The sequence below is a fragment of the Myxocyprinus asiaticus genome, chromosome 41 (genome assembly GCF_019703515.2).
Source record: "Myxocyprinus asiaticus isolate MX2 ecotype Aquarium Trade chromosome 41, UBuf_Myxa_2, whole genome shotgun sequence".
NCBI lineage: Eukaryota > Metazoa > Chordata > Actinopteri > Cypriniformes > Catostomidae > Myxocyprinus > Myxocyprinus asiaticus.
Genome location: NC_059384.1, coordinates 9,089,156 through 9,221,969, shown reverse-complemented (window position 1 = coordinate 9,221,969; position 132,814 = coordinate 9,089,156). Strand labels below are relative to the sequence as shown.

Genomic DNA, 132,814 nt, shown 5'->3' with positions numbered 1-132,814 from the left:
GTTTTGTTATCTAATTCAATGGCATTCATATATTTTAAAGTTAGGCTGACTTAATGTACACTGTAAAAAATGTCTGCAGTTTTAATGGTAAAAGACTGTAAAATTGCTACAGAAAAAAATGTTAATTGTTAACAGAAAATGTATTAACTGTAAAATATACAGCAACATTTTTTGTAGATATATTTTAAGACAATACAGTAGATTTTACAATAAAATGTTGTAAAAAATGTATTTCTTTAGATGTAAAAAGTAAGATTTTCCTTTATAATTAATGGTAAAAATGTACATTGTTTAACAAGAGAGTACATGTACTTTTTACAGTAAATTATTGTTAAAATTACATTAAAAAAACAATAATCGGGCGTTCCCACAATTCCTTGCATGACCCACCACATTTCATTATATCTTAATATCCGTTACGTACATTGGGGTGTTCTGTGTTATATTTGATGTAGTTTAGTTCGTGTTTATTACATTATTTTAATTTCACATGTGTTACCCTGATGGTGTTTTGTGTTTGTGTGAGTGACACTGAGCACTGTCTCTACATGTTTATTGGTCATTGCTCCTGGAAGAGTCACTATTGGTGAACTTCATGTCATCATGTGCTCTTCTGTAATTTTTACAGTGATTAACAATACCTTATAAAGTAATAAGCAGATTTTTACAGTTTCAGAAGATTAATATCAAGTTTATGATGTTATTTTACTGTAAATTTAACAGAATTTATTTTATTTTTTTACAGTGCCAGCGTGGTCATGTAAATTACCTTAAGTTCTTAAGACGCCACTGACAAGTACGATGTACGAAAAGCTTCTTTGACAATCTCTGCCACCCAAAAAGTAATTAAGATCTAGGATTTATTGATCAAGGTCTATTGTGATGAATACAGATTTGGCTGCAATAATAAGCTGTAAGAATTATCCCTTTAAAAAAAAAGTTTTAAACTGTAAAATTTACAGGTTGTTCTGTAAAGTTTTTTAAATTTTTACTGTATTTTTCACATAATTATTCTGGCAACCACAGCTGCCAATTTTTAATGTATTTTTTTTTTTTTTTGTAAAAACAACAGGATTTTGTTTTTACAGTGTAGGTGTCTAAATACTTGGGGTCATTGTATGTTACACTGATCATCATAGGGTCAACTTGATGTTTTACTTATAATACGTGAACTTTGTTTTATTTTCCTAAGTGCCACTAGATGGCACATCACATCCGCATTGGCACTATGATGAAAAAAGGGTCAATGAAAGAGTCATTTCTACATCCTTTATTTTTGAAGTTTAGTTTTTTTTTATTTTCACCCATGAACAAAACAGATTATCAAAAAGGGTACTGAGCAAATTATTTGTACATGATATGTTTTGTGCAATCAATTAGACTTCTAAGATGGTGTGGAAGCACATGGCTGGCTGTCAGCCATGTGCTTCCATAAGATGGAAATACTTTTTTTCTAAATATCAATCTTTAGTTTCCATAATTTTTCTTAGATTACTACATATATTATACTTGATTCCAATAGGTCAATCACTGGATTCTGCTATCAAATATTTTGTATATGACCGCTAAACTGTACAATAGACTGTTGTCCAAGGCAACTGGTTTCCTACATAGCTGTGCTTAGTTTTATGTTTAATTTCAGTCTCTTTCTTCTCACATAAACATTTTAATAATATTGTACAGTCATTTATTACCTACCCTTGAGCAGGTGATACAAGACCGATCCTGATAACTCTGTCAGGGTTTACTATGCGATAATGGCAGGCTGACTATACATTATCCCATATCTCTTTTACTTCAGTCAGCAATTGAGACAAATAGTTAACCTAAAAATGTAAATTTATTTTGTGTTCCATTGAAGAAACAAATTCATATTGGTCCGGAACAGCATGAGCAACGATCGCAATTTTTGGGTGAACTGTCCCCTTAAAAAATCTAATTAATTAAAAAGACATGATGGAAAAAATATACAGACTTACGTGCCAGTTATTTTATCTCCCAGAACTTGCATATTAATCCATAGTATTATGACTTCAAACTGAGCAAATGTGATTTAAAAAATTTATATTTGGAGGTAGAAGCTTTGATCACATTTCAAAGTCTGCCAAACAGCAACACTCTGCTAATTATTTATTTGCTTAGTTGATTTTTGTTCAAATTAACAAATATGGCAGAAGAAAAAATACCTGGAAAAATGAATGTATGAGTGTCTAGAGGTGTAGTACTGAACATATGCTGTGATATTAATAGATACCCAGGAGATATTAACACACTCATGAAATAGATGCATAAATCACCTGTTGAGATACAAGATATCCCCTTTAATTTAACTCTCAATCAAACATCTATGTGTCATAGCCAAGGGTTTTCTAATAAAAAGCTCCCACTGTCTTAACAAAAGAGAAGAGATTTCTGCCTCTCAGGTAATAAGACTTCCATGTGTTATTCTCAGTGACATTCATAAAAATAAGTGAATGCTTCAAGGAAGACTGCTAGTGGAGAGAGATATGTTCAGTGGAAAAGCCCTGTATCCTCTGGGTTCTCTCTTTCTTATTTCCTAAATGATCTCCATTAAAATTGAGTTTAATGCTTCATTAAATCTGCACCTTTTATATGGAAAAAAGTGTATAGTTAAAGTGGAGCATCTATCTTAAAGCCATGGAGTCGTTTAAAAGAATCACAAGATGGACGAATAAGTGATAGAGCCGCTCACGAACAGTTCCAACCCATTAGAGGGAGAAAGAGAGCCATTGTTCTTTATATCGCCCGATACAGTCAAATACTAGTGTTGTTGGCTTTGATACTATGTCTTAGTTATATCTATCTGGAACATTCTGCAGGCTCAGAGGAGACCAGGCCTTTAAGATAATATCTTCACTGAGTTACCGACAAAGAATTTATCTTCTAGAGCTGTAGGACATGCTAGACTATATGTTGCTTGATCAGGGAGTTTTTAAACTGATGTGTGCAACCTTTTTGAAATAAAAATTATTTCAGGTATCCCAGCTTAACATGCAGAGTCAACTATAAGTAGAAAATCATGGGTACTATGTCTGATTATGACTTTATAAAGACTTATTTTTTACACTATTACTTACACTGTGCTATGGTCCTACAGTATATCAAAATACGTTTACTTTAACGCATCATTTGAAAAACTACATTTTAACGCTTGTATTACAGACTTACCTACTGAACATTTACACACTTATTCCAATTTTATTAGCTTTCGTGGTAGCTCACCTGATAGAGTGTTGGATTTCTGACTCGGAGTCCGAGCCTCGAGCCACCCCAAGGAGGCTCGAAAGAAATGCGCAAGTGCCATAGAAGCGACACGATATGACATGGTTACATCAGTAAATATGCATTTCATTTTGAATTTTCTTTTTGAACACTATCAGTTAGGTTTAGGTATTGGTTAAGGGTATGGATGTCTGGTTTGTTCACCTCTTATTTATCTTTTAGGACACTATTGGTTATGTTTAGGTTAACATTTTAGGTTAGGGAGGTACGTTTTACTCATTAAAACATCCAACTAATATTCACCTTTGAAACTTTGTAAGATTACAACAACATTTCACTCGATTTTGGCGCCCCCCACTGGACATTTCACTGGAAAACTGCAGTCAAACAAGTCATGAAGCACATAATTTTGGTTTCCAAAAATGTTGCCATTGTCACATAAATTTCATGAGATCAGACTAATTAGATTATCTTTGGATGTTCCCTGAAAACTTTTTTGCTGTAGTAATGTGACAATGTAGGTAAGGTTAACCTGCCAGGCTCTGCTTGTAGCATTGAACATATTTGCATGTATTATTAATTAAAATGATAGTGACTAAGGGGAGCTTTGATGCACTGTAAACCATTGTTAGCCAAACTAAAAAAAGGGAGGCAATCAGCTACATCAAATGTTTTACGTTAATAAACTTAATAGAATTTTCAGATTTTAATTATGTAATACACATAGCTTATAACTTGAAATGTTGTGTAAGCTAACTAATACATTTTGAACTTAAAATTAACATGTAATCTCAACTTAAAACTTCAATTAGAAATCCCCTGCCCAGTTTCAGTTTTCCAAACTAAAAATATGCATGTTGTCCCAACACAAAAAGATTAAGCAAAGCTTAAAAAAGAGGAACAAGGAATGCCCAATAGCTTAAATAATTTTTATAGCAAACCAAGGCTTTTTGGAGAAACGTTTAGTTTCACCAACTCTGTTCAGAGCTGCATGATACAAATGACCAATAGTCTCTGCATTTACACTCCCATTGCAACAATGATTGAGAGGCTATTGGACATCTTTAAGTTCAGTTGGACAATTTAAGTTCATGTAAATTAAAAAAAGAAAAGTTCTTTAAAGTCAAAACAAAAAACAAGCCATGTTACTTAAAAGGTCTCAGTTTCGTCAACTCAAAAGAAAGTTCTAAATACTCATCAAGGTTAATTTATTTGAACTAATTTGTATGATTTAATTCTTCCCTGCTCAATACAATTAATGACTTTGAGCATTAGGGTTAAGAATTAATTTTATTATCATTTACCAGGAAATAATCTTCTCTGCTTGACATACAGGTCTCGACACACAACCATTAGACCTCCTTTCTTTACCTGCGCAGAGCAATTACAACAGGAAGTTATCATCATAACTATTGTTCCTAACAGGAAACATTGTTCTTCTACATTTCAGACATATAATGTTTAGGCAGACTATCTTTAAGTGACTTTAATCAAACATGCAGACGTCGTAGTTGAACTTTATTTAATTAGTCATTAGTATTGTGGCCCTGAAACACTAATTAACTCTTCTTGCTGGCTGTTTGCCAGGAGTCATTTCTTTAATAATGCAATATACAAGTTTTAAATTCAGCATGTTAACTCTTCCAAATCAACTCTAATATTGCAACACACCTGCACAGATTTCAAAATAACAAAAATGTAAACATGCTCTTTCCACCAGGAATTAATCGTCTCATAACAGAATAAACAATAACATTGTTTTTTTTTTTTTTTTTACAGATAACTTTTTTTTACGACCAGAAACATGCATTAAAATAAATACGGTCAATTTTATTTTCATTTTTGACAAAACCAATGTACAAATGTCAAAAACCTACCATAATGTACCGTACAAATTAAATGTTCGAGTTATTCTGTAATTAAATTTTCAACCCCCTACTTACATTGTTCAGTATAAAAGGTTGCCATTATAAGTTTATATGTAGGGATGGGAATTGTAAGGAATTTAACAATTCTGATTTTGGTCCCTAAACAGTTCCATTAACGATTCTCGTAATACTTTTGAGGAAGAATTATTTGGAAATAAAAAAATCAATTCTTATTGGATTTGCTGCCCTCAGTAGCTATTTTAACAGAACAGATTCTTGCAAAAGGTGTTTACATAACCTTTTTAATTAATATATTTTATTAATTAAATAATGTTTCATTCTTTCAGGAGGTAGCATTGTATGTTTCGTGCTTTAGATTCAAAAGAACTGACCAATAATAAGTACATTTATACGGAATCGGGCTACACTGTACGCTGTATATTTCGGACTACTCATTTAATAGTGGTGTTGCAGTCCCGCTGAATGCTAATGCAGAAAACACTGTCAGATTATTTTAGCATCGTCGGAAGATTGCACATTCGAGAACAGTTAATGGAACCCAAATTCATGAAAATCATTAGATTCCAGAATAAAAAATAAAAAAAGGAACTGGTCATAAATAAGAAGCGGTTCCTAACCCTACTTATATGCAGTGTATAAAAGTTGTATTTTATTTTTCCTTTCCTAGTGTGATATTTATTTCAGTATTTCTCAGCTTGACACAAATATAAAAAAAGAAATAATAATAAATAAAAAAAAGCTTAGAGAATCCCTTCAGATCTTCTCAAGCACACTGAAGACAGGACATGAATTTCACATGAAGCATATTGTAAAGGATAAAGCTCACAAGTTGCTTTGAAGTGTCTTTCTGTTATTTTGCATTTTAATAAATGCTGTTTATTTAGAAGCTGTAATAAAGTCAAATGTTCAAACAGAAGCATTTTCTTTTAAGAGGTATGTATTTTAGTTCTTTAGTATGTATTTGGTTTTATGAATTTCTAGTCTCCTCTTGGTAATTTTGTAATATCCTTGTATGGAGTTCTGTGATACTTTACTGTAAAAGATGTCTTCGATACGATTCAGATTTATTTGTCTTTAGGTCATTGCTAACTCAATATATAGGTCAGTCGGTTCCTTAGTGTTTCGAAACTGTAAAAGTGTAGAATAGGGTTTTCGTGTTCGGTGATACATCATACACAGAACATGCTTGTATCTAGTAACAAGATCCCTAGGATCATGAATCATATTCTTGAGATCACATGTTAAAGGAATAGTGTCTGTAAGACTAATAGTTTCTGTATTGGAAAGCATCACTGGAAATATGAACAGCAATTTAGATGAAATTATACTCTATGTATGCAGAATAACATATAATAAGTAATATATACAGTATGTTACACTATGTAACACACAGAAACCATTTCCTTTCATTGTATGAAAAAAACATGCAATGAAAGTGAATGGTGACTCCATCTAATATTTTGCCTAATATCTTTTTTGTTCCACGGAAGAAAGTCTAAAAGGTTTGAAACAACACAAGGGTGAGTAAATGATGACAGAATTTTTATTTTGGGTTAATAATTCCTTTAATTAAAATGCTCAGAGAAGGTAGAAAATCATCATGTGAAACTGAATTATTGTCATGGTTTTATGTGTTTTTGTTCATGTTTTGTGTGTATGTAACATTATTTGGAATTCAAGTCAAGTCATGTTATGTCAAGTCAAGTCAAGTCAAGTCAAGTCATGTCAAGTCTAGTTTAGTTCATGTTTATGTTTTGCAGTCACGTTTTTGGTTTTCACGCTTCATGTAAATAAACTGCACCTGGGTACTTCACTTCATCGTCATCGTCTGCCTGTCATTGCCAGCATCATTACAGAATACCTGACCGCAAAATGAACCCAGCAGTTCAGCTTCTTCGTTTACGTCAGGGGAATCGTCCCCTGGAGGAATATGTAGAGGACTTCTGCACTCTAGCCTGCAGGGTCGACTTTAATGAGATTGCCCTCAAGGACTGTTTCTGTTTTGGGCTGAATGAGCTGGTCTCCTCCCTGATGCCTGACGGTTGGAGTACCTACAGCCTGACTCATTATAACGACCTTGCCCTATTGATAAGTGGTTCACCGTTCACTGTGGGGGAGGCGGATAACAAGTCCCACATCACGACCACCAAGCCAGAGTCCCACGTCACGGTCGCCGAGCCAGGGTCCCACGTCACGGTCGACGAGCCAGGGTCCCAGGGTCAGCCTGCTCCATACCATGTCACAGCCACACCAGAGTCTGCTCCGTGCCATGTCACAGCCATGCCAGAGTCAGCTCCGTGCCATGTCACAGCCACGCCCCGGCCTGCTCCATGCCATGTCACAGCCACGCCAGAGTCTGCACCATGCCATGTCACAGCCATGCCAGAGTCTTCTCCATGCCATGTCACAGCCACGTCTGAGTCTGCTCCATGCCATGTCACAGCAACACCTCAGCCTGCTTCATGCCATGTCACAGCAATGCCTCAGCCTGCTCCATGCCATGTCACAGCAACGCCTGAGCCCGTCACAATAACGCCTCAGTCTTCTTCACGCCATGTCACAGCCGAACCTCAGTCTGCTCCATGCCATGTCACAGCCAAGCTTCAGTCTGCTCCATGCCATGTCTCAGCCAAACCCCAGACTGCTCCATGCCATGTCACAAGCAAGCCTTTACTCCATGGTCCAGGCCCGCCTCTGCTCCACTGTCCTGGCCCGCCTCTGCTCCACTGTCCTGGCCCGCATCTGCTCCACGATCCAGGCCCGCCACTGCTCCACGGTCCAGTGCCGTATCATGTTACCATGTCATGCCATGTAACCACGCCCCCCCCCCCCCCAGCTCCCTCTTGAACTCTGTGTTTTTGTTTTGGGGTGTCGGGAGCCACCCCTAGTGGGGGGGATATGTCATGGTTTTATGTGTTTTTGTTCATGTTTTGTGTTTATGTAATGTTGTTTGGAATTCAAGTCAAGTCAAGTCATGTTATGTTATGTCAAGTCAAGTTATGTCAAGTCTAGTTTAGTTCATGTTTATGTTTTGTAGTCACGTTTTTGGTTTTCACACTTTATGTAAATAAACTGCACCTGGGTTCTTCACTTCATCGTCATCGCCTGCCTATCATTGCCAGCATCGTTACAATTATGTTTGTTTTACCTGTTTATAATACAGTACAAGTGCACTTCAGGAAAAAAAAAGAAAGAAAATTATACAAATATGATTAAGAAAAAAACAAATGAATCCACACTTACATTTATCAGCGCAGCTGCCATTTTTCTACTCTGTCGCACTCAGACAAAAAATATCAACGTTGTCACAGTAATGTAAATAACAGCTGCCCAATTATCATGATTAGTTTTCCTAGAGTTTATAACAGATGTACAGCTCTGCCACATCACCCTGTCACACATATGCTAGCGCAGTAATTGAATCTCTCCTAGGTTAATGTGAACATCTGAGGGGGTTCCAGCAGGGGATGTGATTTCTTATGTAAGTTTTATTAATGTTTTTAGACAAGAGAAAACATTAATCCACATAAGACTTATTCACAGTGGTTTGATGTTTTAATATATGAGGTGTGTTATTAAAAAATAAATGTGATAATTGAGAAGGCCAAATGGCAAAGCTTTTAAGATAAGTTCACAGTTATTTTAATTAAACAGTTTCGCAGTTCATCAGGAAGTAGTCATGAAATTGTGGGCTTTTTTATTCTGTTATTCAATAATGCAACTGTGTAACCTGCTTATCATTGCTATCTGATGAAAAACACATATCTCCATGGCAATTTTAACTTTTTACCATAGACGGAATGAGCCGAATGACCTCTTCCTGCTGTCTGAATTGTGCATCGAAATGACCAATGAAAAGATGTTTAATAAGGCTGTCTATTTAACAAGTATCTAGTAAGACTGTTTATGAGAAAGAGTTTTTTCATGCTCTTGAAAAAATTGTTTAATGGAGATCAGTGTTTTTCATCAGACAGCAACGTTATGCTGACACGTGCAGTACTGTAAAAAAACAATGACTGTTTGTTCCTAATTCATTTTTTTTTTTTTTTTTGTAGTTTTGTGCATTTTAGAACACATCAATTTGAATAAGACCATATCTGATAATAGTTTTTCTGAAAATAAGTGTGGAAGGTTGAGCTCTGTACCTTAAAGGTGCACTCAGTAACTTCTGTCTTTGTGTCATCTTGGACTTACACTGACACCTAGCGGCTTGGATGCAGCATCATTTAAAATCAATAGTTTTCAGTTTCAGATGCCATTGTAGAAATGTAGTATTGACTGTCAGCCATGATTACTTTAATCATTGAGTAAAAATGTCAAATAACAGGATGGTTACTGAGATTAAGTGAGTAGTATTCAGTTGTATTCGAGTAGTATTTTAGAATCATGTGGTCCTAAAATGGCAGCCCCCATGTGCGGACCCTCTCCATGTGGAATAAAATAGCTTTTATAAGGTTACTTATATGACTGTATATCTTCATTTTAATGTGAGTTGTCATGATTTCCTACATATATTGCAAAATTACAACTCATGTATATAGGAGTTAAACTTTTGAGGAAATAATTACCGAGTGCACCTTTAAAGGAATATTCCGGGTTCAGTAGTTCAACATTTGTGACATAATGTTGATTTCCACAAAAAAGAATTTCTAGTTGTCCATCCTTTTCTTAAAAAGAAGGCACAGTGAGGCACTTACAATCAAGGGCATAGTTTCCAGGGGGGATGGGGGAGGTAACCCCCACCCCAATAATCAAAACAAGCAAGTACAACCCCCCCCCCCCCCCCAATATTTATATACCATGATCAATGTACGCCCATGCTTACAATGGAAGTGAATGGGGCCAATCTGTAAACATTAAAATACTGTTTCAAAAGTATACCCACAAGATGTAAACAATATGCATGTTAACATGATTTTCTCACAGAATATTTCATCAATCATAAAGTGTGTCCCGTATTTCTGTTGGCTGTTTAAAAGAACTAGCAATGCCCAATTTGTAAATGAATAATTCTTTTGAGTCAGCTCTTTTCAGTGAATTTGTCAAACGGGCTTGCAAAACTGTCTGAATTGATTCGTGATTCAGTACAATTCGTTCAGAACGCTCTCTCACTGAATCATTTGGAGCGGTTTCTCACACAGTAAAACAGTAATGGGATATTTAAGAATACAGCACTGGATACAGTGTAAATTTACCTACAATCAACTGAAACAAAAGTCTGTCTTTTTGAGAGGTAACTTTGAGAAACTTCAGCTAGTGATGTGTCGTGAACAAGGGGCTGTTCTAACTGAAAGTGTTTTTGTGTCCGCTCGCGCTGTTTTTCAATCATTTTCTATGTAAACATTCACTAGATGGATGTGTTTTGACAACTGCGTCACGTTTCACTTTTAGCATCTCTCACAGGAGTGCTGCATTTTCAGACGCTGTGTCAAGTTAAAAAGAACTTCAATTGATAAAAACGTGTCTCGAGACACCTGCGTTCTGCTCCATTCGTTGTGGTGCGCTTTTTTTTTTTTTTTTTTTTTGCATGAGAACGTGTTTGTTCTGAACGGTTTACCGTCACCAGAATTGAATCTTGAATCCAGGGCCGTAGCTAGTGGTGTGAAAGGTGGTAATGATTCTAGGGGCCCAAAGGTCCAGGGGACCCCCACAATAAATTCTAAACTGTATTTTTTTTTTTAAATAGGAACGGGGCCCAGAGCAATGTACAGAGGGCCCAGATAACCTTGCTACAGCCCTGAATCTATCTGTCATCATAATACAATTAATATGGCATCTTCTTCACAGATGTGTAAGAAGCTTTCAGAAAATTTCTAGAATTTCGCCTGTTATGTTTAGCCTGATTTCGGTCCGTTTTTGTATTGCGGCTAATTTCAAGTTGCCAAGTTTTGAAGGGTTACCCTACTGCCTGATTAAAGAGCAGAATTGTCATTTGGTGAGTGAGGGAAAAGCGCATCTCTCTCTCTCTCTCTCTCTCAGTTAAGTTTTAAACCCTCTGAGCTGATGATGATAAGGCGCGTGCACGGCGCCTGACGTCTCTTCTCCTCCTCATAATCAGCATGGAGTGAAGAGCGCGCACTTCACAGACGGGCACATATCGCGCTCAGCCTCTCGCGCTCTCTCTCTCTCTCTCTCATTCCGGCTCGAGCGGAGTGCCATGCGAGCGCGTGCGTCTTCGTGTGCCAACGTCGCGTGCGCTCGGAACGTCAGACCCCGGCGAGATGCGAGAAGTCTAACGGGGACTGTACTTGAACTAAAACAGGTGTTTGGAGGTTCTCCTGTGGATTGTTGGTAAATGTTCCTGCCCCAACCTCTGACGACCATGCTTTATTTCCAGCTGGTGATCATGGCGGGCACGGTCATGCTGGCATACTACTTCGAGTACACGGACACGTTCAACGTGCACGTGCAGGGCTTCTTCTGCTACGAGACCGCCTATACGAAACCTTACCTCGGACCCGATGAAACGAGTGCGATCCCGCCCGCCCTGCTCTACGCGGTGGTCACTGGAGTCCCCACACTGGTGGTGAGTTTGTGACTGGTAAAGAATGTGATTGGGAGTGAAAGCTGATGATCAGGCTAGAGATTGACACGTGATTTTATATTACATTGAATTGTTGTTGATTAAACGATCACTTGATATTAATTTTCATTGATAAATATTTTTGCAAGTGACTTGATTAATACATTAATCAGTGTGAGAGGCATGAAAAAGGTTCAATAAAGACACTTTTGTGATATTAAGTGTTACTGATTGATAAGAATCTTCATAATGTTATTGATTATAAGTGATCACTTGATATTGACTTTCATTGATAAGTGCCTTTGTTTGAAGTGTGAGTTAATATTGATTTTCATTGATACTGGAAATGTTATTGATGTCAGTTAGTGATTTGCATGCATTGATTAAAAACATGAGTGTTGCATGAAGATAAGTCTAGAGATGTATAACAATCTGCTCTGTAGGCTGTCTATTTTTAAGTGGATATGTTTTTGATTGGAAAGTATTATTTGTTGATAATTAATTTGACAAGTGTCATGATTTTATGTTAAGAAGTGATTTAATGTTGATTTTGATTGGATAAGTGATAGCCTACATTTTGATTTATTGCTTATAAAGCTCAGACATATGTAAAAAAAAAGATTAAAACACTATGTGTGATTTTTAATGTTTAGGGTTATTGATTGGTATGTCACTGCATGAAAGTAGATCAAGCTAGAGATGCAAACAGGAGAGGTTTTAATAATAATAATAATAAATTCTTAATATGTGCAACAGTTTTGTGCAATGTTGGTAGGCTGTGCCGTAAGAGGCACAGAAATAACGCACACCAAGAATCTTTAAAACAAGATTTGTGTGTGAGTCATAACAGCATTTAAACACTGTTGTTTACCATCCTTTGTACATTTATGAGGGCAGGGGAGCAAAATCACATACCAATGTAAATTAAAGGTCATTTCTAAAACCATTAAAGTGACTTACACTCATTATCATGTATGGAGGACTATGTCTGCATGTGTTCCATCTTCGTAAATAAGCATAAAGAGATTATTCATTATCTATGTATGCATAAATTAAGCCTGCAAACCATAAAAACCCTCTCTCCCCATATCCAACTCAAAACGAAGCCTTTGATGTTAGATTACACCAGGCATTGCACCACACTGAATGTCTTCATTAGCTTGACTTGTTACCGCTCACTGCATAGTTGTTGAATGTAGCTTGTTTATTGAAAACTGAATTTTTTTTCAATAGGCAGAACAGCAAACTGTCTGTATAGCATCTCACTTTCAGTGATTTAGTGTTCTCCAGCCCACATTATTTCATCATGGGCAGTGACTCAATCTGAAGTGCCACCACGCTCGACCTTTGCAGCTCTGTCAGCTCTCAGTTTGGTTCTTTATCCTCCTAATATGGATGACAGATGAATGGCAGCAGATGGGAAGATGTGCTTCAAATGTGCTCTTTGGACAACACATTACTGTCTGTTATCATTTGGTTTATGAATCCTTGGATCCTATCATTTTATTTAGATCCCACCTAACATTTTGGTGTTTCATTGTTTCTTCTAAATATGCAGAGATCAAGACAAAGTGGTCTGAGTGGTTGTTGCGGTTGTCAGGGTGTTGGTAGGTGTAACTAGGGTGTTCTTAGTGGTTGCTACTATAGGTTGCAAGCCACCCCAAGGTTTGATGCATTTCTATGCCCAGCCTTATTTTTTTAAACTGAGCACTCCGAAATCAAACAAAAACATAACATAAGGAGGCTACAGGCAGCCACAGTACAACTGTGTACTAACCTGATGGCAAACGACATGCGATGAAAGGTATCTTTCGTATGGTAATCAGAGTTTTTGTCCTAACCAGCAGTGAGGAGCGATGGTACATTCTATCGATCACTTGTTTTCTATTTTCGGCATCGCGCGGGTAACTCTCAACCAGTCCAAAAAAAAAAAAAAAAAAAAAGACATAGAAATGCATCAATTCTTCGACTAGAAACTCTTCAGATATGTTTAGTAAGTTCTGTTTTATGTTTTATGTGCAGCTGTGTTGTGTTCTGTTATCGCTATCGCTGTGGCAGACCTGTTTTTAGATAAACAAACAAGTTTTTGCTTGAACCCCCCAATGTCGCCAGGGGGCTACATGAACTGTTGCTCTCGTGCCCCATCATGAACGTGCACAGGAGATCAACGGTCAGTGAATATTTTCAGTTCTCCCTTTTTCTCCCCAATTTGGCATGCCCAGTTCCCAATGTGCTCAATCCAGGTGGCTGAGGACAAATCTCAGTTGCCTCCACGTCTGAGACAGTCAATCCGTGCATCTTATCACGTGGCTTGTTGAGCACGTTACTGCGGAGACCTAGCGCATGTGGATGCTCATGCTATTCTCTGCGGCATCCACGCACAACTCGCCACGTGCCCCACCGAGAGCGAGAACCACATTATAGTGACCACGAGGAGGTTAACCCAACGTGGCTATATCCACCCTAGCAACCGGGCCAATTAGTTGCTTAGGAAGCCTGACTGGAGTCACTCAGCACGCCCTGGATTCAAACTTGTGACTCCAGGTGTGGTAGTCGGCGTCTTTACTTGCTGAGCTACCCAGGCCCCAGAACAGTTTTTTTATAATACCACCGCACCATTGTCTGCTGAGCTGCAAAAAGATGCTGTGATGCTTACCTTTCAATCTGTTACTGACTGCACTGACAAACTATAGCTGTCTAACAGCAAACAGATGTGATAAACATGAGTGACATCCTTGTCAGGGACAGGGTTACCATTATATTGAGAAGGGAAAATGATGGGGTCATTGTTTATTAACATTCCAGTATGTATTTCACAAACTAGTTAGCAATTTACCGTGAAGACACCGCTTAACTCCGCATTGCTTAACACCGCACTGTCTGCAGAGCCACCTTCAGCTCAGCTCTGTAAACAATGGAGTTGGAGCATGCTCTTCTGGACAAACTACGTTATGACACCAATTCTAAATCACCCCAAGCATTATTTTCTGCATTATATATTCTGAAAAAAAAAAGTTTTCATATCTGCGCGTATCGGAAAACATATATGCCGATACCGATATATCTGTGACAGGTTAATATCAGATGATAATATTGGTCAGGCACTATTTATCAGACAGTTCCTTTTGTCTAACTGGGCCATTCTTGGCCAGAATAAGCTGCAGTGTGGACGAGACTTTATGCTAATAGTCAAGACTGGCAACACAAGTCCAGGTTGTTCTGGCTTTGTGTATCATAGTGAGAATGCAGTAAAATGTGTACAGAATGAGAAGAAAAAAGAACAGTAAAAATAAAGAGAGCTTCCATTCAGTAAATCCCCCTGGACTGTTACCAGACTCTAAAAGATAAAGCATTTCTCATTTACAGTATAGTGCAGACAGGTTATAAGTGTTGCTACATGGCAGCTTAGTTGTTATTTTTTTCCATGACACCTTTCCGAGCAGAGTGGCACAGACAGATATTGGATCATGTTTTTCTAGACACAAGAAATAACAATCCAGCTGCCATGGAGCAACTCTCTAACCCCAACTAAAGCTGTTGCAAAGAGAGGTGAACTCTATCTCCACAAACTACTGTTCATAAACAGACTACTATTGAAGCTAGCAGACTCTGATTTGCAGTCTGAAAGGCTCGCAATAAAGATATGAGCTCTGCCTAGACAGAGATATTACCTAGTTTGAGCTGATATTGGCAAAATGGACAGTGATTTGTTAGGGTGCATGCCATGGTAAACATAAAATCACCCTCATGTTGTTCCAAATCCTTCTGACTTTCTTCTGTGGAACACAAAAGGAGATCATAGGCAGAATCTGCTTTACATTTATGTTCCATAGAAGAAAGTTATACTGTTTTGGAACAACTTGAGGGTGAGTAAATGATGACAGAATTTTCATTTCTGAGTGAATTATTTCTTTAATGACTTTTCATGATGGCTTTTGCAGATCACATTATTATAGCAAAGGTCAGTGATATAGACATGACAAATGAAGTGATTAGATTAAGATTTAATGTGCTGGCAAATCAGTTCACAGCACCAATGTCATTTCAGCTCATGATGTGCAAGTGGAGTTGTTAACTTTAATGTAAACATATGTCTTATTCTGTAACAAATGCATACTCGTACACACTCACACATCCTCACCATGTGCCCTTGAGCAAGGCAATTAACCCAGATTGCTCCAAAGGGAATGTCCCTGTCACATAAGAAAGCAGTTACTACATGACTAATAACTATAACTAAGCTGCAACATATATTTCACTCACTCTTAAAAATAAAGGTTTCACATAGAACCAAAAAAGGAGAACCTTTTTGAGTGGATCTCACAAAGAAATATCCAGGTCATATTTAACCCTACAATAAAATAATAATAACAAAATCAGAAAATATATATTTTTGATAAAGAACACAATATCTTTTTATAGGGCTTTAAAGGCCCCATGAAGTCAAAATGAAAGTTTTGCTGGTTTTTAGTCCATATCTACAGGCTTTAAGGTCATATTTATGCTACTGTACTTCTAAACATTGACAAAATTCATTTTCAGAGGTTATAAGCATTTAAAATCTGCGGTCTCTCTCTTCCGGCTAAAAAGACGCAGCAACACCCATGATGTCACATAGAGGTTCAGAAACCTTGTCCAATCAAATGCTTTCTAGAATTAAAACAGACCCTCCTGCTACATCTGTTCAGCGCTCCCGGCTGTGTTCTTACTGGCCGCTGTTAATGCCTTTGCAGGGCACTTTGAAGGGAAGACAATCCATGCTGTACGGTTGTTCCAAACAGATTTTCCAATACGAATCGCTTAAATAGTGAGTCACCTCTCAGCCATCTGAAGCTCTCACAGTGGAGGGTAATTGTCTTTGAAGAGAATAGGGCAAAGACTGTGTGCTGTGTGTGTTTATGACAGCAGTCTCCTTTGAGATAATGATTTCAAGCTCGATTACACTTCCTATAGAGCCATCTAGCTCTCTGCACATGTGTCAAGCGCAAGGAAGTGTAATCGAGCTCGAAATCATGATCGTACCTATACACTGGAATAGCAAAAGAAAAACGAGAGTGAAAAAGGAATTATTTTTTGGTCTGTTCTCACCCAAAACCAACTGGATTGCTTCAGAAGACATGACTGGAGTCATATGGATTATATTTATGCTGACTTAATCTGCTTTTTGGAGCTTAAAAAGCCTGATCACCATTCACTTGTATTGAATGGATCTACACAGCTTAGATATTCTTCTAAAAATATAAGATTAATATAACTCTTTGTTTGTGTTCGGCAGAAGAAGGAAAGTCATACTCATCTTAGATGGCATGAGGGTGAAGTAAATGATGAGAATTTTCATTTTTGGGTGAACTATCCCTTTAAGAATGTTTGCATTGTGACATTATTTTCATGACAGATAAGCTTGTTTTCTTCACAAAATCTCATTACTGTAATGTAAAAAATCTCATTATCAATACTTTAAAATGTAAATTATACATCTTTATATTACAGTAATAATGATTGGGCGGGCTATTGAGGAGTCTGGGGAATGTACATAAATGTCATGAAAATACTCACAACGAAAAAAAGATCTTGATTTTCTTTATGCAAAATATAATTTCTTTGTTTATTTCTTTTGATTGTGGGCTGAAATTTGACCCAGACATGTTCTTGACAAGTGTTGTGAGATTGACCCACAAAGAACTTATTCTATGTTCTTAAATCATCTATGCACTGGTGCTTAAAGAATGAACTTAGAACCAATATGCTGATCTGAAGAACCTAAAATGTAACATCAACAACGTTCTTCTTGCTTTCTTGCTGTTGATTTGGTGTTGTTTTTATAACGCATTCAAACTCAAAAGATTTCAAGCAGTAAGATGTGACAGGTTATCGTCATTATGTTCATATCAGCTGGATAAAGATGTTGAGGCTTTCCATTCATGTTTGAATGGAAATGGTGTATTTGAGGCTGCAGACACCAATCTGGACGAGCTCACAGATACTGTGACATCATATATCAGTTTCTGTGAGGATATGTGCATTCCTACTAGGACTTATTTAACATAGAACAATGGCAAACCATGGTTTACAGCAAAACTCAGGCAGCTTCTTAAGGCCAAAGAGGATCCAATTAGGCCAGGAACACACTGAATAAGGAAATCAGAGTGTCTAAACGAAGCTACTCTGATAAGCTGAAAAACAAGTTTTCAGCTAACAATCCTGCATCAGTGTGGAGAGGCCTAAAAGACTTTACTAACTTCATGACACCATCCCCCAACTACTGGCTGATGACTTAAATGTGTTTTACTGTAGATTTGAAAGGCCCAGTCTCACACCCCACACCTGCTCTGACCTTCAATTCACACAAACATCACCTCCTGCAACCCCCTCCTCCCCCCTCCTGCTACTCAATCTGCACTTACGATCTGTGAAGAGGAGGTGTGCTGTCTTCCGGAAACAAAAGACAAGGAAAGCGCAGGGCCCAGATGGTGTTTCACCCACTTGTCTAAAATCCTGTGCTGACCAGCTGGACCCATCTTCACACAGATCTTCAGTAGATCACTGGAGCAGTGTGAAGTTCCCAGCTGCTTCAAACGCTCCACCATCATTCCTGTCCCAAAGAAACCCAAAATCACAGGACTTAATGACTAAAGACCCGTCACCCTGACGTCTGTGATCATGAAGTCATTTGAGAAACTGGTGTTGGCCCTGGTGTTGAATTTTAGTCTTATTGTGTATTTCTGTATATACTTATTTTTCCAACTCACTTTTTATTTTTATTCTATTTTTTTTTATTTTTTTTTATTATTATCTCTGTCTTGTTGTTGTATTGTTTGTGCACTGGAAGCTTCTGTCACCAAGACAAATTCCTTGTATGTGGAAGCATACTTTCAATAAAACTCATTCTGATTCTGATGTTTCCCCCCCAACTTCTTTTAAGTCTTGGAACACACTTGTACATCAAAGTAAAGCTCACAACTGAGTTGTGACAGCCATCAGAGGCAATTCAACAACCAGTTTCAGATAATTACAGCACAATCCACTGATATGCGTTCAAACACATTTAACCAGGCCCATTTGGCATTTCTAGACTGTTTATATAAATGTGTATGGATTCAGGTGCCATTTATGTAATCGTTAGGTCAGCAAAACTACATTAACTTCACAACTCATGAGGAATCACAGATTCTTTAAGGCAATTTGTTTGTGCTTGACCATTCCCAGTTAGAGCTGTCAAAACACTCATTATATTGAATTTATTGTATATGGCAGAGGCTTTCGATCAGAGCGACTTAATAAAGTGCAGTACTAAATCCATTTGTATTCTGCAGTGGTCGAATTATGTGTGGAGACTTTGCCTGTACTGACCCAAGATCAGTGTGCAGGAGTTACATTTGTCTTTTATTGTTTCTTCCCCCTGTGGAAGAAGATGTATTATAGCTTATATAGTTGTGACAAATATAATAACACTTTGATGTACTGTTATAGCTTTGTACCACAGCTCTACATTTATTAGCCCAAACTATTGGTCACAGGTGTAGCAAACAGATGGCAGACTTGTAAATGTTTCAGTGCTCATGGTGCTCAAGTTTGGTTGAAACTTTTCAGAACTTGAAAGTGATGAAACCACTCAGTTTATTTGTATTTTTTCTGTATGTCAGTCAAAAAGATGTCATGAATTATAGATGCAGAATGTATACACATCAAACTGGCATGATTTCTGCAGCTGATTTTAATATGCAGCAAGAAACAGCTGAGCAAATAGAGCAAGAACGTTTGTTGTCTTTTTAGATTTGAACTATTTTCATCATTATTCAACATTTTGGTCAAATCAGTAACACGTCTTGTGTCCAGAGTGTTTGGGTTGGAACATCATGAGGGTGAATAAACAATGACAGAATTAAAATTTTTGGGTGAAGGATTCCTTTAAGAAGAATTTGTTAGAAATCAGAAACAGTGGGTGTTCTATTTAACTTAAATCGTTCTGTGCTTACCGAAATTCGAAATACTGCCCTCAGTGGCCAAAGCGGTAAGTGTTGTTTGGCTTATATCCACAGAGGTGCGCCAAAAGTGAGTTGTGAAGCTAATTGTTTTCAGCTGTACAGGCTGTAAAACAGTGAAGAGGAATGCATATTTTATATACTCTAACTCCTAACTCAAACCCCAAATCAAACCTAACCATCAGCGGAGTGTTAGAGGGAAAAATGCAACCTCTGAATCGCGCTCGTCAGTGATCATGTAAATGCGATTACTGCCTGGTTTCAATGCATGATCTCAACCCGGATTTTTGATGCTGCAGATGCAACGCACTTTCGGTCGCTCAAAAGGGAAGGTAAAAGCTGATGCTAAAATGTCTGATAGGAGATGGAGAAAATGGGGCACGAGAAGAATTAATTAGCTTTTCATTAACCATGTCCAAACAAACATCTCTCCTCTGTCGACAGCGATCATCTGGTCCATACATACCAGCAAGAAAGCAACAGATGTTCGGGTCTATGAGTGATCAGGATGTCATGGATGATCAACCTATCAGGCTGGAAATGGTTGTTTAACTGGTCTAGGGTTTGGCATTAGTAGAATGGGCATTCTTTCATAATAATGTTGTTGTGTTGTTTATTGACATTGCATTATGCAGATGTGTGAACGTGTTATTTAATCAGCCATTGGCTATGTTCACAATGGTCTCATAGAAACATATTACTATACCTACATTTTTGCAAATGTGGCTCATTGTACATTTTCTGGCAGTTTTCTGGTGAAATTAACACTAGAGGTGCTGAAACAACAACGACTTTTGTTCCCTTTCACACAAATCACGAGTAAAACAGCAGATTATCAGTTCATAGACACTTAATTTCACCCTGTTCCTCACACAATGCAATCTTATGACATCAAAACACTTTAACTGTAGTATAACAACCTCAACCACACTGAGTATGAGACTGCTATAAATCTGTTTAAGTGAAGGACCCGCCAATTTGTATTCACATAAACATAAATTAAATCAGGTATAAATCAATAAAACAGTAAGGAAAAATAGTAAGTACTGGGTTTTTTGCTATTTTATATAAGTTTGAAAGTTGAAAACAAAAATACATCAAGTGATCAAGAAAACAAAATCAGCACTGAGCATATGATAAATAAATAAATAAAAATAATACATATGATAACTGACTCCACTGTAAATAACTACAGTCCTTGAAACCTATGTGTGTGGAAACCAGTCTGATATCGAGCAACAGAAACGACTGTAAGTTGAAATGAAGTCGAAAGTCTTATCTTATATTGTCCGATGATGATAGAGAAAGTCTGGCCAAGATGTAGATAATCCAACATAAAGATACATCTTTACAATCTTTAGTCATGAGCTCTCAAGAGATCCACAAGGCGATGAATAGGAATATATATATATATATATATATATATATATGTATGTATGTATGTATGTATGTATGTATGTATATCTTCAACCGATGAACAAAAGCAATAGACTACTGCTAGTACTAAAGTGTCATTAATTGAGCTTGAAACCACAGTTTTCTAATCAGGACTCAGTGAGGCTTGTGGCAACATAGAAGATAAGCCATGCTTACTCTGCCCAAAAAAATCGGACGACTTCTGCTACCTATCTAGCTATATACCAATCACTAGAGCCTCCCAGTGGTGAGTAGTAGAATAACTCTCTGAGAGAAACATGGTAACCAGCATGTGACTGTTACAGTAGCGCATGACCAAGGTGCTACATTTTAAGGTCTGCATTACATAACCAAAAAAGCTTGTTCGTGCGCGATGGAATTGCGTGGTTGCTCAGCTGATAGAGTTGCACTTGCAATGCAAAGAAAGGACTGGGATACAAGTCCTGAAGAGCATACTAAGCTGACACTGAACAAATAATGGCTAAATTCAGAATCGTACACTACCATACTACTCTTACTATTTCTGCCGTATATGCCAGAAATAGTATGAGTAGTATGCAATTCCGAATTTTTCCAATGAGTCAAGCAGAAGATATTTCTTCTTATTCATCCATCACACTGGAAGTGGAAGGTCAAGTCCTAGTGTAGTTGGTCATCTGTGGTATTATATGCATAAAAAATGTTTGCCAACTGTGCACAGTATACATGCTATACACTGCATAAAATAGTTCATAGTATGCTATTCCAATAGTCGCTAAATCTACAGAAATGAGCTCAATTGTATCTTTAGGACATTTTACTGCCTGTTTCCTACATCTTTTTCTTAAGATCAACAGGCAACACCTGAGGTTGCCAAGCTCTTGTAATGGCACAATGGAATAGCAAGGTCTCCCCACTGAGTTGGAGGTGTGTGTGCTTGTGCTTAGAGTTTAACCGCGAAGATTTAACCTCTTTTTCTAATGCAGATTAGTTGTTTGTTTATACCGCTGTTTGTTCTGATCCATCTGCACTGTAATCATTTGAACCACTTGTGGAGAAGCCTGTTTCAGATTATTAAAAGGTAATTTTAAGCAGTCAAAAGTGATTTAATGTACATAGTCATGTATAATGTAGGTCTATTCCAGCCCTTAACCTCTGACATTATAAACACAGAGTTTAAACAAAATTCACTTAGCCTACTTTACATATTTTTACCCTCTGTTGTTAAAATCATATCAGTCAGTCAGACTGTATTATAGTTACTAAGATTCATTTTCATAGATGATTTACAAAAGCTTTGCAATGTACGGATTAGGCGTTTCCTGTCTGTGATAAAGATAAATATTTTGTATGCATTAACTATCTAGACATACACTATATTGCCAAAAGTATTCGCTCACCTGCCTTTAGACGCATATGAACTTAAGTGACATCCCATTCTTAATCCATAGGGTTTAATATGATGTCGGCCCACCCTTTGCAGCTATAACAGCTTCAACTCGACTGGGAAGGCTTTCCACAAGGTTTAGGAGTGTGTTTATGGGAATTTTTGACCATTCTTCCAGAAGCGCATTTGTGAGGTCAGACACTGATGTTGGACGAGAAGGCCTGGCTCGCGGTCTTCGCTCTAATTCATCCCAAAGGTGCTCTATCGGGTTGAGGTCAGGACTCTGTGCAGGCCAGTCAAGTTCTTCCACACCAAACTCACTCATCCATGTCTTTATGGACCTTGCTTTGTGCACTGGTGCGCAGTCATGTTGGAACAGGAAGGAGCCATCCCCAAACTGTTCCCACAAAGTTGGGAGCATGGAATTGTCCAAAATCTCTTGGTATGCTGAAGCATTCAGAGTTCCTTTCACTGGAACTAAGGGGCCAAGCCCAGCTCCTGAAAAAACAACCCCACACCATAATCCCCCCTCCACCAAACTTCACAGTTGGCACAATGCAGTCAGACAAGTACCGTTCTCCTGGCAACCACCAAACCCAGACTCGTCCATCAGATTGCCAGATGGAGAAGCGTGATTCGTCACTCCAGAGAACGCGTCTCCACTGCTCTAGAGTCCAGTGGCGGCGTGCTTTACACCACTGCATCCGACGCTTTGCATTGCACTTGGTGATGTGTGGCTTGGATGCAGCTGCTCGGCCATGGAAACCCATTCCATGAAGCTCTCTACGCACTGTTCTTGAGCTAATCTGAAGGCCACATGAACTTTGGAGGTCTGTAGCGATTGACTCTGCAGAAAGTTGGCGACCTCTGCGCACTATGCGCCTCAGCATCCGCTGACCCCGCTCTGTCATTTTACGTGGCCTACCACTTCGTGGCTGAGTTGCTGTCATTCCCAATCGCTTCCACTTTGTTATAATACCACTGACAGTTGACTGTGGAATATTTAGTAGCGAGGAAATTTCACGACTGGACTTGTTGTACAGGTGGCATCCTATCACAGTACCACGCTGGAATTCACTGAGCTCCTGAGAGCGGCCCATTCTTTCACAAATGTTTGTAGAAGCAGTCTGCATGCCTAGGTGCTTCATTTTATACACCTGTGGCCATGGAAGTGATTGGAACACCTGAATTCAATTATTTGGATGGGTGAGCGAATACTTTTGGCAATATAGTGTATAAAGTACAGTACATTGGTTTAAAGTCGATATGTAATCAATACTGCAAATGATTCATCTGTGCACGTTATTCCAAAGACAAAAAATGTTTGTCAATAGATCAAATTAAATCCCACCCCACATTGTTTCTTGTTGAACATCCTGTTTTAATATAAAATGTCACATTATAGAAGTATAATTGGTTGCGATTCTATTTCATGTTGACTTAGAGAGTGTGATGTCTTTCTAAAGTGGTTATGTTATGCACCTTTCATTTCTCTCTTTTTCTGTCTTTCCCCATCATTCTCTCTTCGCTGATTGTTCTGTTTTGAAGTGAGGAGGGGGGTGATGGGTACTGCAGAATTTTTACACTTCTCTTCATCTCAAATTTTATGTGTGTGTTTGAGAAAGTGAGATTTGGTCTCTCAGCTTTTGAAGTAGAAGATCCTTTCTTAAGCCTCAAAACCAAATTTGTCCATCTCATAAATCACTCTGACAGAACGGAAAGACCCCAGAGTCCCTTATGTGCATCCTAACCCTGGTTTCTTTACCTCAGTCTTGCTTACCAAATCCCAGCATTCATGAACGGGGCCAGAGAAAGAGAGCAAGTGGCCACCAATCTGTGTTACTTCTCACTAAGATTTCAGTTCTGTGATATCCGTCTTACCTCATCAAGTCCCCAGCATACTTCATACGAAAGCAAAGAACAAATGGCAGAAATTACTTTATTTAAAACTTAATCTGGTCAAAACGAAGGTGTTTTCGATGGTTCGTATCAGTTTACCAGGACGAACTTTCAGGAAAACTTAGTTACGGCTGCTAAACACCTTCTTACTGCTGTTGGTCTATGCCATTGTTTTATGTTTTTTCATTTTATTTTATTTTTTTGCCTACAAAAGGAATTACAAATACTCAAAGTGCATAAAGTATTCACTATGTTGGTTTATATGCTCCTCACTTATGTGCCGTTTGCAGCGAAAGCCATTCACACATCTGCTCAAAGTGAGATACACAAAAATAAATGACCAATAAGATTTAATTAATTTTTATTTAGCAAGTTTTATTAAGTAAATCTTAATGGTATAAAACTAAATAAAACCTACTTTGACATAATATTGATTAAAGTGGGTGAGTAAATTTAACTTAAAAATTTTAGTAAATTCTATAACTTTTACTTAGAAATAAGATGTACATGGTGCTTGAAAAATAAACATTTAAATAAAAACCTTATTACAACATATAACTTTTTTAATTTTCCTTTCAAACATGTTTAATCTTGTACCAAATGACATATGGAAGCCTCCCACAGGGAAACTCAATTCATGTTATTTAGTCTATAAGACTTAGTAGTTATATAGTTATAAGTACTTGGTACACAAAACACCATGACTGTGACAATCAACAGATCTTTTTTGTTTATCATAAACGGGTTATTTTGAGTAGAAAATTAACAAGACTGCACAAAACAAGAAGTTACCAAATGTAACAACAAAATTAACAATAAAAACTATGTTAATAAACTCGCAAACAGTGAAACCCTGCAAGCTCATTCATTGTTCAAGCCCAGTGCATGCTGAACCCCAGCTCTAAAAAGTTAAGTAAAGTTTACCTATTTAATTTACCAGTGAAATTGACTACAATTAGCAAATAAATATGAAAATGTTTTCTACTTTAAGATTAATGCATGATGACGCATTGTAAAAATAACAAACAATCATAAATAATATTTACTTATAAGCTAGAGTATTAAGTTTTACATGTTTGAATGTAGAATTTACTTAATATTTTCAAATTCACACTTTAACTTATTCAATGAAGAATGTACTTTTCGGCTATATTTACTAGTACACTACAAAGTAATTTTTTTCAGTGTTTGCCTCTCTTATCATCATTCTTTTGTTTGTATTCTTCCTATCAACATTCTTTTATGCACCAATCAAAGTAGGATCAGTGTCATCATAAAATACAATAAGAGAGTGTAATCGGCACATAATATGGCTGCGTATAGCATGTTAGCACATTAGCGCCACAAATGCAGAATGTAAACATGACAAATTCCACATTATCTACGACATAAATATGTAACGGGGTAAAAGGGAAAGGAAGAGGCAAGAACCGGCTTGACAATATAAATAATCATTTAATGATTAACTTAAAGCAAAAGACATATAACACACACACACACACGCATACAGGGCAGCTGGCTGTAGCTCTCTCTCTGCCGAACTGCCACCTCCGGCCGCCTTTATCCCTCTCGTGGGCTCAATTAGCCTGATTAGGGGCCGGGCATGCGTCATCACAGCACGGACCTGCCCCCCCCCCGCCGGCAGGACTTCCCCGCCTTCTCAGACCTGGGAAAAAAGAAGAGAGGGAAAGGCCAACACGGAGCGACGGCGAGGGAGAGAGAGGCGAGAGAGGAAAAAAAACGTACTCGCCGGTTCTCTGATACGCCGTAGCCTGGTCCTCGGTCACTCCTCCATCCTCTAGTGGATGACAGCTGCTCCTCCCCGGGTGGATCGGAGGCAGTCCTCCGGCCCCTGGTGGACGGAATGCCCCGCCGCGTTTTGGTGGATGGTAGGGGTCTCCTCCGCCCCTGGCAGAGGTTCTCCCGCTCCAGGCGGTCAGCAGTGAGCCCCTCCCTGCTCACGGATGGCGGTCTTATCTTTGACCCCGTCTCCACCCCTGGCAGCGGCCCGACCGGTCGGTAGGGAGCCCATCCTCCCCTGCAGTCGGCGGTCAATCCTCCGCTTTCAGGCATCCGGGCTCCTTAGTCCCCCGGCGGATGGCCATGGCTGCTCCTTTGGGGTGGATGATAGTGGCGAGGACTCTACTATGGTGCATCCCTCCTCCTTCCTGGGTTTCGGCACCAATGTAACGGGGTAAAAGGGAAAGGAAGAGGCGAGAACCTGCTTGAAAATATAAATAATCATTTAATGATTAACTTAAAGCAAATGACATATAACACACACACACACACACACACACGCATACAGGGCAGCTGCCTGTAGCTCTCTCTCTCTCTGCCGAACTGCCACCTCCGGCCACCTTTATCCCTCTCGTGGGCTTGATTAGCCTGATTAGGGGCCGGGTGTGCGTCATCATGGCCCGGCCCTGCCCTCCTCCTTGCCACAAAATACTACTTTAAATCATCATTGATTGGCTAAAACAACTTATTTTACTGGTCTCATGCAAATTCTACTCATAGAATATATGTCATTGAGAACACATTTAAATGTCACATTAGTTTATACAGTAGGTTTTACATGTAGCCTTGTGCGTCCTTATATTTAAATGCCTCCTCTAAACACCTCCCCCAGCGGCATACCCGGGAGTGCCAGAGTGTCTGAATGTTCGCAGGCAGTATACCGCTGCTCAGCTGTTTCAAACTTCTTTTTGGCTGCGAGCGAAGAACGAAGATAAAATCAAGTGCAACCCTACATTACTTCTCGCTAAATATTTTTGACCTTACATACATTTTGAATACAGTTTCAAGTTGTCGTTTTGTCTTTATAATTTATGCAAGTTTGTGGCCTTGTTTAATGATCTGTCAACGCTGAGAGGCAGACTAGGTGTAACTAGATGAAGTTTACAGTGTGAAAATGCCTCTAGTCAGAGCAAGCAACAGTATTCAAATGCTTCATCTTCTAATGGATGCAAATAAGGGCAGAACACACTTTGATTTGGATTTAAAAATAGAAATAGAAATAGTGCCAATTCTCATAATGAGCATCAACACAGTAAAACTCACTAAATATTTATTGTTACAGTCATTGGCTGTGGCAGAACTGGCAGGCTTTAACTATGTGACAAAAGACTTCACAATTGTGTTTCTGTTGCAGACTTGATGTAATTTTTAAACTTTTTCTCTGTCAATCGCTTGTTCTGTTGCTCCCAGTTTCTGGTGGCAACTGGAAATTAGGTTTCACATAATAGAAGCTTCTACGGTTTTGTATGCAGCAGGAATGTTTCCTTGGTGTAACATTTAAATTCTGACTGACATCACATGCTTGTCTAAAGGTGCACTCAATAAAGTTTTTGTTTTTGTCATTTTGGACTTACAGTGACAGCGGTGTGGATGCAGCATCATGCAAAAATCAGCAGTTTTCAGTTACAGATGCCATTGTAAAAATTGACTATTCACAGTCAGCCATGATTAATTTAATCAATGAGTTAAAGTGTCCAATAACAGGATGGCAACTGAGATTAATCCAGTAGTATTTGACTGGTCAAGTGATTCAAACATGGCAGCCCCCATGAGGATGACCCTCTCCATGAGGAATAAAACAGCTTTTATAAGGTTACTGATATGACTTGAGTCTTCATCTCATGTGAGTTGTCACTTGTCATTATTTTATACATATGCTTCAAAGCAACAATTCATTTCTTAAGGAGTAAAACTTTTTTAATGAGGAAACAATTACTGAGTGCATCTTTAATGACCCCATTAAATCAAAATTGGAGTTTTTAAAACGGTTTGACAGTGTTCTGTGAGCAAGGTTTCCGTTACATGTACAAAAACATGGTAATGATCGGGACTCGGAATAGGATTCAAATACACACATTTGTGCCATTTTGTCACTGCCAGCGGCTGCGCATTGTGAAACAACATCAACGGTTAAGTGGTCACTAAACTGTTCAATTAATGAAACTGAACAAAGTTGTGAAACAGAAGCAAGACACAACAAAATACACTTTTGTAGCTAATTCTACACAATTGTGCAGATATACTTGAATCATTAAAATAGCTTAAGTTTTAGCTTATTCTTAAAAAACCCCCCAGAAAACATGTCGTGGGTCAGTGATTGTCTCTTTTTCGCCCCTCATGAGTTTGCATCCCTGTGAGTTGTAAACTTTAGACAACGATGACAGTCGGACCACTGATTTTTTTTATTATTTTTAAATTAATTTACACTGGGTTGGTAGCATGGTGATTCGACCTTAATACCTCAGGTATTTTCAATAATTCAACAATCATGTCTGCTTATACCGCGGTTACAATATGTAGTATGCGGAAAACACGGAATTTAGCCAGAAAAATGGCATTGGCAATAAAACGCAGAATGTCATGGAATATGACATGTTTGGATGAAAATGAATGTTTGAATGTACAATTAATCAAATATAAATTTTGATATGTCCTAGTGCAGGGGTGTCCAATCTACGGCCCGCAGGCCATTTGCGGCCCGCCGACTGCTCTGATGCAGCCTGTGAGAGATTTTAGAAATAGAACAGGTTTTATCTATTGAGAAATTGTATGAAATGTATATTCTGAACACTGGGTGTCGCTATCAAGTGCAGCCAAATTTCACAGTGCATCGTCTCCACTAGTGCATTGTATTTGTAACAGAAGTAACAACAGAACAGAAACTATGATTGAATTACTAATATATATAGAGTAATTCCTTGAATCACGTCATAACAGGAAAATATTCTGATTATTATGACGTGTCACGCCCAAAACTGCTCAGAAGAGCTCTATGTGCTTTGCAGTGAGACTGAATGGACTTGGACAAAATCCAAGGGCATTGAAAGTAACAAGCTATTACCCAGTATAATATTTCATATTAATAATGTTACATTACTGCATTGTCAAAAATGTACTTTTCCATAAAGGGGCAAATAATTGCAGAGTGGATTTAAAAACATTTTTATATATATATATATATATATATATATATATATATATATATATATATATATATAAACAGATAAAAATGTATAAAAATTTTGCATCAACATTTTGAACTTTTGGGGGTATTTTTGCCCTGAGTCCCACTTAATTTCTGACCCTGCATCACTGTTCTATTGTAAGTGTTCTTGTTGAGAGAAATATCCTTTATTAATACAAAATGTGATTAAAACTTGCATAATATTAATCATAGAATATAAATATAATGCAATAGTGGCAATCTAGTTGCATCTAGCTTTTTTAAAAATTTTTATTATTACAATGATGCAGCCCCACAACACCTTATTTCTTTTTGCATCTGGCCCCCAGTAGAAAAAGTTTGGACACCCCTGTCCTAGTGTGATAATTAAACTAAAAAAGTCTCTGATTTAATTGAATAAATAAATAATCTGCAAGTGATGAGCGCTTCAAAATTAATGTGTAAAGACGGCCGTTCATACACTGAAAAACCTCATCATGATCATCATGCGCACTCTTGTGTGTGTGAGATGACAGAGACAGAGAGCACTCTGAAGTGTGCAGCACATACAGACTGTTTATTTATTTAATTAAATCACAGCTGTATGGGGGTTAATAATCACACTGTGCCATGGAGCAAAATGCTTATCTGGAGGTGAGAAACTACTGTCAAAAACACACAGAAATGGCTAAATAAAAGCTCGATTTAAATAGACACATGTGTTTTTGCTTAAATATTACACTTGTTGGGTGCATAAAATGTCCTGGAAAATTGTGCCTTGAAAAGAGTGGGAACCCTGCTTGGGGATGGGCCTTTAAGTAACCACCTAGCAACCACCCAGGACACCCTAGCAACCAAATAGCAATATAAACAACCATTTGGAATACCTTAGCAACTGCAAAACAACACTGTGGCAACCATCCATAACACTATCATTGTGGTGGCGAGTTTTGCAGGGCTAGAAATCACTAAAATTTTCTTCTAAAAACATCAAATTCTAGTTGCTAATTCCATTTCAGATCTCTGATTCTTTCTGGTGTTCTTCTCTCTTTCAGATCACAGTGACAGAGACTGTGTTGTTCTTGATACAGTACACATCGAAAGACCTTGACAGTCGAGAGAAGACTATTGTGACCGGGGACTGCTGTTACCTCAACCCATTAGTGCGGAGGACTTTCCGTTTCCTTGGTATGTCACAGCAATTCCACTACATTTTATGGATCCTTTTTATGGAACATTGTGCTCTTCAAGTCAATTTGTAAAGCACTTTTCACAATACACTTAATTTCAAAGCAGCTTAACAGAAAATCATACTGTAGTGTATGTAATGCCTTAAATATTTTAAAGTCCCCATTGAGCAGTTGCATTGAAAACTTCATGAAAAGTCATGCCTTAATGTTTTTGTCTTAACCCTCCTATTGCATTCGGGTCATTTTTGACTCAGGAGAGGTATATCATTTTTTTAAAATACCACATAGTTTTTAGTACAGCAACCAAACTTTGTGAATTTGTCAAAACCAACAAAATACAAATATTTTTTTATTTTAATTTTTAAATAAAATTAAGAGATGTAATTTTAAAAAAATTATTAACAGTTTTATTGATTTCATATAACATATATAAATATAATAATAATAATAAAAAAATAAAAAAATATATAGAATCAGTTAAGAGAAGTTGAAGTTCTGTCCCCCAGAATTTGTATTAGCAAGGAGTAATACACTGATGCCTTATGACCTTTTCCAAAAGCAGTAATCACCACTCCCAGAGTATCTGCCACTTTAGGGGGGTGTAAACCACTCCCAAAAACAGTACAGAGCAGTTGGCGCAGTTGTAAATACTGAGATATAGGAATCCCAAAACGTTGAACCAAATTTTGAAAGGATCTCAACACTCCATTCTCATATAGGTCACCGAGTGTAGTAACCCCCCTCCCAATCCACTCTGACCAGCAAAAAGGGGACTTGTTGATGCATAATTTAGGGTTCAACCATATGTTCGATGCAACATTTAAAAAAGTGTCCGAATTAAATAGTCTGGTTGCTTTTATCCATACCGAGTTCAAGTGCAAGATAACGAGATGTAACTTAACTTCTCCAATTAATTTGATAGAGAGGCTCTGCAATGGCGAAATAGGGGCAAGAACTTCCTGTTCTATACAGAACTAGGGAGGGGCTCTCTCAAGTGGAAGCGACCAATGAGCCAAATGTCTTAGACCGAAAGCATAATAATAAAATAAAATCTTGGGTAGGTCTTGCCCACCTTTGTCAATTGGCCTATGTAACTTATTAAAATGTAATTTGGGACGCTTACCATTCCAAATGAAGGACTTCGCTATGCTATCAAATTGCTTGAAATAAGAGAGAGGGATATCTACAGGGAGAGACTGCAACAAGTAATTGAATTTTGGAATACAATTCATTTTAATAACATTAACTTTCCCGATCATAGATAAATTTAATGATGCCCACCTGTCCACATCACTCGAAAACCATTTTATTAAGGGGTCAAAATTAACTCTAACTAAATCAGACAATTTTGCTGGGAATAAGATGCCCAAATACTTAATGCCTTGTTTGGGCCACTGGAAACCGCCCGGCTGGAAAGCTACTGGGCAGTATGCTGTCAGAGCCAAAGCTTCGGATTTAGACCAATTGACTCTTTAACCTGAAAACTTAGAAAATTAATTAATAATTCTGTGGAGGCAAGGCATAGATCTAGTGGGGTCAGAGATGAATAATAAAATATAATCTGCGTAAAGCAAAAGTATTTGCGCCATACCTCCCGCCACCACTCCTGGTTAATGATCTTCCCTTCTTATCGCGGCTGCTAATGGATCCAGGGCAAAACAGAACAATAATGGAGAAAGAGGGCAACCCTGCCGAGTGCCCCTATACAGAGTAAAATAATCTGAAATTAGTCCATTTGTTTGTACCGCCGCTACCGGGTGTCTATGAAGTAACTTAATCCATCCAATAAAAGTATTCCCGAACCCGTACATTTCCCAAATCTTAAACAGATAATCCCATTCTACCATATCAAATGCCTTTTTGGCATCAAGTGAGATGGCAGCGACCGGAGTCTGATCATTCGCTACTGACCACATGATATTGATGAAACACCTAATGTTGTCTGAAGAGTTGCGGCCCCGAATAAACCCTACCTGATCTATGTGTATAAGAGATGTCATAACTTAATCGGTTAGCCAAAATATTTGACAACATTTTTACATCTAGCTGGATCAGGGAAATTGGACGGTAACTCTTACACTCACTTGGATATTTGTCCTTTTTAAGAATCAGACCGATCCGGGCTTGCGTCATGGTTGGAGGAAGCTTTCCATTCTTTAATGATTCTGTATAAACTTCTAACAAATGTGGAGCCAGTTCTGTAGCATATGATCTAAAAAATTCAGCGGCAAAACCGTCTGGCCCTGGAGCCTTGCCCGTAGGCAAGGCCTTAATTACCTCGTCAAGCTCCTCCAAGTTTATCTCAGAATCAAGATAATTTTTTTGCTCAGTTGTCAGTTTAGGAAATTCTAATGGTTCCACAAAGTTTCTAATATCCTCATTAGTAGACGAAGACGTGGAACTATAGAGATCAAGATATAATTCTTTAAAAGCATTATTAATATCGATGGCTGAGGTAAATATTTCACCACCAGCAGATTTCACTGAGGGAATGGTAGAAAAAGACTCTGTTTTATATATCTTGCCAAAAGCTTCCCTGCTTTGTCCCCCGATTCAAAATATGACTGTCTTGCCCTGAATAACCAAAACTCCACTTTCTGCGACAAAATAGCATTATATCTGTATTTCAATCGAGTCAATTCTCTGAGGCCATTAGACGACATTCGGTGCTTCAGCTCTGCCTCTGCACTTTAATATTCTCTTCCAACTCCATGAGTTCTCGTGTTTTGGATTTTTTGGTGAATGAGGCATACTGTATGATCTGACCCCTAAGAACTGCCTTAAGTGCCTCCCAGGCTTTGCCCATGGAGGAAACTGAGGACCAGTTGGTCTCTATATAAATACTGATTTCAGTCTTTAACATCTGTTGGAAATCAGGATTTTGCAAAAGGGATACATTAAAGTGCCAGCTGTATGATTTCTTTTTCTCCGTATGTGGCAATATCTCTAAACTCACCAGGGCATGATCTGAGACTAAAATGTTTCCAATTGAACAATCAACAACAGATGAAATGAGAGACTTAGATAAATATATATATATATATATATATAAAAATCTATTCTAGAATAAATCTTATGAACTGATGAAAAAAATGTATAGTCCCTACCAGATGGGTTCAAAAGTCACCAGATATCAGCAAGACCAAGATTTTTACACATCCTATGAAGTGTCAGTGTTGCTCTGGTGGGCTTACACACTTTTGCTTCACTATGATCAAGGACTGAGTCCATCAAAAGATTAAAGTCTCCCCCCAATATTATATCATGAGGGGTGCCAGCGGCTTGCAACATCCCTTCGAGATCTATAAAAAAGCCCTGATCATCAGCATTAGGTGCATAAATATTAGCCAAAATCAACCTTTGCCCCTGAATTTCGCCTAAAACAGTAATGATTCTCCCTAATTTATCTTTAATCTGTTTGAGACATTTGAATTGTAGATGTTTACTTATCAATGTAATGACTCCCCTGCTCTTACTTGAGCCAGCACTAAAGAAAACATGTCCACCCCATATCTTCCCAAATTTTTCAGCTTCCTGCGGGGAAAGATGCGTTTCTTGAAGAAACACTATATCATATTTCTTACGCTTAAGAAAATAAATAACCTTTCTTCTTTTTATGGGGTGCCCCAACCCATTCACCTTCCACGTGGAGAGAGACAATCCACTCATATTAACATCTGACATATTGATATAATAAAAAAAATAAATTGCATGTCAAAAACAAAATTACATAGACCACATTCCCCATAAGTGCAGCAATCAAACCCCAAACATCCCCCCGAACAAAACAAACAGAAAAGAGAAAAATGTACGCATTAACCCCACGCACGACAGCGCCAACCGGCGTCAATCCCTCTAAACTCAAAGAGGCCATGTACGCATGCGAGAACCCCCGCGACAACTTTGCCATCGGATTTCTCAAGTCCGGTGCTTCTGCACAAATTTTGTGAGGCAAAATTACAAAACAGAAATACTTTGTAAAACAAACCCCAGTCAACAGGCAGAATAAACACAAAGAACGTGTAGATTCATTCATGGAACTGTCTTGAAGGTGTGTTCCTCCACAAAATAAACTCCAGCTGATATAAAGCCATTCTGTTTCTTCAGACAGATAAACAATTGTTCAGTGAGCCGGCTGTTATGAGTGCAGCAGATGACGTAATCATTCTAATGTCCTTTAAAAATCCAGCCAACAGGAGGCATAAGCACAAAGAATGAACAGATTCATCCATAACTGTACTGAAGGAGTGTTATTCCACAAAACAAGCTCCAGCCACTAGGCGGAACCAGCACAAAAAGGCGTCCTGGTTTCTTGAATGGTAAAGTGTGTATTAATCACTTGGAGGTCGCATAAACAAAATACACCATGACTTACTCAGTCCGTCAACTTTATAAAAGACATCCTTTGTGAAGGCATGTAGATATTTTGCAGTCCTTCTTAATATCTATTCTCAATATGGCTGGGAACTTCAGTGTAAAGCGATCTTCCGTCCATGCAAAAGTTTCTTGGAGTGATATTCCCCAAAACAAACTCCAGCCGCTAGGCGGAGCCAACACAAACAGAAACAAAAATGGTGCCCAGCTTCCTCGAAAAGACAAAGTATAGCGAGTTAATCCACTCTGGAGCAACATGAAAATCCCCAAATGGCTTACTCACCCATTGTTTTAGTAAAAGACAGTGCTTGCTTTGGACATGTAAATACCTTGCGACCATCCTTCGTTTCTATTCTCAGTTTGGCTGGAAACATCATTGCAAAAGCGATCTTCTGTTGATGTAAGAGTTTGTTGCATTCCTTGAACCGATCGTGTTTCTCTCGTCGCATTCGCAAAGTCCGGGAACAAGAAAATATTGTGATTCTTCCAAGAAAGCTTTCCTTTGCTCCTTGCCTGGCGCAACATGAGATCTTTATCGGATGATCTCAGAAATTTGGCCAGAATTGATAGGGGCCTGTCTCCCCAGCGGATCTGCGAGCCGGGACTCTGTGTGCTCGCTCGATTTCCTGTTTATGGCCTGTTATGTCAAGCAGGCATAGAGCTCGTCCAGGAATCTCAACACAATTCTGCCCTCTTCATGCTCAGGAATTCCAACAATTCGAATATTGTTCCTTCAATTTCTATTTTTGAGATCTTCCAATTTGTCCAAAACATATTCAAGTCTGTTTTGGATGCGGGCGGATTAGCGGATAATTCCCTTTCCGACGACTCCAAATAATCGATTCGTTTCTCAACGTCTGTGACTCGTGACCAACTCAGAGAATTTTGTTTCCATTGCCGTAATCGATCGAGGTATTACAGCGAGATCCTCCAAGTCAGCAACAACCTTCGTCAGCATCACCGAGATGTTGGACAGTTGACGCTGGATTTCATCTCCCGACGAGCTTTCCAAATCGAGTCCCCAGTCCGCAGGCCTGCCAGAGGCCTCATCTTGAGCACGTAAGTGTCTTTTAATGTCTCCAGAGTCTGAGGATTTTTACTTCTTTGCCATGTTTACCTCAAAGAGCAAATATGTAATTGGGTGTATCGAATCTCACCGGATTAAACATGAAAATAATTAAAAACTAGCAAAGTGCACAGAGCCAGTCGCTCACACGTCTGCTTCTCGCATGGTGTCACGTGACCTCGATGTAACAATTTTTAAAAAATTGTTATGTCTTTTGTGTTCGCTGGTCATTTTTGACCCTGGCATCAATTGTGGCTTTACACATTATATTATGTTGATTATTTATTTATTTATTTAATTTTTTTGGTACATCTATGACTTCGATTTTTTTCTTATAAACACTTCACTTACATATATCCTCCTTTCGATAATCTCTCATACACTTTTTCTTTTGTCTCTCACTGGGTCTGCATCTTGTTTACAAACATGCACACACACATACACATACAGTCACATACAGGGCACACACACATTCCTGTGCAAAACAGAAATGACAGATGTAACAAACATAACAAATAAACTAAATCAAAAGTACTGTTCTCTAAAGGGGGTGTGGCGAAAGCAAAAGTTAATGCACACATTACAGTGGCGATATCTCAGGGCCAGCAAAGCCTTCTCTGCTGGTGTAACATGCCTAATAAATAAATATTTTTTCATCCTTTTATTCTCATTTACCTTTTTGCCTATGCATTTTCAATCGCTTTCCAGTCCTAATTCATCTACAAACGAATAGCAAAAAACAAAAAGTTCATCCAATCAGAATTTATTCCTCGATGCTTACAAGCGAAGTGTGACAACTGTTTCACAAATCACATGCCTGAAGCCAAAGCAGGGCGTTAGTCTGAGCTCTACCCTGTCAGGCCTTCAGAATTTCCACAGAATCCCTCAACACTGCAGTGAATAGACATCTAAAGTCAGATTTTCAGATTCATCAGCCAATCAGATTGATTTATTTGTTCTTGTTGGGTGTGGTCTTTAGGATATGTCCTGGTCCAGGCCTTCAAGCTGGCCTTGAATGACGCAATCACACTTTAAGTGAAGTACGTAATTTGAAAGCGAAGAGCGCGAGATCTTGCTGACGAGTCAGCTGTCATCACTGCTGGTATTGCCATTGAGAAAGAGATCCTTATGGATTTAAAAACCTGAGATGTTCTGCATGATCGTGCGATTGATTAATTAAACAGGAAAGGAGGGCTGATTTTCACTTCAAGCAAATTGGTAAGTGCTTTTTGCATAGTTATACCAACATCAGGAGTTTTCTAAGTGTAAATTAGGCTGCTTGAGCAAGTTTTGATAAGTAACCGTGTACCCTGACAAAACTAAATTTACTGCAAGCAAAATTTAAAGCGCAAATATTATTGGAGCTTTTTCTTGGTATTAGACCTCCTTGGTTCTGGCTTTCGTGCGTGGACGTGTTTTTAAAATGTCAATTAGTATTATTAGTTGACTGCCATGAAATGTATGATACGGTGTCTTATTCATTGTGAAACTGTGTTTTCTTAATGGCATGAATCACTCTGAAGTCCTAGACTTAAAATGCACAGGCCGCCACTGATACATTAGGCTAAATAGGACTTGAAAGAGGAAATTGTCCACATTTTACTCTGCAGCCATCTGATGCCGAACCAGATTGCAGCATACACGTGCATCAACATTCAGCAGTTCATGCAAGTAAATAGAATAGATTTTGCTTTAAAATATAGTAAAGAAGTATTAATGTGAGTTGTGCAGTTGTTTTGATGATGTTTAGATGAAAAAGAATACATTGGTTTCATAACTTTTGACCACCAAGTTGTATTGAGCAGTTATGAGTAATAGGAAATTCATTCAAATTACTAGTAATTCTCACATTAGATGTTAATATAAATTGTATATTTCATTATATTTAGATAAAATTTCACAGAAATGTTGATTAAAAAAAGATGTCTTCACATGTATCACATTGGTTTTGCTGTAGGTAATGCCAAAAATAGAAATATTTTTACATGTATGAACAGTTAAGAACTTATTAATGTCTTACAATATAGTTTTAGATGAAAACCATCAGGTAATGAATGATTATAAGCTTGAATTCCACTGGGTCAAAATTGACCCGCTAATGCAAAAGGTGTATGCAGATTCTGAATACAATTGGAGGATTAAGGCCCCCAGTGAGCAAGCAAAAGTTGACCATGGCAAGAAACAAAAACTCCATAAGATGTTAGATAATGGTGAAAAACCTTTGGGAAAAACTAGGCTCTGGCTTTCAGCTCTTACATTCAATTTACAGTAAAACTGTGGGAATTACTTAAAAGTTGTTTGTCTCTATCAACAGAGAGAGGTTGCAGCAACCAACAGTAAGTGCACTGATGTCAAAAAAACCTTTAGGTTTCAGTTTAGAATTGGCTACGGAAGTGTCAGAAGCACTCAAGGTTATTTTCCTAAAAGGAATAGTTAACTCAAAAATTTAAATTCTGTCATTTATTGACCTTCATCCTGTTGCAAACTTTGACTTACTTTCTTCTGTAGAACACAAATTTTGAAGAATGATACTAAACAGCTAAAGACTAAAGAGCTGATACTGACTACAGTAGGCGCTATCAAGCTCCAAAAAGGACAAAAAAGCATAAGATTACAATAAAAGTAGTCCATACTATTTGTGTGTGGTCTTTTGAAGCCACACGACACATCTTGCAGTGTAACGTAGCTCTCAAATCTCATTCATGCTTCCACAAATGTATTCAAACCAGAACGTTGTGATCGGTTACAAGACAATGTGAAAATCATTGACTTCAAACTTGGTGAAAAACATCATGACACACAAGTGAGATTTGAGAGCTACAACAGAGGAAGATTTCCCCTTTTAAATTTCAACTTCCTAGGATATATAAAATTTTTACATTTCGGTCTGTTCTTCACACAAAGCTATCATATGGCATCAAACCTATTGGAATATAGTAGTGCATGAGATTGACAACTTTTATGGTGCATTTTTGCCAAAAATGTTTTAGCTTGCCTGGTCACAGTTTACTTTCACTGTATGGGAAAGAGCAGTGTAAAGATTCAACAGTGCCTGCCAACTTTTTCAGCCATCTAGTTCCCTGGAAGTATTTTTTTACCATTCATTTTTCCATAGGGATTTCATTAAAGAGTACTGAGCCATGAACCAGACCAACTGGCTCCGGGGTGAATCACAACATACAAATATTGATTTGAAGCAAAAAATAAAAAAATCGGACAAAAAGACAAACATACAAGACTGTTTACTTAACATATTTAATGAGGGAATGAACTACAACCCCATGGAGCATTGTGAATGATGTAATTGAAATGAAAATGATGAAAACAAATAACACTATTGATTTAAAATTTGTAATTATAAGTAAATAAACACTATATTCAAATTTTATTGCAAAATATTAAGTTTTTTTGTTTTTGCAAATATAGAAGTAGTTTGAGAGTGTGGTGAGACTGACTCGACTGCGTTATTCAAAGCGGGGGGTCGCTGGTGGGCTCGTTTAGCATGCTTTGTTCAAAGCGATTCTGCTATTAAACAAGATTTTTTTTTAGATTTTTTTTTATGAAGATTAAATAATGTGGACTGTTGGCTTCAGCAAAAGCAATTACACGTACCATTGATTAACAACCTCGGAATTTGGGGGTCCTGGGTAGTTCAGCGAGTATTGACGTTGACTACCACTCCTGGAGGTGCGAGTTCGAATCCAGGGTGTGCTGAGTGACTCCAGCCAGGTCTCCTAAGCAACCAAATTGGCCCGGTTGCTAGGGAGGGTTGAGTCACATGAGGCAAACTCTTTGTGGTCGCGATTAATGGTTCTCGCTCTCAGTGGAGCGTGTGGTAAGTTGTGCATGATCGCGGAGAGTAGCATGAGCCTCCACATGCTGTGAGTCTCTGCAGTGTCACGCACAACGAGCCATGTGATAAGATGCGCGGATTGACGGTCTCAGAAGCAGAGGCAACTGGGACTTGTCCTCCGCCACCCAAATTGAAGTGAGTAATCGCGCCACCACGAGGACCTACTAAGTAGTGGGAATTGGGCATTCCAAAATTGGGGAGAAAAAGGGATAAAAACAACCTCGGAACTCACGGTAGATCTGTCTTTAAAGGTTTATATGCTATTGTTATTGTCAATTTCTCTATGGAGAAAATGAATGGAATTTTTACTTCCTGAATCAGACTGTTACTCTTGTGTTCCACTGAAGAAAGGAAGTCAAATGGGTTTGGAACAACATGAGGGTGAGTAAATGATGACATAATTTCCTTTTTTGGGTTTTCTTTTCCTTTACAAATCAGTCAACATGTTTAGTAGTAGTTTGTTCCACAAAAGTGACTTCAGGAACCAAAGCCTTGTTTAACCTCACATGCCCTACAACATCATGATGGTAAGCCTCTCCGACTAAGTCAAATGATTAATGCAGTTTACAGTCTCTCTCTCTCTCTCTCTCTCTCTCTCTTTCACTCTCTCACTCTCTCACTCTCTCTTGGTCATGTGCTCTTTTTCTCTAATTTTCTCCATGTAATACTTTAGTGTTTTCAAGAGATATGGAAACAGTGCTATTATGGATTATTAGCCTCATCCTCAGAGGAAGTCCACCATCTCCCATTAATTTATGAATTTGCTCATTAAATGGACTTCTGTTCAACTCACAAACTTTTTTTTTCTTAGGCGGAATACTCTTTAGTCAGGGTTTCATAGTCAGTGCCCAGTCATCCAAGCTGCAGGATTGTTGGACATCTGACTGCATTAGCGGTTTTAAAGACAAATCAGTTAAGCAGAATTGTTCCTCCTACAGGGTGCTGAGAAGATCACCTTTACTCAACTGACAGCATCTGTCACCTTTCAGGAGCAGTGAATGTGGCCCAGACGAAATTGTATCTCTTTGAGATATAATTTTTTTTACAATGCTTGACTCCTCAGCGTGAGCATTCTCTGATGGTTTAGGTTAACTCAGACATTTTTATCACCTCAGCAAAAATTTTCAGCTTTATTTCGCCAAAAATAAAATTCTGTTAGCATTTGCTCATACTGATGCTGTTTCAAAACCAGTATCACTTTTCTGTTCCACAGAAGAAAAGTACATATTTTGAAGAATGTTTACGCTGCTCATTTCCATACAATAAAAGTATATAGTGACCTGGGGCTGTCAAGCTTTGAAAATGACAAAAATGTACCATAAAAGTACCTTAAATATAGCTAAAATGCCTTGTGCACTATATTGTAAGTCCACTGAAGTGGTTTATATACAATACAGTGATATACACAGCAGCTAGGTGAATATGAGTTTCACATCATAACTGGTCATAGCTGCTACTATATTGTGTATTTTAGCATGACTGGAATGCTTTTACAGTTTTCTTTTAAAATTTTCTTTTAACAAATGCATAGGTGTTTCCCAAACATTATTGCATACTTCGGTCTTTAAAGACCTGGCACGTATGTCTATCGCAAATGGATCTACAGAATGCCCATAGTGTCAAATTTTTTTGAGACAATTATAAAATAATAGAATAGAATATTAAAGCAATACCATACGAGCAGGAGTGCTGTATGCACATCCGCACGGCTGTGATACGGCCGCAGATTTAGGGCCATACAGCACGATTGCACGTCAGCAGGATTGCGAGTGTGATATTGCTTAAATACAACAGATCAACGAATAAATAAACAAAACAATGAGGAAAAACTAAAGACTGTCACAAAAAAACGCATTTGTACTTTCTTACGCCACAGATCAGGATCTGCTTTTGCTAGTTCAAAAGATGCGCCCAATCCTCCATTGCAAATTCGAAAACATCACTTTAGAACTAGTAACAACAGCTTGGGCTGTTTTGAACAAGTTATTGGAGAAACAAGGATATGTGTGTGTGTGTGTGTGTGTGTGTGTGTGTGTGTGTGTGTGTGTGTGTGTGTGTTGAGAAAGAGAAAGGGAGAGCGGGAGCGATTGAGTGTGTGCGATTACCTGCATCTGCGTTGCGACTCCCAAGCAGAGATGAACAGTAAAGCTATAGCTGTTTAACTCTATTCCTCATCTGTAGTGTTAGTCAGCTTGCTGAAGATAATGTCATTGTGTTCAAATACATCTTATTTTCTGTGTAAAAATAGCTTTCTGAGCAGGGTCCTCCCTGAGCATTTCGCGGTAGCTGATTTGTTTCTCTCCTCCGCCATGTTGAATGTTTACATCTGCTACCAACACGGAACCTACGGTAGATAAGCATCTTGAGTATGTGTGATTATTTCATCTGTTGTGTCTCTCAGCTGTGATAAGCCTTAAATGCTGAAGCTGTTAGTTTAACTGTATTTCCCAGCTGTTGTCTAGTAGTAGTCCGAGCGACCATGGAGTAAGAGGCAATTGCCTACGACTTCAAAGATACCACTCGCTGACTCAAATGAACGTCAGTTCAACTTGCTCATAACACACAAAAATTACTTTTTTCTTTTGTCATCACCTGCTGGCTAAAATCTTTAATGCCACAGGGATAAATTAAAAGAGACACATCTAGAGCTCTTTTACACATCTGCGCTGCTCTTACATTTTAGTTTAGAACACCACAAACACAAGCGGAGTGATACAAACAGCAAAAAATCTGAGTACTGCCGTCCTGAGACATCAGCACTCTTAGAACGTCTCTCATCCAATCAGGAGGACCAGAACTAACTGTTGTACAGTATATATTTAGATGTTTATCTTTCATATATCAAAGAGATGATGCAACGCATATAGAACAGGATTAATTTCTTCCACACTAAAATTTTATGAGATGCAACTGGCTGTCAAACGCATATTGAGCTACACATAATACATAATTTACACACGATCTACACATAAGCTACACATATGTATTTTCTCAGGCACTTTTTGAGGCTAAAAAGACGCACAACTTACACAATTTTAGTGGTATACCCAAATGACAAAAGCCAAATCATACTGTTCATGTTTTACACTTGCTATAGTTTACATACACATTGCTTCTTTGTCAAATAGCAATGACTGTCACATCAGTGCCACATTGAGTGAGAAATAGCATTTATAATATATATGTGGACACGCATATGGAATACTGATAATTTCACACAGAATTCACACAGAAAATCAACGTGATATAGTAGTCATTTGTATGACTACTATGTCAAGTGACACTATTACATGTCTATGGTCTTTAAGGACACTAAACACTTTTGGTAACTAAGCAGTTGCAATTTTGCTGTTTTTTTTTTGTTTTTTTTTTTGTTTCTTTTTTAATTGATTTCTTTTTGTTACACTATTCAGAAGAAAAAGGTTGAGGAATATAGACGTGTGGGCAAAACTCCAAAAAAGAGATGAGGTACAGGGGGTGGAATGAGATCCTGGGTCACTAAAGACCCGTGGTATGCATTAAAGGGTTAAAAATCAAATTGAACTTAAAAGATAAAGCACTTAGCTGATGCCATGTGCATTTCCAGCTAGGGGAGGCTGTTAGAAATTAAAACCTTTTGAAAAATTATGTTGTTACCTGTATTATTTGAGGGTTGAAGCAAATCTAAAAAAAAAGTCATTAAATGAGACCAGTTGCTTCGTGACCTAAAGTCACTGGCTTTTTGTTTGCATAATGACTCACACAGCAATGTTCTTTGGGAGAGATTACATTTAGAAAATGGCTATGGGTCATGGTGCACTCGTGTTTAGCTCAGAGATCTCGTCTTTGCCTGGGAAGAACTCTAGGTTAGTGTCGACTCTTGATACCAAAAAATGATCATGAATGAAAACAGAAGACACTTTAATGCTATGTGTGTGTCTGTGTGCCCTAAAATGTCATAATATAGCTTCTGTCTTGCCTCTGAAACCATTTTAAGTCAAGCTGGATGTATCATTACAAAACTAATGAAGTACAAATAGGAAACCTTATTAAAAAAGAGGCATACTTAAGATCAATTTTTTTCTTCATTTTCAATTCAGCTAAGCTAATTATGATTTGTATTGGTAAAAATGCATTTTCCAGCCTAAAGAAAAAGCTAAATGGGGGAATCTCATGAAACTTTCACAAACATTCATGTCCAGGTCATATTTCACCCCAAAATCAAAAGAAAGAAAAAAGTACATTGTACAATAATTTAGTGGCAAGAAATACGTATGTGAACCGTTTGGGATTACCTGCATTTATCTATAAATTTGCATTTGTCTTAAAATCTGGTTTGATCTTCATCTAAGTTACAATAATTAACAAACACAATCTGTTTTAACTAATAACACAAACAATTATTGTATTGTTCTTCTACATATTGAATACATCATTCAAGCATTCACAGTGTAGGTTGGAAAAAGTATGTGAACCCGTATGCTAACGACAAAAGCTAATTAGAATCAGGAGTTGGCAAACCTGGCATCCAATTAATAAAACAAGATTGGAGGTGTGGGTTAGAGCCATTTTGACTTATAAAAAGCACTCAAACATTTTGAGTTTGCTATTTTGCTAAGCATCCGCTGACGTGGACCATGCCTCGCAAAAAAGAGATCTCAGAAGACCTACGATCAAGAATGGTTGCATTTGCTTAAAGAAAGGATTACAAGGTTATCTCAAAGAGCTTAGATATTTATCTGTCCACAGTTAGACACATTTTCTATAAATGGAGACGATTTAGTACTGTGGCTCCTTAGCAGTGGCTATACAGCCAAGATGACTCAAAGAGCACACCACAGAATGCTCAGTGAGGTAAAAAAAAAATCCCTAGAGTGACAGTTAAAGACTTGAAGGAATCATTGGAACTGGTTAACATCTCTGTTCATGAGTCTACTATGTTAGGGGCTTTTTTTTTTAAATAGAATATTATAACAATTTAGCTATTTTTCAGTTCTTATTGCAAAATACTACTACTAATATATTTTATAAATTGTAAAATAATTTATAGAATATTGTACTATTTCTTTGTACTGCCAAAAAAATTTTTATTACAGTATTTTTACTGTAATACTCTAAAGAAATGAATGCACTACAGTAATTTTATGAGTAATATAATGATAATTAAAATATCTAATCTTAAAACATCAGACACATTACAAGAAGGAGAATTTGGTGGTTGGGAGGTGCTTAATTGTCCTGAAAATAATGGCTCTAAAACAGACTTTATTTCCTTTCTATTTATTTTATAATTCTATTCAGTGTGAATAGACACAAGCCATATTTAGCTCCAGTTTGCAGACAGAGCTCAGTGCAGGGATTGTCATCATCAAAGTTATCATGCTGCTGCCACTAGGCAGTTCTGCCAACATGACAGAGAACAGGACTGATCTAAAGCCAGCGGTGACCTTATAAGTTTGCTTTTTTATGCGAAGCCTCAACTCAACTCGAATAAGACATGATTTGCCATCCAAGTCATGTGGCAAACTCATTTTGCTGTATGTCACGTAAAAACTGTAATGAGGCGTGTTGATCTGAGTGACTGTACTTATGCAGGGAAATGTGCTAAGCGGTGCTTTGTTAGATTCATGTTGTCTAAATTCCGCTGCCAGCAGTTGAGAAATGACTTACTGTTGACACAAGTCTTCCAATAGCTATAACAATGGCCTTGTCAAATCTGTCAGTCTGTTTAGCTGAAATGATTCTAAGCAAGCAGAACATGACATTTTGGAGTAAAGGAGAAAAAATTAGCTTTTTCTCTAAAATAATTATGACTTTGTGTTCTTCAGCTAATATCTGCTGTTGTAAAACTCCTCAAAGAGAAGGTTATAATATGAAGTTCTTCATGTTCCTCTTTGCATCTTTTTACTATATAGGGTGCGTAATTCACACTAGAGGTTTGGTTGTAGACCTTTTGATGACATTGCATTCGGTATGTTTAGTTGCTATGAAATAGAAGTCAACCGATGTTGGATTTTGCCAATACCAATAACATTGGTGTTAACTGTTTATACACTGAATGTATTAGAAAAATGTTCTTGGTATTTCCTAACTGTGACGGGTGGCCCACACACAGAGGCTACAAAAATAAATACAAGTATAAAAGTCTGGTAATCCGATGTTATTAAAACACCCATAGAGGTGAACTATTGATGAACTATCGTCATTGAGTTTTGCCAATAAGGATACTTCCAAAAGCAACTATTGGCGCTAATTAAATGGCACGAACAAATGCATGTTTTGTTCTGTGTGTGTAAATGTTTTGTTGGTAAATTCAAAGGCACAAATCATTTAAATAACTTTGTAGTTACAGTGGTAAACAGCTGCTGTTGGGAATCATTGATGATGCGAACACAATGCGGTTAGCACCCAAAAGTACAGTGTGAAAAGAGAGCTTTATTGTTTTCTAGACGCAGCCTTCATTCCTGCTTAAACTGATAAATAGAAATAAAATTGATTAACAGAAAGAATGCCACGTTAATGCAGAGCTGTTTTACATTCATTTTGAAATTCGGAAATGCTGCATTAAGCTAAATCCTAGAACATTAACAGTGCACAAACATTCTGACCAGTTAGGGGACAGTTTGTTCACATGACTTTTATTAACAAATTTTGGTCTGTTTTGAAATTAAGCCTTTTGAAAGCTAACCAAAATGTAACATTGTAAGATTTTAGTCCCTGTTTTGGAACAAAGCAAATTAACTACAGGTCTAACAATGCCCTAAGATAGTCTAAAACTTCATTGGAGTGGTTTGTAGATAAGTCCCTCAGATCATTTTGGTCACAAATAGTCTATGAACCCAGTGGCCTGTGGGGTTCAACTATAATGTGAGTGTATTAAGCTCTTTTCCTTGTGGTATTATGGTTTGTTTTACAGAGCAGCGATGAGAAATACTCTAGTTCAATTATATGAGATTTGGTTATTACCTCATCAGCTCAGAACATTAGCTCCTCTAATGTGTCCTCACAGCTCAACAGCGAGATGAGTGCCACTGTGGAGATCACCTAATCTTCAGTCGTATCCCTCGCCTTAATGTGCTTAAGCAGAAAATTTGGGTTCTGTACACCCTGTACTAACAGAGTACATATAAACAAGCAAAGCACCAATTATTGAACCAATTTTCCGGGCTGTGTTTGTCAAATACATATTTTAATCCCCACTTTATGAATTCTCTTTAAAAGATTACATATTCTTAAAGTAGGCATTGAATTTTAATATCAAACAAAGTGTGTGCAATATTCGTCGAGATGATATGGGTTTTTGAACAGCCAATGTTGATATCTATATTATACAAAAATATTTGATTGCAGAATGGCGTGATTGACCAATCAGAATCAGGTATTCTAGAGAGCCATGTACTGTACTAATACAATTAAATGAGGTGTATACATAATTGCTGTTAAATGAACATATATTTAGCAAAATATTTGCTCAAAATGTACTCAAAAATATGAAAAAATAATATTTGAAAACAGAAAATGTGCATTATACATCGCTGTTGGTTGATTTATTTATTTTTTGTTAATCGGCCAAGCAGGCATGGTTATAGACTAATGCTGATCACCTGAAAATGCAAATTATTATCCGAATAAGCGGTCTGATCAATATATTGTTAGACCACTATAGTGTTCACTTGTACTTCCTAAAATCAATGTTCTCTGTTCTCCACAGGTGTGTACATGTTTGGCCTTTTCACCTCTGACATCTTTGTGAACGCCGGTCAGGTGGTGACGGGGAACTTGGCCCCACATTTCCTTACGGTTTGTAAGCCCAACTACACGGCTCTTGGGTGCCAGAAGGCTCTGCGATATATCAGCCATCAGGAAGCCTGTACCGGCAACGAGGACGACATTCTGCATGCCCGCAAGACTTTCCCTTCCAAAGAGGCGGCTCTCAGCGTGTACGCTGCTGTTTATCTGGCTGTGAGTAATCCATTAATCTACAAGTAGTAAAAAGTAATACACATGCACTAAAAGACAACATGAAATTAACATTGTGACCCATTGTGCTTTCTTAATTAATGTCACTAGTCTTATAGTGCATGATTTATCAGTGTATGTTCTTCTAAAGAGAGAGAGAAAAAGTTTGTATAACCTTTTATCAAAAAATATTAACCTTCTCCACCTCTGAAATGAAATTTCTGCTGACTTAACCAAGGCCAATTGGGTGTGGAAAAATAATATTTACCAATAAAATCATAGCTTAAGGGGCCATTCACACCGAACACGTTCTTTGGTGAATGGTAAATGTAAAAATGCTAGACGCAGCTCCACAAATAGAGCAGAGCGAAGGTGTCTCGAGATGCACTTTAAACAGTTGATGTTCTTTTTAACTTGACACGGCGTCTAAAAAAATGCACCAATGATGTTCGTCTAGCACATATTTATTTAGGGAAACAATTGAAAAGTGCGTACGGATGCAGAAACGGATTCCGTCTGAACAGCCACTATCACGTTTCCATCATATCGAAATCCTGCAGGATAAAATCAAGTTCCGCCCTTCATTATTTCTTGATGAATGTTCTGTTTCATTCGTAAATATGTCACTTTACGGAAGTAAAAGATATTGTTATTTGTAATGCAATTTGTGGTGTTTCTTAAGTCAAGATTACTCTTGCTGTTTCCCATACTTAAGCTTAGGGATTTTAACAAAGTCCTAACACATAATGTGTTGAACTAAGGCACGTACAATGTCTTGCACTTTTATAAGGACATGAATGACACCTCAAATCTGTTGGCTTGTTAAGAAGAGGTGTGCTGTTCAAAACAATTGTACTTAGGATGTTTTCTTGGTGGACTGTGAAACGGGTGAAAAAAATGATGAAATGTAAAATTAAAAATGTAAAAATCTAGTTAATAATATTAATTTCTATTAAGTATAACATAAACACTGTAATGTAAAATCCTACCAGTACCTGATAGAGCTTACAACATTCTAAAAAGAAGGATGTTCATAGCACGTCCTTTGCAGCTCTGGTTTTGACTTTGCGGTCTGCTCTTGTTTTTCAGACGCCGCAGGTATATGAAGGTTAATTCTACTGCTCTTACAATGAGCAACACTTGTTCATTCTATGGTGTTCAGGAGGTTTGCATTTTTAATGTCCAGCGCATTGATATATATACCTTAGCATCTTGGAGTGATCCTCACGGAGCATGCTTATCTCTAGTGCATCTAAGGGAGATGGCACCATGCAGCGCTGCTTTTGAAATGCAGATGCAAAGTCATGGTTGCTTCATTTGGATTCTGCCCATAGCCTGACAGAGCACAGATATGGCACAAAGCAGTATAAAGCGTTTGTGGCGAATAGTTTTTTCTAGTAATGTGCAACAGGGAAAAGTGGGAGCTCTTATTTTACCCATGAACGCTGCTGTCACCCTCTCCAATCCACACAGGAAGTGCTGCAGATGAGAAAGGAAATAAGAGAGAGGATTAACATGAAAACATTCTGTAAAAAATATTTTCATCATTATGTATAATTACTTATGTCTTTGTTTTCATTCATTTAACTTTTCACAATCATTTCTGTAAAATTGTACACACATTTAAACTTGTCTAAATTCAAGGTGGTACGAAGAAGTGAATGATCACTGCAGTTTGTAACTTTGGCACCACATTGATTTTTATTCATTTAAATCAAAGGATTTTTGCTGCTTGTTCAGTTTACTTAATTAAAATGAACTAAAACAACACAATTCTAGAACATTGTCACAAATTGATTTCACTGTGTTCTATCCTTTTAAATTTGTAAAATGGAAGTTTACTTAATCCATTTGAGTTGGGACTTTTTTTGGTGTAAATGTAGCATTGATGAAACTGGGCAGGGAATCTCCATTTCCCAGCATGCTTTTGCATGGGACCTGAAATGGAGAGTAAATGTTAAAATTAAGTGTTATTTTATGTGTTTTTGTGCAAGATGAATATGATGGTGATAGTTGTTAGTGTTTAATGTTTTGTTATGCTGAGATTTGGAAGAGTTTCTGTTATTTTGGAGTTTTGGACAGGTAGATGTCGCACATTAAATTGATTGCTCGCTTCGTTGAGCAAATGCTGTGCTAACCATAGCATAGTTACAAAACTACACTCTGTAGTGTTTCCAACCAGCATGTATTTGGAAACATTCACTTTCGCTACTTGAAACATAAAGAAATAAAATAAATTACGAGTTATGCTGACGTGTCTAATTTTGTTGGGTTTATGCAATTCAACAAGGTTCTTTCTACACAAAGTGTTTGTGTTGAGATAACATAGTAATTTTAAGTTAAGAATACTCATTTAAAACATGTGGAAACACTGTCCATGATTGAATCAAGTTCAGCCAAAGAGCATTTTGTAAGTGATTATTTCACCTTTTGTTGTGTTGTCTATGTTTTGTAAACTTGATACTTTTGTTGAGAAATTTAACCTTGAAAACCTCCCATTGACTAAAATTGATAGAATGTTCAGCATCAGAATGTGACATTACATAATAATATTTGCATACTGAATTGCAACTGGTCTTGTCTTTTTTGCTTCTATTTAAAGGTAGTGTAATCTTGTTTGTGTTAAAATACTTTCTCCTATCCAAGTTTAATATGTAGAAACAACTATTATAGAGCTGTGTAAAAATATAGATTTTCTGATTAATCGTGATCATCATCTGAATGATCCCCAAATCTATTCTTTAAATTCCAGAATCAATCATTTACTTTTACTTTAAAGTTTACTTTAGTTTTGGTTGTGTTGATCAGTTAAATAGCAACTGAACTGCATACAGTAGTTTGGACCCTTTTTTTTATTATTATTTATTATTTTGAAAATGTATATTTTCAGATTTACCAACTAAGTAAAAAGGTTCCCTGGATAATTTATAGCATTAGATAAGACAGAATTTCTTTCATATGTTAGCAAAATGGACATTACTGAAGTATATCCAGATGTATCAAATCAAATAGAATCTAAGGCTTGTGAATCGGAATTGAATCAAACCGGGAAATCTGTATCGATACCCAGCCCTAATTAGTAAGCTATTTGTAGCTTGATATCCCCGAAAAGGATGAACATTGAGGAGTTATCAGAATTGTGGCGCTTTAAATAAATTGTTACACAGCAAAACTGATTCTCCCAATGACACTCAAACACACAGTAGAAAACCCTGAAATTACACTTAATTATCTAGCTACATTTAATGATACATCTCACAAATCAATTTAGATGTGGGCCATAAGTCAAGCACTAACCAATCCCCAAAATTATAAAACATATGAGCTTTTATTTCAGCTTTTTTGAATATTCATGGCCACATTATAATCAACACTTTCATGGCCTCTCTTAATTTTTCACCTCACAGTCTAATTAGCCACTATGACCTGGATTTGGTATAAGACGTTTTGCACAGGCATTGGAGACTATGAAGGACACAATCCAGAAATCCAGTTATGAGCATCTGGCTCGTTTTAGCATTCTTTTTTATCTGTAATGCCACTCCAGATGTGCGCCGGGCCCGTGAGAAATCCCACTCTGCTGGAAGAGAATATTTCACACCAGGCTGTTAGTCGAGTCGGGCCCTGATGACTAGAACCCCGAATGAACTGTTGTATCCCGGGAGGTTTAATATTAATGTAGACACAAGAGGAGTGGAGACTAATCTGATTAGTGTCTACAATTTACTTTACCATGTTAGGAAGCTTTGAATTTTTGACTTCCTGAAAGTTGTCTTTGAATGGATGTGCTTCTCCAAGCATATTAGCAGAACAATCACTCATGTAGGTCAGTCACTGTTTTAGCTTGTTTCTGAAGAATCAAAAGTTAGTTCGATTCTTCTTGTTACTTGAACATCTCTATTAATTCCTCCACACAGAATATCGGATCACTCTCATTTTAGGAGGCTTGTTGTTCTGTTGTGATAAAATAGTCTTAAACTTATTTCCCTACATTGTTCATACATGTGGATTTCACAATTTATTGTTCCCTTGCAACAGTTTTGCGTTGCCTCACAATACGTTTTGTGTTCCCTCACAATATATTTTGCATTTCCTCGCAACAGTTTTGCATTCCCTTGCAATTATTTTGGGTTCCCTCTCAATAGCTTTATCCATTCCTTTCGAAAATTAACCATTTTTATGCTACAGTAACCATAGTTCAACTATGGTATTTGTAGTAAAACCATGACCACAAAATGTACAATTATATTACTACAGTTACCATATTTTAACCATGATTTGTAGTAAAACCATTGTAATAATACAGGAAAACCAAAAGTATGGTAATAAAAATCATAACGTGCTGGTTAATATTCAGATGTTTGCTACAGTTTTACTATAGTAACACCATGGTTAATTTGTGGTACAAGTAGCATGGTTTTTAAAACCTTTATTCCTACCAAAAATTACCCCCTCATAAAAATTAACCATGGTTTCGCTATAGTAAAACTGCAGTAACCATGACTTTATTAAATGTTTTTTGGTACATTTACATTTATGCATTTGGCAGATGCTTTTATCCAAAGTGACTTACAGTGCACTTATTACAGGGACAATTCCCCTGGAGCAACCTGGATTTAACTGCCTTGCACAATGCTTCACAATGGTGATGGCTGTGGGGATTGAACCAGCAGCCTTCTGATTACCAGATATGTGCTTTAGCCCACTACGCCACATGTAGAATGCGAAACATATTTTGAGGGAATGCAAACTATTGCGAGGTACAACAAAAACTATTTCAGAAATTGAATTCCTACCCTGTCCCCTTGGGGAAAGACTTTAATTTTATGAGATTAATTTGGCGGGAATTTCCAGTGTGAATTTATTGGATTGTGTAAGGGATTGGTGACCTACGTTATTTCAGAGGTGAATCAAGTTATTACATTTACAAAGACAAATGCTTTTATTGTAGGAATTTATTCTTTGGAATAACATGCACTGATGAATCATAAACAAAAAGACTGTCTATTTTATCAGGAATGTCTATTTAGACAGCCAATAATGTAATTTTTTATTTCAAGTGACTATGTGTTTAGTGTTAAAGTCAAAACAGCAAAATAGTACAAAAGTACTGAAACTATAATACATATTTTCACACTGACACATCTTTTTACCTATGTGAAAATTAAGTCATAATAGTTGTCAAGATATTCTGTGTCAGTAAATCCATATTCAAGGTTTCACGTCTTTGCTAGACTTACATGTGATGAGATTTACTTTCTCCAAAACTATTTAGGAAAACTTGATAAAGTGGTTGAACTTTTAATGTGATGTTCTCAATTCTGAATCACAATGGCTGTCACCAATAAAGTTAAAAGGGCATTTTACAGCATCAGATGATGGAAATCAAAGTAAATCCTGATTTCCATTCCACTCAACAGGAAGGACATGCAGTTTCTCTCCAGGAAAAACTTTGCTACTGTGCAACAGTGTGTAAAATTGATATTTTGACAACTTACACTCTGAAGCCTTCAGGCAGTCCATAAGCTTTGCCCTTGACCTGAGAGACAACGATTTGTTGCGTTGACAGTGACCATTGTACATGATTTTTGACAGATGCCCTAAAGGGAGATGACTGATGCCTCAATCAGCTACTAAACCGTGGGCACAGAATGTAGGACACATAAAAGCAATGAACATTATTGTGTAAAACACTGAAACTTCTGCAATTATAGCTACATGCATGCCTGTTTCACAGTGGCAGGCCGTGCATTAAAAGTCTAGGCCTTCAGTGTGATTCATGCCATTAAGAAAACACAGTTTCACAATGAATAAGACATCCTATGCCTTTTGGCATCATACATTATGTTGCAGCTAACTAATAATACCAATTGACATTTTAAAAACACGTCCACGCATGAAAGCCAGAACTTGAACAACACTTAATGCTCAAGCAAGCCTAATTTTAACTGCAGCATGACTGTTCTGTTTTGTCTCCCGAACAGACATTAAAAAATCATAATTTTGTGAATGAATCTACCAAGGAGGTCTATAATACCTGGAAAAATCTATCTAATAATATTTGCGATTTAAATGTTGCTTGCAATAAATTTCGTTTCGTCAGGGTACATGGTTATGCTGTGTTCCATGCAGGTTGGATGTGGGATATTCCTACTTGATATCTCCGACTATAAATGCATTCCATTCCCCGATATTCGGAACCGCAACGCTCCCGTTAGCTTAGCAGGGGTTTGACTCTCATTAGAGATGTCTCCTAGCAACCCAACTGATAAACAATGCTGCAGCACTAGCATTTGTGCTTCAGGTGTACAATTATCAAAAGAGATTATAATGTTTTATACACCTGTTTCTGCAGACGTTTGTTAAACAAGCTTTAATATCATTTTTATCGATATTATTTAATAAAGTGAATGTTTGGGGCCTGGGTACCTCTGTGGTAAAAGACGCTGGCTACCACCCCTGGAGTTCGCTAGTTCGAATCCCAGGGCGTGCTGAGTGACTCCAGCCAGGTCTCCTAAGCAACCAAATTGGCCTGGTTGCCAGGGAGGGTAGAGTCACATGGGGTAGCCTCCTCGTGGTCGCTATAATGTGGTTCGTTCTCGGTGGGGCGCGTGGTGAGTTGAGCGCGGATGCCGCGGTGGATGGCGTGAAGCCTCCACACGCGCTATGTCTCCATGGTAACGCGCTCAACAAGCCATGTGATAAGATGCGCGGGTTGATGGTCTCAGATGCGGAGGCAACTGGGATTCATCCTCCGCCACCCGGATTGAGGCGAATCACTACGTGACCACGAGGACTTAAAAGCGCACTGGGAACTGGGCATTCCAAATTGGGTGAAAAAGGGGAAAAAAGCCAAAAGAAAATAAATAAATAATAAATAAAGAAATAAAGTGAATGTTTATCACTTACTTTGTGTATCTCCCTGAGTGTCGACATGTTTGTGTGACATCATGCCCTTGCATCTCAGCGAAATCGGAGTTGAGAATTTCTGTGCGAGCCTACAAGTTGTAATTCTGACTTCAAGATGCATTCCATTGCACTTTTCCTAGTAGGAAGTTGTAAAATCCGACTTTCTGAGTTGAATGGAATGCAGCACATCTTTTCAAAACTTGAACCGGCACTGAATGCCCAAGCAGCCTAATTTACGCTTAGAAAACTCCTGATGTTGCTATAACAATGCAAAAAGCACTTACCAATTTACTTGAAGTGAAAATCAGTCCTCCTTTCATGATTAATAAATTCAATCACACGGTCATGCAGAACATCTCAGGTTTGTAAATCCATAAGGATCTCTTTCTCAATGGCAATAGCAGCAGTAATGACAGTCGACTCGTCAGCAAGATCTCGCGCTCTTCGCTTTCAAATTATGTCACTTAAAGCGTGATTGCGTCACTCAAGGTCAGCTAGAAGGCCTCGACCGGGACATATCCTAAAGATCACACCCACCAAGAACAAATAAATCAATCTGATTGGCTGATGAATCTGACAATCTGACATTAGATGCGCATTCATTTGCACTGTTGAGGGATTTTGAAGAAATTCTGAAGGCCTGAGGGGGTGGAGCTCAGACTCACGCGCTGCTTCAGGCTTCAGGCATGCGATTTGTGAAACAGTTGTCACACTTCGCTTGTAAGCATCAAGGAATAAATTCTGACTGGATAAACTTTTTGTTTTTCTCTATTTGTTTGTAGATTAATTAAGAGTGGAAAGTGATTAAAAATACATAGGCAAAAAGGTGACTGAGAATGAAAGGATGAAAAATATTTATTTTATTTGGCATGTTACGCCAGCAGAGAAGGCTTTGCTGGCCCTGAGAATTCGCCACTGCTGTTTCAGGTATGCATCTAACTTCAGAATCAGAATGAGTTTTTTTTGCCAAGTATGCTTCCACATACAAGGAATTTCTCTTGGTGACAGAAGCTTCCAGTGCACAAACAAATACAACAACAAAACAGAGATAATAATAATTGAATAAAAATAAAGAGAGAATAGAAATATAAGTATATATAGAAATACACAATAAGACAAAAATTACATATAGTATGTACAAATACAAATTTGTTATATACAGTGCAAGGGAATGTAATACAGAAGAGGTAGGATATGCAGAAGAGGTAGGATAACGTATTAAGCTTTAAAGTGAGGCACTATTGACTGCCAATATATTGACTACGTAGATAATGACGGTTTGGAACGACATGAGGGGAAATAAATTATGACCGAATTTTTATTTTTGGGTGAACTATTCCTTAAAAGGACAGTGTGAGCGCCATAACGGCTTATTTTGTTTAATATCAATATTTCTGGAGTTGCCTTGCCCCATAGACTTTCATTGTACACATTCCTTGATATTCCTGTAAAAATTTTATTAAATGAACAATCCAACAATTCTTTTTAAAACATCAGGCCAAGGAAATCTCTGAGCCATTTTTTGTGGCAGACACCGAAAATAATTGATGGTTCATTTTAAGAGATTTGAGCGTTGTTAGAGACAAGTTCTGTCTGGTTTATGCTCCAAAAACACACATACAGTATATACTGTACATATTGAGATTGGAGGACACAGAAATTGTCTGCTCACCCCAACTCTCTCTGGAGACGGAATAAAATTAGGTCACAGTGTGATGACAACCTTTGAATCTTTAAATTAATGGAGAAATAAACAGAAAAAGAGTGAGACCGTGCTATATAATATCTCAGACTCACACAAGGTAACAATTACTGTCTTTGCATGCCATTTCCTCAGGAGTGATGAGTGATTATCAACGACCTTCAGTCTAGCGCATATATTAGTCAACAGGAATGCCCCACATTTGTCTTACTTTTTTCACTTTGCAATGAATTATCTTTCAAAGTCACAACACAAATCTCTCTCCTGATGGACAGGCTTCCACTGGGAATTCTGGCTTTGCCTGCCAGATTAAGAGAGTGTGGAAAAGCTGTTTACTTCAATACAGTATACAGTTTATGATTTCTGTTCATACTGCTTTTATAAGTAAAAATGCATTAATTGACTGTATTAGTTCAGAGACCGTAAGGCCAAATACACATAGTATAAATGATGCCTTCGCTGGGCACTTTGAAGGGAGAACAATCTTAATAGTCCATGATGTAGGGTCATTTCAAACAGATTAAAAAAGTGAGTTCCGAACTCTCACAGTGGAACATAAAGCCTTTGAAGGGTATAGGGCATAGGGATGATCACTTCTGAATAGAACGCAGCCTACATTCGCCTGAGGAGGTAACCATAAAAACAGGAGGCTTCTTAAGCACTTTCCATTAGCATCAGCATCACTGCATTATATATTTACATATGACAAGTTCATCACAAAAAAAGTAAAGACATGTTTTGTTTAATCTAGATAGTTAATGTGCTTGGCTAGGTGTGCTAGTTGTGCCTAAAACAATTTAGGTTGCACAAGATGAATCTCAGATTATTGCAAATCATTGAAAAATTATCCATAGAAAATATATCTGTTAAGCAATAATCCACCACAATGTTTATATCAGTGGATCCTTTTCACTTTTACAGGTTTGGAAAGCAGAAGTAAACTATAGTGGGGAAAACATCTATGGTGGTAATTGGTGTTTGATCAAATAACAAAATAAATAAAAATCCACTATTACATTTCCATGACTTTCCAAAGGGGAAAAAATAGAGAACGGTGGATAATGGCAGTCAGGTGAGGGAAAGATGCCAAATTTACTGTCACTTTATCAGCAGCTGTTTTCGAAATATCATCAAAGCAGTGTTGACTAGTTTTGTTTTGTTTTCTTAATTAATGCCAGGGTAATATTACATAAATTATGGTGATTATAAATGTACATTAAAGGGGTCATGACATGCCATTTTTTATTAATGTTCCTTGTGGTTCACTTATAATATTTTTTTTTTTTTTTTTGTACAAAAAAACAGTCAGATATTTGTAAAACATGATCATTTTCCTCCCTAATTCTGAACCTCTGTCAGAAACACTCGGTTTTGGTGCTGCTTCTCCTTTAAGACTTGACGGTAAATGGCCAATGTTATGATTGGCTCTCTGCTCTTGACTGACCTGCTCTTTTCTTGCCATCTCACTGCTCACCGCTACTGGGCGGGCTACGAAAGTGATTAAACGTAAATTAGGCGTTGATATGTTGTTGTTGAGGTGGTCGGATGCAAATGTCTACCACAGTGTGTCATCAAGTAGAGAACGAGTCATTTGGCAGCTTGGTTAAAACAAATGCGCTTTTTGCTGTGAGGAAGAAGTTTTGAGTTCTGAAACTTACAGTAGGTTTTTATAGCACAATGACCTTTTATGTCAAAAGATCAAGAAATGTTTGATTAGTCATGTCATGACCCCTTTATTTGCAAATTAAAATTAAATAGTTTATAATTAAAATTTCTAAAATAAAGCGGAAATGCTTCATCACAGTCTGTCAAAAGGGTCCATTCTCTGTTCTGAAATAAAGTAGAATATTACAGCTTATTCGTGTTTTGTTTGTCTCTGGTTTCAGATGTACATCACATTTACAGTGAAAGCCAAAGGAACTCGTCTGGCTAAACCAGTTATGTCTTTGAGCCTGATGTGCCTGGCCTTTCTCACGGGAATAAACAGGGTGGCAGAGTACCGTAACCACTGGTCTGACGTTATCGCCGGGTTCATCATCGGAGTGGCCATTGCTACCTTTCTAGTAAGTTTTTCAATTTATTATATTTTACTTGTGCGCTATATTCCAATTCTTGAAATGCCATACAATATCTTTGCGTGAGCCACAGACTGTGAGGCTGAATAAATGACAGAATTTTTATTTATGGGTGAAATAATCCTTTAAGACCATTGTGCGAGTGACAAACATGGAGTAGAGAGCAAGGATAACAGGGTAGAGCAAGGTTAGAGACTAGGGATGCATCAATGTATTGGCTGCCAATATTTATTGGCCAATTATTGACCAAATTAAAACCATCGGTTATAAGCATGAAAACGCCGGTATGAAAAACCGATGGTTTATTTATAATCAGTTCGTAACACACTTTGTAAGAACTCTGTGAATTCAAAGTGCACAATTCAGAAATAATAATTGCCACAATATGTAGAAGGGTTGGCACTCCTAAGAACATATAATATTGAATTTTTATTCTTTCTCGTTCTGACGTTAATGTGGAAAAACCGCCATAAATGGACGTGACAGTTGTGAAAGCGCACTTACCTATAAGCTACATGATGAGGTAAAACCATCCAAAACACTTTGAAACCAGCAAACTTTGACTTCATTAATGCTGCATGATTGATTGAATTAAGATTGAAATCGCAATATGGCCTTTGCGTGGTTACTAAACCTTAAAAGGCTGTGTTTTAAAATATAGTCAGCATTCAGCACTTCAGTCATTAAAAGGGGGGTTTGTTCCTTTGATTAAATTTTTTTTTTTTTTTTCCATGGTGTGTCTGACATTTCTGTGGAATTGCCCAACATATGCATAGTATGAATGTAATTTGTAATGTTCTATCATATACAGTACATAACAAAATGTGAGTTCTGTTGTTTTGAACTGCAAAAACAGGAGTTAAAAATGGTTTAGCAATACAAAATAACTTTTTTTTTATATCAATCATCATGTTATCACATTTTGGTCTTTTTTGTATCTTTTTTTATCTATTCATCTTCTATTTATCTTTCATTGTTGTTCTCTTTAAAATTTTGACCTGTCATGTGTTCAACAGATCTAATCCATGATCAATGAAAATTATTTATTGTTGGAACAGTAAAAAAAGCATAGGCTATTTTAACAATTTCCCTCGCAGGATCAATAAAGTATATCTAATCTAATCTAATTCCTAAGTAAAACAGTAAGGGTGTAACGATTCACTCATCTCACGATTTTGTTCGGTTCATGATGCGCATCGTCACATTTTTGAACTGCGATGTATCATGCCACAATAAGTCGTTACACCTCTATAAAACAGTTATCTGATGACAAAATAAGGTAAGTGGCAAAATATCAGTATCGGCCTATAGGTTTTTTTTGTGAAGATCAATATCAGCTAAACATTTTAATATCGGTGCATCCCTATTAGAGATGTCATTTTGGCTAGTGGGAATCTTAGATGAAAAACCACTCAGATTCTTCCACTCACGCTATACGGCCAGCCAAGCTCATGGCAACTATCAACTGTGTTGAAAAACCTCTGCTCTAGGCCTCCTGTTCCTTAAAGCTAGTTGTGTTGTGTAGCTGCCAAATGCAGGAAAATGGATTTCGCTCTCATTCCACAACCCACATCTGACACATTATGATATAGGACTCCTCTTGTGGCACAAGAGCTTAGAGCAGATGGTAAGGCATCTGTGGAAACCATGGCTCATGTCCTCTTGAGTCTAACCCCTTAAAGGTGCCTGTTCCAAAGTGCTACAACAAAACACACTGGCTTGGGCTTGAGTTTATTTACCAAAGATATAAATGGACACCTTGTTTGGGTAGGGATTAATTTGGGATCAAGTTTTTAGAATATCAGAATGCTGAGGTCCAAAAAGATGCAACATTTTGGGATAAAAAGTAGCCATGAAGGGAAATACATGAAATCCAACCTCACATGTGTTATATGCAGCATGCAATTTCACCAAATCCTAAGCTCTTGCCTCCATCCTGAGTATGCAGAAACCTCAGCCAGTTGCAATTCCTGGCACTCAAAGCAGAATAACATTGGCCAGGGGACCGGATTTTTCATGTTAGCCGCTAATTAGGTCAGGTTGCCACAATGGAACAACTTCTCTCTGAAGTTCTGGACTTAAGTAAGAAACCTCAATAGTACACATATATTGGCAAGGCATATATTTGATGTGTGCATTTTCATTTGGAAGATGATTTTTACAATGTTTGCAATACGTTGCTACAATGATCAGATGATAGCAAAGTATTCAGCATGTTTTAGTGACATTTATGATTTAAAATGTGTGAACTCATGTGTGCACACAGATATGACACTTAAAATGGAACAATACTCTTTACAGATGGAAAGTCAGATCGCTTAGAAAATTAAAAGCACACCTCTTCTCAACAAGCTACACGATTTGAAGTATTATTCATGTTCATAGCACATATTACTGGATGTAGTACATGTATGTCCAGCCCACTTCCCCAGATGTAGTATGCCTAGAGATGTATTTAAATTACACACCTGCATACCTAAACAATGTACTTTAATACCAGTCATAATGTATGATCTTCATCCAGTGCAGTACGCACTCTGAAAGAATGGCAATTCGGACAAAGCTGTTAAGTGTTCATCATGCACGTTTTTGCATCCATCTGTGTTGTTATTTCATTGTTTTTCTGTGTTAACGTGTGCTGGATGGACGTGTTTGACCAATTATTGCTTGTCTTGCTGTTTTTCAGCATCTTGTGCTGGAGCAGCACATTTTTTAAATGATGTGTCAAGTTAAAAGAACTTCAGTTGTCAAAAATTAGTCTCGAGACACCTGCGTTCTGCTCTTTGTGGTGCTGCATCTAGCTTTTTTAAGCACAAGTCCGTGTTCATTGTGAACGGCATCTTAGACCTTACAAGAGTGACACTTTTTGTGCCACTGATTCACATTTCTCTAAATAACATGCTCTGTCGAGAGATTTTGCCCGTGTGACTTCATTAAAGATCAGAAAATGAAATAAATAAATAGCTTAAAAATGTTGCATAACTCCTGTCTGAATTAATTTTAGCCCCTTTCAAGATAAGGACTGAGTGGTCCCAGAGAGTGGTTGATGTCTGTTTAAATAAACTGTCACACTGAGCTCTTTAATGATTATTTGATTGACTTAAGCAATTAATTTGTCTGAGGTCAGGCAGTATTGGTGCTCTTCAAACAGTGTGGAAATGTGTTTCTCATGCCTTGTGTATCAGAGGATTTTAATTTAGTGTCATGTGAGTTCAGAGAGGAGAGAATTGAACTGACGTAGCTGCATTTTGAAATCCGCAAGACTGCTGGAGGATGTCGGCTTTCAACTTATTTCAACAACAAAATAACTACACTTGATTATTGGCGGTCCGTGCTAAGGCAAATATATTTGCTCATAGTTAGGGGTCAAGGATCAGATTCACTAAACACTTTTAAGACTTAAAACTTAACTACTACTATTTTCTTCTTATTTTCTAACTTAAGAAAAAAGTTAATATTTTGTTTTCCCCCAAAGAGTTAAGAACAATCGTATCTTTTTTTCTTAAACCGGCAACGTTTACAGCTAAATACCTTCTTATGAACTTGTAATTTATCGTGAGAACTTTCTGATTTTTTTCTTAAGACATTTTTTTCACTAGTCTGACCTTAGGTTTAAAAATAAATAAATAAACTTCAAGCTACAATGTTTGAGGAATATCAGTAGTGCGGCCTTGCCAGCAATATAACTATGCCATTAGGTGGAAGCTAGCCAATCATAACAGAGATTTACATATAGAAGTCGTAACCTCCTGAGACCCTAGCGTGACTGCTGTGTGCATTTTCCATTTCCCTTTTTGATTTGTAACTAGTAGCACCTATGCAAATGCAAATGCAAAAAAAAAAAAAAAAAAACAATTCCTTAAAATTGATGGCAACATATGTGGACAGCGGGACTAAGTTGTGAAATTTTAAGAAATACCAAGCTATAGAAAGTCAGATTTTTATTAATCAAACTGTTTATTATGTTTCCAGGAGTGCTGGTTATTCATGTTACAGACATTACATCAGAAATGAGCATAATTATTTCTGATTCAAAGTAATGGCCAGCATCATCCAATCAGTGCCAGCCATGTTAAAATAAAATGATACATTATAAATTCTGAATCTATGTACTGATTACCATTGTCCCATGTCTGCCAAACATGTTAAGTGGTTAAAACATTATCTGGAGCCTGAAACTGAACTTTTGGTCAGATTTTAGGAGTGAATGCACTTAGCTGCATAGAGAGCTATAGGATACTCCCTTGCACCCTGTTTAGTGAATGACTTAACCTCCAGTGTGCTGTCTGTCTGCACTGGTCTCAGAACAGTTAGAAATGCACCTTTTTATCAAAATTTTCATCCTAACTCCCAATAAAGCCTCTGAAAGCAAAATTTTTCAGCTATTGGATGAACCCATTGATTCTCAATATGATAATGCACAGTAAATATAGGATTTCTAAAGAAAAAATGCACCAAAGTACACATTAGTGTACATTGTGTTTAGCAGCATGGCGTTTTGTTCCAATTTATTTATTTTTTCAATTTCGGCATGCCCAATTCCCAATGCACTCTAAGTCCTTATGGTGGCATAGTGACTCGCCTCATTCCGGGTGGCAGAGGACGAATCTCAGATTGACTTATCACGTGGCTTGTTGAGCGTGTAACCGTGGAGACCTAGCGCATGTGGAGGCTCGCGCTATTCTCCGCGGCATCCACGCGCCCAACCGAGAGCGAGAACCACATTATAACAACCACGAGGAGGTTAACCCAACGTGACTACCCACCCTAGCAACCGGGCCAACTGGTTTCTTAGGAAGCCTGACTGGAGTCACTCAGTACACCCTGGATTCGAACTTGCGACTCCAGTTGTGGTAGTCAGTGTCTTTACTTGCTAAGCTACCAAGACCCTCCAAATTGCTCAAATTTAAAAAATGGCATATCGGATGAAACTAGAGACTCTAATCTTTTGACTCAAACAGGTTTCAGTGTACAAACTTAATTAGGTCTCTTACCAGATGTAGTTTTGTTGGCTTTTCTCCCAAAGACAAACTCTGCTGTGATCTGCGCCATGTTGTTTTGTCACATGACTCTGTACGTCAAATGTTTAACCTTTACTGACTGAGACATCTGAACTGAGATCATGAATTTAAATTATGCGTTGCATGTATCGAAGCCAAAATACATCATCTACGCATTTGTATTCGGGGTCGAACAAGGTAAAGGTACAATAGGGAAAACAGCCATTCAAAGGGTCAGAGAGAGTTATAAATTAACTAAATTACGACTGTTTGGTGCAAGAAAACTTGACTGACAATATAAAAAATAAAGTGCAGAGTGTGGCATTTTTTAAAGAACATCTCTGGTAGAAATTGATCACAGATCTGGATGGAGACAATACACAATCTTAAGAACTTGTTTAATTCTTGAGTATAATGTGCATTAAAAATTTAGCATTTGTATTAGCTGCACTATGAATTGAGCACACAATATAAAAGCATGCAAACTTAGTACAAAGCCACTGTGTGCTGCACAGTCAGGGAGAATATTTGTGTCACAGTGGGAAGAGAGGAAAATAACAGTAATTTTGTAAGTAGGCATGTCAGAGTTCCTTAAAGAGGAACTAAGCTGCTTCTGTTCCTTCTCCCTGGTAGATAGATAGATAGATAGATAGATTAAAATGTGTAATTGCATGCATATTTCAGAGCTGTGTTTTTATCAGACTTGTCTGTGAGAGCTGCTGCTGTTAATAAAAAGCTCTCCTCCACAGCAAACAGGGACCAAAGTAGGTCACACATTCTATTGGTAGTTTATATTCATCCATCATGTATGCAGCGCTTCTCTGAACCATAGACCCACAGTGGTATAAATAAGGCAGATATACGTTTTTTTTTTTTAGTGGGCTCCTTACCTGATAAAATGCTTTGCAATTTCAATAATTGGAGCGTGTCATCTAATCACATGATCCTTTATGTGTTTGCTCCAGCAAAACGATGGCTAAATGCTTCCATAAATCACAATATTCACTGGAGAGGATTGAAGCTTGTTTCAGTTGAGGATTGTTTGACTCTCAAGACCAGAGGCTGAGATGCCAGCAAAATGCACAATCAAAATTAAGAGTCTATTTTAAACTAGATTAGTAGTGAGTAGTGATTGTCCATTAAAAAACTCACCCCCATGATGCTAAGGTGTTCTAGGTGGTTGCTTGGAGTTGTTTACTGGCTCAAGTCAGAAGAGTCCTCTGACAAGTCTCTATTCTGGATGTTATAAGCTCCTTCCCTTCTTTCATTGTTCAGTATGTCTATGAGATGTTTTCACCACCCAGAGAGTGAACATCACAAGTCTGATTGCTTAGATTTTATGCATGATTTATCATTCATTATTCTTTTTCTTTATATTAAGGAAAGAGTTAATCCAAAAAGGAAACTTCTGTCATTGCTTTGCCCTCATGCCATTTCAAACAAAAGGAGAAATTTTGAATATCAAAAATTCTATCAAGCTCCAAAATGGTCAAAAAAGTAGTCCAAATGAGTTATGATCAACCTACAGATGGCTTACAGTTGACTACATTTTAAGCTTAGATTTGAGAAAATAGTTTGACATTGAATAAATGACACGCTTCACCTAAAAATAATGATGTCACATGATTGCTGTTTTTCATGTTTTCAGGTTGTGTGCGTGGTCCACAACTTCAAAGGCAAACAGCTCCTGAACGAGGACCCTCCGCAGGACCACCTAAGTAACAATCCTATGGTCAGCTCACCCAGGATGGAGAGTCCACTGGAGAAGTACATCGCATCACAGGTAAACAGCACATTAGACAAAAACCAGCCTAGTTTCATGAAAATTTTGTGACTGTGGGCCATTTTTGCAAAATGATATTAGGTGGTTTCTTACACGTATCGCAGCAGTTCTGAGGTGAAATGTCCACTGTGTGGCACTAAAAGCGAGTTAGATTTTTCCCGACAGGTGAGCTTTTTAAAGGCATAGTTCACCTGAAAATGAAAATTCTCTCATCATTTACTCACCCTCATGCCATCCCAGATGTGTATGACTTTCTTACTTCTGCTGAACACAAACAAAGATTTCTAGAAGATTATCTCTGCTCTGTAGGTCCATACAATGCAATTGAATGGTGACCAGAAATTTGAAGGTCCAAAAAGCATATACAGGCAACATAAAAGTAATCCATATGACTCCAGTGGTTAAATCTGTATATTCAGAAGTGACATGATAGGTGTGGGTGAGAAACAGATCAATATTTAAGTCCTTTTTTTATTATAAATCTCCACTTTCACTTTCTTCTTCATTTGTTTTTGGTGATTCACATTATTTGAGCATATCACCACCTGGGCAGTGGATAATTTATCTAGAATTTAAAATCTGCATTTTTACTGGTGATGCGGGTGAAAGGGAATAATAGTTATTGTTGTTGTAGCACCGCTAGTGTTTATTTCACTAGGAAAGTGCCATGATATGTACAAAGAGCCACATAAAAATTATTAAGCAAAAATGAACAGTATGTATATTAACCTTATCCTATGAGGCCAGGTTAATAAAAACTCACCTGACACCTGTGGAAACAGGCTGTTTCTCATAACAGGGTTATCATAGTTTAAAAAATATATATTTCGTTTTTATATTTTATTTTCAATTTGTCCATTTTAATGCTGTTTTGTTTTTGGTAGTTCTTTACTCTGTCATTGTTAGCTTTTTTTTTTTTTTTTCAGTGTTTTATAGTTTCAGTTAGTTTTTTTAACAAAGGTTTTCGTTAACAATAATTACACTGCTTTGTACATGTTCTGTTTGAAGAGCAAGTCTGTTAATTCAGCTCTCAGGGGTCCTGAATGTGTCAGTTTGAGCGCTCCTATCATCAAGACCCTTCAACACTTAGTATATTCGTGCATTCCTGTCCCTCAGGTGACAGATCAGAGAATGGATGATGAGGAAAGAACTCTGAAAGAACGTCTGCTGAGTTTCTTTAGCTGGATCTCTGGCAAAAACAGCCGTTTCCGACACCTGCAGAGCACAAGGCAATAAACGTATGCACATCTGTGTGATGAACTTAGCCTGCCAAACCTCTGGAGTACATCGCCTTGTCATTAAAACCCAGTCATGTTCATTTAGCCTGAACAGACCAATTACCTGTACCTAATTAGAGTGTACCCAGAGCATTGGCATCACTGGCTGAGTGATTTTTTTGTCCAGTGCTGTTCACTCTACATTGATATATCTTATCTTCTGAACTTCAAACTTATTTAAAGATCTCCTGTCATGTCCTTTTCTTTTTCTCAGTTGAACATAAAATTTAAGGGGTCATATCATACTTTTTTAAATATTCTTCCCCCATTATGGCCACCTATAGTGTTAGCAAAATTAATGGTGTTGTAATTTTCTTTTCACGTGTGAAATATGACACAGCATTTTGTTCCACTAGGACACACGTTGCGGGTTTATTGTTGGGACTAATATAGTTTTTTTATTCCCCTATCTTTAAACAACGGCCTCTTTGCAAAGTCTTCATTACATTGTGACAGATTTTTAAAGCAATTTGTGCTGAAACGTGCTGCATAAATGGATATGGGGGCCGTTCACACCGAATGTGTCATTGTGCTAAAAAAGGTAGATGCAGCGACACAAACACAGGTGTCTTGATGCGTTTTTAACAGCTGAAGTTCTTTTTAACTTGATACTTGTCCAAAAAACCAATAATAAAAAAAAAACGTCCTGAGAGATGTGACATGATGGTCAAAGACGTCCATCTAGCCCATGTTTACATAGAACAGTGGCTGAAAAACGAATTCAGTGTGAGCGGCCCCTAAGTCAGACTGAAATGATCAGGGATCTTGTTAAAAATAATGTAGGGACTATTTGCACTTCAGTAGTCTGGTGGAAACTCTTTTACTTGTAAGTGTAGCTTCAGTGGCATTAGTGTAACAACAGTGTGAGTGTACTTTTTCGTGTCAGCGACCCGTGTTCGAATCCGCCCCTTGTCCCACTCTTTTTCCGTTTCCTGTCACCACTTTTAATATCTTTATTAATACTACTTATAATTAAAAAAAAAAAAAAATGAATATAAAGGTTGATTTCCTCACAGTGAGTTGGTCACGGTAAAGGTCGGGAGTTGAGGGAAGGGTTTGTTCCGGGTAAGAAGTGGGGTCTGTCGATCGCACGCGTTCCTTTTCTCGTCTGGTCCGAGAGGAGTGATGATTTTCTCCTGGAACTCGGCATTGAGCGCGTGTAGATTGTATCACTCCTTTTGCGAAAGTCTCGTGAGACTAAGCCGTACGAAAATGAGTAGTCCATTAGAAACCATGGTTTTACTATAGTATTATTGTAATCATGTTTTTGCCGGAAACCATAGTTGATATGACCCCTTTAAGCAAAAAAAAAAAACTTAGTTCATTAACTATGAAATATACAGTGCATCCGAAAATTATTCACAGCGCTTCACTTTTTCCACATTTTGTTATGTTACAGCCTTATTCCAAAATGGATTAAATTCATTATTTTCCTCAAAATTCTACAAACAATACCCCATAATGACAGTGTGAAAGAAGTTTGTTTGAAATCTTTGCAAATGTAAAAAAAAAAAAAAAAAAAAAAATCACATGTACATAAGTATTCACAGCCTTTGCTCAATACTTTGTTGAAGCACCTTTGGCACCAATTACAGCCTCAAGTCTTTTTGAGTATGATGCTACAAGCTTGGCACACCTATTTTTGGGCAGTTTCTCCCATTCTTCTTTGCAGGACCTCTCAAGCTCCATTAGGTTGGATGGGGAGCATCAGTGTACAGCCATTTTCAGATCTCTCCAGAGATGTTCAATCGGGTTCAAGTCTGGGCTCTGGCTGGGCCACTCAAGGACATTCACAGAGTTGTCCCGGAGCCACTCCTTTGTTATCTTGGCTGTGTGCTTAGGGTCATTGTCCTGTTGGAAGATGAACCTTCACCCCAGTCTGAGGTCCAGAGCGCTCTGGAGCAGGTTTTCATCAAGGATGTCTCTGTACATTGCTGAATTCATCTTTCCCTCGATCCTGACTAGTCTCCCAGTTCCTGCCGCTGACAAACAGCCCCACAGCATGATGCTGCTGCCACCACCATGCTTCACTGTAGGGATGGTATTGGCCAGGTGATGAGCGGTGCCTGGTTTCCTCCAGACATGACGCTTGCCATTCAGGCCAAAGAGTTCAATCTTTGTTTCTCATGGTCTGAGAGTCCTTCAGGTGCCTTTTGGCAAACTCCAGGCGGGCTGTCATGTGCCTTTTACTGAGGAGTGGCTTCCGTCTGGCCACTCTACCATACAGGCCTGATTGGTGGAGTGCTGCAGAGATGGTTGTTCTTTTGGAAGGTTCTCCTCTCTCCACAGAGAAATGCTGGAGCTCTGTCAGAGTGACCATCGGGTTCTTGGTCACCTCCCTGACTAAGGCCCTTCTCCCCCGATCGCTCAGTTTGGCCAGGCGTGCCAGCTCTGGGAAGAGTCCTGGTGGTTCCAAACGTCTTCCATTTACGGATGATGGAGGCCACTGTGCTCATTGGGACCTTCAATGCTGCAGACATTTTTCTGTACCCTTCCCCAGATATGTGCCTCGATACAATCCAGTCTCGGAGGTCTACAGACAATTCCTTGGACTTCATGGCTTGGTTTGTGCTCTGACATGCACTGTTAACTGTGGGACCTTATATAGACAGGTGTGTGCCTTTCCAAATCATGTCCAATCAACTAAATTTACCACAGGTGGACTCCAATCATGATCAGTGGAAACAGGATGCACCTGAGCTCAATTTTGAGTGTCATGGCAAAGGCTGTGAATACTTATGTACATGTGATTTTTTTTTTTTTTTTTTTTTTTTACATTTGCAAAGATTTCAAACAAACTTCTTTCACACTGTCATTATGGGGTATTGTTTGTAGAATTTTGAGGAAAATAATGAATTTAATCCATTTTGGAATAAGGCTGTAACATAACAAAATGTGGAAAAAGTGAAGTGCTGTGAATACTTTCCGGATGCACTGTACATGCTGATGCTGGCTGATTGTTGGCACAGGATTATTTAACAGGAAATAAAACAGGTAATTTTGGTAGGAAAATCAGGTCATTTTAAAGGTATGTTGTTGTTGTTTTTTGTGTGACAGGAGACCTTTAATCTATCTGAGAGCAACAGTCAAGTCAAAGATTCTGTGATCTAATAAGGACTCCTTGCACGTACATTTCCTTCTAGACATCTTTCTTTCATAGCTAGAGCTCCTTAATTAATTTTAAAACCTGAAGTGAAACCTGGTGTTGGTGTTTGAGCTTTGTGACCTAAAATAGAAGTTGAAACACACTACCAAGCCTCCTGAGACTTGAAACAGGTTTGAAAATCCTCCATTCCTGACTCTACTGTCTGCATTTAGGTCCCTGGTTGAAGCTATCCTTCTACAGCTGAGAGTTAGATCTGGTGTTTACAGTTTAATTAAACCACACGCCACCACTGAGCTTGTTAGACTCTTAAATACATTGCAAATATGAATTTCATAGCCTTGAAATACCTTTATGTATTTACTAATTATTACAGTAAGTCACAGTCTTACATGAAAGCAAACCAGTTTGCAGTGTTGATTTGTTTCTGGTACTTTCCATGAATATGGTATAGAATAGGGCCTGAAACTTTTAAAATTAAAGGGACAGAGAAAGGAGGTGCTTAAAGGATTATTAAAATGAAAATTCAGTCATTGTTTACTCACCCCTGCGTTGTTATAACCTTATATGACTTTCTTTTTCTTAACACAAAGGGAGAAATTGAAAAAAATACAAAAAAATAACCAAATGTTTTGCTCATTGATGCCAGACAGTGGCAGTTCATGGTGACTACCTATTCAAGCTTCAAAAGAGTGCAAAAGTATAATTCAGAAGTCTAATAAATTCTTCCATGAGACTCATGATTGTTATGAAAGCATACGATAAGGTTTGGTGAGAAACAAACCGAAATCGAATGTATTATTTAGTGAAAATGTGGACCAATCGTTGATCTCCTGTGTGTGTTCATGATAGGGCACAAGAACAACAGGTCCGTCACAGAGATATTGACAATAGAACACAACACGGCTGCACAAAAAACAGAGAACAGAACTACTAAACATATCTGAACAGTTTGTAGTCGAAGAGTAGATGCATTTCTATGCCCAGCCTTTTTTTCAAACAGAAAGAGATGGAGTAGGTGGGAATGTTTGTCACCTCTTCTCCAATCTGAACTGGCGAGTTTTTGTGACAGACCTGAAGAGAGTGATACCTCCGCAAAAACATTCGGTAGGTGTAACATTCTCGGCCAAAATTAAGTAGTTTTTAACCGGTTTAAGAGATGCTAGCTTTAATATACTGTTATGAGAAATTTTTCGGACTGGTGCCAGTTCACAGCGGACAGATGCCCAAAATTGAAAACAAGTGATCGATAGAATGTACCGTCGCTCGTCACAGCTAGTTAGGATAAAAACTCTGATTAACATAGGAAAGATACCTCATATTGCATTTCGTTTGCCGTAAGGTTAAGACAGGGTGTGACTGTGGCTGCTTGTAGCCTCATCTATGTCTCTGTTTGATTGAGGACTCAAAAAAGCTGGGCACAGAAATGCATAAATTATTCGACTACATACTCATCAGACATGTTTAGAAAGCTCTCTGTTTTTTTGTGCAACTTTGTTGTGTTCTGTTGTCTGTCGCTGTGGCGGACCTGTTTTTAGATAAACAAAACATGATGCCTGGGTAGCTCAGCAAGTATTGATACTGACTACCATCCCTGGAGTTGCGAGTTCGAATCCAGGGCATGCTGAGTGACTCCAGCCAGGTCTCCTAAGCAACCAAATTGGCCCGGTTGCTAGGGAGGGTAGAGTCACATGGGGTAACCTCCTCTTGGTCGATAATAATGTGTGGTTCTCGCTCTCGGTGGGGCACGTGGTGAGTTGTGTGTGGATGCCGCGGAGAATGGCATGGGCCTCCACACGCGCTACGTCTCCGTGGTAACACACACAACATGCCACGTGATAAGATGAGCGGGTTGACGGTCTCAGACACGGAGACAACTGAGATTTGTCCTCTGCCACCCGGATTGAAGCGAGTCACTACGCCACCACGAGGACTTAGAGCGCATTGGGAATTGGGCATACCAAATTGGGGAGGAAAAAAAACAAAAACCAAAAAGCAAATTTTTGCTTGAACGCTTCATGACGCGAGTGGGCTGCGTGAACTGTTACTCTAATGCCCTATCATGAACGCGCACAGGAGATCAACGGTCAGTCCACAGTTTCACTAAATAATACATTAGGTGTTGGTTTGTTTCTCACCAAACCTTATTGTATGCTTTCATAACAATCATGAGTCTCATGGAATAATTTATTAGACTTCTGAATTATACTTTTGTGTTCTTTTGAAGCTTGTAGAGGTAGTCACCATAAACTGCCACTGTTTGACATCACAGAGCACAACATTTTTTCACAATTTCTCCCTTTGTGTTAAGAAAAAGAAAGTAATCTAGGGTTATAACAACACAAATAAATATTAATGCATTTTAATATTTGGGTGAACTATCCCTTTAACCTTCAGATAATGTTGATTGTCAACCTCAGGAGGTCAAACTAAATATTTGATGTGCTCTTTTATGTTTTCTATTCATTTTCTATGAGTTTTGTGGTTTTTGCAACCCTGTTGCAATGTAGGTCTAAATACAGTACCCTTATATGTGTTATTTTTTTTTAAATTTTATTTTTGCAATTAAAAAACAACAACTTCAAAATACAAATTTATAAAATAAAAATATTAATTAAATCTTTATTAATGTATTAATAATAAAATAAATAATAAAACTTTATTTAGGCTAAATTTGCAACCCTGTTTCTTACAAACCTCTTGCCCATTCAGGCATATATAGACATTTGACAATAGTTCTCACAACAAAAACATGGGATTTGTACCTCTAATGCTTTTATAAATGTAACGTGACACCAACTTGTACCATATTCATGGAATGTTCCTTCTATATGAGAGAATAAATGTTAGACAAAACTGTGGTCTGGGACTTGTATTAGTTGCACAATGGTTTATTGGTATGCATCAAATGAATTGTCTAGGATACGAGCGCTAATGTCCTATATGTTCATTAGTCAAGGGTGCTGATTTAAAATAGAAAGATATGCTTATTTGCAATATTCATCCTGGGCGAAAAAGTCTATGTAGATGAAGTTTTAGATGTTATAATGTCCGTGTGGCTTCTAGGACAAAAAAATGAGTATTCCACTCAGATTTCTGATTAAATATGCCCTAGACAGATTGCTGTCACAACCCATATCGCCTTGCAAAAAGCAGGGTGACAAGGCGAGGAAAATCCAGATCTGTTTTTGTCTCTTTAAATCACAGAGATTCACAGATCACAGCAAATATCACTGGAAGCAAGAAGTAATTTGTTTGAGGAAAGCCACCCCGCATTCTCTGCTGAGGTCACAGTATATCAGTGATATGACCCACGAAATGGTTTTATGAATCCCTGATGAACTCACTTAATTTCCAGCTGTATTACTTATGAATTTTCTAATGCACTATGTTGTTTCAGCGCAGTGCCTTTGTGTACCCTTACCTATCATTAAATCACTCTAAATTCAGCCACAACTCCAACTAAATTCATTTCAACACCCATTTATATGTATGTTGCAGCCCCATGCCTTTGGAATAATTTGCTGCTCCATATAAGAGCCTCTCAAACTCTTGATGTCTTTATATCAATTCTTAAAACTAAATCAGTCCTGACTAGCTCAATATGATCGCCCTATGTACAAACAATCGACTCATTTACTTGGATATGATTTATGTTATTTACTCCATAAGTTTATCAAGGTTGAACAAAGCCATCAGTGTTTGCTGTTACCTGGTTCCTGTGTCCAATCTCAAGCAGAAACTTTGACTGCTTGTAGAATGGCAAGTGGAATACAAGTGGAGATCAATCTGGGCACAAGCAAATCTGGAGATGTATATTTTACCTAAACTCACACCAAGTAGAACCTAATAAAGACACAGCCCTCTATCTTCTTGCATGACAGTATGTGTTTCATTACATTTCTAAAGTGATATGTGGCCAACAAGAGCTTTTGATGCCAACTCGAATCAGTTCAATTCGTTTGGTCGGTGTGACTCGGCTGTGGTTCCTTGCTGTCAAATACAAAAATGAATCAACTACTGATGTAAACATTTTCTTTGCGCATAGAATACATTTCCCATTGCACATCTGTGTTTGGAAAACTGCACTCACACCAAACAAACAAACCAAACGAGGGTCTAATGCGGAAGTCAGATGCATGTACCGTTTTCTGTGTATTAATTTTGGTTGTAAAACCAAAGGGACAAAACATGACCAAAAAAGTAAACAGCACTTTCTATTTTTGGTGCAAACTCTTTGCTACCTAGCTACAGTGATAAACAGATGCCACTAGCTTTCACAATGACGATGCAAATGTACCACGGTTTGGGGCCAAAAATACAATGTGAATGACCTATAAGGTGCAAGGGAGGGAGGGGGGGAATCAGACTTGGGTTCAAAACAAGTAATTGAACCAAGTGTGAAAACCTCAATAATTTGGTTCCTCAACAATCTGTGTGAAAAACCTTTGCATACCAAAGTTTTCTCTAGTTCAAAGCAGATTCATACAGGTGAGATGACCTGTTTGACGCCCTCATTTTTTGCTGATGTCCTTCCTCTGCTCTGTCTCATTTCGTCAACAGAATCACATCACCTTCGCTGAGATCACGTGACCTTGAGTCGCCGGTGTGGCAGACACACTGGACATCCACGCTGTTTACCGTCCAGTCCCGATAATCACGGCTCAGCATTAACAGTGCTCATATTCTCAATGGTGTTGTTTTGGATTGTCCCGCCCCCGCTTTTTGTGTGTGTGTGTGTGTGTGCGTGGAATTGTTTGTCCTGTCAACTGTTACTGTACAATAACGCAACTAATGACTGAAGCTTCTCTGTACCTTTCCATGGCCGATTCTACTTGCTCACAACTAGTGTTCTGCAAGAAATTCTCAAGTGTATCCGGAGAGCACCTCTGAGTTTTGGAAGACTATCTGGCAGATTGATGCTAATATCCACCTCCGAAATTCAAAATGGACCTATGTGTGTTTTCTTTTTCATATGCACATTTTCCAGGCAAAGTGTTAATTCCTGTATTCATTTGTTTCTCTTTTAGTGCTTACATTGGATGATTACATACGTAAATACACTGTGTCTGCAATCTAATATCAGCTAAGGCATAAAATTAGCAAAAGTATGTGTGGAAAGCTCACATAAAAAAAAAAAAAAAAAAAAATGTAACAATTTACAATAATGTAATTGTTAACACAACAGATAACACGAACTAACAATTAAGAATACTTTTGCAGCATTGATTAATCTCGGTTTATGTTAATTTCTACATACTGTATGCAATTAGAATTTGAATTTACTAACTATAACTTTAATTTATCATTACAAGTTATAGTTATGTATTAACATATGTTAAGTATATATTAACATTAGTAAATATATTGAGAACAAACAATGAACAATAGTACATTTATAAATTAACATTAACCTAGATTAATACTTGTAAAAAAATATTGTTCCTTTTTCGTTCATGATACCTAATGCATCAACTAATGTTGACGTATGGAACATTATTATTACCAAAAAACTTTTACCAAAGTTCATGATAAATTCTGAACTACAGTCAACTCTTCGCAGTACTGGCCTCACAAATTCAGTCCAAATACATTGCTTAGATGATTCATGAGCCATGACTCAATTTTTCACAATGGGCAATCACATTAAAGCTATGTGTGAACCCTAAGGAGTTTAGATCAGTCTGATGTGAAGGATAGAATAATCTGCAAAGGAAATCACCAGCCATTTCTGTAGAATAATGGATCAGTTCAAATGGGTCCATTTAACTAGAGCTCAACATAATAACGATACTCATAGACATTTTTTTTTTTTTTTTTTTTTTTTTTTTACAACAGTCCATTCTATTTTAATGGCCATCATATTCTAACTTTATTCATTTTATTAATAATATTCTAACCGTTAAAGTCTAAATTAATTTAGAAAGCCACCTTTGATCATTAAAACAAACCATGATACCTCTTGTGTATTGAAGTGCGCTATTAGTCAGCAACATAATTTTTTTGAAAATACAAAAGATGCAATGCTACACTTATTTATAGTTGAGATCTCTGGCCCAGTGTTTTAAACATACTCTAGTCTACGCCAAACAAACTCTACGCAAGTACGTAAATTCAGATGCTTCTAGCTACTCAAACTCAGTTTCATGTGTAGTTGCGTTCCAATATTTGTCAGACTGCAATTCATAACACAATGAAAGTACATGCATTCTCAACATTGCCACAAGGGGAGCTATAGTGTGAGTTTTCTTTGTCAAGTCAACTACTTTCATGGCAGAGCAACAGTTTGAAGTGGATATTGCTGAGCAAGTAATTTAAAGTCAATATATTTATAACAATTTACCTGAATAATAAATCCAGTATAATGGCACAGACTTTTGAAGGTAGCTCTGTCGCCTCCTTGAGTACTGAGGTTTGTTACCGTCACGAGAACACACTTTATGTGTGTTCAGACGGGCTGTGCGTTGGCAATCGCTGACTAAGCGCTTACATCTGTGTACGCATACTTGCATGAAGTATGCTTCTGGCTTTTTGTCTGTGGTAAGAGACAACATGCCACATATAGGGTCTATTGACATTTAGTTCAAAATAACCCAGAATATTCTTTTAAAGGTTTTGCAGTTCTGTGTTTTATTTTTGTAATTCCTTTAGTAGTTTTTAGAAACAGTGAATTCCTCTTGTAAGCATGAATTTCCCACAGATGTGGCCAATACTTGAGCAATAACGTTTGATTCTCTATACTATATCTCATGAGAAACTTTCCCATTTTTTTTTTTATTGTCATATAGTAGCTACGTATATTGGTGTGAAAAATGGTATATTAATGCTAAAGCACTTATCGCAGAGGTCTTTACGTTGGACACTGGGATTGCTGCACTTTAAAATGCAAACTTTTAAATGCAGAAAGGAAAAAATAAAACATGCTATGTAAAAATGAAAAAAAATCAGGATAACAAGTGTTAAAATTATCACAGCACTTGCAACAGTATTATAATGAAAACACGGTGTGTACAGTGTAAATGCACATGATATAATTTTTGACAGAGATTAATGATGTTTATTTTCTTATGTTTGTGCTGTTCATGTATGTGTGTGTGGGAGTGTATGGGTATACAATGGCAAACTGTAAGTACACATTGTACTGTATCATTAATACTCTTTAAATCTTGGCTGTATTATTACACATTGGATTACTATGTACAAAATTGATGTTTCTTTTTTTTTAATAGTGTTTATATTTATATCATGGTCTGTTGTATATCTTGCATCAATTTTTTTTTGGTTGTTCAAAGAGGTTCTTTCAACCTCAAGAGGCTTCTGATTCCTATATTTTTCTTCATCTAAATTCATTCCTCATCACACTGTTGGATTTTTTGGATATTGCAGATGGATTTCCTTTTGAATCTACATGAATCCATCTCTGTGTGCTTCTAGGGCTTTCTTGAATTCATGAACTTTTACACTGTAGAGATGATGAAATTTAAAGTTTGAATAAAAAATATATTCTATACCCCTGTGGCACATTTTCTGACAGGCACTTCACCAATGTGTACGGACTATAAAATGAAGGACATCTTATATTGAAGGCTCTCAGTGGCATTTAAAGAGCCCTGTGATGTCTATGGCCCCTGACCTCTGGAAAATTGTCTGGTTTCCTCTGCAGAACCTGTAGAATATGAGAGAAAGTGACATGGTGGGGAGTTGGAGGGTATTCTGCGTTCCTCAGACATCCTGACTGACACTGTATATCCTGAGGAGCAACAAAGAGAGAAACAAGCAATCAAAAAAGATGGAGCGATTCAACCATCCCACATTTATAACTGTTTATGGTACATAGTGGAAAGTCTCTCTATTTCTCTCTCTCCTCCCCCCCACTCTCCAACATCACAAGGATGGATTCCTTTCCAAAGGGAAACATGTTCTCTCCTGTTCTCAGCTTCCCTTTTACTTGATCTCCCCAGTTTCTCCCAGTGCAGATTGAAAGCACAGAAAAACCACTGAGAAACAGACTGCTCAGGCTTCACAAAGTCTCTCATCTTTTTAGAGCTTTCTTTTAATGGTACATGTAAAAATATGTTTCATCTTTGCTCATTCCAAAGCAGTGTACAAACATCACACTAATAAAGGTTAATTAGGCATTTCTGGGATTATTTACTTGGTCTGGTCACTTCATGATTCAGTAAAGCCTGTTTGAAGCTAACAAAAAAGTACTGTGGCTGTACCATGCTATATTGAGGATATCAGATGGTAATACCATGGTACTTTGATGTATACCATGCTACTGAATTATTAACATATTCATATACCATGGTATTTATATGGTTCTCCAGGTACTTCAAAGAATACAATGGTATCACCATGGTTCATGTAAAAAAATAAAAATAAAACATGGTAATGCTATGGTATTGATAATCAGTGTATACTATTAAAGGAATATACCGGATTCAATACAAGTTAAGCTCAATCGACATCATTTGTATGGTGATTACCACAAAAATAAATTTGGACTTGCCCCTCCTTTTCTTTAAAAAAAACTAAAATCTGGGTTCCAGAGAGGTACTTACACTGTAAGTGAATGAGGCCAATCCGTAAATGTTCAAATACTTACTGTTTCAAAAGTATAGCCACAAGATGTAAACAATAGTGGTCGACCAATATTCTGGCTTTTTTAATTATCGGCTGATAAATGTTCCCGCTTGGCAGATTTTTTTTCTTGAGGGCGCCGAAAATCGCCTGCTTGCATATGAAGCGTCTGAGACATGTAAACAACCAGTCATGGTTCATTTTGTAGTTACGTGCCATCGTGTTACTAAAATAATAGACCAGTGTGCAACACACTGTCATTTAAATGGTCCGCATATCAGACCGCGGCAGACGCATTTGAGCTCATAATGTTAAAGTGCTCGCCTGTTTCATTCTCCCTCTCTCTCCTCAACAGTTCCCTGTAACTTTAACTGTCTGTCTAATGAGAAAAAGGCAAACATCTATAAAACTAATATCATATACAATTTGCAAATATGCACAAATCTCATTTAAACAGATGCAATAAACCAACCTCACACAACTTCAGCAGATCCAGCATCCTGTGGAACGCTCATAAATCTTCCTCTGAAACACGTATTCTAACAGTCTCTCCTCAACAGTTCCCTGTAACTTTTCTAATGATAAAAGGCAAATATCAATAAACTTCTATTATATACCATCTGCAAATATGCAGATATCTCGTTTAAAAAGATGTCATTCACGAACCTCACGAAAATCCTGCGTTTTCTTCCCATCGAGTGCTCATCTAATATCTTCCTCTGAAGCGTGTATTCTATCAGCCAGGATCAAAAACTTCAGGATTAAAAGTTCCTCTCATTCACAAATCATGACGGTCTGTCTGTAAAAATCCAAGTAGGCGATCCAGGCCGTTTAAACTGCCAGAAGATTGAGGGTCACGATGGATCTGCGCGCACACGTGGCACAACTCAAGGCTGCATCCGACACCAGGAAAATTCTACCTCTGGAGGCTGTATACGGCGGTAGGATGAAAATAAGGTTCTTTTCAAAATGTTCGGAGACCAGTTTCCTTAAGAGATCCATTCATTCAAAACAGTTGTCCGTTAAGCCATTAACTGATTAGGCAGCAAGGTAGCAAGCTGCCTACATTTTCGGATGCAGCCCAAGGTAAAAGCGCTTCTCGTGTGCTGAGTAAATTTCATATTCACTATCACTGTATGTATAATTGGTTTGATTCAATATTTTTTGAGTAAATGCGATTGCTAGCATGGACATGCCATCCATGGTTGCTGGACTACTGTGTGTACTGTTATTTCCTTCTTCCTAATATATTAACAATTTCTTCATGTGCAAATAAATTACTAAAATTTGATGACTAAACAGAAATCAGAAAAAAACTGCTATCTACCATTTAAAATACAGTATTATTTTTGTATTTTATGTGAAATTGAGTCAATATAGTGCTAAATAAGAGTTTATTATAATTTTTTTTTTTTTAGCAATTTAATGTTTGTTATATACTATATTAAATTGTGTGATATATCGGCATTGTATCGGCCTATGAAAAAACCTATATCGGTCGACCATTAGTAAACAATATGCGTTAACATTAGTTTTGTGTGATAAAATCTCTTACCTTTTCTGTGTAAAGTTATAGCCAATTTTACAACTTCCTTGCCATGACGATGTAATGTCAACAAACCCCTAAACCACTGTAAAAATGATGAATTAACGTTACAGCTCAAATAATACATCAGTTTTAACAGAATAATTAATGTAAGTGCTTTTATAAAATTAAAAGCTTTACATTTCTGTCTTTAAACCCTCAAAAAATTGTCCCCATTCACTTTAATTGTGTGTGTCTCACTGTAACATTTATTTTTGCTTTTTTTAAAGAAAAGGATGAACGAGTCAAAATACATTTTTGTGGTAATCAACATTATGCTACAAATGCTGTCAATTGAGTTTAACTTGTATTGAATCTGGAATTTTCCTTTAAATGTATTGCCTTAAAAAGTGCCAATTGTTTTTCCAAAAACTGCTAACAGATTTTCTAGGACAAGAACTGATGACAACACAACATTGGTGCTTTGGTGTAAAATATGTTCAAATAGTGTCCTCAAAATTTCAAGCAGCCCTTGAAGTGACACAATAACAAGCCAATGCCTGTTAGGGGTGTAAATATTTGCACTGACAACGATTATATTTGATTCGATTACAATTATTTTAATAGATGCAATGCATCATGTCATTTGATCACAGTTTGTTCGATTCATAATTATTTTCAATGATACAAATGTAACTGAAGGGAAACTACACTAGAATGGTGAATAAAACAATACACAATACCTCATCATTTCTTCATACTCAGTCTACACTTGAAGTAGATTTGTTTTGAAAATTGATTAAGGATTGAATTTTGCATAAGAAATTAATTTGTAATATGCTATTATCTGGTACTATTATAGTAATTATTATCAATTATTAAATTCCATAATCATTGCATTACATTTTCGTTCTAAGATTGATGCATTTTTACAGCTCTATTACTAGTGTGTACTTACCAAACATGCACACAAATTGTTGAATTTATCAGGGTTTTCAAAAAACTAAGCCATCCATTTGTAGAGTCTAAATTGCTCCTGTAACATCAAACAATCTAACAATACAGTAGCTACCAGGACATGTCCCAGCATTCATCTGAAATCAGATGGAGACTGATTGTGTAAAAAATCATTCATTTCTGTCTACCGTGAAACAGATCAATATCCTCATGGAACAATCAATCTGCACAGTAGGTTTCACAGCAAGGACAATCAGCCTTATTGTGTCACAAAATGTTTCAGTTTGTGTTTATTTCGCAGTCGTAAAATTTGGCATTTTCACATTAAAGGGACATTTCAAGACAGGACATTGATTGAGTGGCTTGGCTGGGAAACAATTGAACGTGTGATACTAAGACTGACCTTTAGTTTGAGAACAGCAAAATATATACTATTACCATCATCCTGATTGAATCTGAAAACTCTCTTTGCTGTCCTTGCTTTTTCCAGTCAAGCATCTGTGTGGTGTCTCTTTGGTCTCTTCCTGGACTGTTTCTCACCTGTGGTTGCAAAGGTCTACAGAGGCATTCATACACTGTTTGGTTGGGAGTCCATTCTCCAGAGGTTGACAGGCTGTAATAGCTATTCTGCAGGTCTTTGTGATTTGCTACCGGTCCGTGGGAGTACAAGGGGCTGAGCTTCCTTTCCACATGGCTGCCCTGCACCTGGGTCCCGCTATAGCCTCCACTTAGCCTTGCCACTCTCCGGATCACAACACCGGGTCTGGTGCAATGCAGGCCATTGGCTGGCGCTGACAAACGCAGATGGGCCACTTTGGCTAGATTCTCCGGGAACCATTCCAGTCTATGATTAGATGCCCTTTTCCAAAGCGGTTCGAGACTACTTGTTTCATGGTTTGCTAAGACAAATTCAGTGCACCGCCAGGCTACCTTTTTCTCTGTTTTTTGTACATGAGACATGGCTGGAATCCGCTCAATCATTGATAAAGTCCCACTCCCCTCTACATTGTTTACTTGGTTTGAGCTCCTACTGAGAGTGATGTTTTGTTTCTGGGTCATTGAATCAGTAGATATGCAGGGATTTATAGGTACACAACTTGGGTCCGGTGCACCTGGTCTCTCACTGGTAAGGTTCACCTCTTGGTTGGCAGAACATTTAGCAGGTATGCAACTGAGTTGAGAAACTCTCCATCTTAAATTTGCCGCATCCAATGCGTAATTTGCTGCAGATACGAAAGACCTGGGCTGAGCAAATAAATGAGGTGACACAATGATGTTCTTTTCATCCAAATAGCTGCATTTCTGTCTAACCTTGTTTTTAGCCTCCTGGTATCCATGAAATGCATTATCATCTGTAAAAAAATAAAATTAAAATAAAAAAACAGTACTGCCAGCAAAACAAATCACTTTAATTTTAAGTACCTGGCTGAGGTTGTCATCAAAGCACCTGTATTGAAATACAGTAGGGTTCAAATTCCACTCAAGAAAATGCTTCTATTTTCCATTTTTCTAAATCAATACAGATGTTTTTCTATTTCAAATTGTACTACCAGCATAACAAATTGAGTGAAAATTTAATATAAATGTCAGATTTTTCGAGCAGCTTTAGCTTCAATGGAAGCAACAGTTTAAAAAAATATGGTATAAATCTGGCAGCTGTGGTTACCAAACATTCACAGTTAAAAACACAGTGATCATGTTTCTGACATTACAAGATGTCATTTTGGTGTTATTTTACAGTTTACAGTTGTATATCATTTAATACCAACCTACTGGAAATATAAAAATCTGCTTTTGTACTTTAAAATGATTTGCTAATCACAATAGTAACTACCGAAGACCACATGATGGCTTAAATTACCAATGGGTAATAAACATATGTAGACACTGCAACGTGTCACCCAAACAAGCACAAAACACCATTTGACATATACAGTTGAAGTCAGAAGTTTACATACACTTAGGTTGAAGTCATTAAACCTAATTTTTTAACCACTTCACAGATTTCATATTAGCAAACTATAGTTTTGGCAGGTCGTTTAGGAAATCTAATTTGTGCATGACATGAGTAATTTTTCCAACAATTGTTTACAGACAGATTGTTTCACTTTTAATTGACTCTATCACAATTCCAGTGGGTCAGAGGTTTAAATACACTATGTTAACTGTGCTTTTAAGCAGCTTGAAAAATTCCAGAAAATTATGTAAAACCTTTAGGCAATTAGCCAATTAGCTTCTGAAAGGCTAATTGGAATCAACTGGACATGTACATGTGGATGTATTTTAAGGCCTACCTTGAAACACAGTGCCTCTTTGCTTGACATCATGGGAAAATCTAAAGAAATCAGCCAAGACCTCAGAAAAAAAAAATTGTGGACCTCCACAAGTCTGTTTCATCTTTGGGAGCAATTTCCAAATGCCTGAAGGTACCACGTTCATCTGTACAAACAATAGTATGCAAGTATACACCATGGGACCACGCAGCCATCATACCGCTCAGGGAGGAGACGCATTCTGTCTCCTAGAGATGAACGTAGTTTGGTGCAAAAAGTGCAAATCAATCCCAGAACAACAGCAAAGGACCTTGTGAAGATGCTGGAGGAAACAGGAAGACAAGTATCTATATACACAGTAAAACGAGTCCTATATCGACATAACCTGAAAGGCTGCTCAGCAAGGAAGAAGCCACTGCTCCAAAACCGCCATAGAAAAGCCAGACTACAGTTTGCAAGTGCACATGGGAACAAAGATCTTACTTTTGGAGAAATGTCCTCTGGTCTGATGAAACAAAAACTAAACTGTTTGGCCATAATGACCATTGTTATGTTTGGAGAAAAAGGGTGAGGATTGCAAGCCGAAGAACACCATCCCAACCGTGAAGCATGGGAGTGGCAGCATCATGTTGTGGGGGTGCTTTGCTGCAGGAGGGACTGGTGCACATCACAAAATAGATGGCATCATGAAGGAAAATTATGTGGATATATTGAAGCAAAATCTCAAGACATCAGCCAGGAAGTTAAAGCTTGGTCGCAAGTGGGTCTTCAAAATGGACAATGACCCCAAGCATTCCTCCAAGTTGTGGCAAAATGGCTTAAGGACAACAAATTCAAGGTATTTGAGTGGCCATCACAATCCGATAGAAAATTTGTGGGCAGAACTGAAAAAGAGTGTGTGAGTAAGGAGGTCTACAAACCTGACACAGTTACACCAGTTCTGTCTGGAGGAATGGGCCAAAATTCCAGCAACTTATTGTGAGAAGCTTGTGGAAGGCTAACCAAAACGTTTGACCCAAGTTAAACAATTTAAAGGCAATGCTACCAAATACTAACAAAGTGTATGTAAACTTCTGACCCACTGGGAATTAGGGCTGGGCGGCATATCGACTTTTAAAGATATATCAATATATTTTCAAACGAGATATAGGATAAGACAATACAGTTTATATTGATATAGTTTGATGTTGCGTTACATAACATGTTTCTTCCGTAAAGCCGTGCCACACTGGGACACTTATGACTCAATCACCCGCGACACGTTAACGAGCTTGTGCATTGTAGCGCAGCTGTTATTAATCAGCACCATCGCTGTATAAATGACACTATCATTCATTTTCATTGAAGATTTTCAAACGTACAGTGTTATAGAGCTTTTTCACACTCCCAGTTTTGGAACGTGGAAGTAAAGGTTTGCAGGGTAAACTTTGACTGCGGTGAATGGGAGATCACAGCAAATATTATTTTCACTTACCCATTTGCTCCAAGACCAAAAGATAAAATCCACTCTTATGTTTGAATGACTTTCCAGAAGAGGAAATAAATAGAGAGCAGTGGATTAAGACAGTAAAATGGGAGAAGATGCCAAATTTACTGTCACTCTCTCAGCAGCTGTAATCGAAACCCCCTTGCAGCTGTGGTAATTCATTTTTTAAAACTAATTCCAGGATAATATAACCCAAAGCATAATGTTTTAAATATACACTCAATATTTAAAAAATGTATAATATAAAAAAATAAAAAAATGGCAAGATTTACGCTGATAAATAAGGCGGAAACGCGTCATCACAGTCTGTGAAAAAGGTCTATTATAACAGATAAATGGCATAAAGAAATAAAAACATAAAAGATGTATTTTAAACCTTTTAACAAATTAAATATTTAAAAGATTGTTTCACTTTCGTAGTAATTATGAATGAAATACATTACAAACAACATCTCTTTTTAAGAGAAAATAATGCTTGGACTTCATATTTTTACACTTCTGCTTGTCATCTAACGACTTCAGAAGACACAAGGAAGTTTCCAGTAAGGGAAAATAGTGAGCAGCGATGCTCCCTGGTTTTTACAGTGCATTGCAGGATTTTTTAGGGAGACACAAGGAAGTTTCAGGTAAGGGAAAAAAGTGAGCAAGGATGCTCCCTGGTTTTTACAGTGCATTGCGGGATTTTTTAGGGAGCAAACATAAACAGATGTACAAAGATTGTGTTAAACTTCGTGCTGCTGCTGCAACCCCGGCCGCAAAGCCTTCGCAGCCTGATAAGTCTTCTGCCCCGAACAAAGTGCATTGCAAGCTTCATTTACCATCTCACATGTGGCTTTGACTTACAACCGAACATTTAGCCCAAAAATACTTATATAGATATTTATTGTGTATTGCTATTCAGCCTAAAAATACAGAGATATGATTTTTGGTCCATATCGCCCAGCCCTACTGGGAATGTTATGAAAGAAATAATAGCTGAAATAAATAATTCTCTCATAAAGTACTACTTTAAAATAAAGTAGTGATCCTAACTGACCTAAGACAGGGAATGTTTTCTATGATTAAATGTCAGGAATTGTGAAAAACTGAGTTTAAATGTATTTGGCTAAGGTGTATGTAAACTTCTGACTTCATCTGTACATGTACACTCATAATGAACATTATAAAGTGTAACATAAAACATCCCAATGTACATAACTGATATAAACAATTAAAATTAAAAATAGAAGAAACATATCTATTTAAATAAAATATAATCAATTTGTTTTTCACTGCAATTTTAACAATAATTTAAGTACATTGTCTTGTTAACCATACTGTAATATAAACTTTTTTAATATATTACATACAGGAATATATATTTTTTACAATATTATACTTTAAAATTACATGCTTTGCCTAATTGCGTATTGTTTCACTGTATACAGTTGTGCTCAAAAGTTTCATACCCTGGCAGAAACTGTGACATTTTGGCATTGATTCTGAAAATATGACTAATCATGCAAAACAACTTTTATTTAAGGATAGTGATCATATGAAGCCATTTATTATCACATAGTTGTTTGGCTCCTTTTTAAATCATAATGATAACAGAAATCACCCAAATGGCCCTGATCAAAAGTTTACATACCCTTGAATGTTTGGCCTTGTTACAAACACACAAGGTGACACACACAGGTTTAAATGGCAATTAAAGGTTAATTTCCCACACCTGTGGCTTTTTAAATTGCAATTAGTGTCTGTGTATAAATAGTCAATGAGTTTGTTAGCTCTCACATGGATGCACTGAGCAGGCTAGATACTGAGCCATGGGGAGCAGAAAAGAACTGTCAAAAGACCTGCGTAACAAGGTAATGGAACTTTATAAAGATGGAAAAGGATATAAAAAGATATCCAAAGCCTTGAAAATGCCAGTCAGTACTGTTCAATCACTTAAGAAGTGGAAAATTCGGGGATCTCTTGATACCAAGCCAAGGTCAGGTAGACCAAGAAAGATTTCAGCCAAAACTGCCAGAAGAATTGTTTGGGATACAAAGAAAAACCCACAGGTAACCTCAGGAGAAAAACAGGCTGCTCTGGCAAAAGACGGTGTGGTTGTTTCAAGGAGCTCAATACCTGTTGACCCCTCTCCAAACATGGTGCTTATGGTTGTGACCATAAAGCTCTATTTTGGTCTCGTCACTCCAAATTACAGTATGCCAGAAGCTGTGAGGCGTGTCAAGATGTTGTTGGGCATATTGTAACCAGGCTTTTTTGTGGCATTGGCTTCTTTCTGGCAACTCGAACATGCAGCTCATTTTTGTTCAAGTATCGTCATATTGTGCTCCTTGAAACAACCACAACGTCTTTTTCCAGAGCAGCCTGTATTTCTCCTGAGCTTACCTGTGGGATTTTCTTTGTATCCCGAACAATTCTTCTGGCAGTTGTGGCTGAAATCTTTCTTGGTCTACCTGACCTTGGCTTGGTATCAAGAGATCCCTGAATTTTCCACTTCTTAATAAGTGATTTAACAGTACTGACTGGCATTTTCAAGGCTTTGGATATCTTTTTATATCCTTTTCCATCTTTATAAATTTCCATTACCTTGTTACACAGGTCTTTTGACAGTTCTTTTCTGCTCCCCATGGCTCAGTATCTAGCCTGCTCAGTGCATCCATGTGAGAGCTAACAAACTCATTGACTATTTATACACAGGCACTAATTGCAATTTAAAAAGCCACAGGTGTGGGAAATTAATCTTTAATTGCCATTTAAACCTGTGTGTGTCACCTTGTGTGTCTGTAACAAGGCCAAACATTCAAAGGTATGTAAACTTTTGATCAGGGCTATTTGGGTGATTTCTGTTATCATTATATTTAAAAAGGAGCCAAACAACTATGTGACTAACTGTTGGGTAAAATATAAACATTTCTGTTTAGTCTGTTTAACAAGGTTATGTCTATCAAGAAAGTTTCACACCCTCCGTATTTCTTGCTCTTGGGTCTACGGGTGTCCACGGGGCTGTATTTCAGACGCTTGAGGTCTGAGCCCTGTTAGGCCAATGATTAATCACAGGTCCGGCTTTTAAATGTCAGGTCTAAGCCCAGCGTGGCCAGTCTCTGATCGATGACCCACTCTACAGCTCTCTTGCAGAATGCTGCTCTGACACTGTGGGACTTTGTATGACTCACTGTTTGCTAACACCAAAGAGGGAGACTGATGGAGGTTTTAAATGCAAATGTTTTGAACGCCTAACCTTTGGTAGCTGGGCTTCATAGGGGAGAAAGTGAAAGAGGCACATAAAATGAGATTGGAGTAAACAACATCTGGATTACAGTTAACGAGCCAGTCACTTTTTGATAAGATATCTCCTGTCCGTTTATTCTAGAATGTGCATACAGTACATTTCAGCTAGACCAGCCTGAGAGAGAGAGAAAAAAATAATAAAAATAAATAAATAAATAAATAATATATATATATATATATATATATATATATATATATATATATATATATATATATATATATATATTTTATTTTATTTTTTTTTTTTTTCTTTGCATGATCTGAGCTACAGAAGCACAATTTATGGAACCATAGTTGTCAGATTTAACTGCTGATTTTAAATTATCTTAATCTTGACCAACTGTCTTGGAGATTTCAGTCTTTCCCTATTCAAGTAGATAGGAGCTTAACTGGTAGAGCATGACACAAGCAACGACAACATCAGGGGTTCAATTCCCAGGGAACCCATGTACTACTGATAAAGGAAAAAAGTGTATAGCTTGAATGCACTATTTATAAGCATAATGCGTAAATGTAGCTGTTCAATAAATGCCATGTGAGTAATTTTCACAGTGCAGTCAAAACAATTTTAAAAAGCTCAAACAAACAGAGTAAACAGTCAAAACTGGCTTCAATGTGTGGAGAAAGCTCTACATGCTGGGTGATAGGCAGGAAGTCGCGCCTTTCGGTCCTGATGCATACTGCGAGGTGATTCTGAGGCATGCTGGTTAGCAAGCTACACTCAGTAGCAGACAAATGTTTGCGCCGCACATAATGGACGCCTCCAGATCCCAATATGAAATTTCACACAGCAGCAGGTGAAAGCAACTGTGTAATTAGACACAGGGCGCAAACAGTTTAGAAGAAATGACTAAATCAAAGCTGCGTCCAAAATTGCGTACTGTCAGAGTATGTATTATATTGATGAAGGATGCACTTCTCGGCCAGTAAAACAGTACATTCTTTAGGTATGCATGTGAGTAGTATGAATAGATTCCAGACACACTTCATCCGGGAAAGTAGGCATTGTCTTTTGACATGGCTATATGACGTAATAACAACAACCAGCAAAATAATTTACTCTGGTTTTGTAAAACAAGCACTGTTTAAGCACAAGGAACAACTTTATTGGTATAAATAGCACTTACAGTTGAGAAGAAGCGTCTGTTTTGTGGTTCTCCTCTGTTTTTTGTTTGAATGTGATGTCTCCTTGGCTTCCAAGAGATTATGGGATCATGAAGTGCTCATTCGATCTGCACCTCAAAATCTCTTTGAAAAATAGTGGGTCATCCGGGTATTTCTCGTTTACTCTTTTATGAATACTGAGGATTCGGACATACCACTCCATTGGCATGCTGTTTTTGGCATACTATATAGTAAGGAATTATGGATATTCGGAACACAAATCTATATACACTCATTGAGCACTTTATTGGGTACACCTACTTATTCATGCGATTATCTAATCAGCCAAACATGTGGCAGCAGTGCAGTGCATAAAATCATGAAGATATGGGTCAGGAGCTTCAGTTAATGTTTACATCAACAATCAGAATGTGATCTCAGTGATTTGGACCGTGGCATGATTGTTGGTGCCAGACGGGCTGGTTTGAGTATTTCTGTAACTGCTGATCTCCTGGGATTTTCACACACAACAGTCTCTAGAGTTTACTCAGAATAGTGCCAAAAACAAAAAACATCCAGTAACCAGCAGTTCTGCGGATGGAAATGCCTTGTTGATGAGAGAGATCAAAGGAGAATAGCTGTCAGAAAGGCTACGATAACTAAGATAACTCTGTACAATTGTAGTTAGCAGAATAGCATCTCAGAATGCACAACATGTCGAACATTGAGGCAGATGGGCTACAACAGCAGAAGACCATGCCGGGCACTTTATTAGGACCATAGTGTTCCTAATAAAGTGCTCAGTGAGTGTATGTGTCCGCTGTGAGACTGTCACTCAGTGTCTGATTAGGAATGATGTGGCACTAGAGCCATTTCAGAGAGCATATTGATTTTCCTTTGGCAGCATTTTACTCCTAACCAGATTAATTACGATATGAGCCATTACTTGGATTATGAGCCATTACATTACTTTATGAATGGGCTTGATTGCTTACCGTTGACTCCATTATCTGTATCCAAACCTTCCCAGGCACAGCACAGGTCCCTCTTTTCATTTTTTCTGTTGAAAGATTGCAAATAAATACATAAAGATCATGTTCCAAATACTTCCTTTAAAGTGGTTTTATGTCCCTTCAAAGTGTAAATAATGCAGTACAATATCTCTTGATAATGACATTCAACCATTAAAATTTTTTGGAGGTGAATGCTGATGTTTTAAAATGTTGTAGGTGAGAATGTTATGAAAGCCACAGCACAGCACATTGGAAAGGAAAATCTCAAATGACATCTCAGTATCGAAACTGTTTCTCCAATGAGCTCAAATGTAGAGCTTTAGTTTAAATCTCCTGCTTCTCATATTTTAAACCTAATAAAGAGAGTTTATAATCACCTCTTGAGTTTCAAAAGAGATCTAAACAATAATGCAAATGGATCAGATTTGCCAAAGTCTGCAATCAAAAGTCCTATTTATCAATATAAATATCAAATATTCCTTTTCAAATTCTCCCAGTACCTCTCCCAATTATTTGGACAATGCTACCATATCCATGTTAATTTTATAGCTCTATACTCTAACTTCGTCTTAACAATGTCTTAATTGTCTACATTTTTAATTTCTCCTAAGGAATTTTACACCCAGTCTCATAACAAGTCGTAATAATTATTACAAGATGGCTCATACAAAAGTATCTGACTTTTACTCCTTTAGAGGGAAATAAACAAGCCAATGAACAATAACATTTTTCCTAAGTTTAAACCCTAACTCAAACTTTACCAAAACCCTAAAACTAAACATAATTGTAATAGAAAAATTACTTTTGTGTACCACAAAAGAAAGAAAACATTGGGGTCTGGAACGAGACGAGGGAAGTGCATTACAGGTTATTGACATACGTCAGTCATTTGTATTGCATAAATAAATACGGAATGAACAACCAAATTCGTTCACTGATGATTCCATTCTTAAAATAAAGTGTTGGATAGGAGGCTAGCTAAAATGTAATGCTTGTTTTGGACCGATTTGAAATGCTGTTTGTGGATTAGTTGGTCTCTGTGGAAATAGAATTCATACCTTTACAATTTCCATCTTCTCGTACTTATTTTTACAAATTGTCATTTGACTATGTTGAATTTTTTGGAGAAACATCTGAAAAGATAATGGTTAAATGAAACTGAGCTATGAATAAGCAATCTTTGAGCAATGGAATTTTCCTCTGGGATAATACAGAAATTTAAAAGGTGCATAATTCCAACTCAGTTCTAAACCTCAAAAGCTTTAAGGTTTTATTGGTAGTGCTTGCTAACTACAGTTTTGTCAGATAATTTAACTTGATTCAAACAGAAAGCAAAGATTGACAGGGGACTAGCTAGAGTATTGTATGCAACATGTCTGTTGGTGTTGAATTGCTTTTGAAGTGATTGCAACAGGAAGGACAATAGAAGCAATTAAAAACAGTACATTTTCCTTCCTTCCTGGGGACTCAGAAAACAGATGAGCATGAGATCTACAGCTCATCAAATCTCTGATCTGAGAAAGCATTAGCCTACTATAGCCCAGAACCAATGAGTCATGGAAACTCATAATTACATAACTACTCATAAAACATAATTACTCATGTGAATTGTTTTCCATTACCAAACACATTTAATCCCTACATACAAGCCACCTCCAAAATCTCCAAAACACAAGTGTCACACAAAAGCGAAACAAAGTAGAGCAATTTTCTGTTTTTGTTTCTGCCCTCAGAGCAGCATACAATAGAAATGGCCAATTTTGATGGTGTCTATTTATTTCTCTCCAGTGGCTTGGAGTACAGCAGCACTGAGAGAGATTAGGGCCAACACAAACAAATGCTGAATTTAAACATTCTCTCATACTGCAGAGAAAGAGAAGAAAATATGATAATTTGCAGAATTTCAGAGTTATAATAATAATAATAATAATAATAATAATAATAATAATTCCTTACATATATATAGCACTTTTCTATGCACTCAAAGCGCTTTATATAGTATAGGGGGAATCTCCTCAACCACCACCAGTGTGCAGCATCCACCCGGATGATGCGATGGCAGCCATAGTGCGCCAGAACGCCCACCACACACTAGCTATTGGTGGAGAGGAGAGTGATGTTGCCAATTCAGGGATGGAGATTATTAGGGAGCCATGATAGATAAGGGCCAGTGGGGGAATTTGGCCAGGACACTGGAGTTATACCTATACTCTTTACAAGAAGTGCCCTGGGATTTTTAATGACCACAGAAAGTCAGGACCTCAGATTAACGGCATCCAAAAGACAGTGCTTTTTTACAGTATAGGGTCCTTATCGCTATACTGGAGCATTAGGACCCACACAGACCACAGGGTGAGCACCCCCTGCTGGCCTCCCTAATACCTCTTACAGCAGCAACCTTAGTTTTCTCCAGGAGGTCTCCCATCCAGGTACTGGCCAGGCTCAACCCTGCTTAGATTTAGTAGGTAACCAAGCGAGAGCTGCAGGGTGATATGGCTGCTGCTGCTCTTTTCATGCAATCACTTCCCCAGGTAAATGCGCAAACGTACATGGCCGTCCACGTAATGTAAAAAAAGGGGACTCATTGGACCAGGCGACCTTCTTCCACTGATCCAAGGTCCACTTCCGATGCTCGCGTGCCCATTGTATGCGCTTTTGATGGTGGACAGGGGTCATCATGGGCACTCTGACCAGTCTGTGGCTACGCAGCCCCATACGCAGCATGGTGCGATGCACTGTGTGTTGTGACACATTCCTGCTGTAACCATCATTAACATTTTCTGTGACTTGTGCCACAGTAGACCTTCTGTTGGTTCAGACCAGACGGGATAAGCTTTGTTGCCCTCGCACATCGGTGAGCCTTGGGCGCCCAACACCATTTCGCCGGTTTGTGGTTTGTCCCTCCTCAGACCACTGTCAGTAGGTACTCACCACTGCTGACCAGGAGCACCCCACAAGCCTTGCCGTTTCAGAGATGCTCTGACCAAGTCGTCTGCCCATAGCAATTTGGCCCAAGTTGCTCAGGTCTTTACTCCTGCCCATTTCTCATGCATTCAACTAGTTGAATATGAGAACTGATTGTTCGCTTACCATCTAATCTACCCAGACCTTGACATGTGGCCATGTTAGGAGATAATCAACGTTATTTGCTTCCACTGTGAGTGGTCATAATATTTTGGCTCATCAGTGTTTAATGACCACAGAACGTCAAGCTAAAAAAGGACAAAAACACACCAAAAAAGCACCATAAAAGTAGTCCACAAGACTTGTGATCAATGATCAAGTCTTCTGGATCCATACAATAGCTTGGTGTATGGACAGACTGACATTTAAGTTGTTATCCGTAGAAAATATGGCTCTCCGCCGGAGCTCTCAAATCTCATTCGCGTTCATATACATTCAAATCTGGTGCATCAAGAAGTGCCACAGTGTTGTGCCAGTTTGACATCAATAACCCCATCAGCCATTGGTTCACGCATATCTTGAAGTTGTAACTGATTGTGACCTGTCAAGCTTGAATATGTGGAACCAAAAATGTCATTTAAGAGCTGTAGTGGCAATATTTTAAGTGAAAAACAACATGAGAATTCCTCAAAACATCTATTTTCTGTGTTCCACAGAAGACAGACAGACATATGAGTTTGGAACAACATTAGTAAATTATGAAAAAGAAGTTAATTCAAAATAAAAAGCAAGTTAGGGAATTGACAGAAAGATTTATAATGTAAGGATAGCCAAAACAAACTAAAAACTTTACCTCTTCCTCTTCTGTTTACTTGCCATGAGCTGCATATTGGAACGTTTGTCTTGTAGGCTCTTCTAAACAGTCTGACATGGTCATGTTCACACACAATGCCATAATTACACACACACAACAGTAACCATGGTACTTGGACGCACTTTTGTAGCTGGCCAAAGTGACGTACGACAGTTGGGCAGTAGCAGGTCTTCAACAGGGACAGACAACGCATCCCCTCCCATGTGACCAGCCAGCGTCATATTCTGTGCAGTAGGAAAGACAATATATGTCTATATCGCGTAGCCTATATTTATAACCTGTATATCGCAATCCTAGACAGCTATTAGATTAAATAGGAAAAAAACGTAAGCTATGAACTTTAGCTTATGTTCATGTTTTTCTGCTGAGAAAAATACCCTAACAGCGTTTTCAAGCAAGTAGCCGCATTGGCACTTGAGACGCGTTTTTAAAAATTAACATGCGCAAGACGAGTAAAATACAGCGAGCCGTGGCGCAACAATCAAAGACATCCGTCTAGCGCATGCTTACATTGAAAAACAATTTAAAACAGCGAGACGGACGCAAAAATGTTTTCGTTAAAGTCCATATTGGACGGTACATCGACAAAACACTAAGCACTGTAATTACCACTTTATTAAACATTTACATATTACAAGTTTATGTCATAAAGTGTAAAAATTATTTAAGATACCTGGTTTTTGGGTAACTGTTAAGCGAAAAAAAAAAAAAAAAAAATTGGATGCGACAAACGAACCTCAGCCTGAATTCCCGCCAAAAAAAATTGCTGACAGAATTATTATTATTTATTTATTTTTAAACAAGAAATTTCAGGAGAACCATATCTGGCAATTTTTGGCTACTTCAAATGTAAGTGACCACTCAATTATTTCTCATTAGCTTTAAAATAGCAATACACAATTTTACTGGGAATTTCTTTTTAGTCTCTCTCTTCGACTGTGAAAGGTATGTAAAGTCTTGTGCTGGAAGAGATTGAAAGGAACAGTGAGAGCCATGACAAATGGAAAGAAACTGTGGGCTTCCCTGTGGCTGTTTGATCCATCTGGTCACTGAGGTTTTGTGTACTTCCCTTCTCCAAGTCACCATGAGGAAAGCCAAAAGCAGGGCAGGTTTTTGCCAGCCTGACTCGGATGCTTCAGTCAGGGAACAGCTGCTACTGATGATGAGGTGAATTAAACCTCCACAGCATATAGCTTATATGATGTTAAACTTAATTTATTTTCACATTTTCAATGAATGTACCATTTAGCACACTGTAAATTAATATTGTCAAACACAATGGAACAGTTCAAAATGTTATCCTCAGTCACCATTTACTTACATTTTATGGAGGGAAAAAAATGCAATGAAAGTGAATGTTGACTGAGACTCACAATCTGCCTTTTGTGTTCCACAGAAGAAATAAAGTTTGGAACAACATGAATGTGAGTACATGATGACAGAATTTTCCTTTTTGAGCCTTTTAGAGGATGAGGTCTTTGATTGTGAAAATTCTGGGCTTGGTTTTCCTCTTCCCATTCCGGGCTTCTCGAGTGTTCCACATGGACATACTTTGACCAAGGAAAAAACTCGTTCCTTTATAAATTATGTGTTGCCTCATCCCAGTGGTTAGGCAAGGCAGAACAATAAGGAGTTTTTCATATGGCCCAGAATAGTTCAGATTTTTCCTTGCCCTATTTCCACTCGCCCCACCACAAAAAGAAAACAGGCTTGACACTTTTGATCTTTACTGATGTATCTGTATATATGTAAGAAAAATGTATTCATAACTTCCATTTAACACTGTTATCGTCACAAAAAAAAACAACAACAAAAAAAAAAATCACAAAAAATTATTTGATAGGTTCCAAATTTGGAATAATAGTGTAATTATTCAGCTATATCATCACAAACAGACTTTTTTTTTTAAAGGATTATCGCTCGGCATGACCTGCCACTGGTGCTAATGCATTAGCATTAAGTAAAGCTAAGCGTTTGTGTTGTTAAATATTGCTTTGTTTGGCAAAATGAAGTCACCTTCAGGTCAATACTAAAATTATAGATTTTAGACCAGAATTATGTCTTTAAGGATTAAGTCAATCCGACAACACTAATAAAATCAATCATTTTATGGCACAGAGTTATTTAAAGAGCTCTTTAATGTTTAATGCGAATTGGCTGAGATGGTAACCTAGTTTAGGATCCAACATACAGCTCTGTTTGCTCACTGTCCCACAAGAGTGAATAAAAAACATATCACAAAACAATTCTGTTTTCTTTTCAATTACAATTTTCTTTACAGCTAATTCCAAAAATACATAATTCCATTAATCATTTCACCACTGGACTGTAAAACAGTATTTTTAAATCAGCTTGCAATTTGATTACACTTTAAGATATTAGGGCACTGCATTAAAAATAAAAACATTCACCCATTTAATATTCATTAAGCAATAATTAAATTACATTGTTGTAAGATTTATGCATTTTAATAACATGTAAACGATTCTGGAATGTTAGTATCTCCTTGAACATAGGATTTTGGGATGAATCATGAAACTTCATTACCCTGAAAGCAATACTGCAATGGTACATTCTGTCCAATGCAGGAAATGATTCCATTCAGGGTGCATATACACCGATCAGCCACAACATTAAAACCACCTGCCTAATATTGTGTAGGTCCCCCTTGTGCTGCCAAAACAGCGCCAACCCGCATCTCAGAATAGCATTCTGAGATACTATTCTTCTCACCACAACTGTACAGAGCGTTTATCTGGGTTACCGTAGACTTTGTCAGTTCGAACCAGTCTGGCCATTCTCTGTTGACCTCTCTCAGCAACAAGGCATTTCCGTCCACAGAACTGCCCCTCACTGGATGTTTTTTGTTTTTGGCACCATTCAGAGTAAATTGTGCATGAAAATCCCAGGAGATCAGCAGTTACAGAAATACTTAAACCACCCCATCTGGCACCAACAATCATCCATTTGATGATCTAATCAGCCAATCGTGTGGCAGCAGTGCAGTGTATAAAATAATGCAGATACAGATCAGGAGGTTCAGTTAATGTTCACATCAACTATCAGAATGGTGATTTTGTGTGGCATGATTGTTGGTGCCAGAGGGGCTGGTTTGAGTATTTCTGTAACTGCTGATCTCCTGGGATTTTCATGCACAACAGTCTCTACGACTTTACTCCGAATGGTGCCAAAAAAAAAACAACATCCAGTGAAGGACAGTTCTGTGGACAGAAATGCCTCGTTGATGAGAGAGGTCAACAGAGAGTGGCCAGAGTGGTTCGAACTGACAAAGTCTACAGTAACTCAGATAATCACTCTGTACAATTGTGTTGAGAAGAATGTCATCTCAGAATGCTATTCTGAGATGCGGGTTGGCGCTGTTTTGGCAGCACGAGGGAGATCTACACAATATTAGGCAGGTGGTTTTGATGTTGTGGCTGATCGGTGTATATTTATGTATACTCTCTTAATTATTATATTTTTTGCAGTGAGGCAGCTCTGATAAAAAGAAAACAGCATTTGCATTGATCTGCAAGAGGGCAAGACATATGAATCTTAACCATGACGACTATAAAAGTCAGATGATGCAATAAAGTCTTTTGCATTCATCCCCTGAATCCCAATCTCATGTTTTGTACTTATATAAACAAAAATGAAAAATATGTCTTAGTATAACAGATTTGGCAACATCCCCAGCATCAAAATATGAACTTTGGGGCAAACATAGTGACAACAGGAAATTATATTTCCATAATAGATCTCTCTTGGTCAACTGGATATGTTTATATAGGTTGACTGTCTCTCTTTGGCTGTCTTTGTTTCTAAATGTGAAGTTTATTGTGTTCGTAGGACTATAAACCTCTCTTTGGTGTCCTCTGTTCAGCTAAAAGCACCATGGTAGATTAAGAAGAGTCAACTCGTCCAATTTCTTCTCCCTCTGTCCTTTGAGAAAACAAGAACGACTCCCATACAGCCAAACACTGCAAGAGAACACATAACACTTATATTAAGAAGCAATGTGTTATAGCTGTATATGGTTAGCAAAGCTTTGGCTTGGAGTTCTGGGTGGCTGCTAAGTAGTTGCTTACTGGCCCAAGACAAAAGAGTCTACCCCCAAGTTTCTATGAAATGCTGGACCCTAGACACACCTTGCTCTACAAGTTGCATGATTTGAGGTATCTTTCATGTTCATAGCACAAACTTAAAGCTAAATTTTAATATTTAGGGTTAGGGGTTCATTCAGACCCCTGACCCTAAGTATGAGCAGTAGTAATACTGTTGTTTGCCTTAGCAAGCATCATTATAAAACAATTCTCCAGCCAATATAATTCATTCGGACAGTTGCCCAGCAACATAACAACTTGGCACATTAAAAAGGAATTCGACTGATATGTGATCAAAGGTGTATTGACTATTCCACATGGTTTATCCAATGAGATTTTACAGCTGAAAGAATGTGTTTTATGCATCTAACACAATCCTGCACCTTTGGACTCCTAATTAAGTTTTTTACGTTCTCACATCAATAAAAACTCCCTGACTGCAGTGAAATAGAAGGATGTTTAAACACTATTCACTGTGAGGGCTGACAAGTGGCTCCCATTTGGTTTTCAATTTCATTCACAAGCTGCAGTCGCTCCTCACCCTCAATGCCATTTAGATGTCACTTGATAAATGTCCTGGCAGGAGCTTTATCCTCTCCCAAGCCCCTAAACACCTCAATCTGCCCACTAACCCCAACTCCCCCAACAGTCCAAAACCACTTGTATGCCACTTTTGAGTGTGTGTCACAGAATACACTCTGGAGGCACATAGGCTGCGGCCGACCAACTGTCAAAAGCAGTTAATCAATGTGCTCCTTCACCACAAGATGCAGACGTGACGTGACCTTTCTGAACGACTTTAGACAGAGTGTGAGTAAGGCCGCTAGACCATAGTTGTCCTTCGAATCACACTAGGACACAGCTATATTTGTCTCAGGACAGTTCTGCAAATAGTTCTGTTTTAGAAAGCAGCACATATTTGTGTCACCCTCTAGGAGAGATTTCAAGCTGAGATAGATGCAGGAAAATCAAACGGGATGTCATGTCAAAGTTAATCAATGTGACAGATGTTGTCAGTATTGGCAGGATGGTATATCTTGGCAGCTGGGTAAAGGAGTGGCCACAATATACTTGCTTTCACTTGTATTTCATTTAAATGCATGCAAATATGGGAGAACTGGTGCCCAAGCATATTAGGGATGTGCAAAACTACACACAGTATTTTCAAAATCGACTAGTCGGTGAGTTGCCTGAACAACTAGTCAACTAATAAGTCTTAAGGAAGCCTTGTATAATCAGGCCGGTTTCTGGTTCATCTGACCCCATTCAGACATGTTTCTTATTTTTAATTTGACACGGGCTCTTAAAAGCACAATGCTTGTAGCAGGACACTCAAAAAACAGTGCGGGACGTGGATTTCAGAAACTTATGATGGTAGGGGAAGGGTTATTTATGAGTAAAGTGTTACCTGATTTTTAAGGGATAAGTTTAGTGGTAGGCTTAGGGTTGGGTTATAGTTTCTCCGATCAATGGACTCTAAGCACGGCAGGTAGCCTACATATTTCCGATAAAATCTCAGGGCGATAACAAACTTCAGGTACTGTATTTAGCCATAGCGAAAGTGTCAATAGAGTTGCAGCAAACTACTCTTCTTTCTAAAATAAAATGACTGATCACAACAAATGTGATATTATTTAGTAAAAGTATAAAAAGGATCTCAGCATTGCTGTTCTGTTGTGTGAGGCTTCTGTGTGCAAAGTATTTAAAGTACATTTACATACAGCAATGGTACGTCAATTTACAAGTGATGAATACAACAACACAAGCGATGCATGTAATGGAGCACGAACAAACACCAGAAGATGATGTTAGGGACAGTCCGTTGCATGGAGTTAATTAACAGAGGTTCGGGAAGAGCATGTTAATTTTAATCTGACAAATCATAGCGCACGAGCAGGAGTATATAAGCCGCTGCTTACCTGCTTCCTGTGACAACTCTCCAGACATCCCACCTCCACCCCATCTCCACCTATTCTCTAGATCCATTATCTAAATTAGTAAATCCGGGGGGTTAATCAGGACTCGAGTCGAGTCTCGAGCTCCGAGCCCTCCAAATACATTTATTGCTTCAACACAAGAATACATTAACATACGAACTACTGAATCATCTGAGGTTTTAGAGCCATCCGCAGGTCAACGAATCATCACTGAGAAAACTGCACAGTACTGATTTTTTGTAAATGATTATAAATTTCCCTAGTCAAAGCATGAGCTTACATATGAGTAAAGCACCATATTCTTCATATAAACTGAATTTCAAACAACAATATTCATAGTTAACAGTAATGATAAAATAACACAATTTAATAATTGTTTATGGTGTCAAATTGCAGTATTGTGTCATTGTTAACTGTCCCTTTAATAAAAAGTTGACTTCTCGTAAGTATTCCTCTATCATCAGGGCTTTCTTTAATCTGGCAGAGCCTTGCCTACACACATGACAAATCTCTCAGAAACAGGATGCAATTTTTAGTAACATAAATGACAGTTATACTGAAAGTGAAAACTATATTATACTGCATAAATACAATAAAATTAACTAATATTGACCACTGTTGGACAAATGGTATGGTTAATGTAAGAGTCACTATATTATCGTTCACTCCTGCATTTACTGTGAAGCTGGAGTATCGTCAATTGTCATTTTATATTAACTTATAATATCACAGAAGTATGCTTTATCTAGCAAGATGAATCAAAATAATTATGTGTGTAATGCAGTCGGAAAGCCAGTGCTGGCCTATGGCTTTCCAATATTCACCCTCACAAATACATGAAATACATGTGGTTAAACCCCTTCTCCTTTTTATTGGATGGAGGAGCAACTCTGTCCAATGTAATCTACAGAAACTCCTGCAAATAACGCGTGCGTAAAGTCATTTCCCCCAGAGTCGTCTTGACAGTGTAGGAAGAAATTGTTTCTGGCACTGTGCCGGATGTAAGTGCGCCCCCTGAAGCAAAATGCAGAAGTGACCGTGAATATCAGGTAGTCTATCAGGTAGCACTTTCCTGATGAATATAACTGAATTGTCCAATCAGGTATCTCTTACCTCATTAATATAAATGACTCTCTCAGCCATCCTACGTTTCAGGAATTTGCATGCAGGTTGCATTACAACAGCCAAATTATGAAAAGTAGTATTAGTGATGCATGCTAAATTGTCACTATTAATGTTTTCATACTTACACTTAAGTATTAAACTTCCACAAGTAAAACTAGGCCCAAAACGTTTAAGCTACAGGCATGAATGATACCTCAAATCACCTAGCAATGTCCTAGCAACAACCAACACCTAGCCTTGTAGGGCAAGTTTTGCACATGCATGCACTGCACACATTCTCTTCAGACAATGTAAAAATCTTATTTATTATTTAGAAATCATTATTAATTGAAAACAGAAGCCCTGGAGCATGACATCATGTCTTGTTGCTCATACTCATAGCGGGGTCCAAAATAACTTTGCATGCAAGTCAAGTGTAACACTTAATAGGCAAGAGCAACTAACTAGTTTTACCTGCATGTAACGTTCATTTGGGACTCAGGGATAAGTGTGAAGGTGAAGTGTATGAGTCACTCTATCTCCCCTTTGTATTCCAAGGTTTAATAAAATAACTTGCTGACCCCTTCCAGCACTCCTCGCTCAAATGTGGAGGAGGAAAATGAAAATGAAGCAGTCACATTCAGAGGTGGAAAATGCATTTTTCTGATCTCAGTGAGAGAATGACTTGTCTGCACAATTTTCCCATTTGTCATGAGAAAATTACTTAAGCTGCAAGAACGATAAATTTAGAAGTCGAAAAAAAAAAGAACAAAGAAAAGTTATTTGAACATGATTATAACTTTTCACAAAAAAAGCTCTACAGCCTAAATCTCTCTGAATCAATGACAAAAGGTTTTTCTGTAATGTAATGCACAGAACGACACACAAACGACAATAATAACGGCTCTTATAGACACTTGATGCTTGAGGCTGAGAAAGATGACAAGAATTGAAAAAGCCAAAACCTATTTGAATAGTCTTAGAGAGTGCAGGGTTTTGGTTTGCAGACACATCACTCTGTCTAGCATCAATGATCATAATCGGGGCTGGCAAAAGAATGCAACAATGACTGCCAACTTTTTCAGCAGCATTGGCTCCAAAACTGCTGCAGTTTAAAAAAAAATAGTAAGTAAAACAGTTGAAATTATTCCCTGACAAACATTAAAACAGTACATGATCAAGCAGTAACGTTGTTACATGACCTCATCACGCTGAATGTTTAAAGGAATATTTCACCCCATAATTAAAATTCTCTCATCATTTACTCACCCTCATGCCATCCCAGATGTGTATGACTTTCTTTCTACTGCAGAACACAAACAAAGATTTTTAGAAAAACATCTCAGCTCTGTACGTCCTCAATGCAAGTAAATGGGTACCAATATTTTTAAGCTCCAAAATCACAAAGGCAGCATAAATGTAATCCATATGACTCAAGTGGTTAAATCTATATCTTCAGAATAAATGAGATAGTTGTAGATGAGAAACAGAGCAATAATTAAGACCTTTTTTACTATAAAGTCTCCTCCCTGTCCAGTAGGTGGCGATATGCACAAAGAATGTGAATCACCAAAAACAAAAGAAGAAGAATGTGAAAGTAAAACTGGACATTTATAAAAAGAAAATACTTAAATATTTATCTGTTTCTCACCCACACCTATCATTTCGCTTCTGAAGGTATAGATTTAACCACTGGAGTCGTGTGGATTACTTTTATGCTATCTTTATGTGATTTTGTAGCGTCAAAATTTTGGCACCCATTCACTTGTATTGTATGGACCTACAGAGCTGAAATTATCTTCTAAAAATCTTCATTTGTTTTCAGAAGAAGAAAGGGTGAGTGAATGATGAGAGAATTGTAATTTTTGGGTGAACTACTTAAAGGGGGCCATTTAGACTGGACACGTTTTTGCATTCTTTCCTACATAAACATGTACTAGACAGACGTCTTTAACCGTTGCACTACATCTCTCTGTTTTTCATGTCTCACACAGGAGCGCCGTGATGTTTAGTCAATGTGTCAAGATGAACAGAACTTGAACTTAAAACGCATCTCGAGACAAATAAGAAAGAAATCGTCACACCCGTTCATCCATCACATTGGAAATAATAGGTCAAATGAAGTGCACTTCATTAAGGGATACAATATTCCTTGCAGTAAGCTTAGTTGTATACTACTCAATTTGGCAAATATAGTAGGTAATTTGGGTACTCTATGCATACAGAGTATTTTGCATACTTTGCGCAGTATACAAACTATATACTGCAGCAACAGTAAAAGCAGTATGTTAGTATGATATTCCGAACATATCCCGGGTCAGCACTGGCAATAGTACAGATGCTCTGAGCCAATGTGGCAATAGTCAGACAATAGTGCTAGAGTGGTATTAATAATAACACATGCAAACACAGCCACCCTAAGACGTAACCATGCAGATCAGATTGTAAACAACACTTCAGCTTAAGTAGAGTAGAAGAGATATGCAGGCTCAAGATGGGAATTTTAATAAGCATTACATCAGCTGTTGTTTTAACTCCGTATCCAATTTTTTTTTTTTCTGCAGTCTGTGTTTGAAAACCCTGTGCATCCTCTGTGCTGGCTGAATTAAACATAACATTTAATTGACAGCTTCACTGTATTTGCCATCCTTTTCAGCAACAGCCTTGTTGCTATGGCGTCTCCATGGTAATCCACTGAAGTTGCCATTTTACAGTACATGGCTGCTGTGTGCTCTGTATTGTATAGCATGCAAATGCTCATCATCCACCCACTGCAGCACAGAGGGTTAGGATCTTCCCTATATTATATGTTTCATTTTTTATTGAATAATTATGTGTATCGGGAGGTGAGGTCAAATGTAAATGTCTTCATGACAGGTTGGAATCAACTCTTGGGTGTTGAAACAATAATAACTATAAACTTACAGTAATATAGACTAAGCCTATAGTTACATTATCGTATATTTAAAATTGATTAGACCCAAAAACAAATATATTAGGTTAAGTAAAATGTAATTAATTCCTAAAAAGTTGTCAGCCACAGAGTTAAAGCTCCCTTGCATTTGATTGTCTCATTAAACATTTCTACTGTCACTCAAAACAACACAAACCAATCAGAGTCTTCCCCATTCTAGGACATCACAAGATCAGGCTATAACAAAACAAATTTGCATTATATGCCTTATCAAATCAAATCCCTTGATTGTCACTCAACCATATACACAAGTGCAACAGTTGGTGAAAGATGAGAGAATTGTAATTTTTGGGTGAACTACTCCTTTAAGGGGCCATTTAGACCGGACACATTTTTCACAGCTATAACAAATAAATAAATGGATATTAAAGTACTTTATTATGTGACTGCAGGGTGATTCGATAGACGTGAAACTTGCACACCAATGTAGAAAATCAGTTGCATGGGACAATGGCCGACTATATACGTTTACAAGACCTGCATTTGACATTCAGAACATGCAGGGAAATCAAAAACACATTTACTCATATTTAAGGGAGATTTTAAGCAGTATGTTAGTCTTAAATCACCACTCACTTTCATTGCATATTCTTTCCATATAATGGAAGTGAATGGTGACTGAGGCTGTAATTCTGCCTAACATCTCCTTTTGTGTTCCATAGGAAGAAAGTCATACTGGTTTAGAACAACATGAGGGTGAGTAAATGGTGACAGAATTTCATTTTTGGGTGAACCATCTCTTTAACAAGACATTTTCATAGGCCACTGACCTCTTCTTGCACCTTATTCTCTTTATGTCGCAGTTTGATACTGGTTTTCCTTCCACGTTAAATAAAAATCTTCGCCTGGAGGTTACACAAGAGGTTAAACTACATTATATAGTCTGATTAAAAAGATGTCAATCCCCTTAAATAGCTTTAGTGTAGTTAGCTACATTTTGTTAGTAGCTTGTAGTATAAAAGGGTAGCCTGACTGTAGTTAAACTACTTTAAATTATAAATAGCTTCTTGCTTGGCAAGGGACAGTGAATGAGTTTTCTTTTGCAGCATGCCTTATTTTTGAGTCTGCTTGCCATCTGATAAATCCCAGTGGATGTTTCCTCTCCATCTCCAGCTGTCCCTAGAGAGCTCAGAGAGACTTTGTCATATGTCTTTCCATTATAAACGCATTCATCTCTGTTCTTGTCCAACAACAGGTTGATCTCTGGGGGCCATATGAGGGTGCAGCAGGTAACCAGAGATCCCAAAGCCTCTAAAACTTTGACACCTTAAAGGGATAGTTTACCCCAAAATCATTATCTACCCACCCACATTCTGTTCAAATCTCAAATGTCTTTCTTTCTTAAGTGGAACACAAAATGAGTTGTTAGGCAGAATGTTAGCCTCAGTCACCATTCACTTTCATAGCATCTTTTTTTCCATACAATGAAAGTGAATGGCGACTATCCCTTTTACACATTCTTCTTGAGTTTCTAATTTTTTGTTGTGTTGTTGTATGATTCATTTAGCTTTGAGGTAATAATTTTAGTTTAAAACTGTGAAAAGCACTTTAAAAAAGATAAATTAAGTAGTACACTTGTTTATACACAAGCAATTCAGCTAGAATTATCAACATTTATAGACTTGGAGGCAATTACTTGTCAGTGGGAATAAAAATGAAATACTACCACCCTCTGCTGGCACATATCCAGGGCAGCCAAGTAAAGGAGTCCAGGCAGACTGCCATATACATTTAAATCCTGTCTGCGGTTTGTCCAAGTCTTTAACGGGGATAATTTTTACCACCCTGTAGCTTTGAACATTTATTTCTTAGTTCTAAAATTAGATCAAAATTTTGAAGCTGATCAAATTTAAAGACATAGTTCACACAAAAATAAAAAAAATCTGTCATCATTTACTCATCCTCATGTTATTCCAAAACTGTGGAAGAGAAAAGGAGATGTTAGGCAGAATACCTCAAGCACCATTCACTTTTATTGTATGGAAAAAAATATGCAATGAAGGTTAATGATGACAGGTTTGGAACAACATAAGGGTGAGTAAATGATGACAGAATTCAATTTTCTTTTTTTTTTTGGTGAACTATCCCTTTAAAGGTGATGTGTGCAGTATTTCCAATGTGTCAAGTTATCCCTTTATTTCTTACAATACAGAGAAAACTGAGCAAGCATCTCACCTTTTCGTAGTAGTTCACATTCCTCTCTGCTGTGTCGATGAAGGCTGATCGTAGATCAGTTCTCATGACCTTCTGCCAGCGGGTCCAATCGCTCTTTAATGTGTTATTTGCCCACTCCAGTCGGTCTTCCATCTTATCTAGCTCATCTTTCATCTGAACACACAACACAACATAAAGACAATATCATCACATGTGATGCTGACCCTTGTCCTATGACCCCATAGACGACTGCATGCAGCACTGCGGGCAGGCTAAAATCAAGATGGGAGCATGAATCTTAGAACAGTTCTTCCTCCAAAGACAGTTAATATAAAGCCATTTTAGAGTGTTGTAAAAAGTTTCAATACTGAGGAGTATAATTCCTATACAAACCAGCTGAACAAGCAGAAATAAATTAGGTATACTGATATCAACTACAACGGTCACTGTAATTAAGTTAATTAGTTTCTTGGCTCACTGCAAGTTATCTAAAGTCTAACCGAGTTGTTTAAACTATGACACTAAGCATATCTGACAGCTTTAGATTTATTTTCAAACCAGACCGTCATAATTGTCAGTTATTGAATTTATACTTGCTCTGCTCCCAAACCTAGTGAAATGCATTTGCTGTCTACTTGCATAGAGGGGCAGGCAGCTGCATTCTAAGGTAGCATCCTAACTGAAATGGAACCTCGTAAGTAACCGTTTTGGAACGCTCTACATAGGCAACAACTCTGTGCGTCAGAAGACTGTTGAAGATTTGACTCGAAGCTGCTTTCAATAGTTTGGTGTGAGCGTTTTTCTAAGCTAACAACATGATGCTCAAATAAGCATAACAAATTCATAGTACACACAATTGTTTTTCTATGTTAATAAATGCTGGCTAGATGGATGTTTTTGAACGTTGTATTGTGTCTCCCCTTTTTTTTCAGCATTAAGTTTTTCAAGAGGCCAGTAAAAAAAGAACTTTTGGCAAGCTGCCTTGACACACCTGCATTCTATTCGTTGTGCTGCATCTAGCTTTTTTAAGTGCAAGAACGTGTACTGTGTAGGCACTTTCGAGTTTGGCTAAAAGAAGGTACTTTTGATGGCAGCGTAATTTTGCAGCCGACATTTTAGAATAGCCTTTGCGGCAGGAGTGCACCTATAATCCCTTACAATTCTGCCTATGTAGGCAGCTGTGTATTGTGTAGTTACTGTTATGTCTAACTGTGACAAGTATATTTAGGGTCTTTTCCTATCAAAAATTGCCTAGATCAAAAAGCACATAACATTGCTTGCACTGTACAGTTTCTGATTGGATGTTAACTCTCCATCATACTTTATTTTGATTGTGAGCTCTCTGGGGGTAAATGCAGCCCCAGCCCCAACCTGAGGACAGTATCAGTGTCTAAACATGAGGACATTGAAAGAGAGATGAACTGTAAACATGCCCAGTGATGTCAGGAATGACAGGCCTGTGGGAACTGCAGTATGTCAGATAAGTGGACTGAGACAGAAAAGAACATTAAAGGGAGATAGAAAGAGAGAGACAAATGTTTATCGACAGGTAAGCTAATGAAGGTCAAGAGGTTGTCTGTTAGAGTTCCATTCCATTCTTGTATGTGTGTGTGTGTGTGTGTGTGTGTGTGTGTGTGTGTGTGAATCAGATAGGCTGCAGTGAAGTGATGCTGTCTTGTGGAACAGCAGTTGTGTTTGGTGAATGGGAGCAGTGCTCTGGGGATGAGAGGCAGCGCTGAAGCCATCTAAAGCCATATCTCCCTCCATCTGGCCACATCATTAGTTCTGTTGATCAGACCTTGCTGTCACCAAACACACACATATATACATAGCCAAACAACTTGACTCTAGTATACTCCCTTATAGTCATTAGAAATTAATAAATCATAAATACTTGATGAGGGATTTGGATGACTTGAGGAAAATATAATGGATGCATATCCACATATACTGCTAAATATCAATCTTTAATGGTTTGTATGAAGCGGCTCTAGCATGTCTAAAATGTTAACTTAATCACTGCATATATTTAGACTTCTTGAGAAATTCCTGTGCTTTTTAAGAATATTCTTGTGAATGTTGGCTATTCTACCTGTTTAAAAATGACTGTCCTTTACTGCCCTCTAGTGGATAGAAGGCACCCCCGTTTTTCACAAGTACCACGATGACCAATTGTAATAGTGAGTAGCAGCACCACTATTGACACACACAAGTCTACAATAGAGTCACATGCACCACACCTTCTTTCCATCATGGAAAGCCTACTAGGTTAACATGCGAAGAGTGAAATATTAGGCGGTTATCCACTCAAAGTTGCCACAGCTTGTTAGACAGCTTTAAAGGGAACGTAGAAGTTGCACAGTCAGCATGACACACCACAGCATTCAAATGTAAAGCCACGTGCCAGTCTAAACTCAGTGAGGATTTGGTAACACTACGAAAAACATGTGTGAATCAAAGACAAGACAACAACACGCCCTTGTATCAGGGTGTGGCCATCTAGTTAAAATTTTTACCACCCTAAAACAACACCAATGCTAGTTATATATAGCCAGAAGCAGCTAGTCAGGCCAAGTCCAAGCACTTATTTGAAATATTACCTCCTTAATCTCGCCCTCAAGTTTCTGCCGTTTCTGTTGTTTGACCTCCTCGGGGGATCGTCCCACCAAGCTGTCCCATGCTAAACTCAGCACCTTAGATTCCTTCAATGGACACATGAGTCAAATAAGCATGAATATGTCTGTGTGGTAACACAAAAAAACGTTTACTATAGGGACAACGACATCACGATATCACACCATGGGGATTCAGAAATGGTGTACAGGAAAGTTTGTGGTAACATTTAATTAGGCCAGCGACACTGTGAAAATCGCAATGGTTTTAATGCGTTTTATTTGGCCTTTAAGTTTCCTAAACTCTCATATGACTTGCGTGACTTGTATGAGGGTGTTAAATCATGTTCTGAAAGCATCTCAGATTTAAACATCAGTTGCTAGTTAAGTTTGATTCATTCTGTTTCAATCAATTGATTCAAAAATGGAAAACATGCCTTGCTTATTTTTAACTAAATCTTAATTCTGTTTTAGTTGTTACAATTAACTTTTTGAGATATCTGTATTTAGCATGTGGCTTACTGGTTCTTCTACAATGCTATTAATAAGTGAGACTTGAACAGATGGTTCTTAGGTTAAAAAAAAAAAAAAAAGACATCCTGACCATTGGGGATATCTTTCTATTTTGGAAATGGCCTTTTGTTGTAAGCTATGGAAGTCAAGAGGGAAAAAACTCAATCAAAGCTTCTTATTAAATTGATAAGACAGCCAAGATGCTTCTAAGCTGCTCTGGAAACCTCCAATACTTTGACTGTTAATGCCATTCTGTGCACCTCTAGAGTGTTCAAAGTTTCTGACCTTGATATCTGATGGAATTGCAGAAAATAAACTTAAAAAAGCCAAAGCCAAATATAAAAATATTACCTTTGGTAATACGAGTAATATTTACTGCGTCCCACTTGAAGTGCAATGCGGCTTAAGGGACATCTACGGCGATTTTGAGATATTCATTTAATCTCTCCAAATTCCTTTTACAGCGTAAATCAGAGTGCTATCTAATTAAATCCGATACGACAGCTAGAGCTCTGTTTTAAAAAAAATGATCTCTGTGAATTTGCAAAAGTTGCACCAGATGGATTATGTTGAGAATAGAAAGAATTGATAATAGACCTACCACTTCTTTGTCGGCCTTCTTCGTGGCCAGAGCTTCAGTCTTTGCCTCAAACTCCGCCTGGATGTTGTCTCGCCTCCTGAGCACCGCCTAAGTATAAAACCCGTGGTCAATACTCATGAAGTATGATAATCATAATCAATATATTTGAATGAAATGTAATGCAGTAAGAAATGAAAAATAGTAGTGGCTGCATTGATAACCATTTAGAATCAAGGTTCATGCCTCTAATGTCAGCACAAATGGGAAAACATTATTTGTATACCAGGAAAACAAGCAAGATGTTTGCATCAATCGAAACAGAACTTAATGTTCAAAACAATATCTGAAGTTGTAGTGTGTAATTTCTGGGCCACTAGTGTCACCAAATAAAAATTGCAAAAAATAATGATTGTTTTCAGACAACCAGAACACTCCCCTGTCCACCATTGGTTGATTAAACAGATAGTCTCCACCCCAAACTCACGCCATTGGTGGAGCCATTGTTGCTGTGTCGGACTGTTCAGGATGCTCAAACAAACAGCAATGTTTTGAAAGCACCACAGAGACAGAGTTTTCACTTTTTGGGGAAATCAACCTACAAATGGCTCACTTATAATTGTCTCTGCGTAATAAGCAGATAGCAGAAACAAACTAATAACATTCTAGACTTCAGGATGAGGAAACAGAGAAGGGAAGATCTTGCCAGCTGGCATACCTTGAGCGTTTCAGTACAGAGGACATATTCATGAAGGGCTGGAATCAGGTTATCATTAAGCTGTTTGACCTGCTCCTCTGTCTCCTTACAGCATCTGTCTAGACAGTCTGCCATGCTCTTAAGGGGCTCTGCGAGCTCCTCCTCTGTGTTTGACCACAGCATGTATATGGGCCCACATTCCTTCAGCTCCTCCAGGTACTCTGTAACAACAGACAACCAACAGCTGGTTAATGCAGAGTTTCCCTGATTCTACTATGCTAAGTATACAACTATAGGTCATGTAAATGCTTTTCTTTGAAAGTATCTGTCCCTTAATTTAAACTGAGACAGGAAGAGACCAGATGAGAAGAGGTGAGACCAGACCAAACAAGATGAGACAAAACCAGCTGAGACGAGATGTGAGACAAGATGAGAAGATGGTGAGATGTGACAAGATGAGAAGAGGTGAGATGAGATGAGATGAGATGAGACAAGACGAAAAGAGCCGAAGAGATGAGATTTGATGAAAAGTGATGAGAAAACATGTTCAAGACCAGACAAAATGAGAAGGACTGATATGTGACGAGACAAGAAAAGGATAGATGAAACGAGATGAGACAAGATAAAAAGATCAGAGATGGGATGAGACAACGTAAGACAAGAAGAGACAAGACGAAAAGAGCAGAGAAGAGATTAAATGAAACGAAAAGAGATTAAAAGAGATGTGGGACGAGACCAGACAAAATGAGAAGAGGTGAGATGAGACGAGATAAGACGAAAATGGCAAAGAAGAGAACAGATGAGATGAGACCAGATGAGATGAAAAGAGGGTGAGATGTGATGAGACGAGAAGAGGTGAGATGAGACGAAACAAAGAGATAAGACGAAGTGTGAGAAAATGCGAGATAAGATGAGATGAGATAACACCAGACGAGACAAGAAGAGCAGAGACAGGACTAGGCAACGTGAGAGGAGATCAGACTAGATGAGCAGAGAAGAGAAAAGATGAGAGCAGGTAAGAAAAGGTGAGATGAAAAGAGACCAGACGTGATGAGACGAAAAGAGCAGAGATGAGAGACAACATGAGAACAGATGAGATGGAACCAGATGAGATAAGAGGCAGAACAAGGTGAAATGAGATGAGAAGAGACCAGACAAGACCAAAGAGCAGAGATGAGATGAGACAAGATGAAAATGAGAGGAGCCAAGACATGCGACGAGGCCAGAAGAAACAAGGTGAGACAAGACCAGGTGAGAAGAGAAGAAAAGAAAAAAGAGAAGAGATGAGACTTATGTGAGAGGGGTCTGCGTTGGACACAAAGTCAAACCTTTACGCTCTCTGATGACTCTTTGTGTAATTTTGTCAAGCGAGCTCATCTTCTGACTGAATGACTCCACGTACTCCTGCATCACTGTGAATTCCTCAGGCTGATTTCTGACCCCTCTGACTGTAGCAGCAACGGCTCTCACAGTCTCCCCCATTCTGCTTAGAAACCCGGGACCCTGTTTCTTGTGAGAGGTCAACTCCTGGACAGAAGATCAGAGAAGGACATGATGTTACTGCATGGCGGCAACAGTAACAAAATAACTCCCATCTCCACAATACATTTTATTCGAAAAAAGCCTTTAATTGCTGAAAATATGTGAATATTTTCATGCTCGGGATATTGTAGCGCAGTGTTAATGGCTGATAAACTGTAACCGTATGATAGCAGCCTACAAAGCATCAAATGTCCATAACAACTCTCTTTATTATGACTGGAAGGAGGTGAGGAGGTCTTTATACAGTACTTATCTAAAGGTCACTCAGCCGAGACTAAACACAGAAGCTGTCACATTATCAGTGTTCATTCAACATAATCCTCTTATAGGACAAAACTGACATCACATATAGTGAACACACACAAGGTCAGTGATTATCAGGGTAGGATTGAGTGTGTAGTTTTTACTGACCTTGGGACAAAATTATGAAAATGTGCTTTGTATAAAAGCAAGACTGGGGACCAGTGGCGAACAAAGCAACAAAAAAAACTGTAGGTAATAGTGGTGCTGATTGAAACAGTGCTATTCTGGTCAATCTAGCCCAATCTCCTAGTTCTTTTTTCTTTATTTTGCCATTTGTGCTCCACTGAGAAGTTTTCTTTCTACATTTTTGTTGTTTGAAAAGTTTAAATCTGGCGGTCTACAAACTTTGCCTTTGTCAGTGCACATCTTGTTTTTTTGCCAGCTGTGCATGAGAATCAACTTTTGAGCATTTGATATTTTTGATTCAGGCTGATTCCTGTGTAAATACAGTTATGCCATATTAAAAAGTCTATGTGAGTGCACCATTTCGTGGTATGTATGCTGTTTAAGATGCATCTTGTAAAGATTGCTCTGGGCACCTAACCTAAAGCTGATTGGCTCATAATCTTTTGTTTGTGTTCTGCAGAAGAAAGAATGTCATAAACATCTGGGATGGCATGAGGGTGAGTAAAAGTAGAGGTGTGAATCTTCACTGGCTTCACGATTCGATTACGATTCAAAGTGTAACGATTCGATTATAAAACGATTCTTGATGCCCTTCAATTTCTTTCTTTTTTCAGTTTCTTCAAAAAAAATTTTTTACTCTCTATTTTTTCCCTTTCAGCTTTTTATTTAACAGCTGTTTTAAAAAATCAGAACAAGTCACAATACATAAACTGGCCTTTTACATTCAGTATGAGCTGTGAACAAAACATGGAACATCCACAAGATTAAATAAATGATTCTATAGTTTAAAAGATTATCTCAGTTTTTCAGTTTCTTTCTTTAGAACCTTATAAAAAATCTCTTAAAAGTACAAGAAAAAAGAAAATATTGGTTCTCCATCAAAACACACTGAATATTATTACTTCAACTGATTATATTATTTTATTTATTTTTGTTTAAGCATTGTAAATCGTCTAATAGTATTTAATTATTATTTTAAAATTAATCTGTGCCATGCTATTCATTTTAATTTTTAACCACAACTGGAAGTTGCTGGTTCAGGATGAGAGATATATCTGCGTCTATGAGAGTGCAGCTGTCAGCTTCTCCTCTCCTCACCTGCACAGGTGATAGTAGAGTGGTTAAATAGCGCAGTTGTTGCTTCAGAAATGTATCAAGCGTCTTGTATGCACTATTCTATCTGTTTGCTCTGCGAGTAGAAGATCGCACGATCCTGTCGCAAAAGCTACGATGGATTTCAAACCTTTATCACCAGGTGTGCCACTGTCCTGACAAGCGAGTGACCGGCAATAAAGCAAAAGCCAATGAAATGCAAGAGTAGAGAAAGGCATAACATTTTTTTTTTTAAAAATTAAAAAAAGAATTAAATGAAAACATCACCAATATCTCCCGAACCGCTGCCTCATCATTATTTTCTTCTGTGTTTTCCCCCATTGTGTGCAAATCAGTGCAATAATTGGTGTAAGCTCGTCTTTCATTTTGTTTGTTGGCTTGTTATCACAAATAAACTCTCCCGTTGCTATGTGCGTGGGTTTGTGAAAGAATTTCGGGATCGTATTGTTTCATTCGGGCACAAATGGTCAAGTGTTTGATACAGCTGGTCTGCAAACAGTCGTGTTTGTGCACTTGAGTGTATGCACTTAACTCGCATCTTTGTTTCTACATCTGTCTTTGGCACGCGGCACTGCTCAACCGTGATTTCAACTGAACTCAGAATCGATTCTGATTCTTTTGAGGATCGATTCAGAATCATTTGAGTATGAATCGCGATACATCGCTGAAACGATTTTTTCCCCCACCTCTAAGTAAAAGATGAGAGACTATTTATTTTTGGGTGAACTAACCCTTTAATTAATCTAAAAGTCAACTTTATTATCATTGTGCCAAGGCACAGAGCCGATTAAATACAGAATATTTACAGTATACAGTATATGGATGTTTGTGTTTTTGTGTCTTACCCCAGCTTCTGCTGTGAGAAAGATCTTAAAATCCTCTGTGCTGGAAAAAATTGGATGTTCTGCTGTTTTGTTCAGAAACCTGTGCAGCGCTCTCCTTCGCGTCTCAATGAAATCTTCATTAAACCTCTCCACCATTCCTTTCATCACAAACTTCTCTGGCAGCGGCTGATGGGACACAATCAAGTTGTTGTTTTTATCATACTGCAACCTGAAACATTTTGAGACTGTGAAGCAGATGTTTATTTTTTGCCACGGTAGCGAAATGATGTCTAAAATGAATGTTCCAGCTGGGTTCATTTCACAGCATCTGTGACATGCTGTCGATTACCCCAGAAAACAATTTCTACTTGCTGTTCAGTTTGTATAAACTAACAAAAATAATGTTTACAGTAATGCACCTATAATGGTAGTCTATGGACATTGCACTGGAATAAAAATTCAAATATACAAATATAGTTCCGAAAGTATGCCCATTAGACTTAAACATTATATGTGCTTAGATGGGGGCAAGAGTGATTGAATTGCTTACTTCCTTGTATATGTTTGTATGTATAAGTTGTATACAGTACATATATTTTAAACCCCTCAGATGACCATGTACTGTGAAAAGCCAGTAAACCTGGCAACTTCTTCATAATACACATATGGCTACCATAAAAAAGGAACAGAATGTAACTATTCACAAAGTACTGTTTTTAATAGAACAGTAATCCCAAGCTGCTAAGGATTTAGGTTTGAAAATGTTTACAGCCCAATCAACACATTTTTGTTAAGGTTAATTCACATTGTTTTCTTGGATTAGCGTGTTAACCCAGTTGGTGTTTGATGGGCCAGAAATTACACACTTCAGCTTTAAGTGCTTCAAATAAAATACGAGTTTTACATTGCAGCTTTTAAACCCTTCAGAATTCCTTGCCCCATAGACTTCCATTTTGAGTGCATTGATTCAACCAGCATTTTTGACTATAAGACTCACACACTTAACCTACATGAACAATAAGCGTTGGATGAGCCTCTTCCAGACGTCCCCTTAACCACAGGAAGTCCTGGTATCGCCTTCGCACCTCAAACTCGCTTGAATCAAACTCACTTCGAGTTGTCTGATGTGAGACAAGAAGATGGAAAAGGTGAGAGAATGATTCACAGAATCTGAATCAGCACAAACTTACATTTGTGCTAAGGTCCTGTACCTTGGTAACAACCCGGTAAGTTATGTATGTCTCAATGGCCGTCACGTGACTCTCGGGGTTATCAACTGTGACAAAAATGTCTTTGGAATCAGCATCTTCCTCTTCTTCCTCAAACTTGTATTGGTTGACCATTGAACCGGGGGATGTCTGCATGGAGGCGTTGAAAGAGCTACTGTCTGTGAAAGTCGTATTCTACAAAAAACAAAAGACACATGAGAGATGATTACTGCTAAACAGCACAAGTGTTTTGACAACAAGCAAAACACTTGGACGTGAACTTTGCACTTTTTAGAAACAATTTGGATGTGGAGTTTGCTTTTTCTTTTTTTTCTCACAGCATATGATAGTGTAAGATAATTTGTGTAAATTCTCAGTACCATCTTAAAAGCTTCCTATTACACTTATTACACTATAAACTAAAGCTTAGTTTATTATCTGTCCTGAGTCACTCAACCGCATCTTAGGTCAGGAAAACACTTAAAACATTATGTCTCTAAATAATGAATGAATGCTTTAACGTGCATTTTTGGACATGTTCCATGGCAATTCTACGTTTTTTCAGACATGTACCATGGTAATACCATAGTTTTTGGACATGTACCATGGTATTACTATGTTTTTTGGAAATGTTTCATGATAGAAAACAGTACCATGGTAATACCATGTTTTTTTTTTTTTAGATATGTACCATGGTAATACCAAGGCTTTTTGGACATGGTACCTTAGTAATAACATAGTTTTTGGACATGTACCATGGTAATACCAAGGCTTTTTGAACATGGTACCTTAGTAATAGCATAGTTTTTGGACATGTACCATGGTAATACCAAGGCTTTTTGGACATAGTACCTTAGAAATACAATATTTTTTGGACATGTTCCATGGCAAGACATGGTCCCATGGTAATATGATGTTTTTAGACATGCACCATGGTAATACCAAGGCTTTTTGGACATGGTACCTTAGAAATACAATATTTTTTGGACATGTTCCATGGCAAGACACGGTCCCATGGTAATATGATGTTTTTAGACATGCACCGTGGTAATACATAGGCTTTTTGGACATGGTACCATACTGTAATACCAACGTTTTTGTAAATGTACCATGGTACTACCATGTTTTTGGGACACGTTCCATGGCAAGTCATGGTACCATGTTAATATTATGTTTTTTTTTAGACATGTACCATGGTCATACCAAGGCTTTTTGGACATGATACCATTGTAACACCATAGTTTTCTAACATATACCACAGTACTATCATGAGTTGGACATGATCCATGACAAGACATTGTACCATGATAAAAACCAAGGCTTTTGGACATAGTACCAAGGTAATACTATGACTTTTAGGACACGGTACCATCGTGATACCATCGTTTTTTGGAAATGTACCATGGTAATATCATTGCATTCTTTGGTGTATCATGTAAAAACCATGGTGTATGAATATGGTAAACAGTCAGTACATTTATTAAAGTACCATGGTATTACTAATTGATACCATCCCAGTACTATGGTACTGTCACAGTACATAGGGCATCATTCCTTAGAACTTTGTGTATTTTTCATACTTAAAAATACAATGTTTTAAATATGATTTGACCTCTCTACTAGTTAAAACTGGACATTAAATTGAAACCTGATTTGGTGTTTTGATCACAGCGAGACAATCATCTTATTTTCCTATACTGTTGCTATCTTTTCCTGGTCCAAACTTTGACGCATGCAAATCCCTTTAGTTCACCCAGCTGCTGGGAAAGCAGCCCGTGTTTCTGTTTCCTGTAATAACAAACTGCCCATCGTCAGCACAAACCGCACTGCTGTTTTACCCTACAAACTAGATAAAGGCACAACACGTCACCTCCATTCATAACTATACACTGCTATGACAAACTGTAACACCGCTCAAAAGTAAGAGACAAGTACAAATACACACATAATGGAAGCGTTCATACAAGCGATCATTTTTAGTATGACAGATTACTTTTGTCTATTTAAAGCTTAGGATATATGCTTGAAAATGGGCTTTAGAGAGAACGTCGACAGATATACGTTGGTTAAAACTCAGATCTGAAAAAAAAAAACAAGAAAAAAAAAAAAAAAAACAGGCATGACAGCGCCTGACCTTTGAACCTTCAGATCAGAGCAAAGACTCAGATCTCAGTGAAAAGCGGAGATTTATGATGTTGAATCAAAGGATTGTTCATTTAGTGCCAGTTATGTGTATGCTTAACTGACATTCAAACGTTGATCCACTGTTACTGATAGATATTCGAACGGCAACTTGTTACATTGTTGCCGCAGTTGAACGGTTACAATATTTACAAATTTGTAACAAAGCTTTTCATTGAACATTTGTACAATGCTTACAAGCCTGTTCCAAAAGAGTTCTAACCTGACATTCCATTTAAATCTCCCTTGATCTAATGTAATCTACTAGCCTGCAGTCGATCTCAGTTTCACCCAAGTTTGTTATAAATGTACCTTGCTGAAAACTTCCAAGTCATCGTCTTCATCGAGGTCTAATATCTGTCCGCTGATGTCTGTCGGTATCGCAACAGAAGAGTTACCCGATGACACCGTGTTGTCGATCACACTTCCACTCATCATTCCTCAAGTCGATACTTTGATTCAAGTTTTCTAGACTTCATTAGTTCTTCCGCACAACTCTCAAAAGCTCAGCCAACTGAGCTAAGGCGGATCAGCTGCAACTGCGCAGAATCGGAAACACGGCGATGAAGAAAGGGCAGAGAATTGAGTTGAGTTGAGTTGAGTTTCGCTGGACGCCCACATGAACTGGTCCGTTGTGTATGATGTTGTACTTTGTTATGTTTGGATTTTGGCCAAACAGCCATTGATTCTAAAGGTTATTCAGTCTTGAACTGAGAAACAGCTATGATTTACATTGGACGTTTATATACATTTTCACATGCAGGCTTATGTTTGTGCTTTGCATAGTGTGCTTTGCACAATGGATTTTGGTTATGAGACATGCATGTCTTAATTATACTAATTAAGGGTTTATAGAGGCCAGTTCCTAACCCAAATACGTCACTTGTTAATTATATGTGTGTGAACAAGTAACATTTAATTAGATTATTACAGATGTGGTCATGTCTCCTTTTTACAGTATGCTAATCATAATTTCACATTAGAATATCTGGCTTGGAGAAATTATTTAATGCACATATACATGCACCTTGCAGAGAAACCTTCGTAGTGGCTTTTAATATAAAAAGTAAATATTGTAATCACTCTGAAACAGTTCCATTCATTCATGACTGAATGCATTTAGTGCAAGAACATGCCAATTCGAAAAAAAAATTGTTTTTTTTTTTTTGATTACTCTTGTTGTAGAACTGGCTCTATATTTCTGCCATACCTTTTCCACCCATCAGATGCCACTGTTGCTTAATATAAAGTGGAAAGGGCTTTCCATTGTAGCAGAGCTCATAATTAAGACTTCATATGACAGTGGCAATTACAAATCTATATATCTGTGCAACCAGTCAAGTATTTTGCTGAAAATATATTTTGGGCCAAAATCATAGGCATATCTTATATCAGACTAAGGTCTTATTAAGAAATATCTAATTAGGGATACGCCAGTCAGGCAATGTTGAATTTAAGCACTTATAATGCGACCACTCTCATCATTAATATAAAATCTTCTGCCACAGAATTCCTCATTAGTTGTCACAGTTATTTAATTTATTCAATAAAATACAGAGCCCTTGGTTATAATGAATCAAAGACTTGATCAGATTTATCTGAATCTGGTCTTTATCCATTATATTACCATCAATTTCAATGCTGTACTTTTTTTTAGATTGAGTGCATTATGGAAAATTATATTAGACATTGCCGTTTACTTGCATGTATTATTTTATTATAATTATCTGGTATGAAACCAAATCCTCCTGGAGTGTACATCAGGATAAAATAATACTGTCTTTTTAAGCTGATACTCTTCCACATAAAAAGCCCCCGAAATGTTGCACCTTTGAATAGATTGCATGATTAAACATATTCTTCAGTCCCCACAGACTGGATAGTATTGGAATATCTCTTCAAAGGGCAGCCCTCATGCATTGCCTGAACCAGGCAGCTGTAGCACTGAGCACAGAAAAGGTCAGCCCCGCCCTAATTACATTACTTTACTGTCATGTTATCATTTGCTTTTAAAGCTGATGCTGAATCCCTTTTTCTCATTTTGATGTGGGCGATCAAATACTTTCATAACCATGTCACAGTATACAGTAACACTGTATGATGAATGGAATCTGTAAAATACAATCTTTATTTAGCCAGGGCAGTGAGAATGTTCATGCAGACTATAAATTAAAATGTACAAGTGATAAACAGCCTGTTCAAAAATCATACGTAAGGCAGAATATAGGGGGGAAAATTGTAGTGGTTCTCAACTAGTTTTACTTCAGGACACAGATTTTGCATTAGACAAGTGGTGACCCAACACAGTAACAAATTGGTTCATCATACGGAAGTAACAAAAATGTCCGTAAAATAAAACTTCAAATGCCCAACAGTATACAAAATCAATAACATGGCGATGGCTGAATAAGATAACTGAAAATTTTCAAAATGCATAAACAGCAGCAGAAGTGTGATTTACTCGCGTTAAAGGAATATTCCGGGTTCAATAAAAGTTAAGCTAAATCGACAGCATTTGTGGCATAATATTGATTACCACAAAAGTTCATTTTGACTTTTGACTCCTTTTCTTTAAAAAAAGCAAATATCAAGGTTGGGAATGGGGACCAATCCATAAATGTTACAATACTCATTGTTTCAAAAATATAGCCACAACGCATAACCAGTATGGTAAAATGATTTTAGTGTGGTAAAATTGCTAACCTTTTCTGTGTGAAGTTATAGCCAACTTCTTTGCCATGATGATGTAATGTCAACAAACCCTAAAATGACTGTAAAAATGGCAATTTAAACAACTTTAAAGCTCAGATAATATGAGTTTTAATAGAAGAATTTATGTAAGTGCTTTCATAAAATTATAAGCTTCACATTTCTGCCTTTAAACCCTCCAAAAATTGGCCCCATTCAATTCCATTGTAAGTATGTCACAGTAACCTCGATGTTTGCTTTTTTTTTTTTTTTTTTTTTTAAAAGAAAAGGAGGGTGGTATTCAACATTATGCTACAAATGCTGTGGATTGAGCTTAAATTGTATTGAACCCAGAACATTCCTTTTATACATAGTTTTAGCGTTATTAGCCATGTTACCAGTGACAGATGAATTTGCTCCAGATGCTCCGATTTCTCCTCCCTTTCGAAAGTTAAGCATATTTATTTTGCTCCTCTAAATGCACAGTTATATGGTTAGTTGAACAGACCTGTGACCCATTTTGGTTACCCACCAGTTGATAACCACTGAGCAGTCTAAATGGAAAAAATGATCCACGATGCTCTATTATTACTGGCCACACCCATCAGGATTTCAGCTTATGTCTGTTTTGAATCTACTGTAACAGTATACTTCCTGTTTTATTTTGATATACAGCACCAACTGTACCAACAGTAGCAGTTTTATTTAGAAGAGTGATCATATAACCATTATCTCCTGGGAAAGAGATAGGAATATAGTGTTCTGTGCAACAGTGTATGAATGAAACACATCCTGGCATCCAGCACTGATTTGTGGCACAGTCCCAAATCCATCCGCTACCAACCTCCATCAACGGCAGATAATAATTACATCAGCATTACCCCACAACAATGGCCTACATAGATCAGCTCCTTTCAAATTACATTTCCTTCCTGTTGGGCCCATTAGCAATGTCGACCAGGCCGTCTTTAAAAAAAAAAACCCTATTGCTGTAGTTTCTGAGTGCTATTGCTGGACTGTGCCGCAGAGAATTTAGACAGTTCTGTTGAAACACCATTGGATGTCCCTCACACATACTGTAGAATAGGCTTGATTTTGGGAAGCGCTTGCTAATCTGCAGTGTGCCATAATAAACTGTTTTGGCAGGAGGAAAAAACCCTCACATATAGCGCACAAAACATCAAATAGACAAGACTTGAGCCACCTGGAGCGAATGCAGAAGAAGACAATTAAAAAGCAATTTACTGTCAAAAAAAGCTTTGCTTTCTAATTAAATCCGCACACATCCGAGTCTCTCTCATTGCTGGCTGATGCACAGTTGCAAAGAACACATTTATTTATTTATTACCCCCTAGACGGGTGCAATAGTTTTTATCGTTTATAAGATATTCACTCTTTTTTTCCGACTCGCTCTTTGAGACGCTGTGAGTTTTTGAGTTCCATTATACCTTATTTCATATGGTTGTAATCAGGCTCCTGAATGCATTTTAAATGCGACTGCTGTTCAGTTCCTACCAGGTGTCCAATCCAACAACTGTGCCGTCATGATCACTCCCATTAGCAACTAGTACTTGTCGCAATAATGGTCATTCATTATAAGACACTTCTTTTTGTGGCAAGGCAGCTGGTCAGTACTTTCTCTTTAACTCATCAGGGGCATAAAACCACTTAGAACAGCTTCAGGGCCCAGATTTTACATTGGACATCACTCTTACAAAAAAGTTCATGGCAAATTTGCTGCAAACTTGCGGCAAATTCACCATGGATTATTTTCATATGCAAATGAGCTTTGCGGAAAACTCATGCAAATGGTCCATTTTTGCCAAAGGTTTGCTGCAGGTTCACCACTACCGGTGAAGAGCTACAAACTTCTGGCAAACATTTGCAGCGAATCACAAGCTCATTTGCATGTGAAAATAATGAGTGGCAAATTTGCTGTAAACTTGTGGAGAGTTTGTGGCTAGTTTGCCAGAAATCTAGATTTTTTTTGTAAGGGCAAGAGGCAGGCCAACACAGTACCAAAACTGCTTATTACTAAGGTAAAATTTTTTTTATTATTATTATTAATATTACCATAAACTGCAGGGATCCAACAGAAAAATAATTGAAATTATTGAGTATTTTGTTTCTAAATGTCTCTAGATTTTCGATGGTTTCGTGCCCTTACCCGAACACTTTGTGGTCGGGGCAAACCAAGTGTTTTTCTTGTTTTAAATGAATTTAGAATTTAACAAGTCTGGGTGGAATTTTGTGTTACCTTGCATAGTTCATAGGATGAGGTCATGTCACACAACCAATCAGTGTTGCTTAATTTGGCAAGCTTCTAACTAGTGACAGATGAATTTAGTCCAAAATATCATTTGCAGTGAGTTTGAGTTTGCAGTGTTTCCCCTAGGATTATTTTCAGCAGCGGTGCTGCTGTGCACGTGTCCACGAGCCTGCAAGGCCGGTCCCGTATTTATGCACGTTGGTGGAGTAATTGCTCAAAATGACCTTAGAATCATTATAGATGGGTTATTCATGTTCTTTGTGTTTAGTATTTACTGGGAGCTTTTGACACCTGAAGTGCTCAGAAAATCACTTTCACTATTTTTATTAAACAAACACTAATAGAAAATATAAACCTATCTAACAGAACAAACATGTCACCACAGGGCTCCAGACTAACATATGAGAGTGGTGGCACTGGTGCCACCAAGTTCTACAGATGGTGGCACCAGCACCTGATTTGGTCATTGGTAGCAACAGTGGAAAAATACACATTTTTTGTCCTTAATTTAAAATAAATAAATAAATAATTATATAAACTAATAAAAATAGTGACATTATTATATATTTTATATTATTTTGTAACTGAAACGCACATTAGACATTGATTTTGACTTGACGTGAGTCGCGAGGTGAAGCATCCCAGAAGCGTCCCATACGTGGCAGTGAGCAGATAGTTTCGGCGCCAAGCCTATTTTTGCCGTTTGGCTCATGCTGAACTCAGCAGCTCTGGGTATAGCAGAAAACAAATATAATCAGGAGATTATAGAAAAGACGAAAAAGCAAATAAACAATATTCAAACTGAATCTACTATACACTACAATTTATTGGTCTGCAAACAAACAAACACAAAATAACTTAATAAAGGAAAGTATAAATAAATAAACTGCAGGACTTTTGCCCATGTTGTTTGTATATAGAGACAGTCTAGAAGAGACTGACTACTGGTATTAAAATGAATGGGAGAAATTGGAACGCCACCCTTACAGGTAAAAGACCCAATCACCTGTCAGTCAACTCAAGAACGTGCATGCGCATTAGCTGATCCAGCCTGAAAAGTTTTTTAGTGTAATCTGAGGTAAAGCAGCACAATTTATGATACTTTTGTCGTCAGATTTTACTGCTGGTTTTAAATATGTTCTTTGATCGTAATCTTGACAAACCGTTTTGGAAATTTCATTCTTTCCACATTCAAGTAGATAGGGGCTGTACTTTTATGCCGCTGGTTTACAAAGAAAATAGCTGCCCAGCCTGCCCGAGAGCATTCCAAAGATGACCGCAGAGTAGACTGACTGGCGTTGAAAGAAGCTTTGATATATTAACTAATCATGACCAAGTACGCTGATAAACAAGTGCAACTGACTGCCATCCTTTGCTGTATGAACCTTGAAAAGAGACGTGGCCAATGTGAAAGCCCAAACGCAACGCGTTGCTCATGCCCCGCTCACGGAGGATATGTGAATCCGGCGTAATGATTTGCCCTGCGTGGGTGAGACTGCTCTGGCGCTGCTCTGTTCATTGATCTGGCTGATAATTGATCCAAGTAGTGGCTAGTGCTGTTACATTCCATTTTTCTCATATGAAACAGAAAACAGATGCGTCGCGCATAATCAACGAGAGTTGGCTAACTCTGTAGTCGCACCAGTGTGACCTCTAAAACAAGTCTCACCGGGGAAAAAATTATTGCAAGATGCTACCATTTACTTTTGCCAAAGAAGTTATCAAAGTGAAAGACTTTCCACTAGAAGAGGTATCATGTCAGGTCTCCTGCTTCTCTGTTGTGTATGTGTATGCACTCACAAACAGCCTTTGATTGGCTGCTATACAGTGACGTTACTGTGAATACGTGCGTGTATATGGAGGAACCCTTTCGCTTCATGCAGGTGTCCCATTTGTCTGTACGCAGTATAAGCGCGCAACTGACTGGTGCTGGCAAGTGTTATGTTGCGTCATGGATATTAATGAACCATGTGAAATGTCAGTAGATAATAGTGGCGCAGCGCCGCTCCTGAATGCATATAGGGGAAACACTGGTTTGATTGGACGCTCTATCTTTGAAGTCAAAAACAAAAGATATGAGAAGCATTTTCTATATAGGATTAGGGTATACCGGTACTAACGAAATATCGTGATACCAAGAACTACAAAATGGTACGATATCATCTTGTTCATTTTGGTACCATATTAAAGTATGCTGTCATTAGCAAAATGTAATGTGAGAGTTTTGAGATTAAATCAAAGACCATTTGAAATAATATAAAAAAGTCTCGATATGGCCAAGTGTGATCATTAAACAGCAGAAGGATGTCATTTAATTAAATAATATACAGTCACATGCGCGCCACAGAACGAATGAGAGGCTCCGTCCTGTTCTGTCATCTCCTTAACACACACATACAAGCAGGCGCACACACAAACGCAACACACACTACTAATGCTTTATTTTTATGCAGTGTGTCCAATAGTATCCATCTGCAGAGCAGTGTGTTTAGTGTTTAATTGGCTGTGAACTCTCAAATAACCGTTTTTACTGTTGCAGCTTGGAGATTTCATCTCGCAAGTCATGGGAAGTTTGATATAACGAACCCTTCACAAACAGGAAGAACTTCAAAGGTCTTTCAAAATAAAAGTCCCGCTGAAATAAGAGCTCTATTCAACTGGATGCGTGAAATTGAAGACATTACGACAAAAAAAATATTACTACTGTATAAAAGTGTAATATTCAAAGCAGTCGCACTAATACTCAGAATAACAATAATATAATATTAAATAGTTATATTATTAATATTATTATCTGTAAGCAATATCACAAAAGCAAGTGCACTGAATAGCAGCATGTTGTGATTCAGCCATGGAGGCCTTTTACCTCATGTAGTCAGATTGTTTTCATTTAATGTTGGCATTAATACTGTAAAGCTCTGTTCTGCATCTTTTTTATTTTTATACCAAAAATAATATATATTATTATTGTTGAAATATTATTATTGGCTCTATATTGTTGAAAGTTATTATATTTTCATTTGATTAAAGCTGTACAGTATGTATTTGATTAAACACAATTTGATCATAACATTTAATTAAAACATCTCACATAAAATCCAGAAAATTTATAAAAGAAAAGGCATAATTTGTATCTATAAGGCATTATTCAGTTATTTTAGTCAAGTACTTTTCTGTGTAATTTCATATAAAATCTTTTTTTTAATTTATTTATTTGTTGCCTAAGTATCGAGTTAGTATCGATACCGAGGTACCAGGGCTGGTATCGTACTGAAGCCAAAAGTTTGGCATTGGAGCAACCCTGTTTAGGATATAGAGGACATTTATATGTTATGGTACTGTTTATGTACAAGATTTCAATTTGGGTAGAAAAAGGTTTATGGGACTAAGAGGAGAATAGATTTTGACTTTGGCTGTTTCTAATTGCACCCAACAAAAAGCACTGGAGAATTGTTGTGATATCGCGCAAGAGAATGTAATCTGCGGATAAGTTTTCAGCTCTGAACTGGATGTGCCTTCTGATATTTTTTAATATTAGTTTATTGACCAGAATTCTCTGAGTCAACAGGTGGATCCATAGCACACTATAAAAATGTCAGTGTACACAGCACTTTCAAGCATTTTTAATAAACAGAAAGCTCTCGCTCTCTCTCTCTCTCTCTCTCTCTCTCTCTCTGTTTTCTTTTTTGGCTCCCACAACGTCTTTCCATTTCTGACTTAGTTAGGCAGCAGCCACACACATCCAGAACTCTCGAAAATGTTGGAACTCCATCACAGACTAAATGACTGCCGCTGGAGCCACAGTGCTGCCCTTTTCTTTCTCTGAAATGTCCCACAATAACCTGCTTTAATGGCACATTCTAATTAAAATAATAATAATAATAATAATCTTGAACTTTTGGTATGTAGACCTCTAACCTGTGAAATCTAATTAAGTCTCCTTACCAAACAAACAAAAAAAGGCATTACTAATCAATCAGCCAGAGAGAAGTTAAATAAGGGGAGGGACATGAGAGATACAGGGCTGAGAGCGGGAGATAAGCAGAGGTGAAAACAGCTAGAGTGCGTTCCGCACTATTCCAAATCACAACTGCGAGCATGTGCTGAGAAAAAGGTGTGGCTGCTTTTAAATGCAATGTTCATGTCTGTTTTTAAATAATGCAAAGTATGACATTTTTGGAACCCCCCAATGCAAGGTCAGCCAAACTTTGGCAACTGTAGGTCAAAATCACTGCCCCCAGTGGCCGAAGCTGGAAATGTTTTGAAGGTATGGGCACGTGTGAGCTTCAGTTTCCAGTTGTATTTTTAGATGTAAATGATGTAATACAGACAACAGGAATGCATATTTTACTAATACACCCTAACCCGAACCCTTAACCTAACTCCCTGTGGAGTAAAATGTAATTTTAGAGCAAAAATGCAACCTGAATCACATTTACCATTGTTTATGTAAACGCAGTAGCGGTTCTAGCTTGTATGGCACCCTGGGCGAAACCCGCTTCAACACGTCCCCAAAGTTGTTGACCGGGGAGGGGGGAGATGCCGCCCTGGGCAACTGCCCATGTCGCTCATGCTTAAATCCGCCACTGTGTAAACGTGATTTCTTCCTGGGGCCGGATTCACAAAATTTTCATAAGAAAAAAATTAGGAAATTTCTTAGGATAAACTATAAGAAATTCGTAAGAATGTTCCTAAGTGTAATTTTTGAAAAATTCTTAAGTTCTCAAATATTTTCTTAAGAACATCTTAATTTTTTTCTTATGAATAAAAAGACAGGCTTTGACATTGTCATAAGCCTGCTAATGGGGTTGCCCTGTCTAACAGCCTACAACAAATTCAATACTTCAATGCTGGTAAATCTTAACGATAAATACAGTACATCTATTAACCTTTTTTAAGTAGCAAGCACCATGCAATATTTTGTTATTTTTTTATGTAAAGTGCATGAGATGTGTTAGTTTAATGACACTACCTGTCATAGGAGAGTTTACTTGCAGGTAACCATTTGATTTTCTTTTCTTTTTTTTTTTTTTTTTGACATGGAGGAAAAAAAACGTCAGCTGGTGTGTTGTGAGCATTCTGGTGCACTATGGCTGCCGTCGCATCATCCAGGTGGATGCTGCACACTGGTGTTGGTTGAGGAGAATCCCCCGTTCACAATGTAAAGTGCTTTGAGTGCCAAGAAAAGCACTATATAAATGAAAGGAATTATTATTTTTAATTATTAAACAAATACTTTCGTAGAGAAGAGGTTCTTGTTGAGGAAATTGCTGCAAGAAAAAATAGTTATCCTTGGGAACATCGGAAAGTAAGAGGCAGGCAAATGGGAAAGGGTCTCCGCTGTGGCGAACTTCGATAGTGGTGTGGATGGGGGGTGAAAAAGTAAGTCTAAGCTTTCTAATGTTGTAGCCTAATTATTGTTTTTATGAACTCTAAAGATCGCAGATAGAGAGAGAGAGTGTTATGCAACGCATCCGTTTAATTTAGCATATTAAGAAGCTTCAAACAACATGTATTGGTTGAGTTTGGTGATTAATATTTACATAGTTTACAAACTGAAAATAAAAATAACATAAAACACAAAACTGTCAAAAACGTGTTTTGGTCTAAAATCACATTTCTACGTAAACAGTCAATTGCGACATCTGATTCAACATGCTAGAAAGTGTCACAAAAGATAAGAACTTTCTTAAAGGAATAGTTCACCCAAAAATGAAATTTTGCTGATAATTTACTCACCCTCAGGCCATCCAAGATGTATCGGAGTTTCTTTCTTCATCAAAACAGAATTTAAGATTTTTAGGATTTCATTTCAGGCCTCCTCCTTTAAACAATGCAAGTGAATGTACTCCATTTTTTGATGGTCCAAAATGCATATTTAGGGTGCATCAAAATAATCCACATGACTCCATTCGACAAATATAGTTCTTCTGAACCCAAACGATTGATTACTTTTAGAAACAAAACAATACTTGTATACTTTTTAACTACAAATGTACGCTTCTGTACATATCTGTGACACGCTTATGAGAGAGATGACGTAAGCTCGTTGTTAAAGTCACGCATCACGTGGAGGAGGAGGCAGGAAGCGCATAATTTTTTACAAGAGAAGGAGCGCTGTACGAAAGTTTAATTGTCTTTGCTGTAGATTTGTATTTGTATAAGTGTATTGTTCAAAATGGTCGTTTGGCGTGTGTATCCTGGATGCTTCAACCTTCAGAAACCTCAAAGAAAATGCACACTGGGAAAAATATTAACTTTTCATCGATTGCCTATACATGAACATGAGCGATTGAAGCTCTGGCTTATCGCGCTGAACCTGGATCTCAGTACACCCCTACATTCTCTCAAATATTGGAGGGTGTGTAGTGAACATTTTACCCCTGAGGATTTCAGACCATCGAAAGAAACAAAGGGTCGATATCTGAATTCATCGGCTGTGCCCGTGCTGTTTTTCCATCGAACTCAGGTATGTGTGAAAACTTTGTCATTGTCACGCCTCCCTCGGGCTCTGCACCTCCCTCAGTGCTCCGCTCCTCATCACCCGATTTCTAATTCACCGCACCTGCACTCAATTCACTCGCTCATCACTGCCTGCATAAATAACTCGCCTTCACGCCACTTCACTGTCAAGTCTCACACAAAGGACTCTAGTTTGACCGCATTGCTCTCACGCAGTGTTTATTTACCTGTCTGTATTTGCTCTTGATCTTCGTTGATGTTTAGTTCTTACTCAGCTGTTTTGCCTCTTACCTCTTCTTCAGTTTGTGAAGCTTCTCTTCTGTGTGATATCACCTGTAACATTGATCTCACTGTGTAAACCCTGTAAATCCTGTGAATCTCAGTAAATGCTCTCATACTTAGATTCACTAACTACAACTTGTGTGGCTTGAATTCCTGACCGCCATATAGCCTATATATTTCTGCTAAGGAAAAAGCACAAGTAGATAATGCAATGGCATTGCTCCGAAATAAAGGATGGTTATTTACTGCAGTAATGTTTTTTTTATTATTATTTGGATTTTTTTTTTTAATTTTTTTTATTGTTTTGAAATTGTTTTGGACTGTTTTGGGTTGTGAATGGCGCTTGGTCTGTGCAAGTTTCTCTTGTAAACAATGACGTGCTTCCTGCCGCCTCCACGTGACGCGTGACCTTACCAATGAGCTTACGTCATCCCTCTCATGAGCGCATCACAGAGATGTACGGAAGTGAACATTTGTAGTTAAAGTACATAAGTATTGTTTTGTTTCTAAAAATAATCAATCATTTGGGTTCAGAAGAACTTTATTTGTTGTCTGGAGTCGTGTGGATTATTTTGATGCACCCAAAATATGCATTTTGGACCATCAAAAAATGGAGTACATTCACTTGCATTGTTTAAAGGAGGAGGCCTGAAATGAAATCCTAAAAATCTTAAATTCTGTTTTGATGAAGAAAGAAACTCCGATACATCTTGGATGGCCTGAGGGTGAGTAAATTATCAGCAAATTTTCATTTTGGGTGAACTATTCCTTTAAGGAGTTTTTTTCAGAAATACAAAATATTCGTAACGTTTTTCTTAAGTCATAAATTAAGAAGAAATCGGTAGTTAAGAAGAATTTTCTTCTAAGAACATTTTGTGAATCCGGCCTCTGGTTCGCACAGGATCTGTACCCATGTCTTGGAGGTTGCTAGAGGGATATGAATTGCTAGAGGGAAATGTGTTCATGCTTGGACGGATGCAAAAATGTCTGATGGGGGATGCTGTTTGTCAGTAACTCGGCAGAATTATGTTGATTTCAGGGTACTTAAAGGAGTAGTTCACACAAAAAATAAAATTCATCATTTACTCACCCTTACGCCATCCCAGATGTGTATGGCTTTCTTCAGCAGAACACAAATAAAGATTTTTAGAAGAATATCTCAGCTTATTTGGTCCATACAATGCAAGTGAATGGGTGCCAACATTTTGAAGCTCCAAAAATCACATAAGTCAGCATAACAGTTATCCATATGACTCCAGTGGTTAAATCCATATCTTCAGAAGCAATATGATGGGTGTGGGTGAGAAACAGATCAATATTTAATTCCATTTTTACTATATATTCTCCTCCCTGCTCATTCAATCTCCACTTTAACTTTCACATTCTTCTTGTGTTTTTGGTGATTCACATTCTTCATGCATATGCCCCTTACTGAGCAGCGAAAATAATTTCTAGCAAAAATTTACTTAAATATTGATCTGTTTCTCACCCACACCTATCATATAACTTCTGAAGATATGGATTTAACCAATGGAGTCATATGGATTACTTTTATGCTGCCTTTATGTGCCTTTTGGAGCACCACAATTTTGGCACCCATTCACTCGCATTTTGAGGACCTACAGAGCTGAGATACTCTTATCAAATCTTAATTTGTGTTCTGCAGAAGAAAGAAAGTCTTACACATCTGGGATGGCATGAGGGTGAGTAAATAATGAGAGAATTGTCATTTTTGGGTGAACTTTTCCTTTAAACTTTCATAAGCAACATGTCAATATCCTGTATGATCATGTTGGTTTATCTGCTTAATTTATTTTGTCAGTTTTAAGAACACTAACATGGACTCAAAAGCTAACAGACATGCATTGAAAGCAACAAAACTCTTTAATATTTATTTCATGGGGTCTTGCAAAAATTACAAATTCTTTTAGACATTCTTTTACATTTTGACAGTCTTTTAGTAGACATATGCAATGCTCATCCAGAGTGCTAAATTGTTCTCCAGTTTGCATTTGACTCTAATTGTTGCATCTAACAGAAATGTAGGGTCAGGAGGAGAGACAGAGAATTGCAACAAAACATATGGGGGATAGAATGCATATATATAACCAGACACGGCACTCAGCTGATTTCAGTGATTAGGGTTATAGCTGCAACATCATCATTCCACTGTCAACACCACCTCATTCTGTTCTAACCCAGCCAGAGATTATTTAGCAGAGACGGGACACTTCTATTTAAATGAATGGGAGAAACTGGAACGCTCAACCAAGACGCTCTTGCGCTCAACGGTCAACTGATGTAGAAAGGAAGTCCCGCCTTACATGTAACAGAGCCAGTCACCTTTTAGATACAGACATCGCCTGACAATCAACTTGTTAACGTGCATGCGCATTAGCTATACAAGCTGTGACAATTGCGTGTTTTAGCATAATCTAAGGTAAAGAAGCACAATTTATGATTCCAATATTATCAAATTTTATTGCTGATTTGAAATATATTCTTTGATTGTAATCTAGACCATCCGTTTTTGAGATTTCAGTGTCCTTCCATTCGAGTAGATAGGAGCTGCACTGACAGGACTGGAAATAGTCTCCTGGGAGCGTTCCAAAGATGGCTGACAGTGGACTGACTTGCTAGAAAGACTTTGACCCAGCTCAATATGTTTTATTAATGGCCATATTAGTTCACTATCTGCCATAATGAAGCTCCTGATCTCTATAAGATGTTTTAACATGTCCTTACTGTAAATGATAAAGTAAAAACCATCAGCGGTCAATTCTCCACACCACAAACCCACAAACACACATTAACATTCCACACACTCACTCTTCCTTCTTTCTCTCCCCTCTCGGAAGTGGAAGTCTCCAAATTTCTCCTTTCCAGCCATCCTACTACCTGCCCTCTTGATCCTATCCCCTCCCATCTCCTTCAGTCTTAACTACACTCACATCATTAATACATCTCTTCTCACTGGTACCTTTCCCACCGCATTTAAGCAGGCTCGGGTAACCCCACTGCTTAAGAAACCCACCCTAACCCTGCACTTTTAGAAAACTACAGACCAGTATCCCTCCTCCCCATTCATCGCTAAAACTCTTGAACGAGTCATGTTCAACCAAGTCTCATCATTTCTTACACAGAACAACCTGCTTGACAACAACCAGTCTGGCTTCAAAAGCGGACACTCTACAGAGACTTCCCTGCTGTCAGATACTGAAGCACTGAGACTGGTGAGAGCAGCATCCAAATCATCCGTACTCCTGCTGGATCTGTCTGCTGCTCAGCTTTCTGCCTTATGACAAAGGGTAACACAGGAACCACACTCCACTGGTTCAAGTCTTACCTCACTGGTCTTTCAGGGTGTCTTGGAGGGGAGAGGTGTCTAAGTCTCACCAGCTAGCTACCGGGGTGTCTCAGGGTTCAGTGCTTGGACCGCTCCTCCATATACTTGTCATCACTAGGATCCATCATTCAGGCAGATGGCTTTTCCTATCACTGCTATGCTGATGACACAACTCTACCTCTCATTCCAGCCTGATGGTTCAATGGTAGCGGCCTGGATCTTAGCCTGCCTAGCAGACATTTTG

The 132,814-nt window shown here is 37.8% G+C and overlaps 2 protein-coding genes across 3 annotated transcripts; one reads left to right on the top strand and one right to left on the bottom strand.

The window, feature by feature from the left end:
• The first annotated feature begins 11,375 nt into the window (after nt 1–11,375).
• Nucleotides 11,376–74,898, top strand: LOC127431466 (phospholipid phosphatase-related protein type 5-like). Its single transcript, XM_051681872.1, has 6 exons — nt 11,376–11,658; nt 30,337–30,469; nt 47,455–47,705; nt 58,200–58,376; nt 65,037–65,171; nt 74,115–74,898. The coding sequence occupies exons 1-6, from the start codon at nt 11,428–11,430 to the stop codon at nt 74,142–74,144; spliced, it is 957 nt and encodes a 318-aa protein (XP_051537832.1). The 5' UTR covers nt 11,376–11,427; the 3' UTR covers nt 74,145–74,898.
• Nucleotides 74,899–96,945: 22,047 nt separating this feature from the next.
• On the bottom strand, nt 96,946–118,073 carry snx7 (sorting nexin 7). Of its 2 annotated transcripts, XM_051681870.1 has the most exons (10): nt 117,836–118,072; nt 115,346–115,537; nt 115,145–115,255; nt 114,156–114,320; nt 111,555–111,753; nt 110,248–110,447; nt 109,554–109,640; nt 108,428–108,529; nt 105,849–106,001; nt 96,946–97,535 (listed from the first exon to the last, which is right to left on the bottom strand). In XM_051681870.1, the coding sequence occupies exons 1-10, from the start codon at nt 117,959–117,961 to the stop codon at nt 97,458–97,460; spliced, it is 1,413 nt and encodes a 470-aa protein (XP_051537830.1). In that variant the 5' UTR covers nt 117,962–118,072; the 3' UTR covers nt 96,946–97,457. The 2 variants fall into 2 exon arrangements, with proteins under 2 accessions (XP_051537830.1, XP_051537831.1); XM_051681871.1 differs by lacking the exon at nt 108,428–108,529 and having other exon boundaries at nt 117,836–118,073.
• Between the last annotated feature and the right edge of the window lie 14,741 nt (nt 118,074–132,814).

What these genes read in the sequence shown, in the direction of transcription:
- LOC127431466 (XM_051681872.1), top strand. Translation starts at nt 11,428, where the DNA reads ATGTTCCTGCCCCAACCTCTGACGACCATGCTTTATTTCCAGCTGGTG. An exon ending in ACGCTGCTGTTTATCTGGCT is followed by an intron (nt 47,706 to 58,199) that starts GTGAGTAATCCA and finishes CTCTGGTTTCAG; the next exon opens with ATGTACATCACATTTACAGT. An exon ending in AGAAGTACATCGCATCACAG is followed by an intron (nt 65,172 to 74,114) that starts GTAAACAGCACA and finishes TTTCGTCAACAG; the next exon opens with AATCACATCACCTTCGCTGA.
- snx7 (XM_051681870.1), bottom strand. Translation starts at nt 117,961, where the DNA reads ATGATGAGTGGAAGTGTGATCGACAACACGGTGTCATCGGGTAACTCT. An exon ending in CTTACCGGGTTGTTACCAAG is followed by an intron (nt 115,256 to 115,345) that starts GTACAGGACCTT and finishes GTCTCACATCAG; the next exon opens with ACAACTCGAAGTGAGTTTGA. An exon ending in TTCTCACAGCAGAAGCTGGG is followed by an intron (nt 111,754 to 114,155) that starts GTAAGACACAAA and finishes TCTTCTGTCCAG; the next exon opens with GAGTTGACCTCTCACAAGAA.